Genomic DNA, 144,179 nt, shown 5'->3' with positions numbered 1-144,179 from the left:
TATTTGATACTTTATCCACACACAAAAAAACAACAATTAACGTTTAAATTAGGCTAAAATTAAAATTGTTACTTTATAAAAAAATTGATACAATACTTATTGTATTTTATCCAAATAAGTCGATAAGAACAAATAGAATTAAAGTCTTACTTAAACTTAAACTTGTTTGTTACATGGATTAGATGAAGAATTTAGATTGTAATCAAATAAAGATTGAATAAGGATTAGATAGATTAGATGAAGAATTTGGATGGTAATACTTAGAGATTATAGGAGAATAAAAATTATATATATATTTTTAAATCTAAAAATCTTTAAAAAAAATCTGCAATTTGGTAAAGTCACGTGACACAACTACAACGTCTAAGTCTAGTTTTTATTATATAGTATATGATATCTTTCAGAGTCACTATAGCGTTTGTTTAAAGATGGGTAATACATATCATATAATTTGCACTTGCTTGTTATATATCCCTGCAAAGTTCCTATGCTTTTATTATCAATCATTATCTGTTTTCTTTTGTAATTGAAAATTTTCTAAATTAATAATATAGAAAATGATATTGTGATTGACGTTAAAAGTTGTGCTGTGAATCAATAGCACAGCCAAAAAAATTTCTTTAGAGGGGTCATAGTTAACCATAATCTTATAAATGAAAAATCCAATTAATTATTCTATTTAATGAGTTTCAGTGAAAACATACAAATTTAATTATTTTAATTAATGCTTAGTTTTCTTTTTATTATTTGATTTACATTTTTATTTATATTTTATTTTTATGTTTATTTTAGGTGAAAAGATTTTTGGTCCTTATATTTTGGGTAATTTTCCATTTTGGTCCCCACTTTTTTTGAGCTCCTATTTTGGTCTCTAAAAATTGAAAAATCGCTTTCAATTTAATCCTTATTGTTATCATACTAATGGAAAATAGTGTATATGGCAGACAAAGTACACTGCTGGCCCATTAGATGCAGATGTGACTAATAAAATAATAATAATAATTTATGTTGTTTTTGTTAAATCTCACATCAACATTTTAATAAAAAAAAAGTCACTTCAGAAATTTTAAACAAAAAAAAAAAACAAATTAAAAAAAAAAAAACCTTCACGTGGTATCCTTAACATCACTCTTGTTATAAAGTTGAAGTTCAGACAGATTCTTCAATGTGCATGCCATTTTTCTGTGAACTTTGTCGGTAAATAACCTTCGGTCCTGGTCACCCCTGGTCCAGGTTCATATATGGAGGAGATGTAGTCTAAGACATAGAAACTAGTGTATTGTCTTATGCTAATAAAATCCAATCCATTCTTTAGTATATCCTTGTCAACTTATCCATATTTATAAACCAAATTAACATTTTTTTTTGGTACGTGAACAAAGAAACCATTACATTTATATTTATTACCATGTGTATCATTGTGTTTGTTCGTATATATAATTATTAAAAATAATAAAATAAATATCAATATAAATATAAACATAAGCATAAATATAAACATAAATATAATAAAATAATTCTAAGGAAAATTAACAATAGTATTATGAGTGCATAGATAATTGGATTATGTGTTTTCATTAAAATTGATAATTGGATAAATAATTGGATTTATCATTATAAGATTAAGGTTAACCATGAATCCTCCAAAGATTTTCTTGTTGGTTTTGTCATTGATTCACACCACAACATGTTGAGTTCCAAGTGGTGGAGATCTTCTTCAAATCTTCTTTATCTTCTTCTTCAAATCAAATCAAATCTTCTTCTTCTAATCCTTGTTTGGTTTGCTTCTTTTTGTTTGTGTTCTATGAAACTCGAGTTTGAGAGACTAAGTTCCACATAGATTATTTATCCACATCAGCTTGGAACTCGAGTCTCTAAGACTCGAGTTCCTTAATTGAACACGAGTTTTAGAGTCTTAAGATACTAGTTTACAAAATAGTTTTGCAAACTTAACAACTAACTAAATTGTAACGAAAATTATATTAAATGCCAAAAAAATCTCAATAACATACCCATGTTTACAGAAAATGGTAAGCAAAAGCTTAATAATCCTCTTGATGCATTCTGCATATATTTAAACTTCTACACAAATTTTTGTTATGGATCTTGTAGTGTATAGAGAGGACAATCAAAATATCACTAGGGAAGAGTTTTACCATGATGTTAAAAGAGTAAAAGATTACATGGACCGCTACTTAGACGCAATCTTGAGAGAAGTTAGGTAAGAATATGGCCATAACATTAGGCATTTTTTCATCTTATATTATCAATATACTACACTATCTTACAAATCCAGGTTTATATATAACCTATGCACAGCATCCCTCAAAAGATAGGATAGAACAAAAGAGGGAGGCGCCACATTAATGATCTTTGATTTATTCTGCACAACAATTTGATTGATCTTAACAAAATTGTGGCACACTACCACAAAAGAGGTCTAAGTACTTTTTCAATATTTCTACTCTGACACGAATTGGTATTGTCCTGGTCATGTGTTACACTTGGGATAGGCTATCAGATTATTCCATTGCAATTACCTTTTGAATTAAACTGAGATGTACTTTGGATAGGAAATATATAATTTCGTAACAATGCTCTGATACTAGACGAGTATTTAAGACAATCAAATTCTTATTATTCTCTTTCTCTGTATCTTTGTGATCAGGAAAGGAGCAGATGTGAAAGGTTCATTTACGTGGTCCTTGATTGACAACTTTGAGTGGAAATTTGGATATACAAGAAGGTTCTGACTCCACCATGTTGATTATACCACGCTGAAGAGAACTCCAAAATTATCAGCAAGTTGGTACAAACAGTTCATTGCAAAGCATACGATCAATCCCAAAAACCAAAAAATGATCAGGATTAGTTCCAGTATTAATTAAATATCTTATTTCTCAATGTTTTGATACCAAAAAAAAAAAGGTGAAAAACATGGCCATATGTTGTTCACCAGGGGGAAAAAATGTTTTCTGTTTACTAGCATATATCCAAAACATTCTCTGCGTACTTCACTTTGAAATCACATGAACAAACTTGTTTGGCTAAAGTGGTGTTAGTTGTTTCAAAAATTAAGTTTATAGACACATAAGTGCATGTCAGTGATGGGATAGATAATCATTTGTTCATTCATCATTGTAGTTTCTGCATGTTTCTACTATTTGCTCTATGATATTGAGGATCTTCACTACATTAAACTTTCTTTCATTTGTCCACCCTGCATGTTAGTTCCCTTTCTCTGCTCTCTCTTCACACAAACTACATTTTAAACAAGATGAGGGTAATTAGGGCATAATGGGGCTGTTGTGTTTGATTTTGGGTGTCCTTCGCGAAGAACACTGAGCAAGGTTTGATGTGAATCTCAACAAGAAAAGAGGTATTGGGTGTGTAATGAAAACGTTCTCTGTGAAAAATAGCTTGTCTGGTTTACATTTTTAAAATATTATAACATTGAAAACGACAACCAAATTATGCAGCTCTAGTATTTACAGTTATCTAAATAATTTTACAAAACATCAATTCATTTGAGGCACAATTTTTGTGATGTCAGATAAATCCAATTGGGAAGTTATTGTTCCAGCAGGTTTGTCTAAGACCACATAGAACTCAGTCACAGCTATAATTCTTGATTTCCAGTCAATTGCATAGCATCTGGTTAAAATTCAAATTCAACAAGCATCATGCTTTTAAAAATGTTAATAAACACTATCAAACTTTATGTTTTACCTTGTGAAGGGTTTTGGGTGTACATGCACTCGTAAGTATCTTCCAGCTTCAATAAACTAGTCTACATGAGTTATCCTAATAGATTTCGGTACTTCTCATATTGCTCCTCTGATGGAAGCTCAATTTCTCAGTACGAATGTAGCTGTAACTTCTTCAAATATCCTAATTTGCTCAGAAGTTGCACATGGAGGAGGCTTTGGACATATGAGGGCAAAAACAATAGCTCCAAGACGGATGAGATCTGCAACATACTTTCAAACAATGAAATTCTCTATTTATCACTTCATCCTGAAAAATTCTAGCAGAATGAAAGATCATACAGCATACCAACAATTCTAAACTGATGAAAAGAAAGAGCAGCACTCACATAGAAGGAAGATCCAAAGCTATACCGATATATTCTAGACCAGGCCCTTCTAAGACAACCAAGTGTTCAACTCTTGGTGGGCCACTGTGCAGGGGACATGGAAGAAAGCAACAATATTCAGCGAAGCTTAAACAAAAATTGAGTCTTGGAGTCAGCAAAGCCGATGAACAGGCACTCTTTAGTAATTCAAAAAAACATCTTTTTTTTTTTTTTTAAAGTGAATCCACAAGAATTTTTATTGCAAACACACAGGTCTAGCAGACCTTACAACCAAGTGATAATAGCATACGACTCTGCACACTCCAATTCAATACACAATAGCTCAGCCAGGCAAAAAGTATAAATCCTAAGATAAACAACAAAAAATTCTCACAGGATGACAGCATCCCTGCACTATACTACACCTGCTACACTCCTGCAATGATGCATACTTTTACTTCCCAAACTCAATTCCAAAATCCTGTGTACAGCCAATTAGAGACTGAGCTCTGCTGCATAGGTCACCTGGGCCACAGCAAACAACTAAGCTCTACTAGCAAGAGATCCCCTGTACAAAGTCAGGTATAGACACTAACACTATCCAGGCGGCAGTCCTAGTATAGCCAGATATTTGATATTGCGTTGCAGCTCTTAGTATGCCAGCGTTGATGCCCCAATTCCTGCAAAAGGGTTGAAGTCCTTCAAGAAAAACATATTATCTCACTCCCATTCAACAAAAGAGCTGCATTGTTTGCATTCAACTATAGGTCCCTGGTTTCCCACACTATTAGTTCCCACTATTTGTCAGCAGCCAAAAGCAAAGCACAAGTCCAAAGAATTTCCAGGCATCTTCACTGAACCCAAGTTGCGAAAATCCAGTCAAAATTGAGTTCCATGAAACACAGTCCTTCGATTCCATGGTGTCAAAAATGAGCAATGCATCTTCCATGCATCTTTTTACACTTCATCAAAACAAGCACTGATGACATTAGTGTAAGTATAGACGTCTGGTTCAAGTCCAAATCCATGAAGAGTTTTAATGCAATTGCTTCTTTACTGTGTACATAGTAAGTAGCAAGCAAGGAATTCCATGTCACCAATCTCAGGTATGAACAGCACTATGAAACACTTTTTGGCATCTTCTATAGAACCACACTCTGAATATGAAGTGATTAAGGCATTGCACACAGTATTAGGAAATACTAGCCCATGTTTTACAATTTTACAATGAATTTGCATCGTTATCTTGTAAAACTCAGCATCATCAAGCAACATCAAAAGCGGAGAAAATGTGCCATCATCAACCTTGACACCCTCCCACTCCATACAATCTAACAATCGCCCACTTGAACATAAAGACAGAATTACGATCTGGTAAGCTCTGAACCACCACATACACGTCCTCAAATCTCTCACACTTTACATAGATGTCCTGAAGAGCATTACAGGAATAAACATTTTCAACATAACCCATCTTGACAATCATGGAATGCACTTGTTGCCGAAGATGAAGCTGATAAGCACAAGCAACTCCCTTAAGAATGCTTCCAAAAGTATACCCATCAAAATCATCAAGCCCACATCTGTCCATGTTTCTTAGAATCTTCCACGCAGTCTTGAAGTTCCCACTGTGTACATACCAGCAATCATTGTATTCCAAGGGACAGCGTCTCTGAGAGGCATTTCCTCGAACAGTTTGTGAGCAATGCAACTCTGGGTTGACGTCTACGCACAACATTATGTCTTCGTTACATACACGTAAAGTTTTTAGCGTTCACTTGCTGCACAAAATTATCACCTTAACACTGTATTATGCATGGCTATGTCATCTGATAGAGACTTATACTGGACTCTCAGGCCAGAGAAACAGCAGATAGTAGGTATAATCTGGGAGTTTAGATTGTGGATCTCTACAAGTTGGTTGCTGAAGGAGATAGGAAAACAGTTTTGGAGCTGGGACCGTTGAACAGAGGTTTTTCGAAGATGGTGAAGCATCTGGTCAGCCTGAAGGAGTTTACTGCTGTTTTTCTGTTAGAATAAAGTCCTCGTCTTTAGGGATATTTACGTGTATTTGAATTGTTCCAAGTTTCTGTTACCACTTGGCTTTATTTCCGATAAGTGGGCTGCTTTTTCGTTTCTGTTAAGATTGTGTATTAAATGGCTATTTAAGCCAAAGTTATTGTTAATAAAACTAAGTCATTCAATCCAGTTTGTTGTGTTCTTGTTTTTAGTTTCGTTTTAGATCAAAGTACCTAACACAGCCTACGCAAACAAAGATCAAACAATGGCATGAAGCTTGATTTCTTGGTTTGGGTTTAATTCATTTCCATAGCGGTGCCATTGCTAAGTGCTTGGTTTTTGGTTTGATCTTGTTAAATTCTTGTTATGGTGTCATTTGATGGAAGGTGTTCTTTTACGATTTCTGAGAATATTGAAACGTTTGTATGTTTTGTTGCGAATCACACATGGGAATTAGGGGCTTTAGGGAATCTAGACTCCAATCAACCCCTTTTATTTGGAGGGCCCGAGATTAATTACACACACAGATTCACCAAATTCCTCAAGTAGATTAAAATGTAGATTTCTATAAAAACATAGCAATCCAAATATGAAATAACTCATAATACTTAATGGTTAGTTTTCTTTTCTATTATTTTATAATATATTTGTTTATGTTAATGGTTAGTTTTTTTTCTATTATTTTATAATATATTTGTTTATGTTTACATTTACGATTACGATTACATTTATATTTATATTGACATTTATTGTAATTTTTTTCACAATTATATTGTTTTGTACCTATATATACGTATACATACAAGGACACACATGAATATAAACATAAATGTAGTAGTAGTTTCTTTGTTCATAATTTTTTTTAAGAACAAGTTAGCATAGTTTATTATCGATATTGCAACAAGTTATTCCATTCGAAAAAGCTAGTTACACTTTTTCTTCTTCCCCTTTTGCAAATCTGGGTACATACAAAAGTATATAGAAATCAAATTTTGTATATTTAGAAGTATAGGAGATTGGTTATACAAATATTTGTTAGTTTCTATCTTCAATTATTAAACTCTTTATACCTTTTATCACTTTTGTTTTTAAAATTCTCAATATATAATCATTTTATGAAAATACTAACCTAGAACAACATCCTAATTTTGAACACATATTTTAATAAAAATATCTTAGAAACCATTGTTTAAAAAATATCATTTATTATTTTATCAATATCTTTTAGAGTCAATAACACAGTATAAACGCTTCAAGATATAGTTAGTAGAGAATTTGTTTATAAATATAGCGGATTATTTCATCCCTACAAAATTTTTCCCCTTTTTGATTGGATATGAGACATGTGTTTGAAGACATTGTGTAACATGAGTTAAATCAACTATCATTTATAAAAAATAATAAAAAAATTAATTGTTTTTATTATCTAGCATTATGTGTTTTATTTTGTAATTGAAATTTTTTTGAAACAATAATGTAGAAAATGATATTGTGATTGACGTTAAAAGATGTGTTGTGAATCAGTGGTAGAGCCAAAAAAAAATCTTTGGAGGGGTCATGGTTAACCATAATCTTATAAATGATAAATCCAATCATCTATTTTGTTATCAATTTCAATGAAAGCATATAAATCCAATTATCCATTCACTCATAATACTTAATTCTTAGTTTTAATTTTTATTATTTTATTATATATTTGTTTATGTTTATTTTAGGCAAAAATACACTCTTATGTGGCGTTTGGTATGGAGTAATATTTTAGGATTCCCAGGAATGTTTAAAGATTCCTATGTTTGGTTGCAAATAATGCTAAGGAATCAGATGCCAGGGGAATCTGGATTCCCCTCTCAGTAGGAATGTGGATTCCCTTTAAAACAGGTGGGAATCCAGATTCCCAAGCTTAAAGGAAATTGTATTTTTTATAAATTGACAATTTTAACCCTTTTTCATTATCATTTAAGCAATTAACATAAAATATAAAACAAATTATTATGGATTAAACTCTTTTAAAATTATTATTAAGAATAAAAGCATTTGAGAATTTAAATAGTTATTTTTGTATTGTACCTGTCATTTTGAAATATTAAACTATAATTTTAATGAATTTTTCATAATTAATAGTTTATATTTGGTTTTTCATTATTTATTTAGAGGAAGATTTTTTTTTTAAGAACTTGGTAGTTCAGATTCAAATCTAAGGATAGAATAGGAAAAATAAATAATTCATTTAAGATTTATCATCTCACATTCTTAGGAATTTTAAGATATTCCCAATGAAACCAAACATAGGAATAGCTACATTCTTAGGAATGTGATTCCTAGGAATCACATTCCTAGGAATCTAGATGCCAAGAGTAATGTGGATTCCCTCGTACCAAACGCCACGTTAGTCCTACCGTCATCACACTAATGGAAATATTCTACATGGTAGAAGGAGTGCATAGCTAACACATTAGATGTAGACGTAACTAATATAATAACAGCAACAACAACAACAACAACAACAACAATAACAACAACAATTTATTTGGCATTTTTGGAATGCCACATTAACATTTTAATAAATAAAAAACTCACGTTAGAAAAAAAAAAAAAAAAAACAAACAAACAAACCTTCGATCTAATTAAATTATCCTCTCTTTTTTATGGCTTTTCATTACTTTTTAGGAAGAACATTCATGTTCTTCCCCAAAAAATGGACAATAATGTTCTTCCCCAAAGAACATGTTTGGATTTTCCTTTTTAAAATTTTTTGGCAACCAAACATGCAAAAACACATACAAAACCAAATCAAGACATAGCTGACCACTCATGATCAAACTTAACAAATTGTTACTCAATTAAAAAATTGATTTGCAACAAATAATCAAACTCAAAAAAATTCAAACCCAACATACACCATTAGACCCAGAAAACGCACAAAATCATTAAAACTGACCTTGAATAATTCGAAAATTTTCATTGAATTTTTGGGCATTGAAAGTTTTTCCAAAAACCAAAACCCATAAACTTTAAACCCAACAACTCTATGGATTTTAATGATCAAACCCTACAAATTTAAACCAGTTTTTTCCTGCAATCTAAAACTCGTAGAATCAAGAAAATTTTATACATAAGGATGAACATAATATTCAAACTTAGCACATAAACACGATGAAGAGCCAAAAAAGAAGAAGTAGATTTTCAATATTGTTTTTTTCTCTCACAACATGATGAATAAGCTAGCAAATTCAAACTCATTTGCCATGTAAAAAATAAATTAATGAAACCCAAATCAACCATTACAATTCTCAGTTCCAAATCTGAACAAATTTTATGCAACCTTGGTGGAACTCCATGGCTATCCGATTCTCTTGCCTTAGATAAGAACCGATCTAAGCATTAGACCAAGAGGAAACTCATAATCGAACTCCATGGGAGAAGAGAGAGGAAGCTCAACCTTGTGCATAATACATGTCTAGTTACTTAAAGAAATGGATTAGAGGTGAATTGTGAATTCTTCGAGTGACCCTCTCCTTTCCTAGTCTCTCGCGAGGTAGGCAAAGCCGGTTGTGCAACTTACTTGGTAAAGGATTCCTTTAATTTAGCTGTCATGAGAGAGAGAGAGAGAGAGAGAGAGAGAGATTGATTTAGGCCGAGAGAATTTGAGAGAGAGGTGTGGGATTGAGAGCCACAGCCTAGGGTGGTGGTGTTGGTAAATGACAATGGCCGAAGGTGAAGAAGAGAGGGTGAAGACAAGGGATCGAACCAGTGAGAGAGGGTGGGATGAGAGAGAATATTGAGAGGAAATGCCAAAATGGGTTGGATTTGGAAAGGAAATAATAAGAAACAACTTGGTTTGATCTGGGATTTATGTGTTTGTTTTTTGCATGTTTGATTGTTAAGAAAATGCAAGAAAAAAAAAAAAGAATTGAATTGATTACATATATGGTTAATGTTATAAAGTTATTTGCAAGAATGAGTTGTATTTGGCGTGAGATGATGTAAATTGTTTGATTGATGCAGATATGAAGTTAGGATTCATTTCCTTTTATGACTGATATATAGCTTGCTATTATGTTTATATTGGTTCTATTTATAATACTACAACAACAACAAAGCCAAGTATAGAGGTTTTTCTTAATGATTGAATTGGTTACATACATGGTTGTAATGTTAGAGTTATTGAAGAGGATGAGTTGTGTTTGTTGTGGGAGGATGTACATTGTTTGATTGATATAGATGTGAATTTAGGATTCGTTTTGTTTTAATCGAAACATTACTGACATCGATTGAAAGATAAGAGAAGTCATCATAAGGGAGGTTCTTACTCGACTTAGGTGTGAAGATAAGTGCGACATTGGCAGAGTGGGTCTCTTGAGAAGAATCATACTCTACATACACCCTTAGCCACTAGCCATTATCACCTAGTAGATCAAACTCCTCGACCAGATTCTTTGAGCATCCACCTCAACGCACACTCTGGCATAGTTGCGGCAGAAATGGAAAGAAACCCTATACGACAAGAAATGAATTTTCTATTGAATGGCACGTGGTTTAGCATTGACACATATAGCATAACAGATAATGCTGTAATGTTTATAGAAGTTCTATTTATAATACAACAACAACAACAAAGCCAAGTCTTAGTCTGAAAATTTTGGGGTTGACTATGTATATTCATGAGACTAATCAGGGTCTGTCACTGTCACGTGTTTTCTTTTTTTGCTGCTCAATTCTATACAAAGTCATAGACTCAATAATAATGTGAGAACTAGTAAGACTTGGACATATCTTAGGCCTTGTAGCCAATGAGTCCTAGATCAAATGAGATTTTCTCTCTCACAAGTGGGGGTTGAGGGTGTGGTAATGTGTTCAAAATTCACTAGGTGCATATGTAACTTACCAATAAAGACAAGCATTTCTACAGTTTGAAATTTATTTACCTACAATCACCACCTAGAAAACATGAGTGCAGATACGTATATTTTTTTGAATTAAACAACAGAAGGCGCCAACCCAAGTTTCACTTAGCATATGAATGGATTCATTATCATGTTTGCCATTCATCTACATTATTACTCCATACAATCTAATAGCCAGAACGCAGTCCTACGATCACCCACTTGAACATAAAGACAGAATTGTGCTCTGGTAAGCTCTGAAACACCAGATATGCATCCTCAACTCTCTCACACTTCACATTTCCAGCATAACCCATCTTGACAATCATGGAATGCATTTGTTTCCCAAGATCAAGTTGATAATCAGAAGCAACTCCCTTAAATATGCTTCCAAAAGTATACCCATCAAAGTCGTCCAACCCACATCTGTTCATGATTCTTAGTTTGTCGATAATGCGACTCTGCGTCCACGTCTACGCACAACAAGTAAAGGTTTTAGCGTTTACTTGCTGCTCACATGTGAGCTCTCTCCCTCTTACCCTCAAAGGGTGAGTTTGTTTTGTTTTTGAGTAAGTCAGAAACGGGGTATTTCAACTTTCAAAATGCCACATCAGAAAAAAAAAAAAAAAAAAAAAAAGGTTAACATGAATAAATATTTCTCTTTTTCTTTTACCAAAATTTTCATTTTTCCATGCATTGCCATCCTCATGATCCAACTATTGTGCTTGTATATCATTTAGTCATATCGTTTTTCTGTGCCAGTGTATATGAGCGATTGGAAACACCAAAATCAAAGGCAGGCAATCACAACCTACAGAAAATTAGGCAGTAAAGGACCCCATAAGCATCTCGACCTCCACTAACAAATATACCTAAGATTTGTGTAAACACCACAAACCCAGAAAATCCAAACAGATGAATGGTGCGTTTCAAGTTTTTATTACCTTTTTTTCGCATCACGAAAGTCGTCTTCTACTTCTATGTAATTGTTTTTTCCCCACCTTTTGTGAGCAATGCATGACTCTCTGCACTTTGATTGTGGTTTAAGTTGCACTCGATCAACATGAGAGAAAACATTTAATGGCAATTGACTTGTAAAAGATTTTGAGCCCAATCCGTCTTGAGTCTACCTGTGGACACAGTGAAACCCAGACCCTAATTTCAGAATACTATTAGATGTCAATTTGTGATTTGATTCAAGCAAATTGACAAAGAAATTATGCATGATTGGATTAGATAAACCAACTCCCAGTCCAAAACAAAAAGAATTAGACAAAGAAATTATGCATGATTGGATTCCAATAAGTTAATAAAGTCCACCAAAAATTAAGAACTAAAAATAATAGAGAAATGATATGTCCACAACATTTTTACAACAAATCCTAAGTGGTAGGATGTTACTGGTTGTTATTGTTGGGGCAAAAAAGTAATCTTAGTGTTAGGTTCAAATTTGAACCAATAACAACTAACCACCTATGATTTGTTGTAAAAATATTGTAAAAATGTTGTGGACGTAGCACCTCTGGGATCTCTTTAGCGTAAATGGATATGATTCTTCATCATGTTTTACGGTATCATTTGACAATTCAAAAAAATGCACATTATTAATATCAAAATTATAAAACATGTCAAATATAAGAGAGTAAATGAGAAAAAAAAACACATTATTAATGAAAAAAAAAAATGTTACACGTGACTAAAGTAAATGAAGAAAAACATTTATTAAAAAAAAGAAATAGAAACGTATCATAGGTGAGTTAAGAAATGGAAAAAAACAAGAAGAGAGTTTAGGATGGAAAAAAACTTTATTCACCATTTCAGCTGAAATAATCATGGTAGCCAAAATTTACGGACATGAAATAGAGAAGAGGGGGCCGATATCTACGCCGAGGTAAAATAGAGATGATTCGTACCGATCAACCAACTGAAATGGAATTGTCTGCCTTAAATTTAAGTTTCTATTATGGTTGTTGGAATAAGCTTTTTTGTTTTTGTTAAACTTTGGAATATTCAAATAAAAAATTTCCAACAAGCTCATTTTTCCCTGAGTAAATGATAGGCACCAGTAACATCAATATATCCAATTGTCCATGCAATTACTTTTCCTTGTTTTGAAAAAAAGAAAAAGAAAATAACAATAAAAAATTAAACTTTCAATATTCATTTACCTTTCGCACTAATGGATTCTGATTTTATATCTTAGGCTTCAAAGACTCATTAAAACCAAAGCAAAGAGCTAAAAACTATTGGACCATACATACTAGTTTGAAGAGACCAAGCAGCTAGAAAAATGTAGGAGATCGATGGAGGACTTCAAAAACTCTGCTTTGTATTCTCCATGGAATATCTGAGCTATGCTTCCTCAAGGCTTATCTAATTGCCTACCTCTTTCAGTAAAAAAAAAAAAAAGGCTTATCTAATTGCATTTTTCCTCTCTATATAATTCTCATAGAATACTACAATCCCAAATGGCACGTCCAAGAAAGGTTTTCATAAATTCATTTTGGTTCTTCAATTTTGCCACTCATTTTATAGTATGTAAATTAAAGATACATAGATGATCTGTTTACGTATTTATCATTAATAAAACTCTAATATCGTTTATGTCATGGACAATCGGTTCATCTAATGGTGCTTTGATTTTTATTTTTTATTTTTTTTAAGAATACTAAGTATTTTAACAGGTTTTGAAACCCGGACCGGACTGGACCGTACGGTCTGACCGAAAAAACCTCAAACCGTTCATTTTTGCGGCTCTTTTAGCTTCAAGAACTGCTCTATGGAAAAAAAGCAGAGACCCATGCGAACCGCGATCGGAACTCACGGTTCTGAGAACCGTAATCAGACCGCTTCTCACAATTCCCTACTTCCCATTGAATCTAAACCTTAAAAAAAAAAAAAAAAAAAAAAAAAAAACACAAAAAAGGAGAAAAGGAAGAAGATGACGACGAAGCAGGGGTGGCGCCATGAACTTCTTCTTCTTCTTCTTCTTCTCCTTGTTTCTTTTTTCTTCTTCTTCTTCTCTGTCGGTCTCCCTCTCTCTTTTTTTTGCTAAACTTTGTTATGCATGTGGTCTGGTTTCTCACTTTCTCTTTCTTTGTATTTGTTATGACTACACTGACACTAGCTGCCTAGCATTGGAAATATTGAAAGCTTCTTAAGCTCTCCACGTGTCTACAGTACACTGACACTGGCTGCCTAGCATTAGAAATATTGAAAGCTTTTAAATTTTGAATAAAAGATGAGCTCTCCACGGCAAAACCAAGAGGCAGAAATTTTTCTTGGAAAACAAAAAGCTGATGTAACCTTACCTGGCGTGTCAGTTGATGGAGACAGAAGCTCTTTGGAAGATGCAATTAAAATTCAAAATCAAAAAAGCAAAGGAGACTTTGCAAGGCAAGAAAGGGTGGGTTCCCACAATAGAAGAGTTGAGAAAGGAGGAAAGGAATCAGTTGTGCCTGAAGACAATGCGAAGTCAGTTGGTAGTGATGACTGGGGCCCACAAACCAACGGATGGGCTGAGCAAAACAAAGAGCAATAGGAGGTGACAAGCCCAATGAAGACACAAAATGGGCCTAATAAAGCAATGTGCACTAACGTAGAAGGGGAAAAGGCCCAAACAAAGATGGGTAAATGGAAGAAATTGGCAAGATATACTTTATTTATATTTGCTTAGGTTTTGACATTTCTTATTTTTCCTGTAAAAGTTATGATATAAAAAATATTTTAAAGATAGATCTTTATATTAAATTAGATTATTTTAGTTAATTTTTCTATTTTTATTAATTTAATGTTTTTATTTATATTTAAAATAATTATTAAATTAATTATAACGTCATCACGGTTCGACCTTGGTTCGACCTCAAAAACCTTGAACTTCTTCCTTTTACGGTTCAATAAACGGTTAGGGTCTGAAAACCTTGATACACAGGGAGAAGGGAGAAGGGAGAATGTCTTAAAAAAACTAACAGTGGTGTATATTCAAAAGAGCCTAACTCTTAGATACATAGCACAAACTTTAAACCTCTTCAACTCACATTCAATAATGCTTTGATTAATGGAGGATTCTTTCTAAAATATCTGTATTTTGTAATACTGACTGCGATCTTAGAACATGTAAAATTCGAGAATACTACTAAAATTTTCAATATTTTATTATATCATTAAGGTTAGGAGTTTTGAATTGCTATTACCCTTATATATATTTTTTCTCCTTGTACAGAACCTTGTAACATGCTACACTTCCTTTTTCCAAGGAGGATTTTGAATATTTTGCTGAAATCTGTTTAAAGTTCTTTGGAGTTCAAGTCAAGCATGGGGCCACCTTCAATGAGCCAAATTGTGAAGTGATATTGGGGCATGTATATGCCCAATACCAAGGTGGCATTTGGTATAAGGTAATCTTTTAAGATTTTTGAAAATGTTGAAACATTTGCATGTTTTGTTGCAAATCACATGGGAATTAGGGGCATGGAGAATCTGGATTCCAATTAACACCTTTTTGTGAGAATGTAAATTCCCTTTTAAAAATGTGAGTATCTATAGTTCCATGCTTGGAAAATTTTATATATTTTTTTGTAAATAAACAAGTCTGCTCACTCTCCTTACCCTTTAACCAATAGAAATAATATTAAAATATAATAATAATAATTATAAATTGATAATTTGAATAATTTTTTTTATAACATGTCATTTAGAAAATGTCATTTCATAATTTAATTAAATTTTCCATGATTTATAGTTTTTATTTTTGTTTACTATAAATAATTCTTCTAAGATTCCATGATATAAATCAAATATAAGTATCTCAAATTCTTAGGATTCTTATTAAATTTCTAATTAAACCAAATATAGAAATAGTTGCATTCTTAGGCATCCAAATTGTCAAGTATCACATTTCCTGGAATTTAGATGTCAAGAGTAATATAGATTCCCCTAAGCCAAAGGCCACCATAGGAAGGGATTCATAGGGGGAGCCCTTTGTAGCAACCCATAATATTATTCTAGCACATGCATCTATTGTTCAAATTTTACTCCAAAGTCTAGTTAAAGAATTAACCTGAGAAAGTCTGTTGTGAGATAGAGTTTGGAGGGGTCAAGTGTTTAAGAGAATAGAGACTTGGAGGGTTTATAATCATCATTATACTGCAATTATTAATACAAGTGGAGTTTTCTAGCAATGGACTTGACGGAGAGGTTGTTTCCACCCGAGTGCTCAAGTTTTCATATTGTTCTTTATATGCTTTTTATTTTATATTTTTATATGCAGGCAATATGCAAGGCTAATCACATATATTTGGACTAATTGGCAGTGTAGATTTAAAAATGATTAAGTCATAAAAATTGATTTTGAGGTCTAAATATTTTGCTAAAGTCTTATTTATTCCCTTTGGTCCCATCTCAAGCTACAAACTAAAGTCCAATTGGGTAGGCCCAAAAGACTAACCCAATTAGATAATCATTTTTTATTTAATAAGAGTTATTAAATAAAGTAATTACCAAGGTAGTTAGTATGTACGGATGATGAAAAGAAAAGAAAACAATGTTTTTTCTCTACAATGATAAGAAGAAGAATTTTTCTTTGAGAATCAACATACATAAAGATTGATTGAGAGACCACACTTCTTAGGCACTATGTGGAATTGAGATGAAGATTAAAGGTATTCTCAAGTCTTGGTTTTGAATTTTACTGCATCAAGGTATGCTTTCTATTCTTTGTTCTAAAATTCAAGATTACATGCTATCTCTCATGAATGAAGTAAATCCGTGTTTGTTGCTTCCACTGTGTGTTTTGTATGAAATGGAAAACTAGTTTTCCAACAGAATAGTACCAAAAAATGTAATGAGACCCATGAATAATAGCAAAAATAAGATAAATAATAGAAAAATAAACTAAATAGTAAAAAAAAAAATTGGTTTTTTAAGCCAATGCCAAACGCAACCTCAATAGGAACAAACTAAATTAACTTTAACATTCCCTTCGACCAAAGGTAAAGATATAATTCTTTTGAATTTTTAAACTCAGATTGGGATATTTTCATGCAAAACGAGGATAACCAAAATACAATATTGACAATATATACATGTGTGTGTGTGTGTTTTAATGTTTATATTGTGGTATGAGTGTGTATATGCACACATGTATATATAGTTATATACCTATTACAATGTATTACCAGGACATGTACCATAAATGTATCGTTGGGACATCTCCGTTAGCACTGTTATTTAGAAAATATCTTAGGTTTAGCATTTTCACTTGCTTACAAATACTTTTCTCTTATCTCTAATAAATATAATGCAAATATAATTCTCTAAGATATAATATATATATATATATATATAATTTTAAATTTAGGAGGTTTTATATAAGGAATCCTAGTGGAATTTTAACCCAATTAAAAAAAAATATTAGAATAATAATGTGAAAAATAGTGAGGCCTCAAATTATTATATGACAAAATATTAAAATAACAAACAACAGTTTCAATTTTATATGTATTATAAATTAGATTTTAGACACTCACATTAATATGAAATTTCTTGATGGAAGCTCAAACAAAACTAAAATACATGGAAATTACACTTTACCCACCTAAGAGATCTGGGGTTCAATCATCGCCTACACAAAAAACTGATTAGTGTCTTGGTCTGATAATAAAGAGCTATCATTAGGAGCAGACGTCATAGGTTGAAACTATCTCAAAAAAAAAAAAAAAAAAAAAAACCCCTAAACCATTACCCATGTAACACTGGACCCTTCGATGGTAAAAGCTGTAATCCACCTAAATTATTACCCATGTAACACTTTGCACCCCATCCTATGAGTAATTGCTTAGGGAAGTGCGTATTCTAAGGTAAGTGTAAAAGGGGTATAATTTAGGGGGGTAAGTGTAAAAGAGAGTATTGTTTGAGGAGGTAAGTGTGCATTCAGATAGTTTAGAGGGAGTAAGTGTAAAAGGAGGTATATTTTAGGAAGGTAAAGTGTAATTACCCCTAAATTTTGTTCATTTTCTACTTTCAAGTTTCAACCAATTTAAATCCCAAAGCACTTCACCCTCATCTTTATATTCTTTTATTAATATAATACTAATTTAAGTCATTAGAGTTGGAACCTCTCTCTCTCTCTCTCTCTCTCTCTCTCTCTCTCTCTCTCTCTCTCTCTCTCTTACAAGATTGTTGTATCTAACAATTATTTCCCGTGTGGATTATTTACTATTTTGAGGTCTCACCATTTTTCACATTATTATTCTAATTTTGTTTTTATAATTGCGTTAAGATTTCATTAGGATTCACTACAAATAATAATAATAATAATAATAATAATAATAATAATCAAGCTATGCATGTGTTTCTAAACCGCCCTTGTAGGTCTCTAAAATGTTAGTATAGACCTAATTGGGCTATCTCGGTAGTTTATATTCCAGTCGTGCGTGCCCAAAAGGAGCTGTTGGGCCAAACTCTATTCTGGACTCACAATCTATTTGTTTTGTGGGTTTTTGGATTTCCTACAATGGGTGGTCCCATGCCCGGCGACCCAAATACCCTTATTCCTTGTCCTCTCAGAATTGTTCTCCCTATCTTTTCCAAAATGATCACTCTCTTTTCTCAGTGTTTACGCAAAAATTGCCAACCCCCACTCCCAAATTCTCATCTCTTATTTATGGCCCAAGGCTAGTGGAAGGGTTATAATTGCTTTCACAGTAAGTAGAAGGAGAGGTCCAATGCTATTACCCTTAAGTGGGTGTTTAGTTGGGAGTGGGAGGTGGTGAGAGTGGCATTAGAACTGGTTCCACCACTGGGTGGACTGCCCGGTAGCGATACTCCCTATGCTTCACCGAGCTCACTAGGACTCATCTGTTAGGAACCTAGAGGTTCCTAATAGGGATGGGTATGAATTGTAGAGGGATTGATGGGAATTGTAAGGAAATTGACTTAATTCGATGTAGTCACCCTCCATAGAGAAAGAGAGAAAGATTAAGAGAGAGTGAAATGCACTAATGCATTAAAAAGTTGGTTTATTCTTTCATTGATATCTCATATTGGATTACAATAATGTATTTATAGGAAACTAGCTATAATCTCATTGGCCCACATGGCCTTATCCTATTGGTTCTATTATTTCCCATGTGGATTAATAATTCCAACATGTGCTTAATGTGATTAACCATGTGAATTAATAATTCCAACATGTGCTAAATGTGATTAACATGCTTGGAATTGTAACTAACTAACTAAATCTCAATACAACAATTATTATCCACATGCTTATAGAGGTTCCTAACATCATCTCCTCAGGAGATTGCATTCCCCGACCAAGTAGGACTTCACCGTCGCGGTTCATGTTGTAACTGGCTTCGTAGTGATTCCTGGCTTTTCGATGGGGTGACGAGGATCGCCCGGGCCATGATCATGGCCCAATCGAGTGTGTATTCGCGCTTGATACTTTAGGGTTTGAGGTCCAACGAGTTCCGGGCTCTGTAATCGTGACATTATTATGATGGGCTTCGTGGGTATTGGGCTTACAGAGGAGTAATGTTCCGTACACCAGCAATTTGTAGCACTAGCTAAGAATGACATAATAAACCTACTTGGGCTACATCGATGCTTTTGCCTATCGTTGGAATATGACCTAGTGGTTTTGTTACTTTTGTATACATATACCAGTGGTTTCTACCAAATGATGAAATAGACCCGATCAAGCTATCCTGACAGTTTGAATAACCGCTGTAGTAGATCATGTTCTATATTGGTGGTTAAAACTGCCACCATAGGTCCTTTCATAAACAATTAATTAAAAAAAAAAAAAGGTTTTAGTTGTGGTTAAAGCTGCTGTTATAGACCCTTTTTTTTGTTTGAGTATAGGTTTTAGTGGCTCTTTGAAATTGTTGCTATAAATCCACTTTCATTTTACCCTTCTGAAGTCCAAGCAGAACTTCCCTATCCCCAGAACTATGTTCACTTTTCTCTCTTGTCTCTCTCCCCAATATTTTCTGCTCTAATCCCTATTTTTATTTCCCTTCCCATTTTTATACCCTTCTCTTAGTGAAGCCCTTATGACGGTGGAATATCCCATACGTATGTGAGACCCTCCACTCTTTGGACCTAAGTGGGTCTTTTGGTCTATGTTACTATTTCTACATGTCAAATCATTTACTAGAGGTAGGGCCTAAAACTCTATCATTGAAAAGATCGCATAGTAACTAGTGCCTAGTGCCAAATCTCATGCTTGGCAGGCAAGTTTCCCTAGAAATCAACTTATATCCTCGAGGGAGATAGGTTCTCATTAGCAGGTTCTTCCAGCATCCTTAACCATGTTTTACCTGGTTAATGTGGGTTGCAACTAGGTCGGCTTGACCTTAGATGGGCTAGGCCTGATTTGGGGATGGGCCTCCATTTTTACCCCTTACAATAACATAACATAGATAATTTGATGTTTATTACAATTTTTTTTTAATTTTTTTCTTATTAGATTTTTTTCTATAAATTTCTTATTATTCTCTCTCACATTCTTTCTCGAAAAGTGGTTATTCTCTCTCTCTGTTCATGTTTTATTCTTTCTTGTAACATTACTTTATGTTGACAAGTCATGTGATTTTTAAAACTCTATTTTGGGTTTATACATTTTGGTGTTGTATTTTTTAGTTCCCCATCACAAGTAGTCTCTCTCTCTCTCAAATATAGTTTTTGTTGGTTTGATTTTGTGTCAATTAATAGTTGATTATTTTGGAAGTAAGAATTTGATTTTATAACAAAACACAATCTTGACTATGCTAATAACAAATCGGAATTCGGTCCATTTCAGTCTATTTCAGGTCATTTCATTAATTCGGTCTAGTTTAGTCTACTTTAATCCACTTTGGTCTACTTCAGTCCGCTTTAATTCAATTAGGTCCATTCTGTCTGCTTCAGTCAATGCAGCCCAATTCGGTCCATTTGTCCTACTCTGGTCCATTCGGTCAATTCAGTCCACTTTGATTTAGTCGGTCCACTTTGGTCCATATGGTCCACTTAGGTCTATTTGGTCCAATTTTGCTCCATTCAGTCTACTTCGGTCTATTTAGTCCATTTCAGATCACTTTGGTCCAATTCAATGTACCTATTTAAAAATGGCAAAATACAAGTTTGGGTTAAGAGTACTATTAATTATTTGAGTAATATCAATTATAATTATATGATAAGTTTTGATTATCATATTAATCTCCTTAAGAGAATGAGAACTTAAATAACATATTTAAAACTTAAAATTTTTAATTGTATGAAAAGAAATTAGGAAAATATAATGCATAATGGAAATGTCTAAAAGAACATGACCATTTCGTGAAAGAATAATATCAATAAAAAAATAATCAAAAGTGATAAAATTATATGTTTGTAAAAATAGAGTGATGAAAATTACTTTTTGAAATTGTTTAATTTTTAGGAAGAATAAATTATCTACAATAAAATTTAGAGAATAATTATACATATTCAATATAAGCTTGTTATGAGTTTTGATTATCATAATAATCTCTTTTAAGAAAATGAAGAATTTGAATAATCTATTTAAATACAAATTATACATATGCACACACACACACACATATACATACATACATATATATATATATATATATATATATATATATACATACATATATATATATATATTTCTTGAAAGTGTAATCAACCTCATGTAATTTATTTAAAAGTAATGACGTTAAAACAAATGAGTAACTGCCCTAAAGATTAGACTTGTATATTCATAGTCTTAAGTTTTAGAAAGTCTTTCACTTAAATGTAGCCCGACCGAATAGATTTAGAACAGGTACTCTCAACCCAAATATATCTTTTTCTTATATGCAAGTGCATAAGAATGGACCAAAATGGATTGAAGTGGACCAAATGGATAGAATAGGACGGAATGGGAACAAGGTGGACCGAATAGGACTACATAAGAACGAATGGACATATTAGGACCATAGTGGACATATGGGCCGAATAGGAATGAATAGGACTAAATAGGACCAATGTCGACTGTCCATTTGTGTTCGAATAATTGACATAATGGACTGATGGGACCAATGTGGACTTAATAGATCCAAAGTAGACTGAATATGACCAATGTGGGATGAATAAAACAGAAATGGACTGAATATTTATCATTTTGTTTGAATTTTTAGGGCTTATATTTCTAATTTATTATGTCTATTTTGTTTGTATTTTTTTAACTCAAAACTAAGAGTTTAGGTCAATTATAATAAAATTTCATACTTTTCAACCCAAAATTTAAGAAAAAAAATGATTTTTTAGCTAAAATTGAAAAGGCAACCTACAAAAAGAATAAATTAAAGACCCAATTAGTTCAAAATAGATCGAAGGGGACTAAAATTGACCAAGTGGACCAAATTGAACTGAATGGGACCGAAGTGGACTAAAGTAGACAGAATGGGAACTGTTGGACTGAATAAAAAAATTTTAATTTTTAGGGAGAACAAATTATACATTATAGTACAATTACAAAATAATTATTTATTCCCACGTCGCGTGGGTCTACAATTTGTAATAAATAATCCACATGAGAAATAACTCTTAGATACAACAATTGAGAGAGAGAGAGAGAGAGAGAGAGAGAGAGAGAGATACAATTTCCAGAAATTGGTATAAAACAAAGATGAAGTCGATATAAAGAACCAAAGATTCAGCTCTAGAATTTAGGTTAATTAAAACTTAAAAGTAGAAAATGTACAAAATTTGAATATGGAATTTAGTTTTGTTTGAGCTTCCATTAAGAAAGTTCAAATTAATGTATCTAAAATGTCATCTATATTACACATTAAATCAAAAAAATTGTTTGATATCTTAATATTTTATCATATACACATTTGAGGTCTCACCATTTTTCACATTATTATTCTAATTTTGTTTCTAAACTCCCCTGTAGGTCTCTAAAGTGTTAGTATAGACTTGATTGGGCTATCTCAGTAGTTTATATTCCAACGGTTTCTAGCGCTAGCTAAGAATGATATAATAGACCTGGTTGGGCTACACCGGCTCTTTTGCATACCGCTAGAATAGGTGGTTTCGTACACATATACCAATGGTTTCTACCAAATGATGAAATAGATGCGATCGAGCTATCCCGACAATTTGAATAACCGCTTTAGCAGATCATGTTCTATATTGGTGGTTAAAACTGCCACCACAGGTCCTTTCATAAACAATTCTTTTATTTAAAAAAAGGTTTTAGCTGTGGTTAAAGCTACTGTTATAGGCCTTTTTTTTGTTTGAATATAGGTTTTAATGGCACTTTGAAATTGTCGCTACAAATCCACTTCTGTTTTCCTTCCCTTTTGGGGAAGCAATGTTTTCCCTGATTTTTTTTCAACATATTTATAGCTAAACAAAAAAAATTCAAATATAGGTTTGAATCTGGTTTACACACGCAATATACACCATACAACCAAACATGTCCTAACTATCAAATTAATACGATACAATAATAAAGGTTTTGGGGCAAATTACACTCCCCTCCCTTGAGGTTTGGAGAAATGACACTCACCCCCAAACTTGAAAGGAAAAAACACTCCCCTCCCTTGAGATTTGAAAAAAAAAACATTCCCCCCTTCTGTTAATATTAGTAACATAATATTCTAATTTTTTAAAAGATTTTCTTCACCAAAGTTTAATCATGGTTAATGAAAAGAGCATTCACATAAAATAAAATGAAATAAAAATGGAAAAGAGCATATTATAAAATATGTTGCTTAAGTGGATTAATTAGTCTCTTCTAGCACCTTTCCAACTAATTTTTTAAAGTTTGATCATCCTCTTAGATTTTTTAATTGCACCACTCTCTAACACTTTGGATCAAAATTTATGAAATATAACAATTTGTCGAAGCTTTCAAGCTTTTATTGTTTAAAAATGAGTTTGAAATTCTCAGAGTCACTTATCAATATAAAAAACTTTTAGACATGGGTAAATTGGATAGAATTTACATAGGTGTGTGTGTGTGTGTGTGTGTGTGTGTGTGTGTGTGTATATGTTTATCAAAGTGTTGTTGTTTTTATTTCATTGCAATTTATTTTATTAGATCGCATTTTCATCACACATGATATCTATTTATAGATTTATTAAGCTAGTTTTAATTATTCAAAGTACAATTGAAACTCTAGAAGTTCAAATCAATTATTTTTCTTCATGCAAGTCTGGTGAGGTGTTAATGGCTATTGGCTTCTACTTTCCAGCTCATTTTTACATTTACTTCTTTACTGCCAAGTATTGTCTCTTTGGCTGAATTATTGACAAGTAGCATTCACTTATTGAATTGCAAATTACCTTTCAAGCATTATAGACACAAGGGAAATAGTTTGGGCTTTTTCCAAATACTAGAACTACTACTCAAAAACTAATTTTTTAGTTATATTAATTTCAAAATTTTGGTTTAGAACATTCAACGAATATAAAATCTTCGAAAAAAATGCAGAAGAAATAAGATAATAGGGCATGAGTAAATATCCAAAGCATTGTGTAACAAAGAAAATCGAGCATTTTCAAACAAAATCCATCAACGGAAATGTCTTTGAAATTTGAAGTAAACCCATTAACAACAACAAAAATCAAGCTTTTTCAAAAAAAATATTAAAGCTTTACAAATTCTTTTGTGAATACTATACCATTGTGCACATAACAATTTATCTACACATAAATTCCAAAAATCCATAGATTAGCTATGCTAAAATACAAGAAATTTTGAGAGCTTTGTCGTATTCATTGTGTAATCATTGTTGGGCCATGGGATGGGAAGTTGTAGGGGACCAATTGAGGTGTATTTGTTATTGTGAGTTTGTAAATAAAAGTCCCTAACATCAATCTAGGTTTTCAAAGAAGCGGGAAAGGATGAGCGGGAAGGGATAATTGCTAAAATTTTGGGTTTTGTAAAACTTTTAAGAATAAGTTGAGGGCAATTTTGAAAATATGTTCTTAACTAAATGGTAGGTTAGAACACAACATTGTTAACATCAATTTAACAGAGTTTAGTTAAATGAATGTCAAAGGGGGAAAATGTTTTTTCCTTTTAAGTTTGGGGGTGAGTGTTATTTTCCCAAACCTCAAAGGAGGGGAGTGTTATTTGCCCAAATTTTTTATATTGATAAGTGACTCTGAAAATTTCAAACTCATTTTTAAATAATAAAAGCTTGAAAGTTTCAACAAATTGTTTTATTTCATAAATTTTGATCCAAAGTGTTGGAGAGTGGTGCGATTAAAAAATCTAAGAGGATCATCAAACTTTAAAAAATCAGTTGGAAAGGTACTAAAAGAGACTAAAAAATCCACTTAAGCAACATATTTTATAATATGCACTTTTCATTTTTTATTTTATTTTATGTGAATGCTCTTTTCACTAACCATGGTTAAACTTTGGTGAAGAGAATTTTTTTTTAAAATTGGAATATTCTATTATTAATATTAATAGAAGGGGGGAGTGTTATTTTTTTCAAATCTCAAGGGAGAGGAGTGTTTTTTCTTTTCAAATCTCAAGTGTCATTTCTCCAAACCTCAAGGGAGGAGAGTGCAATTTGCCCAAGGTTTTGCATATAATTATTATGCCCAAAACAAGTATTTGAGGTCTAACCATTTTTCATGTTATTATTTTTTTAATTGGTTTAAAATTTCATTGGGGTATTCTTCATAGAACCTTCTAAATTTAAAATTACACAAACACACACACACACACACACACACACACATATATATATATATATATAACCTTATAAAATGATGTCTGCATTATATTTATTAGGGATAAAAGAAAAATATTTGTAATGAAATGAAAGTACGTGTTGAACCTAAGATATTTTTCAGATAAAAGTGTTGATGGAAATGCAAAATTTTGATACATGTCCTAGCTATATATATATATATATATATATATATATATATATATATAACTCCATATTATATATACAAGTGCAAATGTACACACTCACACGCAATATAAACATAAACATAACCCCTACATATAATCATATTCACACACATATATATTATTGATACTGTATTTTGTCTATTCACCTTTTGCATGCAAAATCCTCAATCTAAATTTAAAAATTCCAAAAAAAATTATACTTTTACCTTTGGATCAAGGGAATAATAAAATTAATTTAGTTTGTTCCTATTGATTATGAAACTAGCTAATTTTATGGGTTTTTAGCCAAGCGGACCAAAATGTCCTTGATTGACCAAAATTTGACTAAATTGACAGGCAGTCAAATGAACACAAAAATTCACAAAAAACCCCCACATTCCATCATTTTACCTCAAAATCAATATTCTCAAAAATTTCCTTCATGACTAAATTTGAATGAAATAAACTCATGTATGATCACGATTTTACTAAGAATCCAACCCTTTAATCAAAATGAAATCAAGCTTATACTAAAATTAACTAGATTTCCTTTAAAATGACTATTCACAATCCCAAATTAGACTTAAAACGAATAAGATTTCAAAAAAAAAATTGTCAATTAGTGCCCAATACTCAATCTTTTATTAGTGTAGAGGTGGATAATACAAGTTTTAAGCTCCTATTCTAAATAAAGACATGCCTTTGGTTTTAGGATATAAACAAACGTAACACCTATATGCCAAAAGTTACAAGTAACAAGGGCCTTGATTTTCTCCTTAATTTTAGCTTTTGGACTTATATTCTCTATTAAAAGAATAATATGGTTCCCTTGTATCTCAAACTTTTTTATTTTATTTTATCAATATTCATATCTATTTGAGACACTAAGTAGATCTTTACTCATTTTCCTTTTCAAAACATAGGGAAGATTCTATGTTTCTTATACCATTATTTAGATGTCCTTTCAATTTTTTTTTTCCATTTTTTTTTTATATATACAATATTTTAATAACTAAGCCTAAGCCCAAAAATTCAATGAAGTCAAAATCATATTTCTATTCTTACATCAGGCAATAAGGTAAATTAAACATAACTTTTTAGGTAATTGTGTGTACATATATACAACTTTACGAAACATATAATTGTGAAAAATATAAAAATATTTAATATAATCATAAACATAATCATAACCATAAACAAGTATATAATAAAAAGAAAAACTACCTATTAATTATTATGAACGAATAGAAATGGCCTCTCTAACGTAGCTTACAATAGAAATGGTCAAAACCAAAAGGAAAACATGTTTTTGGGGTCAATTAAAATGGATTTGGTTACCCAAGAGATGTGATCTATGAACTAGTTGTTATTCCAATCACGACAGTTACAAGCAAAATCAATAGAAAATTTGTAAAGTACCTTGAAATTAGTTTTGTTGAACAAATCTAATAAACGAGGCTCAACAACCTCTTCATTTTTGTGTTCTATTTTGGTTTTTTGCCAATTATATGCCGCCTGATGTTTAAGTTTGGGCTGACACAATGCATACCTCTAGTGCTGTAGTATTATAGGACAAACTTGTCATTGAGGGTTTCACACCTAATACAATTACAAATAGTGCGGAAAATAAAGAATATATACACACCGTGAAGAAGCTTCTTGATAGTGTTTATAATAAACATAAACATTATTAATAATAAAACAACATTAACATAAATAATAATAAAATAAAATAATGCAAAGTTAACTCCAAATTAAGTATTATGATTGTATAGATAATTGAATTTATATCCTTTCATTGAAATCGATGATTTAATTGGACTTATCATTTATAAGATTATGGTTAATTATGACCTCCACATAATTTTTTTTTTGCTCTGCCATTAATTCACAACACAACTTTTAACATCAATCACGATATTGTTTTTACATGGATGTTTCAAAAAAACTTTCAATTACAAAATAAAACATATAATGCTAGATGATAATTACATTGAAATTTTTTCTAAACGATTCTTGAAATTTTAAAAAAGGCACGATTTGATCATCATGATCCACAACTTTGATGAAGAGAACAAAATAATTTTTATAATGGCGAAAAGTATAGCTAGCATGCATATCATCTGAGCTTCCAATAAGAAAGTTATAAATTATTGTGAGTATCTAATATCTAATCTGTAATGCATATAAAATTGAAACCTTTTTTTTATATATATATCTTAATAATATTCCATATAAGCATTTGAGCCCCCACCATTTTTCATGTAAAATTGTGATTTACAACTGTTTTGTGTTGGCTTTAATTCCGTGTCAAATTTGATTGTAATTTTATTCAATCTTTTATACCCTGTATTTTATGTGGGTTTTTTATTGTAAGGGTTGTGTGTTAGAGAGAGAGAGAATGTGAAGACTCAAACTTTTGAAGGCAGAAGATTTCTTGCAGGTATCTCGCGACTAAGCATCCCGCGAAGTGATGCATGTGCACATGACTGGAATGCAAAGAATCATGACAAATGGTGACAGTTGGATTTCGCGAGTGTCTCGTGAGTAAGGCATTTCCACGAAACACCCGCGAAACAGTCTGTTATGTTATTTTGTCCTATCTGCTCCACTACATTCTCAACCACACTATATATACCATCATTACCCACATATTGAGTAGAGAGCTTTTTAGAAGAGAAAACCCTAGCCTCAACCCTTGAGAGTGAGAGATTGTTATACCCACAACTCTTCAAACAATCCATTGTGGTTTTCCTTTACTCTTACCTCTCTATTTCTAAATCCTTAAGAAGTTGATAACCCAAACACTTACCACACCCATACAGAGTGTCCAGTGAGTTTTGGTGCTGCTGGGAAGTATTGGAAGAAGCCAAGTTTTGGCAGATGCAATTGGGCGCATTGCGGGATCCAGAAAGCTAGAGAAAACATGATTCCGCGAAGTCCGTTGGTAGCAGGAGCTTGGAGGGCTCAAGTACATTGAATAGACTAGACTTGGAGGGTCTTTTGTTATTCGTATACTGCAACTTTATTCTCTAGTGGATCGATTACCGCTTAGAGGGCGGCGGAAAGGTTTTTGACCGAGTTCTTCATTTTCTTCTTCGATAACACATCGGCGTGTTATCTTATATTTGCATCTCTCTTCCCTACTCTTTTATCTTTCATTTTACTGCTGTGTATTGTTGAATATGGCTTAGAGTAGTCTATTGATTGTTCGCTCGCATTTACTCTATTCCGCACTTAGTATAAGTTAGAGTAAAATCAACCGAGTCGTAATTTTTAATTTGGGATCTAAACACGCTCTTGTGTTTTAACACAAATCTGAGCTTTCATTTCACATTGTTATTCTAATATAATAAGCAAGTCAACTGTATAGTACATACTTAGAAAAAGAAATTAAATAATTTTTGCCTCTCTTTTCTATTCATTAATTTACATGTGAAAAATCCAAGAGGCACATTTGAAAATTGAGATATTATGTGATGGTAGAGATCTTAAAAGCACTATTGAGTGTGAGTTAAAGAGATTTAAAGTCTGTGCTGTGTATCCAGGAGTTAGGTTCTTTTGAATATACATAACTATCAGTTTCTTTAAGACCTTCTCCTCTTTCCCCATATGTGTGTTAAAATACTTAGTATTCTTAATAAATAAATAAAAAATCAAAGCACCATTAGATAAATGGATTGTCCATAACATAAACGATATTAAAGTTTTATTAATAATAAATATGTAAACAGTGATCGGCCAAAAACGTATTGACCCCTTATGATAGATTAATTGATTAATTAGTCAAGTTGAATTAATTAATCAATTTAACATACAAACGCGTGGTAGCACAAACAAATCACCAAATAACTAAAGTATGCAGCGGAAAATAAATGACACGGTGATTTGTTTACGAATGGGGAAAACCTACACAGCAAAAATCCCACCGGGAGATTTTAAGGTCACCACTCTCGAGAATCCACTATTATCACAACAAGTGGTTACAAGTAAAGGAATCCCAAGTACTTTACCAACATACAGTTGAACCCTTACCCTAATACCCAATTGGACTTGTTCTGTAGTGACAATCTTTCCTTTTCAATGCATAGCTCCTAGTACGTGACTAACCAATCTGATGCGCGGATCCCAATATGCGGCTTACTCCTTTGCACGAATCCCAATACGTGACTAACTCCACAGCAACCCTTTGATTGTTATAGTTGATTTGCAGTAGCTTCACATAGAAACACCAATAAGATCTTCAATATTGGTGCAAGAGACTTTGCTTGATTACAAAACCCAAAGGCGTATAAGAAACGCAGTAAGAACTCTTTCTTCTGTAGGAGGAGGCTAGAGTTTCAACAAGAAAACCTTATGAAGCTCTCTAAGGTTAGGTTTTTCTTTTTCCACCTCCTTTAAATAGGAGCTTAATGGGCTCTCCTATTCCAAATAGGTTTACACAAACCTTGGGCTTTCCTAATCCAATAAGAATTATACAAACCCATAAGCAAATAACATTTTAGAGTAAAAACGTTGCTGGCTATAATCTGAAACCTGTAAGCTTGATCAATCGGGACATCTATCAAGCTTTAATGAATCTCGACAGATCGAGCTTCTGTCGAGGAGGTATCAAGACCTGCAGTTTGCACTTTTCTTGAGCAGTTCTTGAGTAATCTTCATGTCTTCAATTTAACCACTTGTAATGATCATCTTGAACTTACTTAGATATACTCAAATACAAGTAAAGTGCGTTTTGTCAAAGGATATGCCAATTACATAAAAATATGTTCCCAACAAACAGAACGTCTATTTATCTTTAATTTACTATAAAATGAGTGGCAAAATTGAAGAACCAAAATGAAATTATGAAAACCTTTCTTGGACGTGCCATTTGGGATTGTAGTATACTATGAGATTTATATAGAGAGGAAATGCAATTAGATAAGCCTTGAGGAAGCATAGCTCAGATATTCCATGGAGAATACAAAGCAGAGTTTTTGAAGTCCTCCATCGATCTCCTACATTTTTCTAGCTGCTTGGTCTCTTCAAACTAGTATGTATGGTCCAATAGATTTTAGCTCTTTGCTTTAGTTTTAATGAGTCTTTGAAGCCTAAGATATAAAATCAGAATCCATTAGTGCGAACGGTAAATGAATATGAAAGTGTTATTTTTCATTGTTATTTTCTTTTTCTTTTTTTCAAAACAAGGAAACGTAATTGCATGGACAATTGGATATATTGATGTTACTGGTGCCTATCACTTACTCGGAAAAATGAGCTTGTTGGAAATTTTTTTTATTTGATATTAATAATGTGCATTTGTTTTTTTTGAATTGATAAATGATTTTTTTTTTTGAATTGATAATTGATATTAATTAATAAAATGTGGATTCAGATCCTCTAGATTTCCTAAGATACCCTATCAATAAATTTCCTTATATCCTAATCACTCTTTAATGATTTAATGGTCTAGATTATGTTATGTCAGTATTCCACTAATAATATTCTTAAAATAATAAAATAATATTGCAAACAAAACAATTAAGATTATTGTTAGTGGAATACTGACATAGCAAAATCTAGACTATTAAATTATTAAAAAAAGATTAAGATTTAAGAAAATCTATTTGGTAGAGTACCCTAGGAAATCTAGAAGATCTGAATCCTTTTAAAACATGGTTGCTCCTAAATTAAACATGCAATCATGTTATTTATAGAAAATTTAGTTAATGTAAATTATTGATCACGTGAAGAGATAGATCAAATGGCTTCCCTTCGGAGTTCGGAGTGAACAGCTATCAGTTCTCAATTTCATGGGCAAAAATTTTATCTAGTAAGATTTTTTGTTGGCGTGTATGTAACATAATTTGTGCTTGAAACTTTTGTAATTAAACATGAAAACTTCTCGGAGAAATTACAATTTACCTAGTTGTGATTTGGTCAAAACTTAAGTTACTTATTTGTGGTTTAAAAGTTGACAGTTTGCCTACTTAAGGTTTACCCTATTAGGGTTTCATAACCCACTTCTATACTTTTACCGTTAAAAACACAAAAAATAAATAACAAAAACATAAAAATCAAGATTTAAAAGCATATTTCTTAAAATTGTGAAGTTTTAGCTTAAGAACATTCTTCCTCTTCATATAACCATTCTCAAGCCTATCAATCCAAAAAAAAAAACTGTCAATGGGATAGAAAAGATTGAGAAAGAAATTCAAATCCCATAATATGGATCAGTGGAATCAGTCAGAGTTAATCTGGTGTCCGCACCAACTTATCCTTCGTCAATCCTATGCATGCATCAAAGCAATAAATTGTTCTTTTCTACACTCATTAATGAGTCACATTTTTAATATTGGTTGTCTGGAAAGTCACCCCCTAAATTTGTCCAAAATAGTCTTTACCAAAATGTGGGCAGTGAAGTATATAATGAAATGAAGAGCATTGAGAGGCAAACTATTTATAATTACCAAGTATAAAGCAGATGTTGGTTGCGGTCCCTAAGCACTCTTGCAATGGGTTAATGTTCTTGGAAAGCATTTTGTTGCCTTTGATCAGAAATTTGGAAACAATGTATTTTTCTTCCTTTTTGGTATACAAGTATAACTAGTGTTCATCATTGTGCTAGGCTCTAATAAAGATGAAAAATTCTCTAAACTTTCTCAAGAGGGAGATTGGAGATGTCAATTTGGAGGGCATTAACTCCTACAAGCTTATTGAAGAATGACAGATTTTAAAAATGGGGTCTAGCTCTATGTTTGGTGTATCTTTGACTACTTTATGTTACAAAGTATTGCCAAAGACAAATTTTTTCACAATTTATTAAGAGTATATAAGTTGTTATTAAAACAAAATTACTTTCGTATGAGCCACTACTAATACACATTTTCTTATACAGTAAACACAATAAGTTACATCAACAGTTCTGGAAAAAAAATTGTAAAATTTTTTACATCACTAAATTTTTTTTATATTGAGTGTAGTAACATGCTACACATCATTTTGAATATTTTGCTGAAATATGGTTAAGTGTTTCAGAAATTGGGTCAAGTACTAGGCTACCTTCAATGAGCCGAATTGCAAAGTGAATCCCCACCATCGTGTTGCTCAAGTCCCTATGGAAATTGCACTCATGGGGATTCAGAGAGGGAGTGATGATTCAAGTGTGAAGTAGTTGAATGTCAAAATATAAAACACTTATGATTGGATCAATGAACAACCAGAAAGAACAAGAAGGTAGCATTGGGATCGTCTAACTTGCCGCCTAGTTTGAACCCATTAACAACTCCACACTAGACATGTTAGCCGCTGAAAGAGCCCAATCCTTCTTTTTGAACTGGTAAATATCCATTTGATACATCATTTCATTAGACTTTTATAGTAAAATTAATACTGATTTTCACATTTTATGTGTCCACTATGCACAAGCATACGAATGTGGCTGCCATATAAAAACGTGAATCAATTTAATGCAGGTTCTAGGACCCAATAATATTTGGAAGATATCCAGTACAGATGAAAGAAATTCTAGGATCTATCTTGCAGGACTTTTCAAGCAATGACAGGGAAATATTAAAGAATGGACTAGATTTTATTTGCATCAACCAGTACACCAGTTTCTATGTCCAAGACTGCATCTCCTCCATACGTGAACCTAGACCAGGGGTGACCAAGACTTATTGCCGAAAAATTTCACAGAAAGACACTGTGCACATTGGAGAATCTGTACAACAGTTCAACTTTAAAACAAGAGTGATGTAATTATTTTCACTACATAAGCCTTACAAACTAACACGTCAATCAGTGGCAAAGTGAGAATTTTTTTCCACAAGGCCGATAAGTAAAAGTCAACCCTAGATGATGACTCCTAGACTCCTAGTGATTTTCTATCATATAGTGCTAACTCCGAGTAGGTCTAGGTGCTAACTCCTAGATCATCTATCTTTATTTTTCCTATTACAAAGTTCTGGCTTGTCTTGCATCACTTTGTCAACCATTTGCTGAAGCCTTTCTATTGTACAGACTGATTTGGAGTGGCTAAATGTTTACCCACTGGGAATGGAGAAAATGGTTACCTGTGTAGCGGAGAGATACAATAACATACCCATGTTCATTACAGAAAATGGTAAGCAAGAGGTTAATAATCCTCTTGATGGTTTCTGCATATTTTTAAACTTCTACATTATGTCATGGATGGATCTTGAAGGGAATGGCAAGGAGGACAATCCAAATGTCACACACACACACACATATTTATAGCATTGAAACGACAACCAAACCATGCAGCTCTAGCATTTACAATCATATGAATAATTTTTACAAAACATCAATTCATTTGAGGCACAATTTTGGTGATGTCAGATAAATACATTTGAGAAATTATTGTACCAGCTGGTTTGCCAAAACCACATAGCACCCAGTCACAGCTATAATTCTTGATTTCCAGTCAAATTCATAGAACCTGATAAAAATTCAAATGTCAACGAGTATCATGCTAGTAAAAGTGATAGTAAACTCTATCAAACATTTTGTTTCACCTTGGGAAGCCTTTTGGGTGTACATGCACCTGTAAGTATGTTCCAGCTTTAATAAACTGGTCTACATGAGTTATATTAAAACTTTTCTCTGCTTCTCATATTGGATTCCCTCTGATGGAAGCTCTATTTCTCAGTACCAATGGAGCTGTAACTTCTTCAAATATCCTAATTTGCACAGAAGTGGCACTAGGAGGAGGCTCTGGACATACTAGGGCATAAAATATAGCTCCAAAATGGATGAGATCTGCAACAAACATTCAAACAATGAAATTCTCTATTTATCACTTCATCCTGAAATATTCTAACATTATCAAATATTATACAGCATACCAACATTTCAAAAGTGATGAGAAGAAAGAGCAGCACTCACAGAAGAGGAAGATCCCGAGCTTTACAGATATATTCTAGAGCAGGCCCTTCCAAGACAACCATGAGTTCAACTCTTGGTGGGCCACTGTGCAGGGGACATGGAAGTAAGCAGCGATATTCAGGATAGCTTAAACAAAAAATTGACTTTTAAAGTCAGAAAAGCCTATGCATGTGCACCACAAAGTAATTCAAAAAAACTTAAATAAAAAAATATATAAATATATATGAATCAGTAAGAATTCTAATTGCAATCACAAAGGTCTAGTAGACCATACAACCAAGGGATAATAGAGTACAACTCTGCAAACCCCAACTTAATACACAGTTGCTCAGCCAGTCGAAAAGTACAAATCCTAATCTAAACAACAGCAAATTCTCAAAGGATGACAGCATCCACCTGCCACACACCTGCAATGATGCATACTTTAACTTCCGATATTCAAGGCAAACATCTTGTCCACAGCCCACTAGGGACATAACTCTGCTGTATAGGTTATCCAAGCCACAGCAAACAACCAAGTTATACTAGCAAGAGATGCCCTGTACAAACTCAGGCCTACACACCTAACATTATCCAATCTGCAGCCCTAGCATAGCCAGATCTTTGTTAATGAGTAGCAGCCCTTAATATGCCAGACTGATGCCCCAATTCCTGCAAAAGGTTTGAAGTCCTTCAAGAAAAACATGCTATCTCACTCCCAGTCAATGAAAGGGTAGCATTATTTGCATTCCACTATAGGTCCCTGGTGTCTTGCACTATTAGTTCCCACTATTTGTCAGCAGCCAAAAGCAGAGCACGTGGCATGACCTGGATAAGACAGTGGGCTTAATGAAGATGAAAAATAGGCAAGCAACAAGCCTCCTTCACAACACAGAACATATATGGATATGCATTGCATGTGTTGATCACTGTTTATGCATTAGAAGAGCTTGATTGCTGAGAATACTATTACAAGAAGTTTCCAATATTGAACAAAAATCTCTAAAGTATAATCAAATATTATATTTGTTTGAACCTGAATTAATTTTTTCCCATATAAAGCACGAATTGGAAGCTTCAGAATGACAATTTACCCACCATTGCGTGCAACAGACAATTCAAATAATAAGGTTTGAATAAGCATCAGAGCCTTAAATCACACATTGATCCATGATCCAAATCATGCCTCGAAAACTTGAAATTAGTAACAGAATTTAACCTTTTGATTTCATCCATTAATCCTCCCAATACAAGGTATATCTCTTCACAATGGGAATGGGAATGATCTTCTGCATTGAAAGCATGCACCTTATTATGAACTTCTATCCAACTCCAACCAGGGACCTTTTTCACCCCTCTTTCCCTCATAAGCCTTGTCACCTTAGCCTTTTCATCCCATTGCCTAAGACGCCCATACATGTCAGAGAGGATTATATAAGTGCAATGCTCTTCAGGCTCTAGATCGAGTAGAATGCTTGCCACCTTACTAGCTAATTCAATGTCCCCACAAGTCCTACAAGCACCAAGTAAAGTCTTCCACACCATAGCATCAGGTTCAAAAGGCATTGTCTCAATCAAAGATTTTGCACGATCTAGACGCCCAGCCCGCCCATATAGATCAACTCCACATGCATAATGTTCCATTCGCATTGGAATTCCATATTCTGATTCCATACATTCTAGAAACTTGCATCCTTCTTCAACCAAACCAAAATGGCTACATGCAGTTAGAATTGCAACAAAGGTTATGTGATCAGGTTTCACCCTCCTCTCTCTCATTAGGTAGAAGAGTTCAAGCGCAACGTTTCCCTTCCCATGTTGTGCATATCCAAAAACTATTGAATTCCAAGTGATTGAGCTGTCTTTGGGGGTGTCTTCAAAGGACTTCCTAGCATCTTCAATTATCCCACATTTGGAATACATGAAGATTAATGAGCTGGCAACAAAATCATTGGACTCAAAACCTGATTTTAGTGCCAAGACATGAACCTGTTGACCTAATTGTAGGGTTGCTATATCTGAGCTAGATCTAAGGACAGCAGAAAAGGCATAGTGATCAATTTCTTCTACCACAGATCTCATATGTCCAAAGAATTTCACAGCATCTTCACTGAGCCCAAGTTGCGAAAATCCAGTCAAAATTGAGTTCCATGAAACGCGGTCCTTGAACTCCATCATGTCAAAAATGAGCAGCGCATCTTCCATGCATCTGTTATTAGACTTGAGATACATAGATATTAATGCATTAGATATTGGTACTGATTTTTCCAATCCCCTTTTTATTACCAATCCATGCAAGGATTTCCCATGGTTTTTATGTGCTTCATCAAAACAAGCACTAATGACACTAGTGTAAGTATAGATGTCTGGTTCAAGTCCAAACCCTTGCATATCCATGAAGAGCTCAAATGCGATTGCTTCTTTATTGTGTACAAGGTAAGCAGCAAGCAAGGAATTCCATGTCACCAAATCTCGGGTATCAACAGCACCATCAAACACTCTTTTGGCATCTTCTATAGACCCGCACTCTGAATATGAAGTGATTAAGGCATTGCACACAGTATTATGAAATGCCAGTCCATGTTTTACAATTTTACAATGAATTTGCATTGTTAACTTGTAAAAATCAGCATCATCAAGCAATGTCAAAAGCGGAGCAAATGTGCCATCATCAACCTTAATACCCTCCCACTCCATATAATCTAATAGCCAGAATGCAGTCCCACGATCGCCCACTTGAACATAACCAGCAATCAGCGCATTCCACGTGACAGAGTTTCGCTCCGGTATGCACTGAAACACCACATATGCATCCTCAACTCTCCCACACTTTGCATACATGTCCAGAAGAGCACTACTGGAATAAACATTTCCAACATAACCCATCTTGACAATCATGGAGTGCACTTGTTGCCCAAGATCAAACCTATAAGCACAAGCAATTCCCTTAAGTATGCTTCCAAAAGTATACCCATCAAAATCATCAAACCCACGTCTCTTCATAGTTCTTAGAATCTCCCACGCAGTCTCGAAGTTCCCACAGTTTACGTACCCAGCGATCATTGTATTCCAAGAGACAGTATCTCTTTGAGGCATTCCCTCGAACAGTTTGTGAGCAGTGCATAATTCTCTGCATTTTGTATATCCACTCAGAATCTTGTTGGCAGTGTAGACGTCTGCAATATCGCCTAGTTTGATTGCTCGACAATGGGTTATCGAAACTTTGAACAGAGCACAGAGCCAGCTCTCAATGCGTGAGTGCAGTGGCCTCATTCATCACCAACAAAAGCAACGGTTTTAAGTTTTCCCCATATAACAATCAACAAAAGCAACGGTACAATATAGCATACAATTGGGCCGGATTGTGGTTTTGAGTTGGGCTCTACAAAACATGAGACTAAACGTAATCCAGTTTATTGCAATTGTAAGCTATTCTGAGCTTGATCCGTTTTTGAACTACGAGAAAGACAGTTTTTTGGGTTAAGGATTAAGGTGCTTTTTTTTTTTTTTTTAAATAAAAAAAAAAAAAAAAAAAAGACACACTAGTGATGTATTCTTTTTTTTTTTTTTTTTTTAGGACTCCAGTGATGGATTCTAATATTAATACAAAGTTTATATTACAAAATCCAAGATACCATTTTAATGAGTAAAAACAAAACTATATATTTTATCATTAATAAGTTTTAAAAAAAATTAATTTATCATTAATGAGTGAAAAATTTATACTACATTCGTCTTACATTGTTGATACTATTTAGAAAATCTTACTTTTTAAGGGTATTTAATTCATTGTATTTTAACTAAAAATATACAAAGTTTCTAAAAGTATTCTTGTTAATTTAAACTTTTTTGCTTTGCTGAACTCGTTAATTTAAATTTTAATGAAAGAATAGTGTTGATTTTTTCACCCAAAAAAAGAAGGTAAAAGGTAAGTTTGGAAATTTATTTATTGAATTTTTAAAGTGAATTGCAGTTTGACACATCCCAAATTAAAATAGAGGACTAACAATTTAGGGCTAAATGAGTTTATTTTTATTGTCATGTTAGAATTCTTACTAAAAAAATGTTATGTATTAGATAAACCAGCTCCAACTATAAAACAATAAGAATTAGACAAAGAAAGTATGCATGATTGTGTTCCAAGAAGTTAATAAAGTCCACAAAAAATTATTAAGAAGTAAAAATTATACTATTTGGTTCTCTTTAGTATAAATAGATATGATTCTTTATCACATAATTTTCTACCATATCATTTATTAATTTAAATATAAATAATGCATATTATTAATATCAACATTAAAACATGTCATTCTAAAAATAAAAATAAAAAACATTAAAACATGCCATATATAAAAGAGTATATGCAAAGAAAAATGTTATAGGTAAGTAAAGTAAATGAACAAAAAATAAATAAATAAAAAATACATTCTTACTGAAAAAAAGAAACACAAATATCATAGGCAATTTAAGTTATGAAAAAATGAAAACGAGTATAGGGAATGGGGAAAAATATATTGTTCCCATTATGGCCGAAATCATTATGCCAATTGGAATTTTGTGGAATAGATCAAAATGAACTAGAATTGGTTGAATTTTAGGCCGAGATGAAATATAAGTGATTTGTACTAGTTAACTAACTAAAATAGAATTTTTCAAACTTTTATTTAAGTTCCTATTATGGTTGTTGGAAGAAACTTGTTTCTTTTTTAAAGATTGTGTATTCAAACAAAATATTTCCAACAAGCTCGTTAGTCTCAATATGTCCTGATGTCCATGCATGATGCATGTACTTTTCTTTGTATTTCAAATAAAAAGCGTTCTCAAATATAAGCAAATTCATATTCAGTAACCTTTCACATTGAATTTTCTAATTCTAGTATTTGAATTTAAAAATATTATTCTTTGAGACTGTGTTTCTTTGGAAAACAAATAAAAACTTATTGCATGAAAATTGATCATACTAGCCAAAATCCACACACACATTAAGAGGTCTTCCGAAGGGGGTGGTGGAACTCATAAGTAGGTTTTTCTTTTCACATCTCATGTGTGACTTAAATTTTTTTAAATTTTGAGTAAGATATATAATACAAAATAGCATATGCTTACCTTTTGAGCGTTTCTATTGAGATATCTTCCATGAAGCATAACTTTTTTTCGTTCTTTTTTGAATAACTATGAATAATACAGTGGGACCCATGAATAATACCAAAAAGTATAGTGAAGTCTGTGAATAGTAGCAAAAATAAGCCGAATAATAAAATAAGCTGACTTTTTAATTTTTACCAAACACGCTAAATAAGAATAAAAACAATTAATTTTAATATTCCCTTGATTCAGAGGTATGAATTTTTTATTTATTTTTTTTTTTTTATTATTATTATTATTATTATTTTTGCATATAAAGGAGGATAGAGAATATGTGTGTGTGTGTTGTTATTTTGTTTATGTTTATAGTAATGTTTACATTGCGTTATGAGTGTACACAATTACACGTGTCCTATTGCAATGTATTTCTACTACGTGAACCAAAAATTTATATCTTCATTAACACTTTTATTTGGAAAAATATTTTAGGTTCAAACATTTTTAAATTTGCTTACAATTTTTTTCTTTTATACCTAATAAATATAATGCAAACATAAATCTATAATTTAAGGTAAAAACATGTATATAATTTTTAATATAGGAGGTTTTACAAGAAATCCTAATGGAATTTTAAACCAATTAAAAAAATATAATGTAAAACATGGTGAGGCCTTAGATGTTCATTTGACAAAATATTATTACATCAAACAAAAATTTCAATTTTATGTGTGTCGATAACCATTTTTGCTAATATGGACAAGGTGCCCACAATGTGTATTATAGATTTCATTTTAGGTAATCATATTCATTTGAACTTTCATTTTAGGTAATCATATTTTAAAAAAAAATGTGTAAGCTAATACCATATATAATTTCAATTTCTTCTAAAAAAGAGGTATAATTTGAATTATATAATTGTAATTATTTTTAATTATGCCCGTGCATATATGTATGCATAGGGTTACAGACTAGTAATAATAATAGGGAATCATTGAAGGTGATTTTTTTAAGGTTTATTAATTTTGATTTTATGGTTTTCTCACTTAATAACTCATTTAGCACAAAAAGTTAAGAAAATTAAATTGGATTCCTTGTTCTTTGTAGTGTAGTAAATAGCTTCACCAATAATAAGAAAATTGAATGGGGCACATGGCGTAAAATTAGACTCTAATTTGAGATCTAATTAGATTTCTCTTTCAACTTTGGCTATATATATATATATATATATATATGATTCTCTATGCACTTCACCAATCTAAATTATACCCTCGTTTACAACTACCACATTGAACTTTTAGATTGTATGATTATCACCCTAAACTATAACTTGTATCTCACTTTGCTCTATGCCGTTAATTGGATTGTTAACTTGGATGGAAAATAATGTTATGTGCAACTCACATGACCTTTACATACGTAGCGCCACATACAAATTTGCGAGGTCTACTACCAACTATATTTTGCCTACACCTCTTACAATTCATTTTGTAAGATAATACTATGCCAGAAAGGACTAACCTTGAAAATTTTATCCTTACTCTTAAGAGCCACAATATCCATAACTTTTAATGGTCAATAAGTTTTTTTTAATTAATTTATTGTTAAGAAGTTTTTTTTTAGTGCATATAGTTAACATTTAACAAGTTAACTAATGAGTCTTAAAATTATATACAATCTTTATCCTATATTGTTGTTCATTTTTAGAAAGATTAACTTTTTAGGAAACATCATTTAATGCATTGTCTTTGAGTAAAAAACTTTACAAGTTAACAAAACTGCTCTCATTAATTTAAACTCTAATAAAAAATAGCATTGATTTTTTTTTCTTTTCTTAAAAAAGAAAAAGGAAATGTTAAGTTTGAAAATTTATTTGATAACTTTTGAAAACTACATTTTTTTTAAAAAAAATTATCGATGAGAGAACTACATTTTAAGAAATTCCAAAATAAAATATTGGACCAATAATTTGAGACTAAATGAGTACATTTTTATTGTCATGTTAGAAATTCTTTAGGGAAAAAAATTTATATGTATTAGATAAACCAATCCTCAGTCCAAAACAATAACAATTGGACAAAGAAAGTATGCATGATTGGGTTCCAATAAGTTAATAAAGTCTACCAAAAAATGATTAAGGAGTAAGAATCATACTAGTGGGTTCTCTTTAGTATAATTTTACTTCTTAATAATCAATTTTTTGGGTAGACTTTGTTAACTTATTGGAACCCAATCATGAATACTTTCTTTGTCCAATTGTTATTGTTTTGGACTGAGAGTTGGTTTATCTAATACATATAAATTTTTTCCCCAAAGAATTTCTAACATGACAATAAAAATGTACTCATGACAATAAAAATTATTGCTGAAAATTGAAAACTGAAAACACTGTAGCAAAATAATTTTTAAATATGTGAATAGTACTGTGGGACTCAGTTTTAAAGAAAAATTTGCTGAAAAAAGTACTTGTGGGTCCCGTGAACAGTGCACGGGACCCACACAAAAAAACGTATGAACTGGGAAATGAGCAAAATGCGCTTTCCAAACTCACACTTTATTGACTTATTGGAACTTAATCATACCAGATACTATTTTTGTCTAAATCCTATTGTTTTGGTCCTTTTGGACTGGAATTGGTTTATCTAATAAATAGCATTTTTTTCCCTAAACCTTTCCAACGTAACAATAAAAATATATAATTAAAGATTCATTTGAGATTAATAGTGGGTCGCCAATAGCTATGTAGTCTGTGAAGTTGTGATTTTCAATTATGTTTTTGTTGACTTTAATTCTGTATCAAATTTAATTGTATTTCTTCAGTCATTTCCTTGTATATTTGTGAGATTCAATATAATGGGTTCCGTGCATAAAATTAGTGAAGAATTGTGAATACATATCAACTTGCAACTGGCTCACGACTAACTTGCGAGTGGAGCAATTTGCAAAAGGTCACGTGAGGAGTACATGCGAGAAGTTGAAGAGTTTAGTACCTGATGGCATCTTACAAATGGCTTGCAACTTGGCCAACTTGCAACCCAACTCACAAGATGCATTGCCAGCTATTTTTGTATGCCTTTCCTCATTTCTTTACTCACATCATAAAAGCCCACATTACCTACAAAATTTTAAGGAGAATTTTAGAGAGAAAACCCTAGAAATCCATTTGAGAGTTAGAGATTGCATTCCCACAATCCTTTACACATTTCTCTTAGTTTTTCCTCTACTCCTACCTCTCTAATTTCATATCTATTGAGAGGTTCTTAGCCCAAACACATATCTCACCCATTTCGAGTGTTGTGAGTTGTTTTTGAGCTCTTGGGAAGCATCGGGTCATGCCATTCTATGGGGGATGCAATTGGTGATAATTGTAGGATCCGAAAAGCTAACGAAAACAAGGCTAGGTGAAGCCAGTTGGTAACTAGGACTCAGAGGGTCTATGTATAAAGGGTAGTCTAGGTTTGGAAGGTCTATATTGTAATTCTTGTACTCCAACTTATTCACTGGTGGATTGATTCAACTTGGAGGGTTGTGGAAAGGTTTTTACTCTGAGCACTTCGATTTTCCTCTTCAATATTACATTGTCGTGTTATCTTATGTTTGCATCTCTCTTCCCTTACTCTATTTTTTATACTTAATTGTTAATTTTGTATGCCCATGCAAGGTTTTGAAACCTGGACCGTTTATTGAACTGTAAAAGGGAGAGGTTTAAGGTTTTTGAGGTCAAACCGAGGTCAAACCGGGGTCGAACCGTGATGATGTCATAATTAATTTAATAATTAATTAAAACCTAAATATAGATATTAAATTTATAAAACTAGCAAAATTGACTAATATATCTATATATGTGAGGGAAATTTAATGATTTTCAAGCATATATTTAATAATTAAATAAGAAAGTTAATAAAATAAAATAATAACCATGAAAACATTAAAATTTATGATTAATTTTTGAAGTAAAGTTGAATATCTTTGAAGGATTTTAATTATAATTTTTTTTATTCCTTGTAAGAGATGGATAATTTAATTAAGTAGAATAAACTTGTGTTAAGTTGTTTTTATAAATAAAAAAAATTGCCAAGGAGTTGGACCGCACGGTTCTTGACACCGGTTCTTGCGGTCCAACCCCGGTTTTAGGGGTTCACGGAATTAATTAAAAATACGGTTCTTTATGCTTAAAAAACCGGTTTTTATCCCGTTTTTCGGTTTTCATGGTCCAACCTCTCGATCCGGTCCGGTTCTAAAAACAGTGTGCCCATGCACTAGGTAGTAGTCCTGGTTAATTGCATTTTATTTACTCTTATTCTATACTTAGTTGAATAGACTAAAAGTAATTAAGCTGTTATTTTAAAATTGAGGGTCTAAACAAACTCTAGTAGTTAATTTTACTGTCGAGCTTTCATAGTTTGACTGATATTTTTTGTTGGTGTTTTCAACATAAACATCTAAATCTATCAAAATATCAACAAAAAATTATAGTGGGTACTCTTCATAATATAACCAGATATTGCCAAATCAGTTCATAATCTCACAATGACAAGCTCAGGTTTGTAATAAAAAATGACATATTCCACCTAAGAAAACACACACACACACTAACATACACAATCTCTCTCATATTATATAAAGCATGCATTTGCGTTTATAGACCCACTTTAGTTAGAGCAAAAGCCTGAAAGGTTTGGATTGCCATGGGAACTTCTACAATTCATAAATCTACTCTTCTGATACTGCAGATGTTCTTTTTATCTCTCTTAATATTATGTGATGACACAACTTTAGCCAAAAGCTTGGGTCAATCTTCATTTCCCAGCAACTTTCTCTTTGGAACTGCCTCATCTGCTTATCAGGTTTGTCTATTGTTAAAAAAGTCAACTGCACCCAAATGCTTCAGAGAAACTCTCTTGTAACAGTCATGCTATACTTACTGTTAATACTGGCTAGATAATAGATACAAGCATTCATGTTGTTCTTTTATTTCATTGTTGCAGTTTGAAGGTGCTTATTTAAGTGATGGTAAAGGTTTGAACAACTGGGATGTGTTCTCTCACAAACCAGGTGAGATGGACCATACTTTTAGTTCTAACAGTGCTAAGTTTACTCATATGAAGTATTCAGAAACTTGTATGTACCTAGAGCAAATTCTGTACTTTGAAATTGGAATATCCACACCACTATATTCTGCAGGTAACATAATTGATGGAAGTAATGGAGATCTTGCAGTGGATCATTATCATCGGTATATGGTAATAAAGTTAAACATCTTGTCTCATTGATTCTGTTTGTGTCTATCTATATTTTGTATTATACACAGCGCGGTGTCTACATTATAGGTGGTTGAATACAAAATCGTTTTTGGGGACCCAAAGGTGGTAATAGTGACTGATTATGATAATTAGACTACTTATTTGACATTTTTTTGGGTCGAATTCTACGTTTCCTAACGAGGATAAGGACAGAAAATGAGTCATATTATTCAGTTATTTTAGGCGAATATGGCAGGTAATGGGTCACATTTTTTATATGCAAGTCGTTTTAGTTAATTATATATTTGTTCTCAAGCAATGTTCCATGACACATGCCACATGAATATAAGCAATTATAAAATACACTAGAATACCCTAAATAGGTACTTCTTCTTCTCATATATTATAATAGTTGTCATCGTATTAAATTCATGATGAGACTTACAATTCATGTAAAAGAGGAAAAGTCAGGGTAGTTAGTTTCGTACCGTACCGGCCGGTACGGCCGATATTTTCCGTTCCGGTGCCTGAAACGGTACAAAGACTTCCTCATTTCGTACCGGTTTAAATACCGGCAATACCGGGAGCGTTTCGGCTGTACCGGCAGAAATACCGGATTTCGGCCGGAAAATTGATACCGGCCTGAAACAAAAACACAGATTTCTTTGTAGTTTTTCACTCACCTAATCTGTGCTCCTCTAATCTTTGTGACTCTGTGTTCCTCTAATCTTCTTCTTCTTCTTCTTTTTCTTGCTGTTGATTTCGTCATCAAAATCCATATCTTCTTCATCTTCAAGGTCTCACATAAGCTCCTCAACATTGATAATTTTAGGCTCTTCCACTGTCACACCTGTCTCTATGCTCTGCTTCTGCTCTGTTTCTTCGCAAATCAACTCAGTCTGAGCTCTGATACTCGGACTCTTGGGGAGAAAGTCAGCATACCCATCTGATGCATTTACTTGGAGAACTTGATCTTGTTTTAGATACCAATGCTTTCTTTATTTTTCTTTTTTATATCTTGTTGCAGGTGCCCACGTGATGGTCAGTCAAGGAGTACTAGCCTTTTGAAATTTGAAATGAGACAAGACCTAGTAGTAGAGTTAAGCATGTGGAGGAGATAAAATCAAGATAGAAATAAAGAAAAATAAATTGTAAAAGTAAAAGAGAATGAATGGAGGTGAAAAAAAAAAAAAGTGAGTTATTAAAAAATATTTGTTGGCAGAGATTAGTGGAAAATTGAGATACGTGTATCTAACAAAAATTTTTTACAATATTTTTACAATAAATTTTAAGTTTTAGGTTGTTATGGGTTTTTATTGATGGAGCAAAAAAGTTATTTTAGTGGTAGGTTCAAATTAGAACTAATAAAAAATAGTCACATATGATTTGTTGTATTAAGTGTTGAGAAAATATTGTGGACGTAGCACATTTATAATTTATATATATTAAATATATAAAATAGCGGTAAACTCGAAACGGTACACCGGTATTGACCGGTACCCGAAATATATCGTACCGCTGGCTAAACCGGTATAGCCTCCGGTACGGTATTGACTTCCTTGGGAAAAGTACACATTTATAAGTACTCTCAAAGTACTCTATAATTTTTTCATGAATATACAAATGATTATAGAATAATTAACGATCTCAAGAAAATATATTATGTATTAGATATATGTAATTTTCTTTTTATATAAGAATGGATTCCACACATGTGAGGTTTCAACCTTAGTTTGAGAGGGACATAACATAGAACAAACATGTTAGATGACATGTATCTCCTAAAGAACATTATTAGATGAGACCTTAAAAGTCGTACTAATTACGTAAGACTTTGGATTTTGTGAGAGCTTTATCCAAATCTTATAAAATGTTGAATCAGGTTTCAACTTTCAAGCATGGCATAGCCTATGCCATTTTGCTTGTGGCAATCAAGGATTTTGGACAAACTGATTCATTTGTTTAAGAATATCGAATGATAAAAGTTTTTTTTTTTGTGGAGAAACGAATGATAAAAGTTGAAGACATAATAAGGTGGAAATTGATATAGTAATTAATTATTAGGATATATAGATTTGCAAATCTTCTTTTTTTGACCCGTGACGCCAAACATTGCTTTTGTTTTCTCCTCTGTTTTAATAAGTAATATTTTGACACTGTTCTAAGCAACATCCCAAGGGGGTCGATACTCGAAAAACTTGATGAAAATTAATAGATTTTCATAAGGTAGTGCCGTTTTGGGAACCTGACCCAGAAAGAACCTGCCTCAAGTTGGTTTGCCACTATTCAACACTAGTAGACCTAATCAATTCTAATATGGATATCAGGAAGACATAGAGTTGATGGGATCGCTTGGAGTGAACAGTTATCGCTTCTCAATATCATGGGCTAGAATCTTACCTGGTGAGTTATTTTTGTTTTCTTTTCAAATAAATTTATGAAGACGTCAATTGTTACTAATTTATTTTCACAATTATTAATAGAAGTTAATGGATACCCCAAGAACATCAGTTTATGAAATATTTTTAAAAACTTTTACTTGAAATCTAAAAAGAAAATAATTTTTTTAACAGCTTTTAATAATTTTCATAAAAGTTATATCCAAACTTTTTTTAAATAGTCTATTAACAAACGTCGTAAGGACACCCGTTCATTAGAACTCTGTTAATATAATATTTTATAATTGATGTATTATAAAAGTGGTGTCAATGACAAGACTATGCAAAAGTGATATTGCTCTAATAGCAACTTATCACCTTAACAAGTTATTAAAAAAAGTAGTAAAAAGAATTATGTCCTTTAACACTACCCTTTTTCTTCCCTATATTTGGATGTATAATAATATTTTAGTTGAAAACTATCATGCAACACAACAGACGTTAATTTCATCTAAAATCCATATTATTTTGCAGAGGGCAGATTTGGAGAAGTTAATTTGGCTGGAATTGACTTCTATAACAAGCTCATTAATGTTCTCCTACTTAAAGGTTCAATTCCATCTCATTTTGTTGCTTGGAACAAACTGGTCCACATATACCACCATGAAACAACTTATCTAATCACCATTTTTCGCCATTATTGTCTAAATCTAAAGAAATTATTTTATCAAACTATGCAATTTACAGGGATCCAACCGTTTGTTACTTTAAACCACTTCGATATACCTCAAGAACTTGAGGATAGATTTGGAGGGTGGCTTAGTCCGGAATCACAGTAAGTGCCTCAACTCCAACCTCTAGCCTGCAAAACTTACAATACTTTTGACGTTGGAGTAAAATGCACAAACGCTAATAATTATCTTTATGCATTCAATATATGTAACATTCCTCTCACAACATGTGAATCTTACAATTGTGTAAGACCCACTTGGATAGGTTATGAGTTGAATCTCAAATTGAGAAATCATTATTATTACCACGAGCACCTGGCCTGATATAAATTTGAGTATGCCACAGAAAGTAGTAACTTTTTTCTTGTAACATTTTCAGGGAAGAATTTCTACATTTTGCTGATACTTGTTTTAAATCTTTTGGGGACCGAGTGAAGTATTGGGCAACCTTCAATGAGCCAAATCTCCAAGTCACAAGTGGTTACCGCTCAGGTTTATATCCACCAGCTCGTTGCTCAAGCCCATTTGGAAATTGTAATGATGGGGATTCAGAGATGGAGCCGTTTGTAGCAGCCCATAATATTATCCTATCACATGCAGCTGCAGTTGATATTTTTAGAAGCAAATACCAGGTAGGCAACCAGTCAGGTAACGTTGATAAATATCCACACTTTTCGATTAAATTTTATGTTGGCCGTCAACCAACTGTGTCTCTCATGACTTGGGACCAATGGTAAACAAAATATATGACACCAAGCACAGACACGTGAAATTAAGAGCTCATTTAGTAACGTTGTTCTAATAATATTACTTAAATATTATGAAAATACGTATGAGTGAAAAAGTGTTATGGAAATACGTATTATGTTGTTTAAACAATAAAATTTGCTGTTTAAACAACACAGCCAAACAGACCCTAAATATCCACACCACTATATTAAAAATCACTAGTTATATATATATTGGTATTATAAATCAGAAGGATGTTGTGTTTTGGGGAGAGAGAGCCACATGGCTTTTAGTTTCCAATGAACCTCAAGAACTTCTAGTTTTCCTTTATCTCCACATGTAATTACCAAATGGTTTGACCCTATGAGGAAGAGGGAGGAAGGTAGCAATTAGTGAGCCATTGTTATCTTACTACAAAAGTAAACATGCAGAAAAAGCAAGGTGGTATTATTGGGATTGTCTTATATGCCGCATGGTTTGAACCTATTAGCAACTCCACAGCAGACAAGTCAGCTGCTGAACGAGCTCAATCCTTTTTAACAAACTGGTTAGTTTCTTTACCTTATATTTTACTCTTTTAACAATTTTATTTTACTCTTAACAATTTTTCCAAGTTCATTCAGCTCACACAAATCCATATAAACTTTATCCTTAAGGAATTAGGGATTGGTCTAGTGATTTCTATATCTCATGTGATCCATGAGGTTCTGGGTACAAATCTACTAACCAACAACTTAAGGTCATCTCCAAAGGGTTCCTCACTAAAGTTACTTGGTGTGTGTGGGATGAAAGAACGACACACACTTGAGGAAATAATTAGATACTCAGAGGGCTTTAAACATTTACATTAGTCCAAAAAGGAAAAAGAAGCACATAGAAACTACATTTCGAAATGTCAATGACATTTTATGCCTTTGCTGAAATTTGATGCAGGATCTTGGACCCAATTATATTTGGGAGATATCCATCAGAGATGGATGACATTCTTGGCTCAAACTTACCAGAATTTTCAAACAAGGACAAGGACAAACTGAAGAGCGGATTGGATTTTATTGGCATCAATCACTACACCAGTTACTATGTCCAAGACTGCATCTCCTCCAAGTGTGAGCCTGGACCAGGGATTTCCAAGACAGAAGGTCTTTACCAAAAGAGTTCACAAAGAAATGGTGTCCCCATTGGAGAATATGTATGTTACCTCAACTTATAACAGTTACTGCCTTGTACCTTAAAAGTAGTTACTAACACTTTACAGTGCAGACTGATTTAGATTGGATAAACGTTTACCCGCAAGGATTGGAGAAAACCATTACCTATATAAAAGAAAGATACAATAATACACCCATGTTCATTACAGAAAATGGTAAGTAAAGGTCTGAAGCACTTCAAATAAACAATCCCTTTACATATTTTTAAAGTAAATGTAATTGCTCTCCATAGGGTATGGCGAAGTCTACAATCCAAATTCCACCATTGAAGATTTCCTCCATGATGTCAGAAGAGTCAACTACATAGCTGGCTATCTAGATGCACTATCGGTGGCAAGAAGGTATGAACGTGCCAACATGCTGTGCTATCAAGTATAAGTAACAGAATCATGGCCTATCATGTTCTTATCTTACAAATTCTAATGCTGACTAAAAAGATCATTACACCAGCCTACATGTAACTATATTTTTTTGTAGCACATATGGTTTAGACAATTCATTAAGACAGAAAACCAGCTCCAAAAGGGACCTGATTTAGTTCCAGGGATAACTTTCACATATCAAATAGCTGGAGAAGCTCATTCAAAGTGCTGAAGAGATTTTGAGACAACTTCATATTTATTTTTCCATTTTCCTTTTTATATGTGATCAGAAAAGGAGCAGATGTGAGGGGTTACTTCGCTTGGTCCTTGCTTGACAACTTCGAGTGGATATTTGGATATACAATAAGATTTGGACTGCACCACGTTGATCATGCCACACTGAAGAGAACTCCAAAATTGTCAGCAAGTTGGTACAAACAGTTCATCACTAAGCATAAGGTTGTAACCTTAATGCCAGGACCTAATCAACAGAAGTTCCAGTATTAATGTATTCATTATGTTTTTGTGTTTTAAAGTATAAAGAAAGAACAAATTCCTCTAAAGTATTAATGTAATCACTTTAAATATCTTAGTGGTTGGGGGAGTTCTCTTAACAAATTCCTCTATAATGTCTCAAGATCAATTCAAAATGTTCAACATTGTGAACATGATGCTCAGTTTTTTTTTTTAATAAAAGTTTTATTACCTATAAAAAAAAAAGTATAAAGAATGAACAAGGAAATTTGCTAATACTATTCTTTAGCATTTACCTCAGTTTTGGAAACAAATGAAAAGTTTATCAATCAATACAATCTAGAAACAGGCAATATTGAGAAAGAGATCATATCTAAAACATTCAACCCAACTTCCATTGCAAAAAATGTTAAGGAGGAAAAAAATAAATAAAAATTAAAGATAACCACAAAAATAAGGACAATTCAATAGACAACATATGGCGCTTGACCCCAACACAAATTTTCCTTATATATTACAGTGAATGGTACATACATCTTTAAACCAAGCTCCTCTATTCCAGAGCATGGATGGTTATATTTCACACTGCAGATGTAATGCAGTGTAAAAATGTAAGAATGACCCAAAAAAGGAGACAGATCTCCCTATTCATAACATTGTTATAGAGAGAGAAAGAGAGAGGAGAGAGGAGGGGGGGGGGGGAGGGAAGGAATAGAAAGCGCAATTTGTTTCTCTCTAGTAATATCACAATTTTACTTCGATGTAAGCTGTTTTCTCCCAACTTTTTTTCGCAATTCACTTTTCTCTTTAAAATCCTTTCAAAATTGCTTACATGAGATGCAAAGGTGAACAAACATACCATGGGCCATTTAGATTTCATCTTTCCTTGAACCGAGTCATGCCTTCAACAATACATACCTGCACATTAGATGTGTTTTATCTATTATTAAACAGTGGTTGAATTCATTTGCAAGAGAGTTAACATCAACAGAAGTAACCCAAGTCAGGAACTTTAACCTAATAGTGACATATGACAAACCTCAACTTTAGCTTAAAAATTAATGGAATCCTGCAGTTGATCCATATCTTCAAGTATCTATTTTAAGCTATTTCACATCTCCACCAAGGAGACCCAGCCTCATACATGTGTTCACCATCATCCCATGAAATCTGACAAGCTTGAAGACCAATAACAACATTTGGTTCTTTTCCATGCTGTTCAATCCACTCTGTAACAGCCATTGCTTCATCAGTCTCACTAGTATAATTTTGCTTGTATTTGCCAAATGGGTTAAGCCCAGGACTTCTCATCTCTGCAATTGCAGCTGGCATGTACATTGAGTCACCCACCAATGGCGCACTGCAGGCAGCCAGTTGTGCTCGAATCTGCATTGTAAGTCTAGTTATTATCAAAGTAATAGATCTAGTCATCTCTCACTTATATGACCAAAGGACTAAATTTTCTGGTCCTTTTGTTTCTCTGCCTTTCATAGCATCTAATAACATAACAAAGCCAACTGTGAATAAATATACCAGCCTCCATAACCTATATTCAATATTGACTTTTCAGTAGCTTCATTATTTGAACCAAAGAACCATAAAATAAAATTTGTAGAAAAGCTACTACACCAACATTAATTAATTTTACCATATAAAACTTCACAGATATTCAGAGTCAATTCCTTGAGAAGCTTAGTTAAAATATTGAGAAAATTGAAATCCTTCAAACTAGAAATTCTCTGAATCTCAAACACCCCTAGAAATCTTCCTTTGAGCTAATGTTGAACCTTGCCTTTAGAATCAAATGGCAATTTCATTCCCAGTCAACAATAAAAGAAGAATGTCAGGGAGTGCAGGAAATTAATTGCAGGGGAAATTATTTCCTTTTCTCTCCACAGGAGAGTTGGAAAGTTTGACATTATTTTAATACATTTACTTATTCTAAAATTTCATGGTTTAGACCACAGGGTTAATGAATAACTACCATTCAAATTAGAAAAACAATGAAAGAAAGGACAAGTGACGAACCTGATGAGTCCGACCAGTCAGAAGGTTGATTTTACACTCATATGCAATATGCTGGGAGGGCCAGCCACAATCGTCAACACAATATTTCTTTTCAATGACAGCATTTGGCCACAGAACCTCCTTGCATTCTAAGACCTCAAGTTGACACAAGTTCCATCCTTTAATAAAATCTGCATGCCACAAAAGTTTTGGGGTCAACACAATCCACACCCCACCCCCATATAGAACAGAGAGAATACTTTCTTAACCATACCAGTTGCGGAAACAATTGTTTTAATAATGGACTTGCCAAACCAGTTATTGAAAATTATGTGTAAAGAACTTGAGTTTGTGAAGGAAATATCCGCATAAATTTAGCTATCATGTTAGAGTAGGTAAAAAGGGGAGCTTGCACAGAGTCGACTTCTTTTATTCTTTTACATAGGCATAGCACAGCTGGGCCATCCTAGACTTGAACCACAGACCTCAACTATGAAGTAAATCACTGCACCTAAGTCCAAACAACTGGAAGAGAGTCAATAGATTTCTTTTCGGAGAGAATCAATGGATTCCTTAACCGCAGCAAATCAATAGATTATTTTCAGGAGCAATTCATCTTTTCCAAAACAAAGAGAAGTAATTAGATCAGTATTGTCATTCAATAAACAGCTTATCAAAAGAGTGATCAAAATGTGATCATTTTCTAATTTCTACTTCGTACTTTGTAGGTCCTATTTTCCTAATATATATTTCTCCACTTTTTGGCTAAAATCAAGATAGCTTTAATGAATTTTAAAGATTACCATTTTCATCCCAAACAGGGGAAAAGTAAAAAAGATCACCATTTGAACAAAACACTGTAATGAGAATATAAAAATCTATGATTCCTTTCTTCATACTAATTATTCCAACTTGGACCCCATGCTAACCACTGATCAAGCTAAGCTGATGAGTGGGCCTGGTCTGCCTTAGCATGCCTCTTGGATGCTCCAGCATCAGAAGGCTAATTGAGTAATGCATATGTGCACAATGCATGTTTGCCTTCATCAAGATAACAAAATGCAACTCATCAAAGGTTTGAGACAATTTGCCATAATCACCGTTATGCTAGAATGAGGTGGTTACCTTCTGAAATGAGTCTTGGAGCCATGTTAACTGGACGCATGTAGTGGGCAACTATTCCTATTGGCACCGGAGCAGCAGCAAGAGCAAGATAAAGCTTCTTCACCTTTTTCTCCTGATGACAAGAAAATTCATCTGAGAGTAACGGCCAAAAGAGGGAAACTGAAATTAAGTAAATGTGAATTGAAAATATATATACATCCAGTTTTGTGCATCTACTCTGTGAGAAGGATGCACTCACAGAGTGGCAATCACAACATGAGGGGCCTTCCCGCTCCAGGGTAATTGAAGCCCGCCCTCCCTGGAAGAAGGACTTGCTGACTACAGTCTATGCCAGAGAACTTACTCTAATTTTACCATGAAAAACAGAGCAATACTCCTTGGTCCTAGCCAACACAACACTGCAAGTAAATTATAAACAATTATTCACTCTCTATCAATGGTAATAGCAATAGCAACCAACAACATATTCTATAAGATGATTAATCCTATAAGATACAGTACCAGCCTTCTGTGCAATTATCAATCTGGTGGGTAGTCTTCAAAGGGGTTGTTAAACCCAAGGCACGTGTGGCAAAAGTTGCGCAACTTTCTTCGATGTTGTCTGTAGTTCCTCCAACCTAATCAAAATTAACAAAAAAAATCACAAAAGCATAAAGCAATCAATGCACTAATAAGAAACATTCAAAAGTGCCATATAAATGATATTGAGTGACTTAGAAATCATACAGAATGTATAAATAAATGTGAAATACACACACACACATTAATAACCATGATTATGTCCTTGTTTTACATATCTTTTATTTAAGAGAAACTAAAAACAAGAGCATTGAAAGGACAACCAAACTATGCAGTTCTAGCATTTAGCCATTGAAAGGACAACCAACAATCATATAAATAATTATATGGAACATCAATTCATTTGAGGCACAATTTTGGTAAAGTCACATAATTACAATGAAATTAATGGATTGATTACATACTGATGTACCGGCAGGTTTGTCCAAAACCACATAGGACTCAGACACAGCTATAATTCTTGATTTCCAGTCAATTTCATAGCACCTAATAAAAATTCAGTTAACTTTGTCAATTTCATAGCACCTAATCAAAATTCAGTTAACTTTGTCACACATAATGCTTTACCTTGGGAAGCGTTTTGGGTGTACGTGCACTCGTAAGTATGTTCCAGCTTCAACAAACTGGTCTACATGAGTTATCCTAAAAGTTTTCTGTGCTTCTCGTATTGTTTTCCCTTTGATGGAACCTCTTTTTCTCAGTACTGAAGGAGCTGTAAATTCTTTAAATATCCTAAGTTGCTCTTCAGTGGCACTTGGAGGAGGCTTTGGACATACAAGGGCATAATATACAGCTCCAAAATGGATGAGATCTGCAACAAACCTTCAAAGAATGAAACTCTACATTTATCACTTCATCCTGAAAAATTCTAACAGAAAATCAAAGATCATACAGCAATACCAACAATTCTAAAGTAATTGAGAAAAAAGAGCAGCACTCACGGCGCAGGAAGATCCAGAGCTTCACAGATATATTCTTGAACAGGCCCACCTTTTGAGACAACCAAGTGTTCAATTCTTGGCGGGCCATTGTCCGAGGGACATGGAAGTAGCCGATGATATTCAGGGTAGCTTAAACAAAATTGAGTGTTAGAGTCAGCAAAGCCAATGAACAGGCACTACAAAGTATTTCAAAAGAACAATTTATGAACTCAACCAAAAAAAAAAAGTTCTTTAATTAGAGCAATATATTTTAAAGCAATCATTGAATAAAAATTTTTATTAGGGAAAAAAAAAAAGATTCAAAACCTCATTTCTTAAGTTTTTTCTCAGTTTACTTTACTCATCAACAAACCAAGTGCAAGCAAACTTCAATATAATTTATCTAAAAATATACTTTCAGCTAAGAAATAAACCAACTCACAGTCACTCAACAAACTATAAGCAGTAACTGCAAGCACTGGAAATATGAATTACCCATTAACAAATGATATGACTTTTTTTAGTTTTTTGTATGAGTGAGAGTGGAATTTGGAACCAGTGACCTCCACTTTGTGGTCCCCGGCTGACTGTGTACAATGGGGTTCTAAAGAAATGAAATATATGATATAATAACAATAAGAAAATTCACATTCCTGTTCTTTCCTCAGATTTCTCAACAGTCAAACAAAGTGCAAACAAGATTCATTTCAACCAAACCTAAAAAAAAAAAGCCAAAATTAAGGCACCCAACAATATAGAAGCAATAAAAAGTTTAACTTTGACATACCCATTAACAGAAGTAGTAGTAGCAGCGTGTATGACATCTGACTTTGAGGATTCACATGCAAAAGCACTAATATTTGAACACCCAGAAGACCAAGCAGCCACCAAGTGCTTGTTATGGTTCTTCTTGCTGAGAGCAACATGGGTGGTTGCTAACGTGCGCACAAGGGTCACAGGAGGACTTATACTTCTGCAGCCATTGGCTAAGATTGAAGTGAAACTCATTGTTACTGAGCCCATCTTCATGAAATCCTGGAAGTGTGAAGTGTGTGCGCGTGTGTTTCTCTGAGAGTCTGAGGTATAGCAGACACTTTGATTGATACTTAGTTTCGAGTTCGGGTCGGGTATATGGCCGACCCGAGACCTTTTGTGGCAAAGATTTCATGATTAAAAAAAAAAAAAAACAATTTGGGCCTGTTTTGTTGTTGGGCCGACTTCTGTACAAAATTACAAACTCATGCTCAAAGTTATGGTTTGGTCCATGTGTTTAACAGGTCTTTATTTGTGTGTTTTTTTTTAAAAAAAATAATGACACCAAAATGTAGCAATTGAGCTACAAAGAGCCTTGGCTGACCTATTTTTATTGTAGATCACAAATACATTATGTTGACGTGATCTCACCAATTATAATGAAAGTAATCTCGATTAGCTTCCCCGTTTTGTAAGTGATATCTGATACTGGTGATTGTCTTTTGGGGTTTGTACTATATTGCTTATCACATTCTGCAGATTTGTCACGTACCTCTATAATAGACTTATTCCCTTGCTGATAATTCTTTGCAGATGTAGGCATGTAGCAGTGTATCCCGCTTGCAATTTATCTAGTACGGTATTAAAATCGGTGTGGCAATTCTGAAGTCTAGTCTTATCCACAGGGTCTTTGAGTCCTACAATCATAAGTCGGATTTTATTAATGGTACTTTGTGCTATTCTCATGTTTATAAGAAGAGAAATGCCGGCAAGACCATTTAAATCAGCTGTAGCAGTACTTTCGTCTGAACGCAAACTTGACAAGCAAAGTTGATAGTCAGTGGACTAGTGCCAAATTCTTTCAAGATTGGCTTCGTCTATTGCATTAGAAACTTGGTAGAAAAGAGAGGTGACTAGTAGAGGGATTACCAAGATTGATAGGCAGCTAATTGGAGATGCCATTTTTTTTCCCCTTTTTTCTAAGTTCGTTGCCCTGAATGATATTATTGATTTGTGTATCTTTTGCTTCCTATTGATAATATCTTAGGTTGGTAAGAGATAGAGTTATTTTAAACTAATTATCTTTTGGAAAACAACTTTATTTCATGTCAAGCTAAATAAGAGAAATTAACAGATAGTTTTCCTTTGATCAATTAATTTAGGATACTACTAGACACCAGAAAGTGCAAAAAACCACCGAAATAAAATAAATAAAAATTGAATAATGAATCATTTCCCAAAAAACATATTTTTTTAGAATACTATCTTATTTTTCAATTTGAATTACTTTTTTTTAGCTTGACATGAGATATAGAATTTTTTCATTTTTCATTTTTTTTCTAGAAGAACAAAACAATTCTATCTCATGCGAAGATAAATAAGAGAACTCAAAACCACGAACAGACAAGTACTTTATGCCTTATGGTTATGGGTATGTAGTAAATACTAGTGAATACACATCAATATCTTTTGTCCATATCTTATTAATTTCTCAACTTATTAATTATTACACTTTCTCCAATATTTCTCCCTCTCTTTCACCTTTTTATCTCCTCATTACTCTCTACCTCAATAACACCATTCCTTTATTTTGGCTCTTCTTATTTTCATAATCTTACTATAAATTTTCCGTTCTCTCTCTCTCTCAATTTTATTAATAAAATTTTTCTTGCATCTATACTCTAAGTTGATGAATTTTTGTATTCTTTCAAACTCTACTTTCTGCTAGGGTTATATTTTTCATGTGTTGGAATATCCGTTGACGAAACACACTTTACTTGTATTTGGGTAGTTCTAAGTAGATTCTAGAACATCATGAAGTATGTCCTGTTGATATTTCAAGTGGTATTATTGAAGACGTGAAGACTACATAAAGAAACAAGTAAGAAAAGTTGAAGAAGGGACCTTGGCACCCGCTCGATACCTAGCTTCTATCAAGAATTAATGAGGAACCTCGATACAAGCTTGGTAACTCTTGATCTATCGAGTTTCGTAGATCCATAATTTCTAGATCAATTTTTCAACCCATGATGACTTGGACTTCTAGGGTTTCGTTCACTAAACTTTTAGAGGATATAAAAGGTTTATTTTAAACTCATCACAAGATACAAGGATTCAATTAGAGAATCTATACACTTATTGTGAAGCTACTACGTTCTTATGCGCCTATGGTTTTGTGACTGACTGCTTCTTATAGGCGCAGTGGTTGCCGGGGGCAAAAAGTTTTCCTTTCCGACAAATGAGATTTATGTTGAGTCGAGAGCCTAAACCGAAACTCGACGATGGGCCCGATGTATGGCCCAAAGGCTATCGGCGAAGATCCAAATAATTCACTGTATTTTTATGCCTCGGGCCTAGATTCGGACTTACAAGAATGGCCCATAAACAATCCCTACAGCAGACGCGTTAGTGCGGTTGAAAAGCATACTGTGTGAAATAGCCCAACAATGAAGTGTTTTCTGCAGAAAATAGCCCAGCGTTAAAGCACTTCTGCAGAAAAGAGTAACCCAGCCGTAAAAATATCTCTACAGAAAAGTAACCCAGCGGTAGAGTGCTTCTGCAAAAAAATAACCCAGCTATAAAGTACTTCTGTAGAAAAGAGTGACACAGCCGTAAAAATATTCTTGCAGAAAAATAACCCAACGGTAGAGTGTTTCTGCAAAAAATAACCCAGCTACAAAACACTTCTGCAGAAAAGAGTGACCCAGCCGTAAAAATATTTCTGCAGAAAAATAACCCAGTCGTAAAAATATTTCTATAGCAAAAATAACTTAGCAATACAGTAAGATAAACTTTGAGTATTTCACAAGTTAAGAGGAGACATCAGAATCATCATCCATTAGCTCTAGGGAAGAGTCTTCTAATACAATAATATGAGGGAAAAATTCTATGGTAACAGTTACATCATAACCATGAATAGTAAATGAATAGATAATCATTATGGGTTCCATGATAGCAAATAATGAGGAAAGCTTAGTGTGAGATGAAGGGAGAGAGAGAGATCCCAGCTAGTGCAACAAGGTCATTATGGTGCCAAAGCATACTCTTGGATGTAGTATATGTAATGAATAGGGAGGGCCATTGGTCAAAGGCATGAGTAATGAGTGAGAGTATATAGTAGGGCTGCTGAACTTTCTGCTGGGGAGGTGCTGTATGTTTTTAAGTAGAGGTATGAGAGGTGTTTTTAAGCTACGAGTGGGGGAACTCAATTTCCATGCTTGAGAATGAAAGTTTTGTGACTTAGAACTTTGCTGGGATTTTGAGAAGCTGAAACAGAAGGGCTTTGTGAGAGTTTTTCTCTATGAGTGTGTTTCTTGGTATGTTCTTGTTCCCCCCTTGAGGCATTAATGGAGGGTTCTATTTATAGTTGAGATTTAGGGGGCAATTGGCAAATAACATTTGCTAAATCTTCCCCAATCTTCAGAAAATCCTTAGGGATTCGTTCTTAGAATGTTAGTTAAGAATGGTAAGCTTGACCATTTGAAGACTCTTGTTGTTTTTGGGTAACATCAGCTAGGATTCTGACTTAGCATTAATGCTGATTGGTCTTGGCTGATGGGGTTAGAGCATACATTAAGCTAATGACCTTGGCTGAGTTGCTTACTAGATTCAAAGCTCCCAAAGGCAGGTTGCATCACCCCAAGCCAGGTGTCAACCTTGGAACCTTTGTTGGGAACTCTGCTGGGATCCCCTTGGTGCCCTCCAAACCACATTTCCCTAAGTTTCCCCATAAGGGGTTCATGTGCTTGGTCCATGAACCGGAAAATACATATTTTTTAGCATGAAAATGAGTTGATTTTAGCTTACTTCAGAAGTTTTAATGGCCTGGTCATGGCTGCCTCTAATGCTTGACCGAATGCATTGGAAGAGAAAGAGGAGATGGCTGGCTGAAGCCCTTCAGCCTCTTGTCAAATCCTTAAACTTTATGTCTAGTCAGTTTCAACTTTATGTCACACAACAAATGATGATATTTCAGCTTGTAGAGGAAGGATTCAACCTCTGATGGACACATGTACCGTGCTGACTTGATTAGACAAGTGGGAACCTGATGGGAGTGGGCTCCAGCTGCTGAATTTGTGCTGAGTTTTGGCTGGTTGGCTCACGTGAGCTCCAGCTGCTGGGTCTTGAATGTGGCCTGGGCTGGCCCCAGTTGGGCTTTATATTTGGGCTTGTTTGGGCTTGATCATCCCTACAAAATGAAGAGTTTTGTCATGGATGATATACATGGGCTTTTATAAGTTTTGTAAGAGGAGTATTTTTTAAACAATGAGTATTTATTTTTCCCATGAGTAAAGGGTTTAGTATAAGTGAAAAATTGCTAAGATAATATTTTTGTAAATATGTGCCAAAAATAGTATTTGGGCTTTTAGAAATAGTGTCAAATCAATATTTGGGCTTTTAGAAATAGTTGCTAAAATAATATTGAGCTTTATGAAATAGTTGCCAAATAGTATTGGGCTTTCAGAAATAGTTACCAAATAGTATTGGGCTTTTAGAAATAGTTTGCCAAATTAATATTTGGGCTTTGTAAAATAGTGCCAAATTAGTATTTGGGCTTTTAGAAATAGTTTGCCAAATTAATATTTGGGCTTTGTAAAATAGTGCCAAATTAGCATTTGGGCTTTTAGAAATAGTTTGCCAAATTAATATTTGGACTTTGTAAAATAGTGCCAAATTAACATTTGGACTTTTAGAAATAGTTGCCAAATAAATATTTGGGCTTTGTAAAATAGTGCCAAATTAGTATTTGGGCTTTTAGAAATAGTTGCCAAATATTATTTGGGCTTTAGGAAATAATGCCAAATTAATATTTGGGTTTTTAGAAATAGTTTGAGATTTTGTACAGATATTGTCGTGTAGCAACGGACTTTGTAAGATTGCCGTGTAGCAACGGACTTAGAGGTGCCGTGTAGCAACGAACTTAGTAAGGTGTCGTGTAGCAACAGGCATAGTAAGGTGCCGTGTAGCAACGGGCTTAGAGGTGCCATGTAGCAACGGACTTAGTAAGGTGTCGTGTAGCAACGAGCTTAGAAAAGTGCCGTGTAGCAACGGGCTTAGAAAGGTGCCGTGTAGCAACGGGCTTAGAGATGCCGTGTACAACGGGCTTAGGAAAGGTGCCGTGTAGCAACGGGCTTAGTTAGGTTCCGTGTAGCAACGGGCTTAGTAAATGTGCCGTGTAGCAACGGGCTTAGAAAGGGTTTTGTTGGGCTTTTTGGGTCTTCCCCACAAGTTAAATGATTTTCGATTTTTTGTGGAGGAAGCATAATTTTGTGGCCCAATGTTGGTAGCAAGGTGATGGACATTTTTTTGTGAAAACCCAAGTTAGATAATATAGTGGGTAGTATTTGTGAGAGGGCCCAAAGTAATTTGTGGGGCTTGTATATGTAGGGAATATTTGTAGGAGCCCAATGACATGGAGAATATTTGAGTAATATATGAGAAATATTTATGTGGGCTTTAAAATAACTCTTGGACTTGTGTGGGTGTTTTTGTGAGTGGGCTAAAGAAATTAGGGCCCGAAAATTTGTACCTCAACATTTAGCCCCCCGAGTCACGTGTGAGTAGTTTCTGTTTGGTCACACGTGCGAGTTTAAAATTTGGTGGCAGTTGTGAATAGTGGGTTTCTGCCTTTCTTTTGTAACTGAGAAAATAAAATCTCTGCTTCAATGAGTTATGGTTGAAGGAAAAGAATTGCTGGGTTCTAGTGATGATAGCACTGCTGGGTTGCCTGTGCCAGAAAGTGAGGCTAAGGCTGGGGTGCGACTGAATCAGCTGCTGGGGGTTCTGGGGCAGACGTTAGGCTGGGAGAGCCCTTGTTACCGCTGCAAAACCCATGGTATTGTTCATCTCCTCTGTTCCCAGCAGTTGGGGCTCTTGAGGTCAGCCCACCTAGGGTGCCAAAGAAGTGAATTTTGAAGGGTGAAGCCCCCAGTCATGAGACATCATGGGTCCCAGCCGCTTCTGGTATAATAGACTTGCAGTTCCAACGGAAAGAGCTCCTGCCAGCCCCTATTCATGGGAGATGTGAATCTACTAGAGCTAGAGTTGTCTGATGAGGAGTTTGTGATTGCCGGAAAGCTGCTAACAAGGTTCCTGAGGTCACTGTTACTGCTGGAAAAGTTACTGCTGGGGAGTCCAACAAAGAACATGCTGGCAAGGACCCTGATATTACTGTTATTGCTGGAGAAGCTGTTGCTGGTGTGCCCAACCAAAGACATGTTGTTTCTTCGACTATTCATGACATTCACCAAAGCAAAGAACCTCCAGGTATGCTGTATTTGATTTATTTATATTCAGTAAAGCAAGTTTATTGTTCAATGATACTTGACTGTATGAAAGCTTTTCTATTACTGTTGGGGACATAACCATGCCTCTTTTTTGCAGAGTTGGGGATTGAGTCTTCAGTTGCTGTTACCAAGGGAATGAGCCTTGAAGAATTCTTGGAGAAATTTGCAGAGGATGAGGAGAATGAGAAGGTGGCTGACTTCCATCCCCTTTCAAGTGATACTGTCATATCCCAGCAGTCTGAAATTCCTGTAGAAGGTCAGCCACTGCTGGCAGCAATAATAAGGAAACACCCACACTTCATGGCTGGATGCAAGCTAGGTGTTTTATTAAGGAAATATGGACTTCAATTGCTCGTTGCTGTATTGATAGATGTGAAACGTACCAAGCTTGAGAGTTCAAACTTGAAGAAAGCACTTGAGTGGAAGAATGCTCTCAAGGACTTGTTATTCATGAAGTTTGGAGTCCAATTAATTCTTGATAAGATTCAGACTGCTGCTGAGACTTGTATTGCTCGAGATGATGAGCTTATAGTAAAAATAGCTGCCCTTGAGAAAGAAATTGCAGCAAAGAGAGCTGAGCTTTCACTTTTATTGAGTAAGAGAGATGACATGGTGCGGTCTTCGTTAGCTGGAGGTGCTTCTTCCTCAGCGGAAACCTTTGGCGATGGCTTATTTGACTAGCTTTTCTTTTATTATAACTAGTAGCTTAGTATTTTTAGATAGTTGTTTTTGAAATATGATGTGAGGAAACATATTAAGAATCTTGGGTTTATTTAGCTATGTAGGCTGTGTTTTGTGCAAAGGTGCACCAGCCATATGAACTTTATGTGGTAACTCAAAATTTCCCCAACTGTGCAAGCTGTGTCTTCGTTTATGCATAAGTACATGAATTTATTTTGTGAAAAATGATTTATTTATCAAAAAATAGTATGTTCAGGCAAAAATATAGTCATGGAAATCATATACATAATTTTGAAAATGCTCATTGTGTTCATGACTATTTTGATTCAAGATGCCCAGCTGTTAGGGCTGTAACTTTATTCATAGTTTTGAATGTGCATGCTTATGTATAGAAAGTAATATTAGAGTACTTGCAAATATAAGAAATTCATGTTTGAGGCAAAAGGCAATGCTTAATTGTTATTGGCATAGTAGTAGTTTAAGACCATAAAAAAGAGAGTTACTTGGTACATACTTGGAAGGCTGAGTTAAGCGTAGTACAACTTAAGCCATTTGCCATTGATAGGTTCTATGAGACTTTCACCTTCTGCTGTAGCTAGACGATAATAACCGCTCTCATTGGCTTCCCTTATGAGATAGGGGCCCTCCAACTTGGGGCAAACTTGGAGGGTGCTGAGAGATTCCTCCTTATATGATCAGTTGCCTTTAGGACCATTTGTCCCTTGACAAAAATCCTGGATTTCATGGCCTTGTTGTAAGCATTGGCCATTTGTTGTTGATACCGCTAGGTGTGGTTATAGGCAAAATTTAGTGTTTCTTCCAAGATTTCAAGGTTTGTAGTTCTGATTTCTGCACAAGTAGCAACATCTATATCTATTTCTTGTCTATGAACAACCCTTGGGGTGGGAACCAATAGCTCAACTAGAGATATAGCCTCAGTACCATACACAAGAGAGAATGGTGATAGACCGGTGGCTGTTTTGCTTGAGCTTCGGTATGCCCATAGGGTTTCCAGTAGGTGTTTAGTCCAGCCACCCTCATATTCATGCACCATCTTGCTGAGAATTCTTAATAGCACTCGGTTGGTGGCTTTCGCTTGGCCGTTGCCTTGTGGATAATAAGGAGTGGACTTGCGGTCCTTGATGTGGCGATGGTCAAGTAATTTTCGGACATTCTTGTTGACAAAAGGAGTGCCATTATCTGTAACAATCTTATGAGGGATGCCAAATCTGCAAATTATATGCTCTCGGATAAAATTCGCAACGACTGGGCCTGTAGCCTTCTTTAGGGAAACGACTTCAACCCACTTTGTAAAGTATTCAGTGGCCACTAGTATCCAAATATGACCCTTGGATGGTGGATTGATGGGGCCTATTAGGTCAAGCTCCTAAGTATGGAATGGCCAAGGAGTCATCATGTTTTGGAGGTTGGTAGGGTAAGTATGTATGAGATTTCCATGGACTTGGCAAGTATGGCAAGTCTTCACACATTTAGCCGCATCTTGTTTGATGGTGGGCCAGAAATACCCCAGGTTGAGCAGCTGCTGGAGAATTCGCCTCCACATGTACCTCTTGCACAACTGATTGCGCTTCGAGGGTCCCTAAGCATCTCAAAGGCTCCCCCTTGAACCCTTTCCAGAAAAGAATGCCTCCTTCCACGAAATAGCGAGTAACCAACCTTTTCAAGCGGTAGGCCTCCTTATGATTATCGGGCAAGATGCCCTCTATGAGATATTCAAGGAGGGGTACACGCCAATCACTAGCGGTTAAGGCTGCACATGAATCCTTCTGATCAAAAGTGTATTGGCAGCTGGTGCATTGTCCTTGGATAGTAGCAGCTTGTTTACTCATTTCTGGCCAGTAATAGCCCAGCCGTTGGAGACGTCTGTAGAGATTGACAGAACCGCTGGCACCACAGGATTTTTCATGGACTTCTTTTAATCGCTTAATGGACTCACTAGGGCTCAAGCATCTAGCTAGAACTCCCCCAGGTAGCTTCTTGTACAACTCTCCAACCATTAGAGCATAATCTTTGAGCACCTTCAAATGATCTCTCTCATCCGGTGATAATAGTGCTTCTTTAATGGGGGATCGCCAATCTGCCTGACCTAGCGGTTGTTCAAAGAATTCTTCCTTTAGCATTTGTATGACCGGGATAGGCCTTTTCACAATAGTTACATATGTAGTTGCACCTTCAAATTTGACTTTTGATCCCAATGTGGCCAGAGCGTCGCGAAGCGATTGTCGGACCTTAAGGAGTGTTCAATATTGAATTCTTCGAAAGAGTCCTCCAACCTTTGAGCCGTAGCTCTATATGGAGCTAAAGATAGTTCCTTGAGTGCAAAATCTCCTCTAGCCTGGCAAACAACTAGATTCGAGTCTCTGATCACTTGAAGATGCTTGATACCCATTTCACGAGCTACCGCTAGGCCCGTAAGATATGCTTCATATTCAGCCATATTGTTGGTGCATGGGAAATCAAGTTTGAAGACATAGCTACTGCTTCTCCAGTATTTTTGGATAGGACTATCCCAGCCCCTCCTTCAGAGGTGGTAAAGGATCCATCAAATCGTAAGGTCCAAGTAGCCCCAGCTGCTTCCATCAGTGCAACTGCTGGCAGATCTCCAGGTACTTCATCAGTAATGTCCCAGCTATCTTTTCCGGGGAAGTTTAATAGTAAATCAACGATGGCTTGACCCTTTACAGTCGTTGGGGTAATTGCTATAATATCAAACTCAGATAATTGTAATAGCCATTGTGCTAACCTTCCGAAAAGGACCGATCGCCTCAAGAGTGAGTGGATTGGATGAGATTTTATTAAGAGTTGTACCGTGTGAGCTAGCAGATAATGACGCAACCGCTGGGTAGCATATATCAGAGTAAGACAAGCCCTTTCAACCCTTGGGTAGCGGGTTTCCGCATCTTTTAATTTTCTACTAACATAATAAACCGGTCGCTCGATCCCTTCTTGATCATCTTAGGCTATAAGTGCTCCTATTGCCTTATCATTGGTAGCCAAATATAACTTAAGTGGTTTCCCTGTTATAGGTGCGCATACGGTTGGCAGTTTGGTCATAAGTTGCTGTAGCTGGAGAAATGTCTGCTAGCATTTGGAATCCCAGTGGAAGGGCCTTCCTTTTTTCAGCAGTGGTGTAAAGACAGCTGTGAGAGCAGCGAGACCGGGAATAAACTGCTGAATGTATGAGAGTTTACCAAGGAAGCTTTTAAGTTGTGTGAGTGTAGTAGATGGCTTCATAGTAACAATGACTTGTACTTTGCTAGGATCAACATCTATGCCTCTTTGGTGGACAAGAAATCCCAGAAATTTCCCAGCTGTAACTCCAAAGGCACATTTGAGTGGATTCATGCGAAGCTTGTAGAGTCGACATCTTTCAAAAACCTTTCGCAAGATAGCAAGATGATCCTCTCTTGTTTTGGACTTCACAACAATGTCATCCACATAATCCTCAATCTCTTTATGCATCATGTCATGAAAGATTGCGGTCATAGCCCTTTGATATGTGGCTCCGGCATTTTTGAGACCGAAGGGCATGACGGTATAGTAAAAGTTACTCATAGGAGTTCGGCAGGCTGTTTTGGCTGCATCTTTGGATGACATTCTAATTTGATTATAATCGCTGAAACCATCCATGAATGAGAACATAACATGCCCAGCAGCTGAATCAATGAGCATATCCATATTTGGAAGTGGAAACTCGTCTTTGGGGCATGCTTTGTTAAGGTTTCTGAAGTCAACGCAGCATCGTATTTGTCCGTTCTTTTTCCTGACTGGTACAATATTTGAAAGCCACTTTGGGTGCATGGTAGGCTTGATGAACCCAACTGTGAGGAGCTTTTGAACTTCTTAAATAATCTGAGCTTCAACCTCAAGATGGAATGTCCGCATGGGCTGCACTACTGGTTTTGCCCCTAGTTCCACATTGAGAGCATGTGCTACTAGGTTAGGATCCAAACCGAGCATCTCATGGTACTCCCAAGCAAAGACATCGATGTACTTCTTTAATAATGAAATGAGTTGAGCCTTTTCCAGCGGTGGCAATGTTGCATTAACCGAGGTTGGCCTGTGGATATTAGGATCATCATTGAGATTAATGGACTCCAACTCCACATCAGGTGAAAAATTAGTTACAGCCGGGGGCTCTTTAGACAGTTTTGCCAGACTAACGGGTAGATTTTCTTCTACCGCTGGGGCTTCTGTTTCTTGAGTATAACAACTAGTTGGTGTAATACTTACTTCATTCAGTCCGGGACCCTTCTGTTTGAGACAGCTAGGCCCCGCGTATCGTCATAAACGATACCCCAAACAACCATCCGGCAGCTGGATTTGTACACATTGTGGCTGTGAGATATCGCTGGGGGGGTTTTCCCATGTTCTCTTTTCTTTTTTCTTTGATCAAGGAAAGACCACATGTCTATCTCTAGATTATTCTCAATATCTTGCTAGCTGGGTAATGGAATCCCAATGGTCCTTGAAGTAGAATCTTCCCCACTTAGGGTGAGCTCATCATAGAAAGTAGCCTCAAAATAATGCGCCTCGGATAGATCAAATGGTGTAGGATTAGCAGGGATGCGCAGAGGCTTACCATTGAATCTTCCTTTGGCACATTGGTGATAAGTGGAGGGCATAAGCTTGTGTTTGTGGAGCCATGGCCTCCCGAGTAAAGCATGGTAAGAAATGGTTAAATCGATAACATGGAATCTGGTGAGGGCAACAACAGACCCCACTTTAAGGACTAATTGTATACTGCCAAGAGTGCATTCATGAATTCCAGCAAAGCTAAAAACCTCTATAGGTGCCCCCAGCGATTCTACTAAGTGGGATCTCAGCTGCTTTGAGTGTGCTGGCTAGTATAAGATTAAATGATGCACCAGTGTTCACTAGTGCCCTTCTTATGTGAACATCATTAATTTGAGCAGCAATATATAATGGTTTACTATGATCAGGGTGTTGTACCTCCATGTCCTCATTGGTGAAGGTGATGGCATTAGTAGTCTCTAAGAAGGCTCGGTTGGCATAAGCTTCAGCTGTGAGGCAGTGTGTTCCAGAGCTGCCAACGATGGATACAAGAGCTTCGGTTGCTGTTTTCCTTGACTCCTCTTTAAGCCCAACTGATTGAACAAAGTCCGAAAGGCAGGGCTTCTTTGAAGAGCAGAGATAGCTGCTGGGGGCAAACCTGTACCGCTGGCAGCTTCATTGTCATCAGCCCCATCATGAAAAAGTACAGCTGCTGTGGCCTTTCCTCTAGGATGCTAAGGCAGTGGGTTCCGCTAGACCCCTTGTTCATGTGTGAGGTTCAAAGTACCATTTGAAATTTTCTTATGAAATGTTCTTCGGACTGCTCTACAATCTCTAGTTCTATGGCTCACATATCGGTGGTACTGACAATAGAAAAGCTTTCTTATATCCTTCGGAGTAGGCTCTCGGATAGGCTTGAATGGCCTAAGTACTCCATCAGCCATCCATTTGTTAATGACGGCATTCATTTCTTCATCGGTGCAAGGTATAGGAGGGTACTCTTCCTCTTCTTCGCTATTTCACTTTTCTTCAACTATTGGTTCACCGCTGGAGACTGTGAGAGCTTGAGGAACATTTTTCTTTTCTGGTTTGGCTTTTTCGGTGGTGGAAGGCTTGACTGATATGGTTGTCTTCCTAGTTTCTAGAGCAGCTGGGTAAACTGAATAATATCAAGGTTCTCCAAATGGGCACGGTACTCATGAGACATGTTGTCAATGCAAATCTCAACAAGCTCTTGTTCTTTGTACTGTCCATAGCAATCAAGAGCAGCATCCCTAAATCGCCGGATGAAATCAAGGAGTCCTTCGGAGGATTTTTGCTTGGTGTTGTGAAGTGTGAGAATGGTAACCTTTTCTTCTCCATGGAAATATTTTGATTAGAAATTTTCAACCATGTCGTCCCATGTAGCAATGGAACCCGATTGAAGAGTGGAATACCATGTGTAAGCACGATCGGTAAAAGATTTTGAGAACTCTCTTAGGCAAAGCTCACCATTCCCAGCAAAAGGACCCATGGAATCAAGGAATTTGTTGACATGCTCAATTGCATTCCCTTTCCCCCCATCATAAAGAGAGAAGGTAGGAGTCTCATACTTCTCCGGATATGGCTTGCTTAGTAACTCAGCTGGGTAGGGTGGCCTACGAACAAAGTGCCATGGTTCTCTTGGTTGGCTAACCCTTTCCTTTTCCAACAAAGCAGTGAGATCAGATAATGTAACAAACTGAGGAAGAGAGGCATTTTGCTCACCAAACTGGGGATTCCCAGCGGCTGACCCTCTCTCCTGCTGGGTTCTAAGATCTGGTTGTTCATGTAATGGCTGGGGCGTTGGCATCTGAGTTTCTCTTAAGATTCTCAAAGATTCAGCAAACTCAAGTTGAGCTTGTTGCATTCCTTGTAAAGTCTCCATGAGGAAAAAGAATCGGTGTTCAGAACCCTCTTGGTTAAATCCATGTTGGCCAGCCTGTTCTCCTTATGCGGTTGGGCTGTTATGGCTTTGTGCAGCTGGGGGACTGTTGTTTTAAGTCCCTTCTTGTCGGCTACTCCGCAACCTAGGAGCATGGTGAACTTTTTGGCTTCAGTAAGGTCCTCAGCGGAGTCGCCAAAATGTCGGGGGCGAAAAGTTTTCCTTTCCAACAAATGAGATTTATGTTGGGTCGGGGGCCTAAACCGAAACTCGACAATGGGCCCGATGTATGGCCCAAAGGCTATCGGTGAAGATCCAAATAATTCACCGTATTTTTATGCCTTGGGCCTAGATTCGGACTTACAAGAATGACCCATAAACAATCTCTACAGCAGACGCGTTAGTGGGGTTGAAAAGCATACTGTGTGAAATAGCCTAGTAATGAAGTGTTTTCTGTAGAAAATAGCCCAACGGTAAAGCACTTCTGTAGAAAAGAGTAACCCAGCCGTAATAATATTTCTGCAGAAAAATAACCCAACGGTAGGGTGCTTCTGCAGAAAATAACCCAGCTATAAAGTACTTCTGCAGAAAAGAGTGACCCAGCCGTAAAAATATTCCTGCAGAAAAATAACCCAGCAGTAGAGTGTTTCTGCAGAAAATAACCCAGCTGCAAAACACTTTTGCCGAAAAGAGTGACCCATTCGTAAAAATATTTCTGCAGCAAAAATAACTTAGCAGTACAGTAAGATAAACTTTGAGTATTTCATAGGTTAAGAGGAGACATCAGAATCATCATCCATTAGCTCTAGGGAAGAGTCTTCTAATACAATAATATGAGGGAAAAATTCTATGGTAACAGTTACATCATAACCATGAATAGTAAATGAATAGATAAACATTATGGGTTCCATGATAGCAAATAATAAGGAAAGCTTAGTGTGAGATGAAGGGAGAGAGAGAGATCCCAGCTAGTGTAGCAATGTCATTATGGTGCCAAAGCATGCTCTTGGATGTAGTATATGTAATGAGTAGGGAGGGCCATTTGTGAGAGGCATGAGTAATGAGTGAGAGTGTACAGTAGGGCTGCTGAACTTTTTGCTAGGGAGGTGCTGTATGTTTTAAGTAGAGATATGAGAGGTGTTTTTGAGCTAGGAGTGGGGGAACTCAGTTTCTATGCTTGAGAATGAAAGTTTTGTGACTTAGAACTTTGCTGTGATTTTGAGAAGCTGAAACAGAAGGGCTTTGTGAGAGTTTTTCTCTATGAGTGTGTTTCTTGGTATGTTCTTGTTCCCCCTTGAGGCATTAATGGAGGGTTCTATTTATAGTTGAGATTTAGGGGGCAATTAGCAAATAACCTTTGCTAAATCGTCTCCAATCTTTAGAAAATCCTTAGGGATTTGTTCTTAGAATGTTAGCTAAGAATGGTAAGCTTGACCATTTGAAGACTCTTGCTGTTTTTGGGTAACATCAACTGGGATTCTGACTTAGCATTAATGCTGATTGGTCTTGGCTGATGGGGTTAGAGCATACATTAAGCTAATGACCTTGGTTGTGCTGCTTACTAGATTCAAAGCTCCCAAAGGTGAGTTGCATCACCCCAAGCCAGGTGTCAACCTTGGAGCCTTTGTTGGGAACTTTGCTGGGATCCCCTTGGTGCCCTCTAAACCACATTTTCCTAAGTTGCCCCATGAGGGGTTCATGTGCTTGGTCCATGAACCGAAAAATACATATTTTTTAGCATGAAAATGAGTTGATTTCAGCTTGCTTCAGGAGTTTTAATGGCCTGGTCATGGCTACCTCTGATGCTTGACCGAATGCATTGGAAGAGAAAGAGGAGATGGCTGGCTGAAGCCCTTCAGCCTCTTGTCAAATCCTTCAGCTTTATGTCTAGTCAGTTTCAGCTTTATGTCACACAACAAATGATGATATTTCAGCTTGTAGAGGAAGGATTCAACCTTTGATGGACACATGTACTATGCTGACTTGATTGGACAAGTGGGAACCTGATGGCAGTGGGCTCCAGCTGCTGAATTTGTGCTGAGTTTTGGCTGGTTGGCTCACGTGAGCTCCAGCTGTTGGGTCTTGAGTGTGGCTTGTGCTGGCCCCAGCTGGGCTTTATATTTGGGCTTGTTTGGGCTTGATCATCCCTACAAAATGAAGAGTTTTGTCATGGATGACATACATGGGATTTTATAAGTTTTGTAAGAGGAGTATTTTTTAAAGAATGAGTATTTATTTTTCCCATGAGTAAGGGGTTTAATATAAGTGAAATAATTGCTAAGATAATATTTAAGTTTTGTAAATATGTGCCAAACATAGTATTTGAGCTTTTAGAAATAGTGCCAAAAAATAACATTGGGCTTTTAGAAATAGTTTGCCAAATTAATATTTGGGCTTTGTAAAATAGTGTCAAATTAGTATTTGGGCTTTTAGAAATAGTGTCAAATCAATATTTGGGCTTTTAGAAATAGTGTCAAATCAATATTTGGGCTTTTAGAAATAGTTGCTAAAATAATATTGAGCTTTATGAAATAGTTGCCAAATAGTATTGGGCTTTTAGAAATAGTTGTCAAATAGTATTGGGCTTTTTGAATTAGTTTGCCAAATTAATATTTGGGCTTTGTAAAATAGAGTCTAATTAGTATTTGGGCTTTTAGAAATAGTGCCAAATCAATATTTGGGCTTTGTAAAATGGTGCCAAATTAGTATTTGGGTTTTTAGAAATAGTTGCCAAATATTATTTGGGCTTTAGGAAATAGTGGCCAAATATTATTTGGGCTTTGTGGAAATAGTTGCCAAATAGTATTGGACTTTTAGAAATAGTTTGCCAAATTAATATTTAGGCTTTGTAAAATAGTGCCAAATTAGTATTTGGGCTTTTAGAAATAGTTTGCCAAATAAATATTTGGGCTTTGTAAAATAATGTCAAATTAGTATTTGGGCTTTTAGAAATAGTTGCCAAATAAATATTTGGGCTTTGTAAAATAGTGCCAAATTAGCATTTGGGCTTTTAGAAATAGTTGCCAAATAAATATTTGGGCTATTTATTTGGGCTTTGTAAAATAATGTCAAATTAGTATTTGGGCTTTTAGAAATATTTTGCCAAATTAATATTTAGGCTTTGTAAAATAGTGCCAAATTAGCATTTGGGCTTTTAGAAATAGTGCCAAATCAATATTTGAGCTTTTAGAAATAGTTGCTAAAATAATATTGAGCTTTATGAAATAGTTGCCAAATAGTATTAGGCTTTTAGAAATAGTTTGCCAAATTAATATTTAGGCTTTGTAAAATAGTGCCAAATTAGTATTTGGGCTTTTAGAAATAGTGCCAAATCAATATTTGGGCTTTGTAAAATGGTGCCAAATTAGTATTTGGGCTTTTAGAAATAGTTGCCAAATATTATTTGGGCTTTAGGAAATAGTGGCCAAATATTATTTGGGCTTTGTGGAAATAGTTGCCAAATAGTATTGGGCTTTTAGAAATAATTTGCCAAATTAATATTTGGGCTTTGTAAAATAGTACCAAATTAGCATTTGGGCTTTTAGAAATAGCTGCCAAATTAATATTTGAGCTTTGTAAAATAGTGCCAAATTAGCATTTGGGCTTTTAGAAATAGTTGCCAAATAAATATTTGGGCTTTGTAAAATAGTGCTAAATTAGCATTTGGGCTTTTAGAAATAGTTGCCAAATAAATATATGGGCTTTGTAAAATAGTGCCAAATTAGTATTTGGGCTTTAGGAAATAGTGCCAAATTAATATTTGAGCTTTTAGAAATAGTTTGAGATTTTGTAAAGATATTGTCGTGTAGCAATGGACTTTGTAAGATTGCCGTGTAGCAACGGACTTAGAGGTGCCATGTAGCAACGAGCTTAGTAAGGTGCCGTGTAGCAACGGGTTTAGTAAGGTTCCATGTAGCAACGGGCATAGCAAGGTGCCGTGTAGTAACGGGCTTAGATGTGCCGTGTAGCAACGGGCTTAGAAAGGTGTCGTGTAGCAACGGGCTTAGAGGTATTGTATAGCAACGGGCTTAGTACGGTGCCATATAGGAACGGGCTTAGTAAGGTGTCGTGTGGCAATGGGCTTAGTAAGGTGCCGTGTAGCAACAGGCTTAGAGATGCCGTGTAGCAACGGGCTTGTATATGTAGGGAATATTTGTAGGAGCCTAATGACATGGAGAATATTTGAGTAATATGTGGGAAATATTTATGTGGGCTTTAAAATAACTCTTAGGCTTAAGTTGGTGTTTTTGTGAGTGGGCTAAAGAAATTAGGGCCCGAAAATTTGTATCTGAACAGCGGTTTTCTCCTAAAAAATGGAGTACGCCTCGGTCGAGTGGACCACGATGGAGAAAAAATAGAGTCGTCACCTAGATTAGGTATATGAACCATAAATATAGCACTCTTATGTAGAAAGACTGATCATACTACCAAAGTATGGGTTCTGAGTTTAGGTATAGGGATGGAAGGTATTAGGCACCTAACCCCACCTGACCCATGGGTTGGCTCTCACTCTTTGTGCCTTACGTCTTAATCTCATTAAAGGCATATTCAATATTGTTATTCTAAACTCACACATACAATAGCATTCATCTAGCAATCAACATGGCATCAATCATCCCAAAACTCTAACATACATCTACATTGTTGATTGTTAGATGAATGTTAGTGTGTGTGTGAGTTTATGATTTGATATTAGACATTCCATTAATGAGATTAAGACATAAGACACAATGAGTGGACACAGACTCACGAGTTAGGTGGGGTTGGGTGCCTGACACCTTCCCATCCCCACACTTAAACTCCGAACTCATACTCTGGTAATAAGACCAGTCTTTCCACATAAGGGCGCTATATTTATGGTTCATAGACCTAATCTAGGTGGTGAGTCCATATTTTCTCCACTCCGGTCCATTCGGCTGAGGCGTACTTCCATTTCTTAGGAGAAAACCGCTGCGCCCATAATGACGACTTCACTAGGGATAGAGAGTTTGATTTTAATGTGTCCTATTTCTTAATCTTAATAAGGGTTTGTTCAATACTTGTTTTCACACACTTCACTTGGTTTGTGTGTCCCTTTTACCCTAGTTGGTGATGAGTGGGAAGATGAGACGCTCCATTCAAGCCAAAGTCTTTCGAAGTTCATCCCATCAACTCACAATCTGTGTCATTGTCTATGATAGGTTTTGAGTACGTTCACAGTTTACCACCAATCCACAAAAGTCCACTTAGGCCCTTGATTGGAATCATGACCCACCTAGTTATGAGTGACATATTGATCTGTCCTTTTAGCTTTAGGGAGTCTATCCACACTTAGAAAGATCCTAGATCCTATCAAGAAAAGGATACCTTTTATATCTCTTGTTTATTTAACCATATATCTTGTGTTCACCTAATTCTAAAGGACAAATAAAAGATGTAAAATTGAAGGATGACCCAAAAATTATGGTATACCTTAAGATATTGGAATAAAGGAAAAGAAGTTCTCACATGTAAGAGGTTTATCCCAAAATCCAAAGGTATATCTTAACTTGAAAGGTTCATAAGACCATAACCTAATTGTTATCATAAGTCCAAATCAAAAGACCTCTTGAAAAAAAGGACATTGGGCCTAAGGTAACAAGTATGTTTTGGACTTAGCATCCAACATCCTACAAAGTCAATATGAAATTCCCTAATCTTGAGTCTCCTTGTTGTATGCCAAGGCTCAAAATGATGAGAACTCCATGGACTTTAAAAGGAACACTACACTATATTCTAGCTAGAGGGCTACTTAAAAAAATGAGGATAATGAATTGAAAAAAAAAAAAAAAAAAAAGATGTTGGGAAGCCTTGAAACTAGGGCCAAGTTTCTTAACCCATGTCGAAATCGCTAAAGAAGTGAATTCTGCCATTGGGAAGCCTTGAGAGGTATTTTTAGAGCTTAGAACATGTTTAGTGAGGGATTGGAGGCCCCCAATGGTTATTTTATAAAATCTATTTAAAACGAAAAGAATAAGTTCCAAATTTTGTATTTTTTTTAATAATTCACAAAATATTATAAATAACTTTTATTAAAAAATGAATATATTAATTATTGTGTCTTTTGAATTTCTGAGAAAAATTGTATTATTTTCATTTTAGTATGAAAAATTTTATATTTATGATTTATGATTGTTCCTATTATAAATATAAATAAAAATTTATAAGAGTAATACATAACAATATGATTGTTCAAATTTATATTTATGGTTTATGATTTTTCCTATATTACATTTATGTTTGTTACTATAATAAATAAAAATATGATATTATCACACGCAACGTGTGAATTCATGGTTAGTTAACAATAATAACCAGGAGTTTTGGAACTCAACTAGTTGGCACCTCTTACCATGTATCTCTAATATATTCAGGGTTCAAATCCTCCCTCAATCGCAACACAAGAAATTAGGTGGTATTAACATAATTATGGAACTAGAACTAATAGTGCAGATACAGCAGGTCTAAAATAACAAATAGATTAGATTATATGACAACTGGTAATTGATGATATATACAACCAAAAAGGAAAATCATAATTCAGAAGCCCAAGCAATAATTTCTAGTATTAAGCGCCATTCTGTAAGGGAGCAAAAGGAATGGGAGTTGGCCAACTTGGGAGCACAAAGTTGATGATGTTACACTTTTCATTCCAAGTGTCAGGGTCGTGAGGAATATCACAAAAGACTTCCACCGTTTTGCTCCGCAAGTTGCATAATAAAACCTTCAATTCAATCGCCAAGTACAAGATATCTCCATCATTGGGATGAAAAGCTAGCACTAAGGGAAGAGGATATTTCTGTTGTACATGTTCAGTGAGCCATGGAGATTTTTTTGAGACCAATTGGTTGACAGAAACTTCGTGTTCCAAGTACCATTTGCCTCCGCCTTCATTATCATAGTCTTTGAGTTCCCAAATACGTAAAATGCTACTAAAACGAGTATAGAACATTGAAATCTGACATATTCTCAGGCACCCTCGACACACACCAAAACAATCAGTTTCTTTGTCTAACTCCCATCCTATGGGCTGCTCAAAGGAACGACAACATCTAGTGTTGTACGGATCAATCCCGAGAAGACGGCCACTACTACTGCACCAAAAAAGCAAGCTTTTATAAGGAACAGCACAAAATGCGAAGTGAGTCAATTCAAATCCCTCTGGACACAACACCATCGACTCGCTCCATTCCCGGGTGTTGGATGAGAATATGTATACCTTGAATTCCCTTAACTTGTCATGAAAATAAGGAATGAGCACCACGCTGTAACTGAGTTGCTTCTTGTTGTAGTCATAGCTGCAAATTAACCCAGCCTGAATCCATGAACGATGATAAGGTAGAGTGATGGGAGGGAGTGCGATACATTGCCTAGTGATTGGATTTATCACATAGTAAACGGTCATCGAACTAGGCTCCCCATCATCTTTTGCGCGCCATAAGAGCAAGTCGTTACAAGAAGCTTCAAGCCAAAGATGCTCACTCTGTCTGTGTACATAGGCAGCAAGAGATTTCAATTCGGGTTCCTCTGAATTGGTTGCGAGGACACGAGTTATTGACTGATCATCTTTGCACTCGAAGAGCAATGTGAAGGGCTGAAGGTTTGTGTGAAGGTGGCTAACATAGCGGCGTGTGAAATAAGGAGTAGAGATTAAAGAGCACCAGCGATTTGATACACATTTGCATTGAAATACGGATTGTAAAGGCAGGTGAAGCAGAATTTCTAGCAATAGACCGTCTCGGAGATTGTTCAAACTCATTGATCTTCTGCGTTTGCGTTTGCCTCGGAGTTTTTGAGAACATTGCAACAGATCCATTAGACACATATTGCAAATTTTACATCCAAGCAATATAGGTGTAGCTGCCTATGTAATATATAATATAATGGAAGAAATTAGATTTCATAGACCCAATCGGAATAGAATTCCTAATCCGTGTTGGAATGGAAAGCCGAAAGTTTTCAAATTAAATTTACATATATAATTAATTCCACAAAAAAAAAAAAAGAGTGGATAAATATTAACAAATAGTATAATTAAGACCTGAGAATCGTCTTATCGAAAAAGAAAAAAGAAAAAAAAGACTTTGAGAATCGTAGCAATTGAGAATTGAGCGCTAAATTAAAATGTTTACTCTCTTCACAAATCTATACTAATAATTAATGTAATTTTAGATGAAATTATATTATTTGAACTAATTAATAAGATAGAATGACTTTCGTTAATGAACTATATTCACCAACCTCTTATTGTTTAAAATCATATATAATTGTCAAGAGTCTTATAACTTAGTAGAATTGTATAATCTTTTTTTATGAGGTGAACAGGTTTGCAAGTGATAATGGATTTCAAAAAATGGGTTGTCTTGATCAATGGAATTTGTGTGGAATTTGTGTTGTTTCTTTAAAATTATTTTGTTGAAAAAGAAAATATAAAGAGCAGTAAGAATTTCCACATCTGCACCTTCAGCCATAACGACTGATTTTTTTTTTTTTTTTTTCATCTTTTTCTTTAACAAGGCGGTAGCATCAATTTTTTTGCCTTGCTCAGTCTGTCAGAAGGTGGAGTTTACTTGGTTTAATTGATGTAGCAAGGTCCAATTGGATCTGTTTTGTTACATCTCAAGTATTGCACCTTAGTAAATTGCAAAGACATAGTCCCACTAAAATTATTAAATTATTGTAAAACTATTGATCATTACCATATAATTATTACAATCGGAGATCCACGTTTAAGGTGCAAACTAAACAGGAAAAAGAAAAATGTCATACTAAAATCATTACCATAATTATATTTATTGTTATAAATATTACAATTAAAAGAAAGATGGATAAAAAAAAGAACCCACCAAATCTTCTTTTTTTTTTTTTTTAAATCAACAACCACCAAATTCAATTCTTGTAACCCATGTCTGTTGGTTTTTTTTTTTCAAAGAAACACACATACAAAAGGGAAAGGGAAAATGAGTTCTAATACAAAGGCACACCACAACTCTACTCAAAAGTCATGATAATTTTTAAGGGAGGGTGTGACAATTATTGGGTTGTCATATGAACTTGAGTAATTTTTTGATCTATCTATCCATCTATAATCCATATTTATATCTATAGACATTTAAAAGCTGAAGCGTAGCATTTATTGTTACTATATTCTTGTTGAGCCACATCAGCGGTCATATCATCTACCTACTTCTCAGTTCTCTCCACTACTTCCGACCATAATTTTTCGTTTACCTTTTCATCTTTCCACTACTCTCAACCTTAATGTCACTCTTCATCTATCTCTTTCTCTTCCTTTTATTTTGGCTCTTCTTATCCCCATTCTATTACTATAAGTATGTCACATGAAAAAGGTTATTACCCTCTCTCTCTCTCTCTCTCTCTCTCTTTATATATATATATATATATATTATCTATTCTATTTTGCAACTTTACTTTAGGTTGATGAATCATTGTATTTTTTTATAATACTATTTTGGGTTAATACGATTTGGTAGTGTAATTGATTTTTTAAAGTTTTTCATCACAAGTCTTCTCTCTCCCTCTTATAGCTTTTGTTTGATTTTTTTTTTTTTGGACATAATATTTAGTTATTTTGGAAGTGAGGTTTTGAATTTATATCAAAATACAATATTGGCTATGTATTTGAATGTCTCTATCAACTATTAAAACTGCCTAAGATTAATATGTATAGACAATATTTTTGTTTTAATTTTTCATTGATTTATTATTTATTTATAACATCAAAATTAAAGTAAATTAATATGTAAAGTAAAAACTATCTAAGATAAATTTAGTAAAATCAATATATTTATATATTTAATATTGTCAAAAAATTTAGAGTAAATATAAATAATAAAAAGAATAATGATGTGACCAATGATGTGGCAAAGAAGGCTCAATAGGAGTATAGTAAAAAAATAAATTTTAATAAATGAAGGTGTATGTAGTCAAAAGAACATTGTTAAATCATGTTTTCTTTATGTTGTTATACAAATTATTTTCTTTCATTTCAATGGGTGAAGTGTTCAATTTTAGGCATAAAGTCTACTTTTTTCTTACATATTATTTTAAATATTAAATTTATAATAATGTATAGTCTCTTAGTAATGTCTAAGAAATATGCAGTTCTAGTTCATGTATCTATATTATTAAACAAAACCCAATCAATAGTTTGAAACTACTCCTACGATAAGAAAAATTATAAATATAATAATCTCTTTTTAAGAGAATGAGAATTTTGAATGATATATTTGAACTCAAATAGTTTAGTTGTATAGGAAAAACAAATTAGGAAAATATAACTCACAATAACATAATTTATCAAAATATGGACCACCTAAAAAAATAATAATAATAATATAATATCAATCAAACAAATCCAAATAATAAAATTACGATAAATTTTTTGAGATAGATAAATGAAATATAATTTTAGAAATTGCTTAGACAAGTGATGCAATCTTCAATCTATTTAATTAGAATGATATGAACAAATACTGCCACATGGCAAATAACAATTAGTCCATGACATAATATATAATATAAAAAAATTAAATCCATCACATATATGTGATAAAGGTACACATGAAAAAGATAAAGAACATTATAAAAATAAAAATAAAAATAAATAATATTAATACAAAGATGTAACCAAAGATGTATTGAATATAATGCACCACCGCACACCCTTGGTGCGATGGTCACTCCACAAGAAAGTATAAGTGTTTGTATAGTGTAGAGGGCAAGGGCCGAAGTTCAAGTCTTCAGGAGGGAGCTTCATATACATATACACTTAGATTAGATTAAAGTATTATTCTATCTCGTATAGAAAAGAATATAATGTAATAATACCATATTGATTGAAAGAAAAAGAGGTGATTACAAATAAATATTAACACAAACAGATCTTTATTTGTTTTTTGTTTTTTGTTTTTTTTTTTCTTACACCAAGAGCTAGCAACTGAACTACAAGGACCTTGGCAGACTTATTTTTATTATAGATCACGTATAAATTATGTTGACACGATCTCATCAACTATAACGAAAGTAATATCGATAAGCCTCCCCACTTTGAAAGTGACATCTGATATTGGTGATTTTTTTGGGGGGTTCGTACTAATTCTATATTCACTATCACATTCTGCAGATTTCAAAAGTGCATCATAAATTAATGTTATCCCTTCCTGATAATGCTTTGAAGCCGAAGCTACGTATCCTCGACTCAATTTACCCAGGACATAAATAAAATCAGTTTGGCAATTCTTAAGTCGAGTCTTATCCGGTGGGTCTGTGAGTGTTTTAAGAATATCTGGGATTCGATGATTAATGGTAGTTTGTACTAGATTCATGTTTATAGAAATAGAAATGAGGACAAGACCATTTGGATCAGCTGTAGAAGTACGTTCGTCTGAACATAAAGTTGACAAGCAAAGCTCATGGTCAAAGGACTTGTGGCAAATGCTTTCAAGAAAGGCTTTGTCTACTGCATTAGAAACCTGGTAGAAAAGAGAGGTGACTAGTAGAGGGATTACCAAGATTGATAGGCAACTAATCGGAGACGCCATTTTCTTTTTCTTTTTTCTATGTTCTTTGTGAAGAATGATATTATTGATTCATATATCTTTTGGCTTCCTATATATAGTATCTTAGGTTGGCATGAGTTATTTTCCGCTAAATTGTTTTAGAAAACAACTCTATTTCAAGCCAAGTTAAATAAGAGAAGTTAAAAGAAAACTTTTCTTTAACCCATTATCTTTTGATACTACTAGACACAAGAAAACACAAAAACCATTGAAATAAAAAACATTAAAATTTTTGGAAAATGAATAATTTCTCAAAAAGCATCTTTTTTAGAAAACTATATCATTTTCTAATATTTGGTAGCAACTTTAATGAGTTGGAAAACTATCATTTGATTTCTTTTATTTAGCTTGGCAGAGATAGAATCGTTTTTCAAATAATAATAAAAACTCTATATATATTTGAATTACCTTTTTTAGCTTAGCCCCTAAAATAGAATTTTTTTTAATAGTTGTTTTCTAGAAATACAAAAGAGCTCTATCTCATATCATGCTAAATAAGAGAAGTCAAAACCACAAACCAATGGTACTTTATGGGTATGTAGTAAATACTAGTGAATAAACATCAATATCTTATACTTATATCTTATTAATTTCTCAACTTATTAATTATTACACTTTTCCCAACATTTCTCCCTCTCTTTTACCCTTTTATCTCCTCATTAGTCTCTACCTTAATAACACCCTTCCTTTAGCCCTTTATATTTCTTTATTTTGGCTCTCCTTATTATCATAATCTTACTTTAAATTTTTCATTCTCTCTCTTATTCTATGCATAGTTTTTTGTTTCCCCACAAAAAGGTTATTTCTCTCTCTCTCTCTCTCTCTCTCTCTCTCTCTCTCAATTTTTTTTAATAAAATTTTTCTTGCATCTCTATTTTAAGTTGATGAATTTTTGTATTCTTTAAAACTCTACTTTCTGTTAGGGTCCTATTTTTCATGTGTTGGCATATCATTTGACAAAACGCACTTTATTTATATTTAAGTAGTTCTAAGTAGATTCTAGAGTATCATAAAGTATGTCTTTTTAATATATCAAGTGGTATTATTGAGGATATGAAGATTGCAAAAAGAAATAAGTGAAAAAAGTTGAAAAAACCACCGCACATCCTTAGTGCGATGGTCACTCCACAAGTATAAGTGCTTGTGGGGTGTGGGGGGCAAGAGCCGAGTTCAAGTCTCTAGGAGGGAGCTTCACGCACATATACACTTAGATTAGGCTAGAGTAGAAATTCTATCTTGTATAAAAATAAAAAATAAATAAATAAATAAAAAAGGTTAAAAAAGGGACCTCGACACTATCTCGACACCAGCTTGATACCTAGCTTCTGTCGAGAATTAATGAGGAACCTCAATACAAACTTGATACCTCTTAATCTATTAAGCTTCCTAGATTAGTTTTTTGCCCCATGATGACTTGGACTTCTAGGGTTTTGTTCACTAAACTTCTAGGGGATATAAAAGGTTTATTTTAAACTTATCACAAGATACAAAGACTTAATTAGAGAATCTATACACTTATTGTTCAACTATTGTGTTCTTATGCACCTTAGGGTTTTGTGACCAAGTGCTTCCTTCCCTACAAGTGTATTGAAGAACTTCACATCCAATAATGAGCTTCACATACTAGGATTCATATAAAAGGAAGAAGTCTCTACAAAATCAAGACCAATTGAGAATTGCATAAGGATTCTACTATAGGTACCTACTTTAGGATAGACCAGGTTTGGGATAAGATTCCTTGTATTCGTAATCTCTTGATTTTGATTAGTGACTTGAAAATCACAATGTCTTTGTACTCGTAATCTCTTGATTTTGATTAGTGATTTTTGGGAGTGGTAACTTGAAAATCACTCGGTGGAGTTTTTCTGTCTTGTGAGAGGTTTTCCCATTAGTTAACAAATCAGCGTGCCAATTTACTTTCCGCTACACACTAGATTATTTGGTGATTTGTTCATGCCTCCATGATATTGCACGTAATTTGACATAATTAATCAACTTGGGTAATTGAATTAATTAAACGGAGTCAATCTATAACCCAACACTTTCTATTGATGTGATTTAGTTTTGTGTTTTAAGTTGTTATATTTTTTTGTTCTCTTTGATTATTAAATGTCATCCTATTGCATTGTAGAGATGGTATAAAAGAATATAACATTATTCTATTGCATATAGCATGATGTGGATAATTTGGTGTTTATTGTTATATATTTTATTTTTAACTATTTTTCTTCTCATCTTATTTTATTCAACAATTAAAAGAAGCCACATCCACAATATCATTAAACTATTTATATTTACTCTCGTTTTTTATTTAAAAATAATTAAAACATATAACATTTTACTTAAATTCAGATAAATAAAAATAGTTCTCATAAAGTCTTCTCATGTAACATTACAATACATCAAAAGAAAAATGTAATACAAACCACATGCTAATTTAGAAACACTGAATTAAAAAAAAAAAAGGATATCAAACCAAAGATAACATAAACAAACTAATAGTTATGAACATACTAACTTAATGACAGCAAAATGGAATGAAAAAGAAATAAAAAAACGTTACAATGCATATTTAGTACTTTAGAATTATCATCAAATTTGGAAAATAGCGGAATGCCAATGAAGAGAGAGAGAGAGAGAGAGAGAGAGAGAGATTTATGGTAAAGAAAAAACAAACAATTCAAAGTAGTAGAGAGTATATGAGAAAGGAAAAAATAAATCAAAAATCATTAGTAACCATTAATTGGAAAATAAAGAAGTTGTGAGGAGGAGTAAAAAATAAAATAGAGATAATCATAAGAGGACACTAAAAACTTTACAATGTAATAAAATCAACATTTACATTCACATAATTAAATCTAAAATTTATCAATTAAATACATTCATAAAAAATTTTAATTAAACTTAAAACTAATCAAACTCTAACCAAGGAAACCATATTTCGCATCATAACTAGAAAGGAGATGTTCTCTAGTAATAATACAAATATATAAGAAAAAATTTGGAAAATTTTAAAATCTCTATTTTTTACATTTCATTTAACCTTAATTATAAAATAAAAAATATATATATAAATAAATAAACAAAACATATAAAAATTGTTAAATGTTTGTGTTAGGTTCTAAATATTTAGTCATAATTGTTTAAGTTCTAAATATGATCTATGTTGGCAAATCGAGAACAAAAACTTGTCTAGGATCTTAGGGTCTTTGAAGTGCTTTAGACATTGCTCAAATTGATATAAGTCAAGATTCAATAACATACAAGCTGCAGAAAGAAGAATTCAAAATCTATCATGCTCGATTGATCAAAGGAAAACCTTGACCGATCAAAGAGAAGCCTTGACCGATCAAGATGCGATTCTGAAGGATTTTAAATTAGGCCCAACAACCCGCGAAACATTCAAGGTTTGAATCCAACACTGCTAGCAAGATATAAGAGGAAAACCGGAATTCATGTTTTTCAAGTCTTGAGAGTTACGCTTGTTAGATCCGTGAGGTCTTGTGTCTTCTAACTCTATCAAGCACCTACCAAAGATCAAATACAAATTGCTAGTACTAGTGGATTAAAGTTGCAACCAAGCCTTCAGCTATCAAGTGTGCTGAAGATTAGGGCATGAACTATAGGTTCATGTGAGAGTAGAGCCAGATCAAAGAAGTTTGAGGAGTTCAGAGCCAAGTTTGGTAACTATGTATGATTTACCACGGATTGGTATTCTTGACTGTAAATCTCAATTTGATATAGTGGATTGTGCTCTTGGGATATATCCTTCCAGTTTTTTTTTTTTTTAATTTTTTATTTTTACCTTGAAATGAGTTGTTTCATTGGTTTTCCTATGTCCGTTAAAATTAAAGTTACTCGCATCTTATGTATTGGTTGCAAAGTTTTGTAACTAAACATGTTACTTTAAGTTTAAGCATACAACAAGTGTTAAATACGGACAATGTAAAAATCAGCTCGTTACATTCGGTTTGTTAAAAAATAAAAATAAAACCAATTTTTTATTGAAACTTGTTGGCTGTTGCGTCAAATAAGTAATATAAAATATTAAATATTAAAAATATTAAAAATTCTTAGTAAAACCAATACATGTCAAACACTAAATGAGTCTAAGACTCATGTTTAATATATTTAAAATATAAACTTGACAAAACACATGTCCCAAGTCTGTGTCATTGTTCCTGGTGCCCAGATAATCAAGTTTAGGATTTTATTATTATTATTATTATTATTATTATTATTATTATAATATTAAATACTCTAAAACTAGTGCAATATGTTACGATGCTACCTCTACAATATTTTTACAACGAAATTTAGGGAGTAAATTATAATTTAGGCTCACCATTGATATCACTTTCTCACTCACCAATAATAGCATGTCATCTAGGATTTGTTATAAAATACTTATAAAAAATGTTGTAAACATAGCACTACTACTACAAAAACTTAATAATTAATGAGACAATAATTGTGATTAGTTCCATTTTATCAAAATAATAATGAGTATCTGAATTACTTTTTATAATTAATGACACATCGCGACATTAATTTATATGATCTATATAATAAAATTTATAATTTCTACTGCGTTGTTCTCAAAAAATTTAAATTTTATTTGTATGTTCTACAAACGAAATCACACTTGAGGAGTTGAGAAGTTATGTTACAGAGATGATTGAATTTATCTAAAAAAATATATGGTAAATGTTACGTATTTTTGTTACGATTTTTTTAAAAACAAATGTAACATACCTGTAACATATATGTACCGTTTTTTCTCCATTCCTGCATTTTTATGCTGAATTTTCGAAACGTAATTTTTTGAAAGATGCCAAACTATACCTGTCTGTATACTTGTCATATTAAACTTGAACCGTATTTTACTAACTATGTTTGTCATTTTAAAAAAAAATTAGAAGTTTCCTAAATTACCCTTAAACAAATTTATCAAAAATTTAAACAACTGTGCATATAAAAATAAAAGAATAAAGATTTTACCGTGTTCAATTTTCAAAGTTATTGTAGATTATAAACTCTATTGGTGTACTACTAGTACAATAATATTACAAAGTTAGCTTCAAATTTAAATTCTACAACCAAGCCTGACCAAATTCAATCTTAATATTCAAATCAAATTTTAATACAAGTATTGATAAATTCCAAGGGGCATAATGAAAATGTTAAAAAAAATAATGGGATTTAATTTTTCAAAGAAGACTTAATTATTTTTGGGATAGCCCAAAGTAGAACACAAGTCAAACAATCTAAGATGAAGGGAGTATAATACAACTAGAGAGAAATCCATACACAAGGGGAGAGAAACGAATGACTGTATATGCTGGGAGTAAATATATTGTAAGTTCAATGTTGATTAACAAATAGAAAAGTTTGATCAAACTGTTTATGGCGAGTTGGAGTTGTGTTTCTCTGCTAGGAAGTTGTAACGCCTTGTAATATCCATATATTGTTGAATGTAAAACTAAAACAACTGATCACCAATGCGAACAGTTAAAGAAACGCACTTCATAATGAAGAGAAAATAAGTGTTAAGAACCACAAGATTAGATGATGGGATGATCAAATAGTAACAATAATTAGAAAAATCAACTATAATAGCATGAACGCAAGTCAAAAAACACAAAGCCCAAAGCTGAAGATTCTAACAAGCAACACAATCAATTAGGTGGCATTAACATAATTATGGAATGGGAGTTGGCCAACATGGTAGCACAAAGTTGATGATAGTGCAATCACCTTCACAGCCGTGAGGAATATCACAAAAAACTTCCATTGTTTTGCTCCTCAAGTTGCATAATACAACCTTCATTTCAATCACCAAATACAAGATATCTCCATCATTAGGATGAAAAGCTAGTACTGTGACAAAGGGAAATTTCAGTGGGACATATTGTGTGAGCCAAGGAGATTGTTTTGAGACCAACTGGTTGAAAAACACTTCATGCTCCAAGAACCATTTGCCTCCACCTTCATTATCATAGTCCTTGAACTCCCAAACACGTAAAACACTACCTAAACGAAACCACAATGAAATCTGACATATCCTCAGGCACCCCTGGCACTCCCCAACGCAATCAGTTCCTCCATGTGACTCGAATTCTATAGGCTTATCAATCAATCGACAAGATCTGGCGTTGTACGGATCAAACGCGAGAAGACGGCCACCAATACCACAACAAAAAAGCAAGCCTTTATAGGAAACAGCAGACCTGGGAAAGTGACATAATTCAAATCCCTCCAGCGCCGGCAGCAACATCTCCAACTCGCTCCATTCACTGGTGTTGGACGAGGACATGTGTATCTTGAATTTTCTCGACTTGTGACTCAAATAAGGAATGAGCACCACACTGCAACTGAGTTGCTTATCATCAATATTATTATTATTATTATTATTATTATTATTATTATTATTATTATTATTATTATTAATGCAGTCATAGCTGCAAATTAACCCAGCTTGAATGAAAAAACCACGAGGTTGAGTGATGGGAGGGAGCGCGAGACATTGCCTAGTGATTGGATTCATCACATAGTAAACGCTTATCTTACCAGGCACCTCATCTTTAGGCCACTTGCGCCATAAGAGCAAGTCATTACACGAATCTTCAAGCTCATTGTATCTGTGTACAAAAGGAGCGAGAGTTTTGAATTCTGGTTCGTCAGAATCAGTTGTGAAGGCACGATTTGATAGGATATCTGCGGACTCAAAGAGCAATGTAAAGGGTTGAAGGTTTGTGTGGTGGTGGCCAACATATCGGCGAGAAAAATGAGTAGAGATTAAAGAGCACCAGCGATTTGATATGCATTTGCATTGAAATTCAGATTTCAAAGGCAGGCAAAGCAGAGTTTCTGTCAGTAGACAATCGGGAAAATTGTCCAAACTCATTGTTCTTCTGCGTTTGCCTCTGCCTTTGTCTTGAGTTTTTGAGAGCATTGCAACATATCAATCACCGTAAATCCTAATCACCAAGTTGTTTAAACTCAAATACAAGATATAGAGGTCCGGCTACAACAACAATTTGAAATCCTGAGTCTATCCTTATCCTAATAAGTTAAATTGTTCATAATAGTCAAATTGCATCTTTGGAGAAAAAATTCCACCTCTACCACAATTTGTAAGGCAGAACATTATCTCAATTACATTCAAAATTCAGTTATAAGGTGGTTGAAACCCACCAATTAACTCAAACTAGACGTTGATCTAGTCTATGAGGCAGTTTACTAGGTCACTAGTTCAACCAATGGGTCAATGGTCGAACCGCAATGTCAAATAAAGAGATTTAAAAATTATAAAAACAAAAGAAGAGGAAAAAAAATGAGTTGAAGACTTAAACTTAAAGCAATGAACAAATAAAGCCCAAAAAATGTAAACAAAAGAAGAGAAAAGAAGGTTTAAGCAATAAATTATATAACATATACTAATATACTCGTACCTACATGCTAACTGGCTTCATGAAACTGAAAATTGCATTTTATTTATTTATTTAGGTTTCATCTTATTGAAATTACCATATTATCATACATTAAATAGTAAAGAAGTTAATGGAATTGACATATTTATGTAATATATATATATAAAATAGGTGAAGCAGAGAGAAACTCAAATTGCAATTCTAAATTAAAATCCTAATTTTGTATCATGTGTCAAGATTCATGTGACTCCATTTGTCTACATTTAAGTGGGATTAGTTGTAATTCAGGTGTGCTCTTTTTTTCTTTTTCTTTTTTCCACACCCACATATTTCTAGGTTCACCTCCCCTTCTACAATAATCAAAACCCAAAATCCTTCCTCTCCTACTCAGCTAACGGTGCATATACCCAGTTACCACACTGATTCAGGCACCTTAATATACATCTCCCCTCTTTTTCAATGAATGCTATGGAATTTGAAAAGAATCTCTCGGTATCAATGATGCATATATTTGGGTAAATCTGTATCTTATATAAGAAGAAGTTTTCCATATATTCCGATTGTACTCACAATTTTAATGGTCTTGGTTTATGCTTCCTGAAATTTGATTACTTTTTTCTTTCATCTGCCTATACTTTCGTTTGTTTTTGTGAATAATTTTAATTGTTTAATGATAAATTCTTTTTTGTTTTCCTATTATTGATATTGCATGTTTATTTCTATTTCATAACAAATCGTATGGAAACTCAAAATTTTAATGGTCCTGTTTTATGGTCTGCAAAACAAATTGCAACCATTCTTAAGGTTTGATGACTCATTTCTTTCATCTGCCTATTATTTTTTTCCTTTTTGTGAATAATTTTTATTTTTTAATTATAAAAGTTTTTTTATTTGCCTATGATTGATGTTACATGTTTATTTCCTGTTTCATAACAAGTTGCAAGGAAACTAGGGAATTGTTTGAATTCCAAACTTTCAAGCATGCCACAAAATTGGAATGGGACATTGGAACCGAGATGAACCTTATCCTTACGGTTATGAAGAATTTGTAGTTACATGCAAAAGATACTCAATTGACCTTGAAATGTTTAAATTGGTGAATAGGCTTCTTTAAGTCTCTTTTATTGTATTTTTTTACCCTCATTGTAGGATCACTTAAATAATAAGATGCAATATTCTGTTCCTTTGTTAATCGTTTGTTAGGCTTTGCAAAAGTTTTACAATTATGATTTCCTTAATAGTTTGCCAAAAGGAATGATTATCGATTGTGGAAAATTCAAAGTGTAATTAACCGTATCCTTGTGATTATCAAAAAATTTTACTTACATCTCATTGAATATAAAAACCTGACTCTTCACTTTTTTTTTTTTACATCAATCCCAATCACTCTAAAATCCTTTCTTAATTTTTGTGCCTAAGGAATTATATATATATATATATATCCATATCCTAAATTTTTGTGCATGCATTAACACCTAAAATGGATAGTTAATCACTCTAAAATCAAAGCTAAGAGAAAATATAATTTAAATTCTAAATTGGATAGTTAATTTTGCATCATGTATCTTATCAAAAATTTTAAATTTTTGTGCATGCATTAACACCTAACACGGAAGTTAGAAAACCACAATAATCAAGTTCATTCACCTAAGCAAAAACATTTAACTTGCACACTATAAAAATCTCTACCATCCCATTCGTTGTTCGTATAAGCATAAACATACAACCTTCTAGAAACATTCAGACACATTTTCCACAAAAAAAAAAAAAAAAACACACACACACACACACGCACATTCCTAAAAAGTTAAAACTAACACAAACTTTCACTCTCGCATAGATCTTCACATTTAGCTTTCATCTATCTCTCAAATGCATAATCTTTGCTCTAAGTTTTTAAAGGCATTAAATGTAGTTTCTCTCTATCTCCCTTGCTTTCATAGTCTTATTTTTTCCCCAATTTGGTTTATGATTTCTACAATTTTTTTTTTTTTTTTTTTTAGTGGTATGATGAAGATCAAAAAGGCAGAGTCTCCATTAACCCCCACCCCCTCTTTTTCCAGTTCCTTTATGTTAATGCTTCTTGGCCATATGATTTCCTTCTTTTGTTCCAACCAAGCCCACATGAAGAAACCGAGTTTGCATGGGACATATATACCTTTTGAACATTCCCTGCCAATCCTGTTTTGAATGTACCTATTATATCATTATTATCATGTAAAATATGAGTGAGTTTGGGGATTAATTTGTGGTGCTTCTTCCTTTTTGATTGCTTACTAAAAGTCTTTAAGTTTATACTACTAACATGTTTGAGTCTGGAAAAACTTTGTTATGTGTTTTCGAGCTAAGCATTATTTGCTCCATTTGAATTTTTTGTTAGTTTTGTACGCTATGCAAGTTAATTTATTCCTTTGTTTGACTTGATTCTATGTGTTATAATTCAGAACCACCGAATTAACCAATATTATTGTCAAAATTATATTCAACTAAAATTTGTTTGTTATGTTTTATTATTTCATGGCTCTAACATCTATAATTCCCTTTCTCCCCCTCTCATGTCCAGTATTAATTGTAGAAAATTACATTGGTTTACATAAAATTAAAAGCAAAAAATTATTATTTAGAAAACAAGCAAGCAAATACATTTAAATTGCACAAAAGATATTTATAATAATATTATTCTAACTTATATATATTCATTTTCAATATTGATTTCAATTTTTTTTAATCCAAATGAATAAAACAATTTCGTTACATCATATGAAGTTTTCCTATAAATAAATCATGATTTAAAAAAAAATTATGAAGTAGGCAATTATCCCTTAGAAAATTAGCAAGCAAAAAAAGAAAAAAAAAGTGCTTCACAATATCAAAAATTAAGAATTAATAAATTTTAAACAAAAGCAATATGGACAATTTACATTTTCTACCTAATAATTTCCTTACAAGATTTTTTAAAGACCTAACAAAATATAAGAATGACTATTTATCAATAGTATTTAAATTATATATATAAGAATTATACTATGCATCTTAATGTGTATTTTTTAAGTATATCCATGCAATTGTAAAAAAATAACATAATGCTAAGTTTTGTTAATGAAATTTTCTGGTTAATAGTATGAATTTAGACTTAACTAAGCCTTTTAAACATGAATAAACTCAAGATTAATAATAAAAAAACAAATCTAATAGTATCACTTAAATAATAAAATGCAATATTTTTTTTTCATTGTTTTATTAAATTATATCTATTCCCGTGCTATAGCACAGGTTACATACTAGTTTTACATAATTTACAAACTCAGCTGGGCTATTAAAACCCAGCGAGTTTTAAGCAAACTATGTATTTTTTTTTTTTTTGGGATAATTTTAAGCAAACTATGTAATTCAGCTAGGTTTTACCGGTTTTGACCAGGTTTTATGCACATCCGATCCAATTAATGACCCAAACCGGTTTATGTGCTAGATCACCGAGTCAACAGTTTGATCGGCTGAGCCAAATCGGGTTTAATAACATTGGTTAAACCTTAGTATTTATTGTTGGTAGCTCCTATTGAGTCACATCAACTGACATAGCCTTTCAGTCCATTTGGTATTCAGCCATATTTTGTCCACTTTGGTCCTACTCGTTCCACTTAGGTCTACATTGGTCTTATTTGGTCCACTTTGATTCTATTCAATCCAATTTATTCCTATTCGTTCCTATTCAGTTCACTTTGGTTCCATTCGATTCATTTTGGTCCTTCTTGGCCCGTTCAGTCTTATTCAGTCCACTTTGGTCATATTCAATCTATTTAGTTCAATTCGATCCACTTTGCTCTTATTTGGTCCAATTCAATCCATTCTGTCATTTTCATCCCATTCGGTCCTATTCAATCTAGTTTGGTCCATTCGGTCCATTTCGATTCTATTTGTTCTATTTCGATCCTAGTTGGTCCATTTTGTTCACTTTGGTCCTATTTGGTCCATATTGGTCTTATTCGGTCAATTTGATCCTATTTGGTCCATTTTGATTCTGTTTGGTCCTGCTTAGTCTATTTTGGTCCACTTTGATCATTCTCACTCCATTCGGTTAACTTTGGTCCTATTCGATCCATTTTGGTCAATTTTGATCCACTTCACTGATACTTTAAGAAGAGAGGTTTATGCAAAAAAGAACTTGCTTGATGAAGAATTATGTCACATTCCTAGCATAATGTTTTTAGGTTCTTGATAAAATTACATTGTAATTATGTTTATAAAATCTTGTATTTTTTTGTGATAAATTTACTAATATATGTTTCTTCTTAAATAATAATTGAATGTAAAATGCGTGACAGGCTTTATTTAATGATCTAAAGAAAAACACTAGCCACATCAATGCTAGAACTAGCCATAATTGTAAATCTTTATAATTGTCGATAAAACTCATATCTACTCAATGAATACCCAATGTGAGACTTATCACATCACACAATCACACAACACACATTTAATTTAATGCTATACCTCCAATTACATTTCGAGTAATTACCAAAATTTTCAGTCGAGTCGGGTAGGGTATCCATTATCCATTCGATTTGGTCATCCCTACACTTAAAACAATATCTAAATCAGATCTGGGGTGTCAGTGAGCATTGGGGGAGAACAAAACCTTAAGGGTCTAGGTTCAAAATAATATCTACACAATTGAGGTGGGGTTGTTACACTTTGGGGTATATGAATTGCTGTGAAGAATGCCAGAAAAAAATGGTGTAGTTATTGAAGCTTTTTCCTTTTGGGTAAGGTTTTGTTTTCGATTATTACAAAATGTGGCTGGGATTGGTGACATTGGTCATTGGACTGTGTGCAGATATTTAGGATTGATATATGTAGCAGTACTATGCAAAAAGGAGAATGGACGAAATTATTTTCCAAGAAGTCTATTTCTATCATCAACCCAACTACACAAAACACTCAATACCAGATTAAAGGTTACCAATAATATTATACATGCACTCTCTCATTTTGCTTTATATTGGATTTGGAATGTTTTGATTCATGTTATCTATGTTTGAACAATGTGCTTATTGAGATTCAAGGTGTCCAAAGGTATTTGGGTAACAGAAGTTATATGAGACGTAAATTAATGATTGAGCTGAATTTATCTTTTGGGTAACAGTACTGTTTGAAATGAATGAAGTATTGAGAGAATCGGTGGTAGTGCTTAAGCAAATGGATTTGCCTTTTCCTTTTTTATTTTTTTTTCCTGTTTGTTATGTTATGTAACTTCACTCTTATAGCCATCAAACCCTTATGCTACATAATACAGGAAAATCACAATACACATTAACCAAAACCCAAAGCTGAAATGCCAGCAAGCAACCCAAAAAAACTAATAGTGCAAAGATAGTAATTCTACAAATAGCCAAAAAGATTAGACTATAAGATAATTGATTATCTCTATAATAAACAAACCCAAAGCTGAAAGAAGCAAGCTAGCAAGCATGCACCACAATAAGTGCTAGTAGGCAGCATTCTTTATAGAAGAAGGAATGGGTGCTGGCCAACATGGGAGCACAAAGTTGAAGGCGTCACTCACTGAATAATGGTTAGCCAAAGGAAAATAACAATAGAGTTCGAGCGTTTTCCTACGCAAGTTGCATATCAAAACCTTCGATTTAATCCCCAAATACAAGATATCCCCATTGATGTGATGAAAACCTAGCACTGTGATAAAAAAAGATTGTGTTAGTAAGAGCCAAAGGGATTTTTCGGAGACAAATTCCTTGAGAGACACTTTGTGCTGCAAGCACCATTCGCCTCCACCTTTGTTATCATAGTCCTTGTACTCCCAAACGCAGATATGAGACTGCACTATAATCTGACATAGTTTTAGGCACCCCTGACACACTCCAAGGCAATCAATAAACTTCATTAGCCCCCGTTCTATAGGCTGATTCATTAACTGCTCCCATTCTATAGGCGCCTCAATATCAAAGCAACGACTACCTGTGCTGTTGTATAGATCAAACGCCAGAAGACGGCCATTAGTACCGCACCAAAAAAGCAAGCCTTTGTAAGGAACAGCAGAGGAAGGAAAGGGAGCTACTTGAAATTCCTTTGAATACCCCACGACACTCCATTTACCGGTGTCTGACGAGAATATGTGTGCTTCGCAATCCCATATCTTGAGCATCACCAACCTGTAACTGAAACTGACTTGCTTATCAACAATATCATTATCACTATTATTATAGATAAACCCAGTAATAGTGAAACTTCGAGGCTCAGGAATTGGAGGGAGCGCTAAACCTTGTTTAGTGATTGGATTTATGACATAATAGCATCTGTTACCATCAAACCAATGTTTTGCCAGACACAAGAGCAAGTCATTACACGAAGCTTCAAACCAAAGGTGCTTTCTTAGTTTGTATATGTAAGCAGTGAGAAATTTCAGTTCTGGTTTAGATTCAGTTACGAGGAGACGATTACTTAAATACTAATCTTTGTACTCCAAGATCATGATAAAGGGCTGTGTATGAGGGTTTGTGTGGCAGTGCCTAACAACGCTGCGAGTGAAGGGGTAGAGATTAAAGAGCACCAGTGTTTTGACACGCCTTTGCATTGAACTCTGGATTTTAAAGGTAGCCGAAGCAAGATTTCTGTCAATAGGAAATCCGGGAGATTGTTCAAACTCATTGCCATTGTTGTTCTTCTCTTTTGCCTCTGGAGGTTTAGAGAACATCAAAAACATTGCTGTCCATATATAATATAATGGGATAAAAAAGACTTCCTTGACTATCTCGGAATGGAATAAAATAAATAATTAAAGATTTGAGATTTCATAGAGACGGTATCGGAATTGAATTCTTAATTTGTGTTGGTGTCGGAGTGGAAGTCCAAAACTTTTCAATTTAAATATTCACCCAATATAATGGGATAAAAAGATTTCATAGGGCTTGGTGTTTGGTGTATGAATTTTTTATCTCTACGATGGTTAGACCATTATTATTATTATTATTTTTGGTTTGTTTCGAGGGGAACATAAATATGATTTATAGTGAAATTGATTGTGGGGGAGAGGAGAAATTTCGGTTTAAAATTTAGAGAAATTACATTTTATCGCCCTAAATTGTACCTTACAGCCTAAATTACACTTTGCACCTTAAATTTTTTAAATGTACATTGAATGAGTTTATTATTTTTGGGTTAATTGAGTATAATTGGGCTTTTAGTTAAAGCCTAATTATTATTTAAGTTTACTGATTTTAATTGGCTTAATGTCCATTTGGCCCAAGTAATGATTGGGTAGGTTTGAGTTCAATTGGAGTAGGTAGATTTGGGTGAGCAAATTGGTTTGAGCTTATTTTGCCACCCCTAAGCAGAAGACACTCTGCTATCTAAATTTGGATTCGGGTGGGAGCGTTTAATTATGTATGGTTCTTTAAATTGTTATACACCTTTCAAAAAAAAAATTTAAAGTTTAATTTCTCAAAACCATGGGAATGTTAGAGAATGCAGTTGAAAAAACAAATTGTAAAATGAGTTTATGCCATGCAGATGCAATAAGTGCGGAGTGCCAGAGTGTATAATATTATATAGTAATTTTTAAAAAAAATTATTACATTTCATAATTTAATTTCATTCCAGTAAAATAATTATAATTGTTCTGTTTTGCTTTGTATTTTTGTGTTGGTGTCGGAGTGGAAGTCCAAAACTTTTCAATTTAAATATTCACCCAATATAATGGGATAAAAAGATTTCAAAGGGCTTGGTCTTTGGTGTATGAATTTTTTATCTCTATGATGGTTAGACCATTGTTATTATTATTATTTTTGGTTTGTTTCGTGGGGAACATAAATATGATTTATAGTGAAATTGATTGTGGGGGAGAGAAGAAATTTCGGTTTAAAATTTAGAGAAATTACATTTTATCACCCTAAATTGTACCTTACGGCCTAAATTACACTTTGCACCTTAAATTTTTTAAATGTACATTGAATGGGTTTATTATTTTTGGGTTAATTGAGTATAATTGGGCTTTAAGTTAAAGCCTAATTATTATTTAAGTTTACTGATTTTAATTGGCTTAATGTCCATTTGGCCCAAGTAATGATTGGGTAGGTTTGGGTTCAATTGGAGTAGGTAGATTTGGGTGAGCAAATTGGTTTGAGCTTATTTTGCCACCCCTAAGCAGAAGACACTCTGCTATCTAAATTTGGATTCGGGTGGGAGCGTTTAATTATGTATGGTTCTTTAAATTGTTATACACCTTTCAAAAAAAAATTTTAAAGTTTAATTTCTCAAAACCATGGGAATGTTAGAGAATGCAGTTGAAAAAACAAATTGTAAAATGAGTTTATGCCATGCAGATGCAATAAGTGCGGAGTGCCAGAGGGTATAATATTATATAGTAATTTTAAAAAAAAAATTATTACATTTCATAATTTAATTTCATTCCAGTAAAATAATTATAATTGTTCTGGTTTGCTTTGTATTTTGTGTTGGTGTCGGAGTGGAAGTCCAAAACTTTTCAATTTAAATATTCACCCAATATAATGGGACAAAAAGATTTCATAGGGCTTGGTCTTTGGTGTATGAATTTTTTTATCTCTATGATGGTTAGACCATTGTTATTATTATTATTTTTGGTTTGTTTCGTGGGGAACATAAATATGATTTATAGTGAAATTGATTGTGGGGGAGAGAAGAAATTTCGGTTTAAAATTTAGAGAAATTACATTTTATCACCCTAAATTGTACCTTACGGCCTAAATTACACTTTGCACCTTAAATTTTTTAAATGTACATTGAATGGGTTTATTATTTTTGGGTTAACTGAGTATAATTGGGCTTTTAGTTAAAGCCTAATTATTATTTAAGTTTACTAATTTTAATTGGCTTAATGTCCATTTGGCCCAAGTAATGATTGGGTAGGTTTGGGTTCAATTGGAGTAGGTAGATTTGGGTGAGCAAATTGGTTTGAGCTTATTTTGCCACCCCTAAGCAGAAGACACTCTGCTATCTAAATTTGGATTCGGGTGGGAGCGTTTAATTATGTATGGTTCTTTAAATTGTTATACACCTTTCAAAAAAAAAATTTTAAGTTTAATTTCTCAAAACCATGGGAATGTTAGAGAATGCAGTTGAAAAAACAAATTGTAAAATGAGTTTATGCCATGCAGATGCAATAAGTGCGGAGTGCTAGAGGGTATAATATTATATAGTAATTTTAAAAAAAAAATTATTACATTTCATAATTTAATTTCATTCCAGTAAAATAATTATAATTGTTCTGTTTTGCTTTGTATTTTTGTGTTGGTGTCAGAGTGGAAGTCCAAAACTTTTCAATTTAAATATTCACCCAATATAATGGGATAAAAAGATTTCATAGGGCTTGGTGTTTGGTGTATGAAATTTTTTATCTCTATGATGGTTAGACCATTGTTATTATTATTATTTTTGGTTTGTTTCGAGGGGAACATAAATATGATTTATAATGAAATTGATTGTGGGGGAGAGGAGAAATTTCGGTGTAAAATTTAGAGAAATTACATTTTATCACCCTAAATTGTACCTTACGGCCTAAATTATACTTTGCACCTTAAATTTTTTAAATGTACATTGAATGGGTTTATTATTTTTGGGTTAATTGAGTATAATTGGGCTTTTAGTTAAAGCCTAATTATTATTTAAGTTTACTGATTTCAATTGGCTTAATGTCCATTTGGCCCAAGTAATGATTGGGTAGGTTTGGGTTCAATTGGAGTAGGTAGATTTGGGTGAGCAAATTGGTTTGAGCTTATTTTGCCACCTCTAAGCAGAAGACACTCTGCTATCTAAATTTGGATTCGGGTGGGAGCGTTTAATTATGTATGGTTCTTTAAATTGTTATACACCTTTCAAAAAAAAATTTTAAAGTTTAATTTCTCAAAACCATGGGAATGTTAGAGAATGCAGTTGAAAAAACAAATTGTAAAATGAGTTTATGCCATGCAGATGCAATAAGTGCAGAGTGCCAGAGGGTATAATATTATATAGTAATTTAAAAAAAAATTATTACATTTCATAATTTAATTTCATTCCAGTAAAATAATTATAATTGTTCTGTTTGGCTTTGTATTTTTGTGTTGGTGTCGGAGTGGAAGTCCAAGACTTTTCAATTTAATTATTCACCCAATATAATGGGATAAAAAGATTTCATAGGGCTTGGTGTTTGGTGTATGAAATTTTTTATCTCTATGATGGTTAGACCATTGTTATTATTATTATTTTTGGTTTGTTTCAAGGGGAACATAAATATGATTTATAGTGAAATTGATTGTGGGGGAGAGGAGAAATTTCGGTGTAAAATTTAGAGAAATTACATTTTATCACCATAAATTGTACCTTACGGCCTAAATTACACTTTGCACCTTAAATTTTTTAAATGTACATTGAATGGGTTTATTATTTTTGGGTTAATTGAGTATAATTGGGCTTTTAGTTAAAGCCTAATTATTATTTAAGTTTACTGATTTTAATTGGCTTAATGTCCATTTGGCCCAAGTTATGATTGGGTAGGTTTGGGTTCAATTGGAGTAGGTAGATTTGGGTGAGCAAATTGGTTTGAGCTTATTTTGCCACCCCTAAGCAGAAGACACTCTGCTATCTAAATTTGGATTCGGGTGGGAGCGTTTAATTATGTATGGTTCTTTAAATTATTATACACCTTTCAAAAAAAAAATTTTAAGTTTAATTTCTCAAAACCATGGGAATGTTAGAGAATGCGGTTGAAAAAACAAATTGTAAAATGAGTTTATGCCATGCAGATGCAATAAGTGCGGAGTGCCAGAGGGTATAATATTATATAGTAATTTTAAAAAAAAATTATTACATTTCATAATTTAATTTCATTCCAGTAAAATAATTATAATTGTTCCGTTTTGCTTTGTTTTGCTTTGTATTTTTATTATCATGCCTTGCAAGTAATCAAGTACATCAAACAACTAATAAATACCAACTTGTTTGTTCATTTTTTCTACATAATTTAAAAAGAACAAAAAGGGCAACAAATGTGTTAATTAAGAATTATTATTATTATTATTATTATTATTATTATTATTATTATTATTATTATTATTATCATTATGTGAATATAACAATCAAACAAAAATATCATAAAAATAAACATAAACATGAAATTTTTATTATCATGTCTTGCATGTAATCAAGTACATCAAACAAAAAATAAATACCAACTTATTTGTTTATTTTTTATACATAATTTAAAAAGAACAAAAAGGGCAACAAATGTGTTAATTAAGAATTATACCAACTTATTTGTTTATTTTTTATACATAATTTAAAAAGAACAAAAAGGGCAACAAATGTGTTAATTAAGAATTATTATTATTATTATTATTATTATTATTATTATTATTATTATTATTATTATTATTATTATTATTATTATGTGAATATAACAATAAAAAAATATCATAAAAATAAACATAAACATGAAAATAAACATTTATCTTTTGTTTGTACCTACAAAACATTTGTTAGTCTTTATTTAAAAAGAAGCATAGGAAAACAAGGAAATTTCAATGTCAACAATTGAATTCTTTAGGCTATTCATGCTCTTTTCTACTTTGTTTTAAACATACAAATCAATTTCAGACTATTTATGGAAGAGGAGCTTCTTAAGTTCAAAGTTTTTAAGCTCTAAACTAGTCCATACTCAGCAAGGTATTCTTTCTACTATTAGGCTACAATTAGGTTAATATGGAAATAGTTTTCAAAAATTTGAATTTAGGAAAGTGCTTTGTGGTGGGCACAATAACTGGTACACTAGAGGTGCGTCCTTCCTGGTCCTCTCCTATTAGGGAAAGCATTTCATTGCTCAATGAATTCAAGACAACAATACTTTAGCACCTGGTGTAATGGGCCCCCTAAACTTTTCTCCGCGCTTGGCTACCTAGCATTTAATGTGGGCATGATAACTGGTACATTAGAGGTGCGTCCTTCCCAGTCCTCTCCTATGAAGGAAATATTCTTTTATTGCTCAATGGATTTATGACAACAATGCTTTAGCACCTAGTGCAACGCCCCCCCCTCCCCCCACCCCCAAACTTTTCTGGTTCACCCCAACATTACCCATTTGTCCAATTGCTGCTGAACAGTTTTTGGTCCACAACTATGATGGTGCTAATGATGTTTCTGTGCGTATTTCGTGTGTATCTCACCAGTGGCTTTAAAATGTAGTGGATAACAACGAGGCCTAACAATTAATATGTATTCAAATCATAGGAGCTAGTAATCGACGATATGCTCTGCATTGTATGTCCCATAATAGATCCCATTCTTCTACCCTTTCTCAGGAGTCAATGACAATTCATAGCTATTACCTTGACACCAAACCAAAATAACTAGTTATAGTAAGCATAAAGAGGCTAAATGCAATATGATCTTTTTATACATATGTTTGATATTTTTATTTACTACTTTCAGTCTTTAGAGAAAGATACACTTTTCTAGTTAGAGACCAACACCATGGGGCTAACATGGGGTCCACCCAAGGACCTACCAGTTTAGGTTTAAGGTTTAGAGTTTATCTTAGTAGTAGTTTAATTGATTATACTTTCTAAGTAATTATAATTGTCAAAGCTTGTTTTGTAGGGCCTCCAACATATTTTTCAAATAAAAGCTCTCATAAGTAATTCTTGACATTCACATACACTAGGATGAACTATCATTTTATCCCTATAGTTTTTTTTTTTTTTTTTTAGTCCTTAACATTAATATTTCTGTCAAATTGGTCTTCACATCTAGTACCACTTATAAAATTGTTGTTAAATCAAATAAAATGATGTTGTATTGCATATGTAAATTGTGCAAGTTTTATAAATGAAAATGGATGAGTGTAGTATAATTCACCCAAACTTAATAGGTGTAGTATGGATTAGCCAAAGCTTCATACTTTGCTCCCAAAAAAATAAAAGTTAATCCAAAGGTTTGTCAATCTCCCCCTCTATATAGATATATACAAATGAATTTGTATGTGTTCTTTGTGTTTGAATTTTTGTTAACATACATACAAATATATGATTTGCATTGGCATCAATGACCTTTGTCCTAAACAGTATTATTAAACCTGGTCTAGTCTGGCCGATCAAACTAGTGACTCGTTGACCTAACGCATTGACCTGACCAGGTGATCAATTGGATCGAAATAATATGTGACCTAATCAAAACCGATGCAACCTGATGGGTTTTAAGCAACCCGTATGACCCAGTTGGGTTTTATTAACCCGATCAGGTTTGTGAATTGTATAAAATTACATTAATAGATCCACTTTATTGACTCTTTTATTATTTAAATGTATGACAATATGATAATTTAAATAGGAGAAAACCTTTAAAAATCCAAAAAAACAGCATTGTTTCACTTTTCAGTTTTCACAATTCTCAAACCCTACTGCTACAGGCTGCTACTGTGCATAAATTTTTTTTTTATGTTTTGAAGTCTAAACAGATGTACTTGACCAACAATTAGCATGTAAGTATGACCATATAAGTTATAACTATTGTATGCCACCAACTATCTTCTTTTGTTTAGGTTTTTTTTTAATACTTTATTTCTTGATTGCTTTTTATTTTAAGCATCTTTTGTTTTTTTTTTTTTTTTTTTTTTGTGTGTACAATGTGAGTGTGTGAGAGACTGAGAGAAATACGCATTAGAGTTTGGGATTTTTTATTTATTTATTTAATATAAATAATTTTTAGACATGTAACAAGATTTTCTTTAGCAAAGTCTTTGTTGATTTGTTTATTTTCCTTGTGAATTTTATAGAATTTCTAATGCTATTGCTTATGAAACATTGATTTTGAATTATAATGGCGAGTTTAATTTAGGCATATGCCTATTTTTTTTCTTTTTTTAATTTACATATTCAGGTTATGATTTCTCAAACTTAATTATATATATATATGTGTATATATGTGTGTGTGTGTGTGTGTGTGTATTTAATTTTTAAAATTTTGTTATTTGACCTTGCGGTTCGACCGATGACCCACTAGTTGAACTAGTGACCCAACTCATAGACTAGGTTAACGTCTGGTCCGGGTTTAATAACTATGGTCCTAAAGTGTGCTACCCTTATTAGTACCAACAATCGACTCAGCATGATAACAGTTTCTCCCCCCCCCCCCTAACAAATGTGGATTCCACTGTTGTAAACGCAGCTATAGGCCAAATCGTCATATAGCCACGTTTTTATGAACTATAGCCACGTTTTAAAATCGTGGTTATAAGACTTTTTTTTGTAGTGCTTCATTAATTTTTCGGCAGATTTTATTCTTCACAATTCTCCTGAAATGTATTTGAAGTGTGTTCATGTTCGGTATCTTTTCTTGTTCAAGACTCGGTTGAAATTTCTGTTAATATATACATTAATGCAGACCTGTCTCATCTCACAGCACTATAAATTTCAAGTTTTTTTTTTTTTACTCAATTTCAAAATGTTCTCTTCTATATAATTACTTGTCTAACTTGTTTAGCTTGATAAGCCGGGCCGCTAGATCCATCATCCATGGTCTTACCAATTTTTCATTTGAATGGTATTTGAAATTTCAGCTAATGTGAAAACTTGCAATGATTGGAAAGAATTTGTGAAGAAAATAATTGATTGAAAAAAAGAAAAAAGAAAAAAAGGAGGAATGTAAAGCATAGAATATCTTCATGGTTTTGACATCAACTTAGGGTGAGTTTGATTAAGCTTTTTGAAACTATGTTTTTTAATTGGGAAAAATAGTAGTCTTAAAATTGCAGTATGAAATTGCGTTTAAAAAAAAAAAAAAAAACATAGTGATTGCCTTTAAGAATTCATATGTGTGGCTTACTGGCTTTACCTTCTTAATAATAATAATAATATTATTAACTATTTCATGTTAATAATAAGAGAGACATTTATTATTAACATAATAATAAGAGAGCCATTTATTTTTATGTTAATAATAAAGGGCAAAACTTAGATACAGTACCTTAGGTACTGTTCATTAGATACCCCTTTTAAAATTTAGTCATCTGTCTATTCACTTAACAGAGCAAAGGTGCGTTAAGTTAACATCCTTTTTCCATTTTTTTTTTTCTTCTTTTTCTTTTTGGCCGTGTCCTTCAGATCTGAAAGCCAAAGTTAAAATCTTTCTTTTTTTTTTTTTTCTTTTTTTGGCCTTCTCCTTCATATGTCAGTTAACATCCTTTTTCCATATTTTTTTTCTTCTTGTTCTTTTTGGCCGTGTCCTTCAGATCTGAAAGCCAAAGTTAGCATCTTTCCTTTTTTTCTTCTTTTTTTCGGCCTTCTCCTTCAGATGTGTGAAAACCAGAGTTCATGACCCAAATTTTGAAAATCAACGTCCCTCTTATCACACTCTCAGACCTCTAGATTTTGAAGAAATCAAGATTTCAAAAGGAGGAAAGGGCTGGCTCGTGTGTTTCGCCTTGTCAATTGAACGATTTGTTGGATGCCAGTCACTATATCTTTCTTTGTTCCTCTCTTTTCTGATCTCTATTGATAATTCTTTTTCCCAATCTAACCCTTAAACAGACAGAAAGTCGATGGGTTGCTGGCTTTTGATCTCAAAGATTTGAACTTTGGTTTGCAATTTGAACGGCTGGTTGGGCTCGGTAGGTGCCTGGCTTTGGTGGCTGACAAAGATACTGATCTTAATTCCATATTGGAGTGTGAATTCTAAATAATTACTACATGGGTTAATGATAATTTTTCCAAGAACAAAGGAGAGAAAGAAGGAAAATTCTGGGTTATGACCTTTGGCTTTTAGATTTGAAGGACACGGCCAAAAACAAAAAGAAGAAAAAAATATGGAAAAAGGATATTAACTGTTAACGCACGTTTACTCCGTTAAGTGAATAAACAGTAGGCTAAATTTTAAAAGGGTACCTAACGAACAGTACCTAAGGTACTGTATCTAAGTTTTGCCCAATAATAAATGACTCTCTTAATAAATTATTTGTTGGATATTTTTATAAAAAAAATTATATATTTTAAATCAAAATATAATATCTTTTAAAGTTTCGGTTTTATTTTACCAACCTAAAACTTAGATAAGAATGACTTTTAATTTACTATAATGTCATGGGTTAATAGCTGTAGTTTTAAAACATTGATTTTGTATAACTTACCTCACCATACCTTAAAAGTTACCATGATTTTTTAGTGAAATTATGGTGTGCATTTGTGTTAGAATCATTTTCCTTCTCTCTTATGTGTGTGTGTGTGTGTGTTTCTAAAAAAAAATATGGTAATTGTCCTACATTGCTTAAGAAAGTGTATTGTGTGTAGTATAACGTGTCCAACCCTCCCTTAAAAGTTACCGTGGCTCTTGAGTGAAATTGTGATGTGTCTTTATGTTAGAACACTTTTCTCTCTCCCTTATGTGTGTGTGTGTGTGTGTCTCAAAAAAAAATTTTAATTTGGTCCATACATTTTGCTACCACATCTAATATGGTCAGTTTGATACAATTTAGAGTCTATTTTTAGAGTTCATGATCTTAATCAGTTTAAGTCTCTCTTTAAGAAAAAATTTGGTTTTTGTGGAAAGTGAGGTTTCATGGAAAAAAGATTTACGAAGAAAATAAGAAAATCATTTGGAGCAGTATATATCCCATTGTTTTTGGAAAAATGATTTTTAAGTGGAAAAAGGAATTTCATGTGTTTCTTTGAAAAACTGTTTTCAAAGACTTAGAAAACCCATAGATTTTTAAAAAGGAATTTCCAAAGAGAAATTCCATAGGTTTTTGAAAAGATGGCTTCCAAATCACGATTCCATGCATGATTTTGGAAAAATATTTTCGAAAATCATTTTGCAAAGGAAAAGGCAATTTTGAAAATCAACTCATGAAATCATTTATTGCTTGGAAAACAAAACATGCTTTGGAAAACAATTTTAGAGAAGCCCATTTGAAAACACTTTGTTTTTTTTAGAAAACTTAACAGTGATTTTGAAGGACCAAGCCATATTGATATTTGTGGGAAAAAGAATTTCACGTCACTAATTAACTAGAAAATGGTGTGAAATAATACCCAATATAAGATCTTATTCAATGAAAATCACAATGAAACAAACTCCAACAAATCATAGCCATAAACTAGAATCAACCGCACATGGCGCATGAGGTTTTGAAAACTATTTCCATTATAAATAATTTTGCATATTCAAACTTTCAAATAAAACATGGAGGAAATCTGCTATATGTTTGAACAAAGTTAGGTTTATATTCAATCATGAACATAATTATATGGACATGTTATTCATGGATCATGATTATGATTCAAAAATTAAAGACTAAATTACACTTTTGCCCTTTATTTGGCACTTAACTGCTAGGTCACTAACGAAGGTGTAGTGGACTATAGATCCTTTTGAAAACAAACTCAAATTTTATGGACTAGTATGAAAATTTTTAAAATAACTTTTTTTCGTATAAAACAAGTGGAAATTTCAGAAAATTGAGAGAAATTGAAATAATAATATCAAATCTTTAAAGTTTTTATATAGATTTGATTATCATTTTTATTTGCACTTGATCGAGAGGAGAGAAAAACTTTACCCATCAATCCATATCAGGATGAATTACTTCAAGCCATTCAAGATCATCAGATTTGGTAACGAATTTCTTCACACATATCAACGATGAAGTATTTTACACTTGTGTTTATGTTTTGTACTATCTATATAAAAATTTTCTTGTTCTATTATGTCTACATTGTTCACACATAAATAAATGCATTTCATTCAAGGTGTCAACTTTTGTCCATGATCTTAAATTATTGCTTTCAATAGGTTCTTGTTATTGTTGATGAAACTGGTTCCGGAAAGACTTCACAGATGCCCCAATATTTTAATAATCCGGATACAAAAAACGTGGAAATTAGCTATCTTCTGCAAATACTATGGCACATGGTTTGTTATATTAAACAAAACCAAAACAAAGATTATTTTCCAAAAAATGATTTCCTCTTAAACAAACATAACTGCAGTACTTGTTTGCAAGCGGTTGATGCACTGTTTGGGATAGTTTATGTGGTAATCAATTGAAAATAAATATCACATCTGAACGGAATTCAATTTTCTTAAAAGGCCTGGTAACAGCGACTGTAACATTTGTTCCACACAAGATATCTAAACTAGAAATTCATGAAAGAGCTCGTTTCTATAACATGAAAATTTAAAGGAACTACAATATAACATTTATTTCATTAAATGAGATGATAAATATAGAAAAAGGTAGGACATGGAGCTTGCAACAGATTCTTTAATACAATAGGCATTTCTGTTGCGATCCAATTCTCATTTTTATTGTTCAACACCTAACTGCTTCATATGCTAGGATTTGTCGCTTATTCGAATCTTTAGTGTCAACTATTAATATAGGAAAGGAGAGAAAAAAGAACTCCTTTCTCAAGTGAGATATTTCAACCAGACTTAATTTGGTTGCGGTCATGATAATTCAATTAACTATAGTAATTAGTTTGTAATTAATAATGGAGATATCATTAATCATTCAACCTTGGTATTTTCCTTCTCTAGAGTCCAAAATGCTCAAGAATCTTGCTTTTCCCCCACGTTATGCAAATTGTGAGCCATCCTCCTAATAAAACTCTTGCACAAGACCTTGCAACTGGTGCCTTTCCAAGTGCAGCTCCAATTACTCCCACAAAAAACAGGGATAAAGAAGCCAATGTCATCACAGCAGAAGATCTCCATTCCTTTTTCTTTATAAAACCAGCTGCTAGTAATAGCACTGAGCCCCCTACTAAATATGTTACCGATGATGCCACAGCCACTAGAGTTGGGCTTGGCACTGGCCCCTTTTTTCCACCTCTGCCCATTCTGATGTTCCTTTTTGCTTGGAATGTCAATATATCATATTGGGTATAAACAGAAACATATTGTGCAATTGCTAAATGCAAAGTTCCTGCAGCCAATCCAATGAAGCTTGTGAGAAGTATAGCCTTGATTTCAATTGCAACAACTCCTCCTACACTCATAAGTATAGGACTCATTACACTAAAAGCTGCGTATGCAACCCCTTTGAGACCTCCCAAGACAATGGCCCGAAGATATATTGCCCTTGAAGAGTAATCAAAATACTTCTCTTCTTGGACCATCTGGGGTCCAATTTTGGGCTGTGTAACCACGATTTCCATGACAGATAATTTAAGAAAGAATGTAGAAGTTGGAGTGTATATCTCCTTAATGCTGAATACTTAAGGTTACTGTGACGGATAATTTAAGAAAGAGTAGAATTTGGAGTGTATATCTCCTTAATGCCGAATACTTGAGGTTACATATAGTGAGAGATGATATAAATAGTGGTGCAGGTGCAGAAGCGACAAAAAGCAGAACACGTCATAAAAAAAATGGTACATCTAACAATGCTGATCACGAGCATTGACTTTGACAATTGACATAACATTACATTAATTTGATAAAGATTCTAATCAGCCGGTGACTCTAATCGGGCCGTCATAGAAGGAAAGATTTTAATTAGAGATAGTACTATACTTTTCTACGCAAGCTAATGTTTCGTTACGTATTAGTCCTGTTCAACAATTTTGCTATAGTTTTGCAATAATAGACCGGCAAAGAGTAATAGGAATTTTGAAATACTCCATCTTAATTAACTACAATGCTTCTGGAATACTTAAAATGTAAGTTTTGCTCCTGTTTATATATATATATAGTGAAAATTTGATCATTTCTCTGTATTAACTACTTAATGAAACCAATTGCCTAAATTTTTCTATGTTCTGCAGGCAAGAACACAAGTAAACTAATATGCCAAGGGGAATTCACCTAGATTGATAATGAAGTTACTTGTGCTTACTACCATTGCTATCTCAACGTTTAGTCAGAACAAATTCGATGATATAAGGTGCAAGTTACCTATCACAAAGGTAATTGCCTTTTTAGTTCATGGCAATTTCTGTCTGCAATATATGGTTTGATTGTTATATATAGGTACTCCACCTAAACAAAATATCACAACAACAAAAATTTCCTTTGTCTCAAAACTATTAGATCGATAGATCTTCAGCAGACTAATTAGGATCGTTTACCTAAACAAATATCACATAAAGATCTAATTATTTACGCTATGAGAAAGAAAAGAAAACATGATCAAGTGGTTAGAAACTTAGAATTACTCTTGTCAATCTCGTTCCATATTGCTAGACACGCCAAACATGATTATATCACATTAGAATTTGTGGGTGCTACTGCTTACTACTTAGGGTTTCAAAAGAAAAGATATTCCTAAAGCTACCCTAATGCAATCGTGCAGTTTACTAACCTGCAGACTAGTTTCTATTGTCTGCAATATTGTTTTGTAATATACTCTACAGTCAACAATGAACTTTCAATTATAGTTGGGAGCAAACTGCTAGGACTTAGGAGATGCCATTATAAGCACGATTATATCTAGTCTTCGGTTATGCTAAACAACATATGCAAAATAAATTTAACTTACTTTTGGCATAAACTGTGAGTCTGTGACTCAGAATGCAGGGCTATGGAGAAGGATCAAATGGGCTAATAAATATCAGGCCTTCAAATTGGCATTAATTATCAAAATAAAGTGATATTGAGAAAGTTAATTATGAAAGCTACATACATATATATTAAGACCTCTCTCTCAAAATTACATCATAAACAAAGTTTATCCTACCTTCGGAGGCCACAAAATAAAATCCACAATTCAGTCACCTTGAAAATCCTCAGTCAAAAACTAGAAATATGTGAGTTTTTGGGGTATATTCATCAATACCTCCAAAAGATTTTAAAACACCAAACCTACTATCAACTTAGGCATTTAAGAGTGTAACACCCCATAATTTTGTAACTAATTTCTTTCTTATACATAAATTAAAAAAGAGGCCCACAATTAAATGGATTTAACTGATTTGGGCCTAAGATATTTAAATAAGATAGTTATTGTGGTATAAGAATAAGAGGCCCAAGTGAGATGACATAAATAAATATATGGACCTTGATAAGTTTTAAAAACCCTAGCCTTTTACCTCTTAAGCTACACGTGTAAATATATAAGAGGTTTCCTTTTGTTTCGCTGCAACACAAGATTGAGCTTTTCTTTTCTTCTCTATGGCTGTGTGTGAGAATTTCAGGTATGGTTTTCTTTTGCTCTAAATTTAGAAAGTTGGAATTTTCAATGGCTACTACAAAAAAGATTGGTATTAGCGACAGCTAGAGTTCGTCACAACAATACAAAAAGCCGTCGCAAAGTAGTTGTGCCAACGGCAAAAGGCCGTCGACTTCCGTCAGCAAAAGCCTTGTCAGTTCTACTATATTACCGACAAGGTTGTCGCTAACACTCATTTTCGACCGAAAAAAGCCATCGTAAGCACTTGATATTTTCTGTCGAAAATACTTCTTCATATGAGGAAGTTGGACGACCAAATACATTTTGTGATGAACTAAGGTCGTCATTAATGTATTTCTTCGACGACTAAAAGTCGTCATAAATACTTGATTTGTTGTCGAAAATACAGCTTCATACGAGGAAGTTGGACGACCAAATATATTTTGTGACGAACTAAGGCCATCGTTAATGTATTTTTTCGATGACTAAAAGTTGTCATAAATACTTGATTTGTCGTCAAAAATACAATTTCAAATGATGAAGTTGAACGACCAAATACATTTTGTGATGGACTACAACCGTCGTTAATGTATTTTTTTTACAACTAAAAGCCATAGTAAATACTTAGCTTTTCGTCAAAAATACAACATCTTAGTGACCATTTACTTTTTTTCAACAAACTTTGACCATTATTAAAAATTAGTTACCATGTCACTAATACATTATTTGCAACAAAATAGCTTTGTCAGAAAAAAGGCCATTTATAGTACTTTAATTGCAACAAAACAATTCTATCGAAAAAGAAACACATGAATTACATGAAAGTAAATAAAATAATAAATTACAAACATACATCTCATAACAAATTCTCCATTCAAATAACAAGTACAAATCCATAATTGTTCAAAACCAATAAGTGAATAATGCAATAAAAATGAAAACATCAAAAGGTCTACAAAATAGCGTGATGTTCAATAATACATGAAAGCTATATTAACTATATCTTTCACGAAACTTGAAAGCATAAGTATTGGAAGATCAGTCATCATCCGAGTCAGTTTCCTCTATCTGAGAGTCACCTTCCTCCTCAAAGTTATCTTTTGTCATTATTCACACTATGATCTCCTCCCTAACATTGTTCTGCAATATTTTAAATTAAACTTAATAAATATACAAAAATTATAACAACGCAATATTTTATATTTACAGTAAATAATAAAGAATTAACTAAAATACATTCATTTAAAAACATTAACACAATCACCACGATAAATGACAAAACATCAAAAATAAATCCTTATTACCGACACAAACATTGCATCTATCATAAATCCTTACTACTGATAAGAACCTTGTAGTTCTCCTGTGAATAAGAACTTCCAAGAATACATCTGCCACCAATAACCACGTTAATAGTACATCCCCATCACTCTTAACAATATATCCATCACCACAACAAGTCACATAAAATTATATATGCACCAAGAATAGCAATCAATTGAAAACTATAATGAGCAAAATTGTATTTTAACAACCTCAATAAAATAGGAAAAAAAATACGTGTACCAAACTGTCAAGAACTTTGGCTACAATACGAGATTATATATTATGAAAGAGATATATCTAAACCAAACCCAAAATTTAGATAAAGGAAATAAACCAACAAATCCATTTACTAATCCACTACATTAACAAAATAAATCAAAATATAAGAATTTAAGAAAACTAACCATTTGGGTTTGATTGTGATTGGGAGAAAGAGAAGACAGAGTGAACGGTGGAGGGATATTGAACAATTTGTGGGCTATAGAGTTTAGAGATGAGAGTTTTTTTTCTTCTTTCTTTTCTTTAGTGGAATAGAGTGTTAGTATTTTAGTGAGAGGGAAAGGGAGGCGTGGGATCAAAAAAAGAAAAAGGGAGGCGTTTGTTTTTAGTGAGAGGGAGAGGGAGGGAATTAGGAGGTAGGGTTTTTTCTTTTCTTTAATCTTTTTTTTTTAAGTGTTAAAATGATATTGTGTGTGTTTTTTTTAAACAACAGTAATTAGAGACTTTACAGCAATGTGACTTCTTTTTTATTTTTTTTATGAAATTATCTATTTTGTTTATGACAACCGAATTCAGATCCTCTAGATTTCCTAGGGTACTCTACCAAATAGATTTCCTTAAATCTTAACCACTTTTTAATGATTTAATGGCCTAGATTATGCCATGTCAGCATTCCACAAATAATATTCTTAAAATAATAAAATAATGGTGCAAATAAAACAATTAAGATTATTTTTAGTGGAATGCTAACATGGCAGAATCTAGACCATTAAATCATTAAAGAATGGTTAAGATTTAAGGAAATATATTTGGTAGAGTACCCTAGGAAATCTAGAAGATCCGAATCCATGACAACCACGTCACTTTTTTTTTGGTCACTTTGAAATATCACTTTTTTTAAATTATTATTATGAATAAAAGATAGAAACACTAATTTCTAAAAAATAAAAAATAAAAAAAAGGTAGAAACACTATGAAATCTCACTTCTTGTAATTTTTTTATAGCAAGTGTTCTTTTAAAAAATTCAAGGAAATATAACCTCAATATTGTGTAGGTGGATTTCTTTTTATGGAAATATAACCTCAATATTTTAAAAAATAAACTTTGTTTATTTTATTTGGCAAAACCACCCCATTTGAAGGGAAAAAACATTTTCCACTTTACCAAATTTTTTTAAATTAATATTAAAAATGTTGTGTACTTACCTATCCACAAATTTCCAAATTATCTTATTTCATAATTGAAATTCATTGATTTCAATTTTTAATTAAAGAGTATTTTAAAATATTTAGTATGCCATTTTTTAAAAAGTTTTTCAACGAGTTGTGGAGAGAATTGTCGTTGCAAGTATTTTGTGTTTGATAAACTTTGTATTAATATTCTAAAATGTTCAGTATTGTATGTTCTATTCATTGTTAAACTTTAGCAAAGAAAATTTTATAGAAAAGCATAAAAGTGGAGAAAACCCTAAAATACAAACCAATACCCAAAACCCACTCAAAACCTCCCTATTCAACCTAATTTGATCCTATCCAGTGGTCATAGACCCAACATCAATAGTTAACCATGTTTGACCAAATATTGACCAAGTTTTGCAAACTTTGACTACTCATTTCTCTCAATCTGACCGTTTAATTGTTGTCATACTTCACAAACACCAATATCTCATCATATTCTTCAAATCCAACGGTCAGATTTTGGATTTGAGTCTAAAGCATTATGGACAAGTGTTGTTATACCAACATATCAAGAAATTTTGATTGGTCACGTTCTACTAATTAAACCATTTGATTAAGCTCAAAATTCATCAAAACCAATATTTTATCCCACACTTTTAATCCAATGGTCAAATTTCTGACTCTAGCACAAGATGGACGCGTGTCATTGTATCTACCTATCATGAAACTTCAATCACGAAAAATATCCAATACTCTTCCAAGAGAGTTATACGCTATATAAATATTACAAAGAATCGAGAAAATTACTTACAAAATACAACCAAAACCCAAGAAAATGACCCCAATGGATTTACATATGACCTTTGACTTTGCCATACTAAAACTAGAAACTAATAAAAGCATGAAACCAAAAAAAAACTTAAAATATTGACCAATACCTAAAACCCACTTAAAACCTCCCTAATCAACCTAATTTTATCAAATCCAATTAATGGTCCTGGAATCAACTTCGAAGTTTGACCAAAGATTGACCAAGTTTAATAGACTTTAACAAAGTTTTGCAGGATTTGACTATTCTGTTCTCACAATCTGACCGTCTGATTGTCACTGTAATTTACAAAAACAAATATTTCATCACAGTCTACCAATCCAACGGTCAAATTTTGGTTCTTGATCTGGTTGCATGATGGACATATGTTGTACCCACCCGCTAGGAAACTTTGTTTAATTCCGTTGACACAATCCGCTATCCAAAATGGCTGAAATACACCATCAAAGCTAGGAAATGAACAAAATATCCTTAAACTTCTAAAGTGACAAAAGTGTCCCTAAAAGCTTCAAAATGATCAAAAATACATTTTACTTCTGAAATGACCAAAATAGCCCTTAAGTACTTTGAGGGTCTTGAAAGATGTTTTTTTTGAAAATTTTAAAATAAAGAAAAAATTCTAGAGTTTAAAGACATAATTGAGGAAAATTTACCATTCAAAGAAAATAATAATTTTTTACAGCCACATGTATGTTGGAAATCACCTTTATTGTGATAGATTTACTTTACTATCGCTAATACCTTCTTTTCTTAAGAAAATTTTAATTATAAAGGACAAGCAAAATGTTCATTGCAAATAACAATGCAATATATAGTGATGGAAAACAACTATCAAACACATGAAAAATAAGGGCATGAATTCCCCCCCTTTAAAAAAATTATCATTGTCGACGGCTTAGGTCCATCGCAAATATTATTTATTGGGAGGAATCCAATTCCATCACTAATACATTCTTTCTTTTAAAGGAAATTAACTATTTACGACGGTCAGCATGTTTGTCACAAGTACAAACTCAATTAGAAAAAAAAATTTTAATTGCGATGGATAAATTTCGTCACAAATGTGAAAAGTGAGGAGGGAATTTTCCCTCCAAAATATTTTACTATTTTTGATGGCTTCATGGCTGTCGCTAATACTCTCTTTTATATTTACAATGGAAGAATGTTTGTCACAAATAATAACACCATAAAAAATATATATTTTGTATTTTTGATGCACAAAAGCTGTCACAAGTGTTAATAGTTTCGATGGTTTTTTTTAGTTGTCGTAAATAATACCATCTTTTATATTTACAATGGAAGAATTTTTGTAGCAAATAATAACACCATAAATATATATATATATATATATATATATATTTGTATTTTCAATGCACAAAAGATGTCACAAGTGTTAATAGTTCCGACGGTTTTTTTTTTTTTGTCGTCGTAAATAATACCCTCTTTTATATTTATGATGGAGGAATGTTTGTCACAAATAATAACACCATAATTTTTTTTTTTTTGGATGCACAAAAGCCGTCACAAGTGTTAGTAATTCCGATGGTTTTTATTCGGTCGTCATAAATAATACTTTATTAGCGATGAATATTTTTATGTCATCGTAAAAAGTAAGGCGGGAACATTTCCCTCCAAAATAAATCATATTTTTGACAAAAATAATAGGCATTTTCGACGAACTCATTTTGCCGTCACAAATATTTTAATATTTGACGAGTAATTATTGACAAAAGAGACTTGCCGTCGAAAAAGCCGTCGAAAAAGCTAGTTTTTCCGACGGCTTTTTGTAGTCGTCGAAAAAGTTTCATCGTAAATAGCAATCTTTTTTGTAGTATATATCAATTGTTCCCACGCTTATAGGAAGACGTGGGTTTGTGCATCTATTATTTTTGGTACCTAGTAGAATATAATTGGGAAAGCTGACCTATGATTTTTACAATATTAAAATAGGCATGGACCGTAGCCATATGGTCCTCCATAGGCTTTAAGATTCATTAGATAAAAACTAGTCGAGGGGCTCGCGATGCGCGGAAAATGTTGTAAGTCACTATTTGAAAAGGTTACGTAGAACATTTAACATATTTTAAAGTAATAACACGAAGTAACACATTTTTTTCCAATTCCAAAAAAATACTTGTAGTTAAATTTTCAATTAGAATTGTTTATACCAGTGACATTAGCTAATCAGTTACATATATGAGAAGCTCACTTGATGTTGGTGATGTAGATAGATAGAGGTGGGAGAGGGTGAGTTAGACTTATTCCATACTTAAATGATGTTATATAGGTTCCGCCTTATATTATCATGAACTTTTTTTTAGAATCACAAATATTAATAGTTATTCATGATTTTAGATAGATTAAGAAGAGAATCAAACACAAAGGCAGAATCCCTTCTGTGTGAATGTGTGTGTTTGATTCCCAAAAAAAAAAAAAAAAAAAAGAAGAAGAGGAGAAAATTGGGAATATAACTCTTTCCCATGCTTCTAGATCATAATTCATGTAAAATAAATGAAATGTTAAATAGGCATCTTGACTTTCACATTGCAATTGAAACTTTGATAATTGACTCGTTCATATTCTTACAATTAATCATTAAATTTCACTTGATAGAACCATTAAATGAAAGAAATCTCAACAATCTTCCTTGCTCATTGCTCCAATTAGCAACATGTAAAATAACTATTTTTCATTCATTAAATGGCAACATCTATTCCTCTCTATTTTCCCTTAGTTCTTCAAGATATGTGTTCTCTATGATCTGTTATCATTAATATAACAAAATGGATGTCCTACCTCAAGCTCATTACTGACCCAAATGCTACAATCCATTTAAAAACCCAGCATTATTATATTTGTATTAAGATAAGAATAAATATTTGTAAATTCTTGGCAATAACTAACTAATAAAACATCTCCTTAATTTGTATGTGTCAAACATTTGGCTTATGTAACTCCAATATAAATTGCATGTCCATATTAACAATCTACACAAAGGTAGAAATTTTTGGATGGAGGTAGGGGAAATTTGGTTCAAGGATTTCTTTGAATTCTATTGGAGGAATTGAGAAAATAGAGGAAAAAAAAGCCTAGCAAATCTCACGTTGTCATTGCCAGTAGAGTATTTTAGACGCATAAATTGCATTAGCAGCTTCTGTATAGTGAACTCCATTTCAACTTTTGTGACATTGGAATTGTAATTATACTATAGCCCTCCATAGGCACAACACGCCATAACGATCCTCAAATCCTACAAAATTAAACCATTAATCAACATGATAAAATGAAATATGGAAGTCGTAAATGAATGGCATAATTATCTTTAGCTATAATGTGAGTGTTTGTGTGAATCTAACTTAAACTAATGCAAAAGTGAGTGAGGCATTTTATCAACCACATGATTTGCATGTTCCAAATGGGAATAAGATGAATATTTTGCAACATGAATCCACCCAAATATTACACCTAAGCAAAAGCCTATTTCTTAGGGTGTTCAAAGTGCTCCTTTCCTTTCTCCATTACACCTCCTTTGATTTGTTTCTACATAGTTAACAATTAACAGGAATATATTGAACAACTATGGTGTTTAAATAAAAAATGATTATCCAACAATCATGTAGTCTAAACTCTAAACCCAAAAACTTCATAGCAATTTGAATCAGCAACTGCAGAAAAATATAACTAACATAATCAAAAGAGACAAAAATGAAAGTACCTTTAATACAAAGGCCTTTGAAAGCCTCTTCACTGTGGACCAAAGAATTTGGGGTTGCAATTGCCGATAGAACCAAACCCAAGCTCCACTAATTGAAGCAAAAAGAGATGGGATTTTCAAAAAAAATTAATGCCATAAAATACCAAAGGATTATACATTAAACTGGAATTGTGAATCCAAAAAGCACAAAGTTGTCAAACAAAAAAGCACAGGGAAAACCAATTACGTATGCATGGATAAACACATCTAAAGCAGATTAGCCACAAATCCATTAAAAAAAAAATCATGCCAATTTATAGAATTGCTAGAGAACAATCTAATCAAAGTTAAAAGTGAACTGAACAGTAAGAAAATAAATGGAAAATTTTGGAAATATTAGTGTTGTCCAGGATGAACTATTTAAGAATGAAAACAGATTTTTAAGTAGGAAATTGCATATTGATGGACTTATTTTTGGTGTTGCTAGATTCTTATTCTACTGATTTATTGTGACTTAAAGATGGTTGGTTTCATTTTTGCAAATAAGAGGTAAGTGGTATTTACTAATTTGAGGGTTTTCCCAAAAAAACAGTTTTGATTATGAAACTATTCTTATATTAAAGAAATATGTTGATATTCTATAAATTTATTCATACTCTATAAATGTTTGATGTGCACATTATATGAAAATGTTGACTATTTATTATATAAAAAAATTTGTGGTACAACCTAAACTTATTTAAACTTGTTTGTGAGGATAAATCTTTGTATTTTTTTTTTTTTAGTATTATGACTAGATTATTTGTTGTGAGCATCTTGAATTTGTTTTGAATCCTATGGCAAGTCGTAATTAAAAGCTCAATGTCGTATTTAATTCTTAGCAAGGAACAATCATACTATAACTAGTCTTTAGTAAGGGACGGTCCCAAAGAATGGAACAATGCACATTTGGTAGCTCCTTAGCAAGGGAGTATACCATTAAGGATCCAAAAAGGGAGCTCTTTAGTAAAGGAGTGCACATTTAGGGTCCAAAGGAGCCACCCTTAAAAAAGAGATGAAAAGGGGGTTCCAAACCCAATCTTAAAAAGGGGATAGCATAACCCTGTTTACGGGGCGTAAACATTAATCACGAAAAATGCCTAGGAAATTGTTTGTATAATGGTGTTGGTAAATCATAACAGCTCACAATATAATGATAAATTTTGTATAAAATATTTGATTTTAAAATATTGATGGGTTACAAGTTATAACTTTACTATATAAATTATTTATTTAAAAGTTTTGTTCTCACACCTCCAATGTTAGTGAATTTCATTTATTGAGTTATCTCACATTTTCCCTTTTTATTCCTCCTTATAGATACATTAGAGGGATCATTGGATTAAAGATTCTTGGAAGACAACAGTTACAAATAATATCATGGAACTAAGGATTTTTTTTTTAATGGTATTAAATATTGTAATGAAGAATTATTTTGAGGATATTTTATCTTTGGTGGGATTAGAGCTCTGAAAATTGTGATGAGATTTTAGGTTGTTGGTTGCATTTATTTAATTTAGGATAATTACACTTTACTTACTTGTGGTTTGCCTCTAATTTGATGTACCTACCCGTGGTTTAAATTTTGACACTTTACCCACCTATGATTCCCACCGTTACTATGCCGTAACCCATTTCTCCCTCAGCCGTTACTCTAACACAGAATATGTAAAAAATCAAAGCCTAAACAGATCAAAACACATTCACTCCCAAATGTTGTGTGGAGTTTGATTTGATTGATTCACTCAATGAATATGTTTTTTCTTTTTCAATTGATGTCTTGCGTGTTTAAACACACAAACCCAGCAAATCCACCATAACATACCCAACGTCGGCAACAACGAGATCTAAAACCAGCCAAAAACTCAAATCCAAAGACACAAACCACCGTGAAAAATTGGATTAGAGGGAGCAATTCTAGATAGTTCCTACATTAACACACACCACCAACTTTCAAATACAGCATCAACAAGAATTTTAAAAAAAAAAAATTGATACAAATTACGTAGAGCACAAATAATAATAATAATAATAAAAAAACTACATAGAGCACTTTGAGGTTGTGCGGAGGCAGATCTGAGTGGGTCTGATTGTGAAGTGGAGTACATGTGAGGTCTGATTGTGCAGGGCCTCCACAACACTGTTTGGAGCTCCACGCGCCCACTACAAGAAATCTGGGTTTAGGCGGCGTTTTTTTTAGTGACGTTTTTAAATCCGCCACTATAAGTGGCATACTGTGACGTTTTCTAAAAACGCCACTAAATATTGAGATTTTAGCGACGTTTTTTAAAAAACGTCGCTGTAGCTCAAAACAATACCAACGTTTCTTAAAACGTCGCAAGAAGTATAGTTTTAGCAGCGCATATCTCGTGTATAGCGACGTTTTATTAAAACGTCGCTATAGTGATTAAAGAAAATGTACTGAGTATGTCTAAAAAAGAAATACTCTATAGCGATGTTTTCGAAATGTCGCTATAGTGATTACAGCAAATGGTCTCCACCTGTTGGTGAAAAAAAAAATGCGCTATATTGATTAAAGCAAACACTTTCAAACACTCTATAGCGACGTTTCGAAAACGTCGCTATAGTGATTACAGCAAATGCTCTCCCGTTGTTGGTGGGAAAAAAAAAACGCGCTATATTGATTAAAGTAAACACTTTCAAATACTCTATAGCGACGTTTCGAAAACGTCACTATATGTTCTAAACTTTTGACTTTCAGGTTCCCACACTTTTTTTCCCTCTTTTTTTTTTTTTGGCCTACACTTTTTTTTTTCTTTCTTTCCATTAACTCACTCCGTGTCCCACTCTTTTCTTTCTTAGGCTCACTATTGATTGTCCCCTTCTTTTCTTTTCTTTGTTCTTTGTTCCTAGTTTTTTCTTTGTGACCCATTTTCTCTAGGACCACCACACATCTTTTCTCTTTCACCCATTGCCACCACGGTCGTCATCAACCTCCACTAGGACCTACTGCCACCACCATACTTTTTTCCCTCTTTTTTATTGTTCAAGTTTCTTTAGAGTGTAAGTATTTGTTCTTGGCTTATGGGTTTGCTTTGATATGGTATTTCTTTAATGGGTCATGGAGCTTTTGTGCTAATTTTTGCTATTTTTCAGTTTTGGTTTAAAGTTTTTGTTGTTCAAGTTTCTTTAGAGTGTAAGTATTTTTTTTTTGGCTTATGGGTTTGCTTTGATTTGGTTTTTCTTTAATGGGTCATGGAGTTTTGTACTAGTTTTTGCTTTTTTCTATTTTGGTTGGAAATTGGTAGAGAATTCTCTTATTCAGATTTGGCTTCTTGGGCAAAAGGACTTGAGGATCAAGGGCTGAATCATTGTAAGTATTTCTTTAGAGTGTTAGTATTTGTTTTTCAATATTATACTTTCTAGCAATGGCAGGGGATGAACAATAGGATTGCAAAATAGACTATGTTCCAAACATATATATTAATGGGTTTTTAACTAACTAAGAAACTTAATTTAATAGCTACAATTAATCTTAGGCAACCAACCCACTTAGTTAAAGTGATACATGTATTGGTATTATACAAATATATATATATATATATATATATATATATATATATATCTATGGTTAATGTGTTATTGTGGAATATTGATGATTAGTAGGTACATTTGATATATTACAAGCTTGTGTTAATTATTGTTGAATTTTAGGCAGGTTTATATAGCATTTTTAAATTTTTTTTTTTAAAATAATGAGCAGCTTTTGCGACGTTTTTGAAACGTCGCTAAATGTATTTTCCTACATTACATACAAAAATAGTATATTATTAAGTGACGTTTTAGAAAACGTCACTAAAAGTTTTTGAACGCCACTAAAGATTAACATATGGTGACGTTTTTTGAAACGTCGCAATAAACCTATAGTGACTGCTCTATTGCGACGTTTTTGAACGTCGCAAAAACAAACGTCGCTATAGACCATTTGTGTCTATAGCGACGTTTGTTACAAACTTGTGTTAGTTATTAGTAGGTACATTTGATATATTACAAGCTTGTGTTAGTTATTGTTGAATTTTAGGCAGGTTTATATAGAATTTTTAATTTTTTTTAAAAAAATAATGAGCAGCTTTTGCGACGTTTTTGAAACGTCGCTAAATGTATTTTCCTACATTACACACGAAAATAGTATATTATTTAGTGACGTTTTCTACTATTATTTAGTGACGTTTTAGAAAACGTCACTAAAAGTTTTTGAACGCCACTAAAGATTAACATATGGTGACGTTTTTTGAAATGTCGCAATAAACCTATAGTGACTGCTCTATTGCGACGTTTTTGAACGTCGCAAAAACAAACGTCGCTATAGACCATTTGTGTCTATAGTGACATTTTTTGGGTTTTTAGTGACGTTTTACAAACGTCGCCTAAACCTAGATTTCTTGTAGTGGCCGCTTATGTCCCTCCTAGGTGGTAGATCGAAGAGTGAGTTTGAGAGTTAGGTTTGGAAAGATCGGGTAGAGAAGTGGAGAGATGGTGGTGGCTAAGATCGGGTTAGGATAGAGATTCCGGTGAGAGGGAGGTTCGAGCTTGAGAGCCACCATCTAAGGTGGTGTTGGAGCGGCAGAGATGTGCTATAAGTGGTCAACCATGGCTGGGTTTGGGGTTTGGAGAGAGATTGTTGAAGAAGAACAGGTGTGAGTGGTCCGCCATTGATTTTTTTTTTCTTTGAACAAATTAGTAACCATTGTGGTGAAAGAGAGACAACAAGGCAAATATATATTTGTGGAGATTGATTTGAGTTTGATTTTTTTGGTCTATGTTCTTCATGTTCAAGATTTGTGTGAATTGAGGGAGAGGTCAATACCACTTTTTGATTTTGTTTCTCTTGCGTGTTTAGTTGTATTTTGATAGATTTGTAGTTTGTACTTTGATGGTATTGCTTGATTTAATTTTTATTAGTTTTCTAGGTTTATGTTCTTAACGTTTGTGTATGTTCTTCATGTTTGTGAATTCTGAGAAACTAATACCATATTTTGATCTTATTTTTCTTTTGTCTTGTTTTTGTTTTTGTTTTTTTTTCTTGTTCTGGGAGGAGAGGGACATAAAATGTGTGTAAAAAGACTTATTTACCTCCTTTTTTAACAGAGGTGGGTAACAAAGACTACACGGAAGTAATCTCAGGTGGATAAAGTGTCAAAATTTAAACCACGGGTAAGCACATCGAATTAGAGGTAAATCACAAGTGGGTAAAGTATAATTATCTCTTTAATTTATTTATAGATTATTTAGATTAAATAAACTTTTATTATTTATGATTTTGAGGCGTTACAAAAAGAGTTTTAACTTGCCCAAATTTTACTTACAATAGTAAAATAAACATACCTTAGAACCCATAGTACACCCTAATCGTGAAATTAAAACTTGAGAAGGAAATGTACTTTCTCAATTTCACGAGATGATCATAGTTCTAGTGAATTGGGGATGCCTTTAGCTAAAAATGATCTAAAAATGCAATGTTACTAGTGTTATTTTTTAACTAATTGTTTCTTTAATTTTTTTTTCCCCTTGTCATATTGCTATATGCCTTTGGCTGGCTAACCTTTGCTACAACCTCGTGCCACTTTTTTTTTCAGTAATACTAATAAATTCATTTTCATTCTTACCACCCATTTAGAAAAGCAAACAAACAAACAAACAAACAAAAAACCAAAATGAAGATCCTCAAGGCTAAAAGTGACAAGGGGTTTGAATGAAAAAATTCCTTCCAATTCTTGGTTTAGTGCTGACTCCCGTTAAGAAAGATAGTACAGATGCGTCCAAAACGACATGTAGTCTAGCATCAAGTCACAAAGCTGTATGTAGTTTAGATTAATCTGTTAGGGACTGAGTTAGTTACAACCGAAGGCCACGTGTCCTTAGTCTCTGTATATAAATACTGAAGATATCTTCATTTAGGGACGGAGGCACTAATTGACCAGGGGCAATGGCCCCCCCTAATTTAAAAATATATATATATGTATTAATTTTAGCAATTTTGTTCTATAAAATTACATTTTACCCCTTTAACAATATCATTGATTCTTTTTAGAGTAACGTTACAGTTACAAACTTATCTACAATATTTTTATAAACTGTTGAGGTATAAATTCTTATTAGTTCGCATCTGGGCTATTACTTGCATCGTTTTTTTATTTACCAATAATCACTCACTATATCAGCAATATACCTCTAGCACTTTCCTCATTTTAAAGGCCATTAATAAAAATTTATAAATCTAAAATCTAAAACAACATATACTAGCCCAAAAACATTTGTGCAATAACAAAAATCACCAATAACAAAGCTAAAACAAATTAAGTCTTATTAACTAATTTTACTCAAACAAACAATTAGCCCTTTAAAAAGTTTTAAACAGAATAATTTTGTCTTTACCTAGCAAATGCACACATTAAAAAAAAAAACTTTTGCGGCTAGGAAGCCACCAAACTAGAGGTCAAAGTCGCCTCCCTTAACTTAAAATCCTTGCTCCGTCCTTGTCTTTATTGTATGTATTCAAGATAATCAATACAATTCAATATGTTGGATTCTCTAGATTCTTTTCCAAGATTTGCTTTTCCTTTCAACTCCAACCAATCTAAGGGCCGGTTTGGATTGAGGAGGGGGTAGAAGGAAGTAGAGTAGAGTTGAATTGGCTGAAAATAAGCTAATTTTGAGTTAACTCTATTCTACTTCCCCTCCCTCCCCCTCAATTCAAACAAATCATAAAGGTTTGACTCCTAGTTATTTTTCTTAAACATTTGATACTAACTAGAACTCACTAAAACTGAAATAGATGAATGATGCTATAACTGAGTGTGCAAACAAACATATGAAAGGAATCAAATATTCAAATTGAAATTACAAAAAAGTCATCTTCTTTCTTTCTTTCTTTCTTTTTTTTTTTTTTTCTAAATAAAAGAAAAAAAGCATCTCAGTCTAATACTCAAGGTATCAAATATTCAAATTGAAATTACAAAATAGTTTTCCTTCCTATTTTCCCTCCAAAGTTTTTCATCCACCCTATTTCACCTCCAAATAAACACACCCTATATGATATGATTGTACAATTAATCCTAGAGTAATAAGGCTCTCAATGTAGTTTTAGCCTTAGCATCATATGAAACTGAAGCACTATATAAGTTACATCTCCTAACATCAAAGAATGAATTTTAGAACTTTTGTAAATTAAAAAAGTGATATTAAAGATATTGCAAATTTTAATTTATTACACAAATACTGGAAAAAAAAAAGTACTAGTTGCTAAGAAATTTAAAAATGTTAAAGTTATAGCAAAAAACAAAATTAAAATTATTATCTATTTTACAATAAAAGACTTACAAAATAATGTAATTTGTGTTATTTTAACTACATAATAAATAAGTCCGATAAAAAAAACTATGTAAAAAATGTTTGAATTAATTTTTTTGTGATCCATTATATACAAATTTGTAATGTTTTTAAAATGCAATTAAAATTTAAATAAGTCCGATAAAAAAACACCTATATTATAAAATTTTGAATTGATTTATTTTGTAATCCGTTATAAACAAGTTTATAATGTTTTTGGTATATTAAAATTTAATTTGGATTCTTGATTGAATATGATGGGGGGTTGGGGAAATAATTATTTTGGATAAGTTGTTTGGTAAATAATCAAGCAATGCTAGCATTCAATTTCATCGTGGGCTGTTCATCATTGACAGAGGGAGTAGCTAAAACTAGCAGAACAAGCTAACCAATGAGCGTGATCTTGTTCTTGCCAATTGCATTGCCCAAGATCGTTCATCCTCGGAAATCTCAAATAGCCAAGAATCAATGTTAGCATAACTGGCAAGTTTTGCTGCTGCGGTTTTGATTTGATAACTATGAAGTATTAAGTCTGATTCTGAGCATCCAAAATGGTATTGAGTAATGCTGCTAGAACTGAAAGTTACTACAAATTTTAATATATAAAATAAAATTGAATACTATTACGTATAGAAAATTGAGTAGTTTTCCTATATTGAACTTACATTAACTAATGTGCCAACAATTATAAAAGGACAATTCAAATATTTGTTGAACTAATCACATATATTATTATATTAATTTGTAAGTTTTATGTAGTAAAATGTGTAGTACTTTTAGCATTTTTCATAAAAATTTACAAATTGACATAATATTGTATATGATTGGAGTCACTGCAACAAAATAATAAATAAGTATTTAAATTATTTCTTATGAATTGCGACATATTAATTTGTAAAGTTTATATAGTTAAATTGCAATGAGTAATGCTTGGAATAGAAATTTTACACATTTTACTATATAAATTTTACAAATTGAAATAGGGAATAGAAGTTTTAAAATTTTTAATGAAATTAAATATTTTAATTTTTGAACAACTATCAAAAAAATTAATATACTATGTTATTAACCTGCACCAGGGGCAAAACTACATATATGGGCCATGGCCCCCAAAAATTTTAAAAATATTTTAATACTATATATAAATATTTAACACTTTAATTATTAGTCAACAAAAAGGGACTTGGCCCCCCAAATATTTGAGTTAGTTTAATATTACTCTAAAAAAAATTGTTCAATTGGTCTAGTGTTATAGAGATTTTTTTTTCTTCTTTCTTACATTCATTTTTTATTATAAAATGTGGCCTTGTATCTGTTAAATTTTTGAATCATTTATGTATTTGAATACTTCATTAGTTCAATTGAAAATTTTTTAATCACTTTGATTGATAATTTGGTAACTTATATTAAAAATGAAAATTTTAAGGATTCACTATGAATGATACTAAGTTATATGTGTGTATAGATGTTTGTATTTGTGCATATTTATGAAAATTTGTATAAATTAATATCATAAATTGACTCCAAATAAAAATTTCTAGCTACACTCCTGACCAACACAATCACTCATATTCAATGGTATCATTACAAGTCTTCTATATTCAACAATATATACTATTATACATATATTTGTATACATACATACATACATAACATCCATAAAGAATTCCATCCTCTCTCTCTCTCTCTCCGTTTTTTTTTCCTTAATTCCCGAAGCTGTAATAATGCAAATTCAACTACAACCAACCCCACCTGTCCATAAATACCACGTAAGACTGCCATTGAATTCTCAATTTCTTTAACATTATGCCAAATTGCCAAGTGACTATTTAAAATCTTCACAGGTCACTAGACACTAGCTGAATATAGCTCTATATATTAATACGTGCAGTAGTGACCTGTACTTCACGGTAATTTCAGCATCAAACCCAAACACTACCATGTGCATCCGTACTTCAAAGAGTAAATTCACCTGATCAAAATATTCAATACCATCACTTACCATTGACCAAACTCATTCACTACCCCCAACTATCTCCTTCTATAAATTACTGTCCCTTCCTAACAACCTTTAACCTGGTCAAGTAACTTCCTTCTCTTCTCTCCTATTGACAAAAATGGATTTCAAGGACCTTCTTGTCCTCTTCTTATCTCTTATCTTCCTCCGCTTGTGGTGGCGCTACTGGTCCATCACCGGCGGCGGCCCCAAAAACCTTCCTCCTGGGCCTCCGGGCTGGCCTATAATCGGAAATCTAGGCCAAATCATCCTCCAAGGCCGTCCATTCATCTTCATAGTACGTGATTTACGTGCAAAATATGGTCCAATCTTCACCATGCAAATGGGACAACGCACACTAGTGATTGTCACCAGCTCTGAGCTCATCCATGAAGCCCTAGTTCAACGAGGCCCCGAGTTCGCGAGCCGCCCAGCTGACTCGCCCATCCGGCTCATATTCAGTGTCGGAAAATGTGCTATCAACTCGGCCGTGTACGGTCCTCTGTGGCGAACACTAAGGCGTAACTTCGTGACCGAGTTGATAAACCCAAATAGAATAAAACAGTGCAGTTGGATACGTAAATGGGCACTCGAAAACCACATCAAAAGGCTCCAAAAAGAGGCTTTTGAAGAAGGGTTTGTCGAGGTTATGAGTAACTGTAGGCTCACTATCTGTAGCGTCCTGATATGTCTTTGCTTCGGAGCAAAAATCTCTGAGGATGAGATTAAAAAGATTGAAAGTGTGTTAAAGGACGTGATGTTGATGACAACTCCAAAGCTTCCAGATTTCTTGCCAGTACTCACTCCTTTGTTTCGTAAGCAAGTCAAAGAAGCTAAAGAGTTGAGAAAGAAACAGCTCGAGTGTTTGGTTCCATTGGTGAGAAAGAGGAAAGCTTTTGTAGAAAGCGGTGGAAAAAGTAACAGTACCAACGTTGAAATGGCGAGTCCTATTGGTGCTGCTTATATAGACTCTCTATTTGGGCTTGAAGTTCCTGGTAGAGGCAAGCTAGGTGAGGAAGAGCTTGTGACATTGTGTTCGGAAGTGATAAATGCTGGGACTGATACAAGTGCTACAACAGTGGAATGGGCTTTGCTTCACTTGGTGATGAACCAAGAGATTCAAGAAAAGTTGTACAAGGAAATAGTTGAACATGTTGGGAAAGAAGGGTTGGTGACTGAGAATGATGTGGAGAAAATGAGCTATCTTGGTGCTGTGATCAAAGAAACATTTAGGAGGCACCCACCAAGTCATTTTGTGCTATCTCATGCGGCTACCAAGGAGACTAAGCTAGGTGGGTACAATATACCTGAGGATGCAAGTGTGGAATTTTACACTGCTTGGGTTACTGAGGATCCGGGTATGTGGGAGGATCCGAATGAGTTTAAACCCGAGAGGTTTTTGGTGGGTGATGGGGTTGATGTGGATGTGACTGGGAATAGAGGGGTCAAGATGGTGCCATTTGGAGCTGGGAGGAGGATTTGTCCGGCAATGACTTTGGGTACTTTGCATGTGAATCTCTTGCTGGCTAGGATGGTTCATGCTTTCAAGTGGGTTCCGGTTCCCGGTGCCCCGCCCGACCCGACTGAGACTTTTGCTTTTACTGTTGTTATGAAGAACCCTCTCAAAGCTGTTATCTTGCCTAGGGTGAAAGGTTAAATCTTTTTTTTTTTAATACTTGCTATCATTATTGGCAAAATGATTCTTATTAATTTGGGGAGGGTTTGGTTAATGGTATTAATTAGTGGAGGTTTGTATTTTGTACCTGATTTACTACTAAGTCTATTATACATGGTGTTTCTCCAAGAAAAGAAAAGTCTGTGATACACAGTAAAAGTTTATGATTAGCTTATATATTTTTGAAAATCTAAAATGCATGATATATAATTTTTGTGAGGAAGTACTATATGCATATACCCTTTTTTTTAAATGTCCACGCCAACCACAGGTTGAATTGCCAATTAATTATCCCCACCAACAAGCGGTACTGCAGTTTTTCTTTTCTTTTTTTTTGGGGGGGGGGGGGGGGGGCCCACCAACAAGCGGTACTGCAGTTTTTCTTTTTCTTTTTTGGTGGGTGGGGGGAGCTAAACAGTAAAATTTGCATAGATCAAATCAATTCCACTTTGACAACAGTATAATAATGATGCAAAAGAATAACATTCAAATTAAAGAGACTGATCATTTACAGTAGTTAGTTATTCCAGTATAATGAAATTGAAAATTTTCTTCAATCAAATTTGAGTTGAATATAGTAATTTAAACCAAGTTATATATTGATCTTAAAGAAATTAATTAAGTCAAGACTATTGCCTTCTCAAAGAAGAAAAATGTAAACTATTTATAAGGAACTGGCTTGTAACCTCATGCATATATATGGATACACTTAAAGACATACAATAAGACGCATAATATAATTCCTATATATATAATTTATATACTATTGATAGTCATTTTTATATTTTATTAACTCTTTAAAAAAAATTTGTAAGGATATTATTAGGTATAAAATATAAATTATCTTTTTTTAACTGTTGTGAAGCACTTTTTTATTATTTTTTTTTATGATTCATTTATTCTAAACTTTTTGGTTTTTGTACTTAATAACTCACTTAAATGAATATTTATGATGTGGTTCCACATTTGATTCTAAAATTAAGAAATATAACTCTTTAAGAATAAATAATTTAGGACACATGGTTTAAAATTGGAACTCTAATTTGAAATTATAATTTGAATTTATCTCAACTTCACCTCTCTCTCTCTCTCTCTCTCTCTCTCTCTATATATATATATATATATATATATATATATAAACTAGATAAGTAATATCTATTTAGACACGATACTCATCTAATGTGAAGTGTTACCAAATTACTAACAGAAATGAATGACATGACTAAAATGAAAATGGAATCAAACATAAAGAGTTAAAATAAAATCTTGAAATATAGAGCATATAAATAAAAAATAATATTAACAAGTATATTTAGTAAAAATTAAGTCTTTGTTTAAATTTTGAGTTTAATAAATGAATATGATGATTGTAATACCCAGTTCCAAAAAATAAATAAATAAAAAGGAGATTTATTTTTAGGGGTAACTTAGTAATTTTTGATATTGAAGTTAGCAATATTTATACCCTAATTGTATCATGTAAACCCTAGCCACCCTAAGGATTTTTCTTTTCATGCCTAAAGATTTCTAAGAGGAGTTGACGTCCACCCCCCCCCCCCCCTCCTCTCGTCCTTTCTCCTTTCTAAGAAGTCAACCCGTCTGCATCTAGTTAAGCAAAATTTCACCACTAAAAGCGAACACACTTTTATCCCACGATTCTTATTGAGGGCAGCATAAATAGATGCTTGTTGGCCATTATGGGCATTACTGACTTGTCATGTAAGGTTCCTTATTGATGGATAAAAGATGAAGCCAATACCAATAATTTGAAGATTTCTAAGGACTTTGTCTTTTCACGTGTGAAGCATCTTTGCTTTGTTGTCTCTGTGGTGTTGGATGACATTGAGATTTGAGGTCCAAGGATCTAAATGACAAACTTGTTTAGAGTAAATTCTTTATTTAGTTTGCTAAAAGGTTTACATTGGATTGGTCTTGGGAAACTGCAAGGATTTTGAATAGGCTTTGGATTGATGTAAGTAACCTTATCCTAATTGGGTTTTATTTTGCTTATATTAATGTATTTTTAACTAATGAAATTTTTTATAATTGTTAGAATTTTTGTTTCTATTGTATTACTAATTTCAAGTAAATGATTATCACAAATATATTTTTATACTGAGTATCTATTTGGATACACATTTTGAGTTTACATTTTCAGCTTTTTTTTTTTTTTTGCACAACAACTTTTTCACTGTTATGGTTACTGTTCATGAACAGTAACCGGTACTATTTAGCACTGTGCGGGAGACAAAGCTATTGTTCAGCAATGTTCATGCACTGTTCATAGGACTCACAAGCACTTTATTCAGAAAAAAAAATTAAAAATGGATCACACGGCACTATTCACATATTCAAAAATTATTTTGCTACAATATTTTTAGTTTTCAGTTTTCAGCAATAAGTTCTATCCAAACGGACCTTAAATATATGATTTTTATATACATGCTTGAATAAGATATATTTTTTTAGAAACTATGATTTCATATACATAATTATGGACAATCTGACTATGAATTGACTCTGATACCCAGCCAATGAGAGTTATTCATTGGTCCTCTGATACCCAAAACAATTGAGGTTATTCATTAGTACTTTGATACTCAGCCAATGAGGGTTATTCATTGGTATTCTGATACCCAATCACGGGGATATAACGTGACCATAGTCATAAGATTATTAATAATATGAATTACGTTTGAATATTTGAACTATTTTGAGTCCTTAAAACTATATATGTGATTTTGAAAATATTTAAGTATTTGAATTATTTTGAATCACTAAAACTACTTATGTGTTTTTTGAACTTATTGTAAGTTATAGCTTTTGATATATGGAAAATGGACTATTTTCTAAACCATCTATGATATATTTGTAAGATTAAAGTATGTGATTTATGTGCAACTTATTATTTTAACACTATGAAACTTCTTCAGTTATTTTAAAAACACATAGTATATTATAACTTTTGAAAACACATATTACATCTTATACTTTACAGATCTATTGCTTGATAGAACTCATTAGGATTTTAATTACTTATTGAGTTGTCAACTCACCCCTTTTTTCCCCTCTAGTTTTAGATTGTGGAGAATAGCAAGTTTTGGGAGTTTTGCTGTTGTGTTGTGAGCATGAAAGAAGCTTAGTGATTTTTAGATTAGATGATCTTATAATAGCCTTATATTGGCCAATTACTATTATGTACATGAGGTTTGGATTTTTTTTTTTTTGAATTATTGGAGATCTATTTATAAAGAAATTGTTGAGGTATTTTGGATTTATTTAATATAATTTTGAGAATAATTTTTAGTGCTAAGAAGATCTTGCATACTTGTAGGGTGATTATTTTATAAGCGTATGGCCGTTGTCACGTGCGTATCTTTATGGTTGGGTTCGGGGCATGTGACAATGATAATAGGCTAGCTAATAGAAAGGCAACTAACTAAAAGCGCTGAAGGGAAGCCTTAATTCTTCACTTCCTTGAAACCTCATCTAACTACTGGAGATCAAACTCACGAGACAAAGACAAGGCTCTTCTTGCTTTTTCTTTTATGCTTTCGGCACCTGAAATTCGTGTTATTATTCATTTGTATAGTTACCAGTTGAGAAGTTATCAAAAGTAAAATTAAGGCGCGGTCGAAGTGTTCAAAAGATAACTTGACAAAGATACATAAATAAATAATACACATTAGACAAATAAAATAATATAATCCATGATTTTTTTTGTAGACTTTCTTTTAATAAGGTAATTGAATGAGGCAACTCTGTCTATATTTCTATTTAGTATCATATGTATTTTATAATCAATCCCAAACTTAAAAAAAAAAATGAGGACTACAATAAGTTGATGGTCAAAGTAAAATTTAGTCACTATTATGAATAGTTCTTTTATAAATACATGTAGGGACGTCTCTTGATATGTGTTGTCAACCTTGATTAATTTGTTGTGAATTCATAACCGACCTAAAAGGTTTAAGGACTAAAATTTAGTTGTTGTAGTTAATCAAAATGCTTTCGTTCATTACATAAACTAACTTGTAATCCCATGTATACACATGAATATACTTAAAAATATAAAAATATACAATAAGATGTATAATATGATTCTTATATATATAATTTAAATAGTATTAATAGTCATTTTTATATTTTGTTAACTCTTTAAAAAATTGTAAAAATATTATTAGGTATAAAATGTAAATTGTTCATGCTTTTTTTAAATTATTTTGAAACACGTTTTTTTTACGATTAATTTATTCTAGACTCTTTGGTTTTTATTCTCAATAATTCACTTAAATGAATATTTATGATGTGGTCTCACATTTGATTCTAAAATTAAGGAATAAAACTTTTTAAGAATAAGTAATTAAGACACATGGCGTAAAATTGGAATTCTAATTTGAATTTCTCTCAACTTCACCTATTATTATTATTATTATTATTATTATTATTATTATTATTATTATTATTATTATTATTATTATTATTATATATATAGATAAGGATAAATTCAATTATAAGTACCCTAATGAAGTGAAAAATCCTTTTATTGATCAACCATTTCTTTTCTCTAAGGATTTTTTTTTTTAATAAATTTGATAATTGGAGAACGATGAATTTGAACCCTTGATATTTTCCTTAGAAATATCATAATTGAGTTACAAAAATCCTAATAGAAACAGGAAGCTAGGAAGTCATTTTTTAACTTCCCGATGACTTTAAAAAAAAATTCGTTTAACCTTTAATATAATTTCTCGTATCTAATTTTCCAAGTAACAATAAAGTATATCAATTTAATTGTAAAGGTTTCATAAAAAAAAAAAATTGTAAAGGTATAAATTTTAAAATTAATGAAGTATCCACGTGTGTCGGCAATGTTATATATAATAATGATGCAAGGTACACGTTGTCGCTATCTATAAAAACCTTGATTACAAGTGGAAAATTTTGTGGTTGAATAACCATTTTTTTAGACTTTGTGAATGTAGACAACAATCATGAAAATACATTACATGTGCGATAGACAATAAAGAGGACTACATCAACAAAAGCACATTGAATATATGATGTGTGCACTCCATTGTATGATTTGCGCAATGCGTACATCAAGCTACATAGCTTAAATCACAATGTCTAAAATTAAAAATTAAAATACATTATAAAAATAATTGTAGATAAATAATATTCATTTTAAAGTTTTTTTTAAAAAATTATGAAGATTTAATCAGACTAATATATTAAACTCCTTGAAATTTCAGTAAAAAAACTTTACCAATAGTAGTTTATCATCATAATTTTAATGAACTTATATAAGTCACATATAGCAAAAGCACGTTGTATTAAATGTGACACTTACATTAAGCTACATTGTATGACAACAACGTGTAAGACCCAACTTTTAGTATGTAACATATTAATGGGTTTATCATCATATGTAAAGTTTTTAAAAACCCTAATATAAAATTGAATTTAATGAAAAATAAATAATAATAATAATAATAAATTACTTCAAGTTATACAATGAAATTTCCTAAAAAAAAATTATACAATGAAAATAGCTAAAAAAAATTCTAATATATCATAAATATATAATTTAAATATACATAATGAAACTTCAATTAATTAATTTTAATCCAAATAATATTTTAGAATCCTTGAAAATATAATTTTAATTAAAGTACTTTTCTTAAACTTCTTCAATTTCTATGAAAACAATCTATGTTAATACTTGTAATGTAGTTATATACGTCACATGGCAAAAACATGTTAGACAATGTACAATACTAATTACTCTTTATTTATTTCATTTTTTTTTCATTTACATTAAGTGAGGCAAGTGAGATTCAAATCCAAATTTTTCTCCATGTGAGAATAAGCGGAATTATCTAAGTTCTTGTTGAGAACAAGTAATACGACTGATCAACCAATACTGTTGACATAATGTGCTTTTCTTTTATCTCTTTTCTTTTTTTTGAGATAACCTTTTGAGTCTTGTACAATACTTACTTTAGAACATAATGTATTCAATGTAAATGTATCCGTGGTCGATGAACAGGCTTAAAGGCATATCAACTGGAATTAATGCCCAGAAGAACCATTGCGACTTGGCTTTGTCACCATTACGACCTTACCAACCCCGGAGAATTGGATAGCATAATCACTTATTATATAACTCCATTGTCGCACCACTACAACGTTGTATATTTCATTCATCAAAAAAACGTAGTATATTCACTATATCATTGTGTCCGTTTGACGTAGATATGGTTGGATACGAGACTTATAACTATATTCCTTTTTTTAAGTTAATGACTCTTACACTAACAAATCCTAGTGGTAAAGGATTTGAAACATCAAACTATGTATGTAATAGACATAAACTCCAAAGTTTATGTGCGTTGATGCTTTACTCAAAAGTCCCGCATGTTTTGGAAGCTGAATTACCAAGTAGAAGTTTAGAAGATATCTTAGTCAAAAGGGATGAGTAATGTCAAAGTCTTATACCTCAATTAGTTGGCACCTTCAATTATCAAATTATCAAAATAATAATAATTAAAAAAAAGATGAGTAATATTCTTTTGAATGGACTAATAGGGAGTCAAATTATGCAGTGCACCACTAAAGTATATGGGCATCTTATTCAGGTTTCTTTGGTTTGTTGATGACTTATACTTACTCCTTCCATCAAAGGGTTGTTGATAGCTTGATGCCCTAGATTAATTGTATGATTGTTATGTTTAATACATCTAATTCTAGGAAAACACAAAATTAAAAACCAGAACTAGGAGGGCCCAATAATATTTTACAGCTGAGAAATTGAACCTAAAAAATGAATAGCCTACATCCACTGGCGGAGCCAGAGGGGGGGCGAAGGGGGCACCTGCCCCCCTGACTCCTAATTTTTTTTTTTTTTTTTTGTATTAATAGTCACATGGAGAAAAAAAAAAAAAAAAAAAAAAAGACTTCTACATGTTGAAACTTGAAAGACCAAACCACCTATTTCACTATTTTTTTTTATCATTATTTACACCATTTTTACTATTTATGATACTTTTCATAGCATTTTATCTTTGAATAATGCTAGAGATATTACAAATTTTACTACTTATGTCATACAAATTAGCATGTCACCAATCACAAAAAATAATTTCAAACATTTATTCATTATATTTTTTAAGTAACACTAATCATATTTTTACTCCATCAGTTTGTAAATCTTTTAGTGGCTATGAATTGGTTGTTTTTGTTTATTTATTTTAATAATATGAAATATATTCATATTTGCTTACAATCATTTATTTATTTTGTTATTATTGTTGATTAATGTTTTTTAGATAAATTTTACTTTTAATATCATCTTTTAATTTTGCCCCCTCTAGACTAAAATCCTAGCTCCGCCACTACCTACATCTATTTACATTTTTTTTTTCCTTTTTTTCTAAGGGGAAAGAACTTTCTTTAGTTATTATTACAGTAAAAAATTCGTCTCCCCATACCACCCTAAGCTTTTATGCCTTGAATTACCATAGCTTGATTACTTTGAACCGAGACATGTGTGAATGCTAGCTTGACTAACTATATGTAGTGTAGGATATATTTTATCTTTGACGATCTGATATAGCAGGGCCATGTGTGAATGAATGGTGTTGTCAGAAAACTAATTCTTTAAGGGAGCAGAGAAGAACCACTAAAACAAACTACTATGTTTGAATATTTTAGGTAAATGTTACATTGGGTAGGTGAATTAATTTATTCGGGGAGTAAATGACTTAATGTTATAGGGTCTATAGTAGGTTTCGCAATCAATGACTTAGCATATATATAGGAAGCAAAAAACCAACACGGTAGACTCGTGACATAAGTGACGATCGAGTACACCGTCCTTAATCGATCACAACCTAGGAGAGTGTTTTTTTGGTCTGAAATTCTTAACAATAAATGCATTAAGACATTTGAAGGCCAATATGTGAATTTGTGCACCCTTTTGGAGGATTGACAAAAGCGAGTGAACCTTATGGGCTCCACAAACTATGTGGAGATTAGAGCAGTGCTTTGTCTTTCTGCTCCCTACCTATCTCTCCCAAGGTCTACCATGCGTTCACACAACATTCGGTTGTGGTTGTGGTTGTGGTTGTGGTTGTGTTTTTTTTTTGATAGGAGGTTGTGATGGTGTTTTGGTGGTTAAATAAAATATTATTTTATTATAGTGTTTATATTATTTTATTATGTTAAAAGTTAAAATAAAACTACTACTGTTGGATGTGAGAAAGTAAAATAGATAAAGTGACTTTTTGTGGTGCTAAAAAATTAAAAATTTTACTTTACTGCTATGGATGCTTGTATAGTCCATATATCTCCATTGCCCCCACAATAGTCTCTAGTGTCAATTCCGCTACAAGTGACTGTATAATTAATACCACATATACCACCGAAGTCTTGATGAAGCTATTATTACATTCGTTGAAGCGTCATTGCTCAAATTGCTCGACTCCTGTCAAGGATCACGTGAAGTGATACGAGAATTTCTACCACCAAGTCACAACGCACTGTAGTAAAATTGGCATATTATGTGAAGAAGATTGCTTGATAGTTGATACAAGTACAACAATCCTTTGTAGGTCTGCTTTGGCATGTTAAGGAGGAAACAAGCTACTAATTAGCTAAAGTTCCATGCTCAATTTCTATGAATAGTATTAGGTCATTTATTGTGTTTTTTAAGGTTGAAAATGTATAAAAGAAAATTAAGGATTAAAAAAAAGGAATAATGATGCAAAAGCTTTAAAGAGGAAAAATACAAAAGAAAAATTGTTTCTCTACAAAAATGTTAAAAATTCAAATTCTTGATGCAATAATTTATTGTTTTTGTTTTATAAAAATGAGTATATTGTAATGAAATTTGAAAATATATAATATAATATTCACAACTTGATATTGTTTTCATGTTAAACTTTAAGGTTTTAGATGATGGTTACTATAATATAACATGTGGTTTTAAATTGTTTTAAATACAACAATGCTTACTCATATAAAAAAAATCTGGACTAATAAATCCAAAAGAATGAATTTGCTATATTTTTATAGGGTTTTTAACATTAAAATATTCATATAACTGGCATTTAATTGTTCGGATTGGTCTTGAGTAATTATGTACTCTCCGTTTATTTCAATGGAAAACCTTGTGTAGAAATAATTTTTCGTGTGTTCTAGTGTTTGGTAGCATAAAAAAAAATAAGTCAAAGTAAAACTATTTTTAATAAAAAAAAAATATAGCTTACTTTTAGAGATTGTTTTCAACTCTTTTTTTGGAAAACAACTCTACTCATATCACGCTAAATAAAGGAAATTAGGAGATTATTTTTCAACTCATTTAAGGTTGGTACCTAACATAGAAAAATGAGTTAGTTTAAAATTTTTAAAAAATAAAAAACTTTTATAAACATAACTCATTTTCTAGAAAATATTATCGCTAAAACAAACAAAGTTATAGGTGTTACATGCATACACAATATATTGCTACATATGTCTAGGGTGTATGAAAATATATGTATGTTAGCTATAAATTTTGCCTTCTTGAAGCCAAATCTAATCCTAGTAGAATGAGTTTAGGTTTAAATTTTAGAAATTCTATTGGGTTTGAGAAGGGTTGAATTGCATTCACTAGATAATTTGATTATGTATTTGTTTAAACCATTAGAATACCTATAGGAAGGAGTCTATTCCAAAAGTTTATTTGCATCTATTTCATTCTCTTACGAAAATATATGAAAAGATTGGGTTTTCTATTTTTATATACCATGCTCTCTCTCTCTCTCTCTCTCTCTCTCAAAAAAAAAAAAAAAAAAAACTCATAAATTCTATTGAGAAAATGACCTTATTAATTACTAACTTCTAGTTAACTTGATTTTTTTTATCCCTCTATATTCTTTGATCATGACCATTTAATTTTTTTTTTTCTTTGCTTTTTAGGTGTATAGACTATAGACACTTAGACAATGACTAAACAAAGGTGTGAACGTAAGAAGTGTAGCTTTGAAAACCCCTCACGCAATAACACTATGTTTGGTAACTTTGGTTAAATCATAAATGAAGGGTGAAATAAGAGAAGGGGAAGGGTGGTGGGAAAAGGAGATGGAAGGGAAGAGAAATGTTTGGTTAAATTCACTCTTCTTTCTCATTTTCCTCCCAATTAATATAGTGGGCCTAGGAAGTTCTATATCTTCCATTCAAAAAAAAAAGTGGGCCTAAGAAGAAAACAACTCCCTCTTTTCTTTTCTTTTTCTTCCACCATAATTCCCTTCAACCAAAGAATAATTCCTTACCCTCCCATCATTTTCCTTCCTCCTATTTCCTTTCCATCTTTCTCCACTCAATCCAAACATAAACACAGTGTAATAAGTTCCAAATGGGCATGGACACAATTCTAACTCTACCTAGGCCACCATCATCCCAGCCTTAGGTTTTACTAGTACTAGACAATATCATAAAAAGCGTAAGTTCACTTGGCAATAATTGGAATGATTTTTGAAATATCTTATATATTTTATATTAACCAGTCATCTTGGAAAATAAATAAGTGAAAAAATTTGGAGGTTACAACTCTACTCAATATTTTTATATTGAATGTGAATTTTTAGAAATTTACCATTAAATTACATTTTCTTCTTCCTTCATGCTTATAAAATTTTTAGAAAATTAAAAATCAATAGCTATATTATCAATCAAATATTTAATTTCTAGTTTGTAATTAAACTTTGTCCATAAATAAATAACTAGACTCAACTTATCCATTAAACCCAACTCATGGTAAGATAGAAGAGCATGTCTTTGGGATGAGTTTGGGTTTTTCAAAGACATATTGGACATATCTTAGGTAGAGTTTTTAAAACTTAATGTTTTTAAAATTTAATGTTTTTTCAACAGGTACAATATATAAACATTTCAATTCTTTGATATGGTTTTTCGCATCCCAAACTCTTTCGACGGGTTGAATTTTGGTTTAGGAAATATTTTTTTGTCCTAAAATTAACTCGTTACCATTTTCTATAAATTAGGTCGTGATATGTGCCTATATATAACAATAGCAATGATGAGGTAATTTTATCATTGTTTTAAAAACCAGACTGGACTGGTTGGTTCAATCAGGAACCTAGCACCAAGCTGATCTGATAAAACCAGTAAAAACTAGTTAAAAAGGGATAAAACCAAGAATTGAGACCAAAAACTAATTCTTTGATTGTACCAGTTTTTAAGACCATGAATTTTATCTAAGTGAGTGATGTAATTATCTTGATTTTCATTTTAAGAGTCTGTTTAGTATCAGCTTCAATTTTTAGCTTTTAACTTTTATCTTTTGTGTATTTTTTTAGAAACCCTCACATTTTTCCACTTTTCTCACTTTTTTCAAGGTACAAATATACTTTGAGTCTGTTTGGGATGAGCTTATTTTGCTAAATAGATAAAGATAAAAGTTAATTAGTTGAAATAGTACAATAGAACTTATGAATAGTACCAAAAAGTGCAGTAGGGCTCAGGGCTAACCCTAGACATTTTGGGGCCTAAAACAATAACTAAAATGGGGTCTTTTTTATACTTATGTATTGATTAAATTAATATTTATTTAATATTTTTATATTATAATATATTTTATTTAAAATCTATTTTTCTTGTCTTTTGAGATACAAATTCAAATTGTCATTATTATTTTCATTTACTTCTAGTTGAACATCATTATGGTGAACTTGTTCATTTGTGACATTTTCATCATTATTTTCATTTTCATCTAAATTCTTTTGAAGTTCATTATCAAGATTTGTTGTATTGCAAAATTGAACATCATTGTTATCTTGCAATTGTATCATTTTATTCTCTTCTAACTCTTTTTGGTGAATTTCTTGTTCATCTGTGATACTTTCATCGAAATTTTTTGTTATATTCTTTTTATTACTAATAACAAATTTATCCATTGATCCTTTTTTAGACTCAATTAATTTTTTTTCTTTTTTTTAAGTTTTTCATATCTAGATGCATATTTTATAGTAGACATTTCTAATAAAATAATATATTTATAAAGACTAAAATAAAAAAATAACTTTCAAGTGTATAGAGCAAATGAGAAATAGAACCTCATTTATATAAAAAGTATTGTTGTGGTTTCACCAAATAATACCAAGTTTTTAGCAATCTCAACCTGCATAAATAAAGATTTATTCATTATATTACCAATCATTAATATATATATATATATATATATATATATATATATAAATACAAGATTAAAATTTTAAAAAAAAATTTAATCACAGCCATAACAAAAACAAGCCCAACCCAGCCAAGAAACTGACAAGACCCACCCACCACAAAAAACATAAAACAAATCCTAATATCCTATTACATTTACGGAGATTCTAGCATTTTACCCTTAATTTTAAAAAAATTTGGCAATATGCCCTTGTTTGCAAACTATATAAGGGCATGCCCCTGTTTCGATACTCGATTACCTTAAAATCAAGTTTCAATTAAATACTCGATTCGTAGAAAATCGAGTTATGCCCGATCAAACTTAAAAAAAAAAAAAAAAAAAAAATTGCATGGAACTCGAGTTCTAGAAAATCGAGTTCCATGCAAATTTTTTTTTAGTGTCATAAGGGAGACCTATAGTGGCGTTTTTAAGCCCTATAGTGACATTTTAGAGCACTATAGTGGCATTTTCCTGCAAATGTGATCGCCCCATACCAGTTCAATGAGCTCTATAGTGGCATTTTTATGCCCTATAGTGACGTTTTAAAGCCCTATAACGGCGTTTTCTTGCAAATTTTTTTTTATAAGTGTGATCGCCCCATACCAGGTTCAAGGAGCCTTATAGTGGCGTTTTTATGCCCTATAGTGACGTTTTAAAGCCCTATACCGGCGTTTTCCTGCAAAAATTTTTTTGTAAGTGTGATCGCCCCATACCAAGTTCAGGGAGCCCTATAGTGGCGTTTTTATGCCCTATAGTGACATTTTAAAACCCTATAGTGGCATTTTGAAACTCGAGCTCCATAAACTCAAGTTCCATGCAATTTTTTTTGTTTTTTTGTTTTAGTTTGATTGGGCATAACTCGATTTCCTACGAATCAAGTATTTCATTGAAACTCGATTTTAAGGTAATCGAGTATCGAAACAGGAGCATATCTCTATATTGCTTCGAAATAAGGGCATATTTCTAAATTTTTAAAAAATTAAGGACAAAAGGCTAGAATTCCCTTACATTTACACCTATAACAAAAAAAAAAAAAAAAGCCAGCACGGCCCAACCCTCTTAACAAATATAAAGTAGAATAGAATGCAAGCCAAGCCTTATAAGCCTATTAGTTATTCACTTATTCCTGAAGCAGTGAAGCTCAAAAGTCAAAACCCATTACCTAGCGTCCCAACTAGAATCAAAACGTAGCACAACACTGATGGCAGCAGCAAAAAAAAAAAGGGCAGTCGGCGGAGGAAAGGAAGCTTGAGCCAGCAGCCAGGCAGTCAGATGATTTAGATTAGATCGGAGAAAAGGAAGCTTGAGCTAGGCAGCCAGGGCCAGCAACAGTAGAGAAAAAGAATGAGAGAGGCAGAGAGCAAGAGTAGAGAGAAAAAATGAGAAAGAGATGGTAAAAATTTTAGAGATTTGAGATTTTTTATTTGTTTTGATTATTGATTGTTTTGTGGTTAATTTCTTAGATCAGATTTGTAGTTTATCTAGTTGGATTTTGGTTTGTCTCGAGGATAATAATGTTATTTTCGGGACCATTGATTTTATTTAGACCGAAAAATTTTGTTGTGCTACCAATGTTTAACTGGGTATAAGTGTATAATAGAAATTTTGTTTTTTGGTCAAAAGGATGTTCTGAATTTTTTTAGATTTATCTAAAACCAATTTTTTTTTTTTCCCTCCTACCCCTTTTTTTCTAAAATTTTGGAGCCTCCCTCCTACTTGAGGGTCTTAGGCAATTGCCTAACTCGCCTAGTGGAATGGCCGGCCCTAAGACTAGGACTCATAAATAATAACAAAAATAAACTAATAGTAAAATAAATTAGTTTTTTAATTTGGAGTCAAACGCACACTTTAATACACTTTTAGTATAAAAAAAAGTTCAATAAAGAGCTAAATAAGTTGTTCCTAAATAACGGTTCACTAGGCACCAAAAGCAAAAAATAAAATAAAATAAAATAAAATAATAATAATAATAATAATAAAATAAAATGTACTCTAGGCACAAAAGTATTTTATTACTAAAATATAACTTAGGTTCAACCTGAATTATGATTGTGCCTCAACTTTAATGTATTAATATAATATGTTTTTATTCAACTAGGCACAAAAGTATTTTATTACCGATGGTTTTTTTTTTTCTTCTGTCTTCTTTTTTTTTTTTTTTTTGGTGAGAATCGAGCCAACGCTGTATTTATTAGTAAAATAAAACTAAGAAGCATCATGAATTGTAAAAGGTAGAACCTCACAAGGAACATCTTCAAGCCAGACCTGAAAAGACCTATATCAATAAAATTAACCACTTAAAAAAATATATATAAAAAAAAACCTAAGGTCAAACTTGTACCTTAAATGTATTAAATGTACTGTATGTATGTGTGTATTGTTCCACATTGTTAGGAAGAAGAGAAATTGGATGATAATTGTGCAAACTCCTCAGAGCATTTACATCAATTTATATAAAAATTATCATCTATTCTAATTTCTAAAATAAAAAAATAGTTTTTAGTCATTTTTCAAAACACCCACATCTGATTATTGTGAAACACAAAAAAATTTATAAAATGGTTTTGCATAAGATACAATGCCTCCTAAATTTGGACAAGCACTATAGCAAAAACCTATTCTGCATAACTAGTTTATGATTTGATGCAAGTGACTTTTTGGGTTTCATTAACTATATTTTGGGTCTTATGCTATTTTAGCATTACTGTTGTCCTTACTTTCCCTATTCTTCTCAATTTACTTGGCCCAAAACAGAAAAGAAAAAAAAAAGGTAGTTTGACATAGAGGGCTTAGCCCCCACCCCAGGTTGCATACATGGATGATGGATGCGTCAGGTCCAATCAAGCTCTTTTGAAAAATAATGACAGACTGCCCCAATCCAAAAAATATTCTGCGATCTACTTGGGCCCAATTGAGCTTCATTTGGGCCCTATTGTGTCTGTACTATATGTTAACTTTTCATCTCCTTTTCTTGCTAACATAATTTGGGCGAAGTCCAAAGCTGATCCAAAACCTCACAGCCTTCATCCAACGTATCATCCTCTTTTTTCTTTTTTTATTTAGACGGGTAGAAATACCCTGGCTTTTGTTGAAGAAAATATCCTTCACTTTTGATCAAATGGGAAGTTAGAAGGAGAATTGAAGGGAATAGCTAGTTTACTAATTCTGTCCAAAACAGAGTTTTGTGTTGTGTTTTGGGGAATTTCTTTAGATGTTCTTAAATCCTCTTCTTCTTAATTCATTTCATTTGTTGTGGCTTAGCGATTGTTTTCCTTGTATGATTTAGTTTTGGTGTTCAATGGCGTTCCAGTTTTGCTATTAGGTATTGTTACTTGAACTTTCTTACTCTTTTCATTTTATGCAATACAATCTTCTCATTCATCCCCTTCCCCCCCCCCCCCCCCCTTCATTAAAAAAAAAAAAAAAAAGACAAGTTAGAAATTTGTACATAAATATCGAACCCCTCTTCCTCAAACCTCCAAGTATTTTGTGAATGGAAAAGTACCATTTTGCCTACAACAAATC

General features: G+C 32.9%; 9 protein-coding genes across 14 annotated transcripts; 2 read left to right on the top strand and 7 right to left on the bottom strand.

The window, feature by feature from the left end:
• Positions 1-35,045: 35,045 nt before the first annotated feature.
• LOC142634509 (putative pentatricopeptide repeat-containing protein At3g25970) lies at positions 35,046-38,112 on the bottom strand. The gene has a single exon (XM_075808820.1). It carries the CDS (start codon positions 38,006-38,008, stop codon positions 35,879-35,881), a length of 2,130 nt encoding a protein of 709 aa, XP_075664935.1. The 5' UTR covers positions 38,009-38,112; the 3' UTR covers positions 35,046-35,878.
• A 6,371-nt stretch (positions 38,113-44,483) lies between these two features.
• LOC142637178 (beta-glucosidase 46-like) lies at positions 44,484-50,995 on the top strand. Of its 2 annotated transcripts, none has more exons than XM_075811459.1 (12): positions 44,484-44,664; positions 44,806-44,872; positions 45,002-45,060; positions 47,388-47,463; positions 47,973-48,047; positions 48,186-48,273; positions 48,549-48,801; positions 49,330-49,445; positions 49,832-50,087; positions 50,159-50,261; positions 50,339-50,447; positions 50,759-50,995. In XM_075811459.1, exons 1-12 carry the CDS (start codon positions 44,506-44,508, stop codon positions 50,973-50,975), a joined length of 1,578 nt encoding a protein of 525 aa, XP_075667574.1. In that variant the 5' UTR covers positions 44,484-44,505; the 3' UTR covers positions 50,976-50,995. The 2 variants fall into 2 exon arrangements, with proteins under 2 accessions (XP_075667574.1, XP_075667575.1); XM_075811460.1 differs by lacking the exon at positions 50,759-50,995 and adding an exon at positions 50,584-50,721.
• LOC142637179 (RNA pseudouridine synthase 6, chloroplastic) lies at positions 50,325-56,669 on the bottom strand. 5 transcript variants are annotated; one of them, XM_075811463.1, is made up of 11 exons: positions 56,361-56,635; positions 55,595-55,723; positions 55,221-55,475; positions 55,058-55,139; positions 54,576-54,691; positions 54,418-54,472; positions 54,075-54,186; positions 52,971-53,140; positions 51,982-52,328; positions 51,802-51,860; positions 50,325-50,949 (listed from the first exon to the last, which is right to left on the bottom strand). In XM_075811463.1, the coding sequence occupies exons 1-9, from the start codon at positions 56,600-56,602 to the stop codon at positions 52,044-52,046; spliced, it is 1,446 nt and encodes a 481-aa protein (XP_075667578.1). In that variant the 5' UTR covers positions 56,603-56,635; the 3' UTR covers positions 50,325-50,949; positions 51,802-51,860; positions 51,982-52,043. The 5 variants fall into 5 exon arrangements, with proteins under 5 accessions (XP_075667578.1, XP_075667577.1, XP_075667579.1 ...); XM_075811462.1 differs by having other exon boundaries at positions 50,325-50,867; XM_075811464.1 differs by lacking the exon at positions 50,325-50,949 and adding an exon at positions 51,428-51,527.
• A 7,628-nt stretch (positions 56,670-64,297) lies between these two features.
• LOC142635678 (uncharacterized) lies at positions 64,298-65,923 on the bottom strand. The gene is made up of 3 exons (XM_075809799.1): positions 65,763-65,923; positions 65,040-65,673; positions 64,298-64,900 (listed from the first exon to the last, which is right to left on the bottom strand). Exons 1-3 carry the CDS (start codon positions 65,921-65,923, stop codon positions 64,298-64,300), a joined length of 1,398 nt encoding a protein of 465 aa, XP_075665914.1.
• Positions 65,924-76,538: 10,615 nt separating this feature from the next.
• LOC142635677 (putative F-box protein At3g28280) lies at positions 76,539-77,729 on the bottom strand. The gene has a single exon (XM_075809798.1). The coding sequence runs from the start codon at positions 77,727-77,729 to the stop codon at positions 76,539-76,541; it is 1,191 nt and encodes a 396-aa protein (XP_075665913.1).
• A 3,253-nt stretch (positions 77,730-80,982) lies between these two features.
• On the bottom strand, positions 80,983-81,534 carry LOC142635676 (cell wall / vacuolar inhibitor of fructosidase 2-like). The gene has a single exon (XM_075809797.1). The coding sequence runs from the start codon at positions 81,532-81,534 to the stop codon at positions 80,983-80,985; it is 552 nt and encodes a 183-aa protein (XP_075665912.1).
• A 12,936-nt stretch (positions 81,535-94,470) lies between these two features.
• Positions 94,471-95,703, bottom strand: LOC142635674 (F-box protein At3g28330-like). Its single transcript, XM_075809796.1, has 2 exons — positions 95,510-95,703; positions 94,471-95,296 (listed from the first exon to the last, which is right to left on the bottom strand). Exons 1-2 carry the CDS (start codon positions 95,701-95,703, stop codon positions 94,471-94,473), a joined length of 1,020 nt encoding a protein of 339 aa, XP_075665911.1.
• An 11,833-nt stretch (positions 95,704-107,536) lies between these two features.
• Positions 107,537-108,160, bottom strand: LOC142635673 (vacuolar iron transporter homolog 4-like). The gene has a single exon (XM_075809795.1). It carries the CDS (start codon positions 108,158-108,160, stop codon positions 107,537-107,539), a length of 624 nt encoding a protein of 207 aa, XP_075665910.1.
• An 18,666-nt stretch (positions 108,161-126,826) lies between these two features.
• Positions 126,827-128,614, top strand: LOC142633826 (cytochrome P450 77A1). Its single transcript, XM_075808074.1, has one exon. The coding sequence runs from the start codon at positions 126,866-126,868 to the stop codon at positions 128,399-128,401; it is 1,536 nt and encodes a 511-aa protein (XP_075664189.1). The 5' UTR covers positions 126,827-126,865; the 3' UTR covers positions 128,402-128,614.
• Positions 128,615-144,179: the final 15,565 nt, after the last annotated feature.

Source organism: Castanea sativa, chromosome 5 (assembly GCF_040712315.1).
Source record: "Castanea sativa cultivar Marrone di Chiusa Pesio chromosome 5, ASM4071231v1".
Taxonomy (NCBI): Eukaryota; Viridiplantae; Streptophyta; class Magnoliopsida; order Fagales; family Fagaceae; genus Castanea; species Castanea sativa.
The sequence above is the reverse complement of the archived record's forward strand: the minus strand, read 5'-3'. Positions and strand labels throughout refer to the sequence as shown.

Excerpts from the sequence above, each read along its gene's own strand:
- LOC142634509 (XM_075808820.1), bottom strand. The coding sequence starts at position 38,008 with ATGAGGCCACTGCACTCACGCATTGAGAGCTGGCTCTGTGCTCTGTTC.
- LOC142637178 (XM_075811459.1), top strand. The coding sequence starts at position 44,506 with ATGGGAACTTCTACAATTCATAAATCTACTCTTCTGATACTGCAGATG. Across the intron at positions 44,665-44,805 it reads CTGCCTCATCTGCTTATCAG|TTTGAAGGTGCTTATTTAAG; the intron begins GTTTGTCTATTG and ends TCATTGTTGCAG. Across the intron at positions 50,262-50,338 it reads CATGTTCATTACAGAAAATG|GGTATGGCGAAGTCTACAAT; the intron begins GTAAGTAAAGGT and ends TGCTCTCCATAG.
- LOC142637179 (XM_075811463.1), bottom strand. The coding sequence starts at position 56,602 with ATGAAGATGGGCTCAGTAACAATGAGTTTCACTTCAATCTTAGCCAAT. Across the intron at positions 54,692-55,057 it reads ACAAACCTGCCGGTACATCA|GTTGGAGGAACTACAGACAA; the intron begins GTATGTAATCAA and ends AATTTTGATTAG. Across the intron at positions 52,329-52,970 it reads TGACTGGTCGGACTCATCAG|ATTCGAGCACAACTGGCTGC; the intron begins GTTCGTCACTTG and ends CTTACAATGCAG.
- LOC142635678 (XM_075809799.1), bottom strand. The coding sequence starts at position 65,923 with ATGGGTATCAAGCATCTTCAAGTGATCAGAGACTCGAATCTAGTTGTT. Across the intron at positions 65,674-65,762 it reads AATATTGAACACTCCTTAAG|GCCTATCCCGGTCATACAAA; the intron begins GTCCGACAATCG and ends TATTGTGAAAAG. Across the intron at positions 64,901-65,039 it reads CAGCAGCTGCTCAACCTGGG|GAGCTTGACCTAATAGGCCC; the intron begins GTATTTCTGGCC and ends TTCCATACTTAG.
- LOC142635677 (XM_075809798.1), bottom strand. The coding sequence starts at position 77,729 with ATGAGTTTGAACAATCTCCGAGACGGTCTATTGCTAGAAATTCTGCTT.
- LOC142635676 (XM_075809797.1), bottom strand. The coding sequence starts at position 81,534 with ATGGCGTCTCCGATTAGTTGCCTATCAATCTTGGTAATCCCTCTACTA.
- LOC142635674 (XM_075809796.1), bottom strand. The coding sequence starts at position 95,703 with ATGTTTTTGATGTTCTCTAAACCTCCAGAGGCAAAAGAGAAGAACAAC. Across the intron at positions 95,297-95,509 it reads TTCACTCGCAGCGTTGTTAG|ATGCTATTATGTCATAAATC; the intron begins GCACTGCCACAC and ends TGATGGTAACAG.
- LOC142635673 (XM_075809795.1), bottom strand. The coding sequence starts at position 108,160 with ATGGAAATCGTGGTTACACAGCCCAAAATTGGACCCCAGATGGTCCAA.
- LOC142633826 (XM_075808074.1), top strand. The coding sequence starts at position 126,866 with ATGGATTTCAAGGACCTTCTTGTCCTCTTCTTATCTCTTATCTTCCTC.